Genomic DNA, 117595 nt, shown 5'->3' with positions numbered 1-117595 from the left:
CACATGCACTGAACATAAAGTGACGTGACAGTATTTTTCCATCTGACACCAAGGGAGAAATAAATCTACAAAGAGCAACAGGTTCTTTTAAACCAAACCACCCCTGATTTTTACCAAGCTATAGGGAGCATAATCATGACTAGAAGACTTAGTTGAGGTGGGTACTCTTAGTTTTGCTTTGCTACTTTTTTTAGGCAGTTAACTAAGAGGTGAAGATTTCCTTGCTCAATTCCCCAGTGATATTTCTAATTATTAATTTCAGTCTGCTCTTTTAGAGCTCCAAAAAAACACATCAGGAGGACAGTCCTGCTGCTCCTGTCACACAACTTTGTCCCAGCTTACCTTTCCAAAGCCAGTGGGGAGCTATGTGGTCAGAGAGGCAGGTTGATGTATGGTGGGATCTGCAGTAAAGGGACACGTGCCTGGTTATTGCAGCATTAGCTCTGTCTAGTGTCTGTTCTCGTGTCTCCTTGGGCTGTTGCTCAGGTCTACAGAACCGTGAAATTTACTGAATCCTAAGTTTTGTGGTGGTTAGAGCTCATTTCTCCCATCTTTTTCAGCTGGGGAAGGGAAAGATGTGAAGAAAGTACTTGGAAAGAACAAGTGAATGCCATCAGCTGTGTACGGACACACTCCACAAATAATTGGACTCCTGGTTTTCTTACTCGTTTATGCTCACTGATCCAGGAACTTCACAGAAAGCCAGGCAAAAAGTGTAGATGGATCTCTTCCTAAGCTCCTTCAGCTGTTCGCAGCACTCGGAGAAGAGTGTTTGGAGTAGATCGCATAGGAGCTTAGAGTGGAGCAGAAAGTATCTAACGTGCTCCTTCAAAAATGCAAAGGTTGGCTCCAGGTTTATAAGGCATTTTCTGATCCCATTTTGGCTCTTAAACTACAGTGAGCCTTAGTGCAAATACAAAAAAATGTGGCTGTTTTGGAAACAAATTGAAAACAGACATGAAGTGTTTCCCCTAAAATCCCTTCAAACTGTCCCCCTTTTCTCCCCCTCCCCAACCCCAAGTCTCATCAGATGTTTTGTCCAAATCTTGGCAACTTGGACTTGAAACCTTCTTGCATGAGAATTCTTATACCAAGCAGGGGTTTTTTTATGGTGATGTTATTTTCCTGAGTGCAGGGACTGTGTTTTCATTAGAAGCACTAAAGCCTTTTGTCACTTAGTTAAAGCCAAAGTGAGCTAAAAATCACCACGCAGCTGGCGACGGGTATTCTGCAGCTGTTGGGACTCTTGCAGGTTGCTCTGCTTTCCCTTGGACTGAGCTGCCTCGCTCTGACAATGGCAAAGCGAGCAGTTGTATGGCTGCTTTGTGCTCTTAAGCATTCAATTTTCCCTCCTTTTTGGTAGGGATTTCCCCCCTCCCCTTCTCCTCCACCTATCTTGAGCGTGCTCTGGCAGCTTTCCTCCTCTTTTGGCTAGGGAGGGAGGGAGCTGGGTGGCAAGGGAGGGACAAACAGCTGTCCTTCAGGCTTCGAATCAGTGCAGCTCCTTGGCAGGCTGGCAGCGGGCGCTTAGTCATTAGGAAAGCCCCTCTTTCATTCAGGAGACTGCCTGAGCCAATTCTCCCCCAGCCCGGGCCGAAGAGGTAGGGAGTTCGGTCCTTTCCAGCTTGTAGGACCACGGGGGCTGGCACAGGCTCGTTTGGTTTCCATTGCTTCACTCATGCAGTCCACTGGAGGGTGGTGCTGGCGCTTTGGAAGTTAGCGGGTCTCTGAAAACGAGTGAAGTTTTGCGATGCGTGTGCTTGACTTCCTTTCTGTTTGTGAAAGCCACCTCCTCCTGAGATTGGGTGTGGATGTAGCAAGGAGATCTGGATTTTCCAATTGAGGAAGGCCAAGCCCCACTCATTTTAAACCTCTGAGTTGAACAGGTTTTAAGGCAATGATCCGGACAGGCTCGGCTCTTTGGGCGCTATTAGTACTGTTGTTCCACTAGGCTTGTGCGGGCTATGTGGCAGCCTGGTGCATCAAGACCTGTCCCTAGATGGTGAATATCTGAAGCTGAGTGACTTCTACTGGAGCTGCAGACCTTACCGCAGTCCTGGGGAGAAAGGTGGCCTTTGCCTTCCGAAATGTACACTGACCACCTTGCAGTTTTTCTGTAAACTGCATACAGGTTTTGGCTCTGCTGCGCTACTGTGTTACATGTTGAGTTGTATTATGTTACTTGTACTTGCTGGAAAATATACTGAACCCACAAGAAAAAGTGGTCAGATCAGAGTAGGGCTGATGCATATTTAAACTGGACTCTCACTAGCATGAGACGCTAGTGAGTGTGATTTAGTGCTGCCAATGACAACCTAATGACACTACAGCACTGGGGAGATAGTTCAGGACTTGCTGCCAACCTGTTTCTAAGTGCTCTGATCTCTGAAGTGTGTTTTGATCTCGGAGATGTGAGTGGGGAGTATCACAGCCGAAATCTCATTAGCATATAATAGACCTTGTGTGCAGAAATCCGCCTCACTCACATATTGATCTGCTGCTACTTCTGATTAGCAGGGTTGGAAATTCATCATTTTGCAAGTGTGAACACTGTCTCGCTGCCCTGGTATACAAGTGACAGTGGAAAGAGCAGTGATATACAGGGGCAAGGGAGTATTTCAGTGTGTTTGAGGAAGGGTTTTTGCATATTTCTCAGTGTTGCTGCTAGAGAAGTTCCTTTTTGATGGAAATGGCAATTGCTGTCTGCAGTGACGGGATTTGAAAGATAGATATGCCATTAGTAAGGCAGCAGATCTCATTTAGCTGCAGAAAGATGGGTTAGTGGAAAAAGTACTTCTCTGTCAGGTGCTCTGTTGTTTTCTCAGTGAATTTGGGTATCTAATATTCTTCTACAACCTGGCATACTGCTAAGTGGTCCCCAAATCAATATTAGTCCACAAATCTGAGAGCTTGCAGGGTGATGACATCACTCCTGGCAACAGATGAAAAGTGAAGTAATGTAATACTATACCATGCTGCCCCAAATTAAGTATTTTCCTCTTCAGAAGAGTAGCTCTGCTCTCTAAATTTTAAGGAAATCTCTCAAGATGCTGCTGTGCTTCAGGCAGGGAGCGGTTTTGCTGTGTGGCTGAACAGCATCAGGCATGCAAGGAACTCCACACAGTACCTTAGCACCTGTGTCCCCCTTACAAAGTTGGTGAGGGGAAGCTGTACAGCCTTGAGGTTGCATCATGTTATGTAGGTGTACGTGGTGTCCTGTCCTTTGCTCTTGGGAAAGTTAAAATACTGGAAGATGAGTAATGATAATGCCATTAGCTCCAGGTAGGCTTTCCTTGAGTTTGCTGGGTTGTAAATGAAGGTGGACTTTGCAGACGTTGTGAATAGCGGAGGAGTTGTGACTGCAAGGAACTCCTTTAGCAGCTCTCCAGAAGTAGGAACAGAGCCTGTTTCTTTAAGGGCTGAGCGAGTTCTGCAGTGACAATGGTGTGACAGACAGAATAGGGCAAAGATGCACCAGGACATTTTCTCCCAGACTGCTTCCCTGCAGTGAGTCCCTTGGAGCAGAAGCATTAGGGTAAAGCTAAAGCATGGAGAGGAGGGGGGGAAATACTTTGATTTATGTACTGGTAGGGTCTGTTCCATCTTTGGTCTGTCTTGTTCTCTCGTTTTCTGCCTGCGTTGCTTATTTTCATCTCCCTGGGTACTTCTCCCAAGACTTCTTAGCTCATTTGTGTTTAATCTTCCCTATTTGTCTACAGCCCTAGTTGCTCTAATCTCTGCAGGTCACCGTGCAGTTTGCATGTTTGTTACTCCTTGGCTGTTTGCTGCGATCAGCACATTTGATCATGGTTGAATTTACATCAAAGAAACACCTGACAAAGAAGCAGGCTTGATAATAGGCTCTAGTTTCTTCTCGGCAACCCAAACAGGTAGAGGCGGACAAGGGAACTCTGGCAGGATCACAAGGGAGTTCATGATCTACTTTCAAGGCGGCGTGCTTTGCTCTCCTGCCTGTCGGAGCACTGCAGGCCCCACTGCTGCTGTAGAGTCCCCAAAATAGAGCTGCCACTGGAAGAAAGGAAAACAAGACAGAGGTAGGCCAGGCTCCTCTGCTGTAAAACCAACCTGCAAGTGGCAAATTCTAATTAACTAGAGAAGGGGGGAAAAAAAGACACTCCTGGTGCTATTATCACTGCAGCAGAGCAGCTCACAGATTATAGCTGCCCTTTCTCCTGTGAGGAGAGTCGTCTCAAAATGCCACGGTCAAGAGAAATGGCTACGGTCGCAGTGTGATTGTTTCCTGCTTCTTCACAGTCGCTCCGAGAAGAGGCTGACAAATTCTAGACTGGATTCTCTAGTCTAAAACGCTTTGCTGTAAGTCTCAAAATAGGGGCTTGCGTTTGTTTCGTTTGTATCATTTATGCTTCGCAGACCTTTTTCCCTGTCTACAGGTTGCTGCTAGGAACTGATTTCATGTAATTATCATGTATAGTTATATATGATTATATGCACACACATATATGCACAGCTGAGAGGAAAGCTAAGTCTCCAAAAAGCTGCAAGGGGAGACTTGAAGCAGAGAGAGGTCTTCAGTGTCTCCCCACATCCTTTTTGTTCCTCTGAGGCAGCAGGGAGCAGCAGCTTTAGGAGATGGCGGGGGACACCCTGGAGGTGTGAAACCAGGAATAAGTGCAAGCCTGCCTGGAGGGGCAGGAGTGCGTGTCGGGAGCTCCCCGCAGCATCTCTCCTCCTGGGATGCAGCTCTAAGACCGCAGGGATCCTGGAGCTTTGCCCCACACAGTCTTCGTACGTCTCTGCCCAGCACCAAGCTTTTTTATTCTTTAACTCAGGCTAACAAGCGACTATGGAAAACCTGGAGATGCAATGGGTCCTGTAGATCAGGGGAGGGACGGGATGAGATACTGTCCTCTTTTTTTACTTATTCCTGCCAAACTGAGCATTAACTAATGTGACCTGAGCAGCCCTTTCCAGCACTCAAACGGTGAGGAAATGAGCCCATTTCCCAAGATTACCTCTAGCCTGCAGTTTCATTGGGAAGGAGAAGACTTCTGGAAGGAGAGTTGTGGAAAAGAAGCAGTGGCAGATTGGGAAAAAGGTTGGTTGGGGACAGAATTGGTGGCTGAAGCGACCTGGCCCCATCAGAGCCAGGACAGCCCTTCAAAACCTCACCTGCTGGGTGGAAACACCATGTTGCCGAACGGACCGAAGGCATCGTGCTGCCCTGCTACTTGCCTCTGTAACCCTGCTGTGCAGCCGCAGCTGGCTGGCTGTAGTGCTGATAGCACCTTTAACCCCCAGACAGTTGGCTATTTCAAAACAAAGTGAAAGAAAACAAAAAATAACTGCCAACAGTGTTATTTAGGGAGTCCAATATTCAAATGAACCTGTTCTCTTGTGGTGAATGAAAGCCCTGGCTCATTAAATATTTCTTTGGAGTTTGCCCTTGGAAGGCTATGATTTCATAGCAACGTGTTGTGATTTGAGATGTTCTAACTTCTGCTTTGGTTTTGTTGTTGTTGCTTTTTTTTTTTTTCTTTTTTCTTCCAAGGATTTCTCTTTCTCCGTTCCCACTTTATTTCCCTCGGGCAGAGGCCATGGCGTGATTTCTCCTTACCAGTCTTTGCCGTTGTCTGCCCTGGGCTTTAACCTGCAGAAGCCGTGGGCAGTGCTCCCGGGGGCTGTGCGCTCCTCAGCCACGGGGCGCTCCCTTAGCATGACTAAGTAACAGATATACCTCTAGATTCAAAGCTGCTTTCGATGGTGAGCTGTTAAACAACTCCCAGCAAACGGCCACTGCCCTTTCTTGTATGTTTATTAAATTGGAAAACTGCTTTTGTTTTGTTGTTTTTTACTGCTTTAAAACCAGGCTTGGGGTTGACATTGGAAATATCTGCTCTTTGCTTTCTCCCATTTCTCCTGAGGAGTTTGGTGGGATGTCTGGAAGCTGTGAATTATGAAGGCAGGCGGTGTTAAAGCCTGGGTTAATTTAAAAATACAGCAGTTAGAAAAAACGCATTGCCTTACTGGCTCTTCTTCCCTGGTATGTGCAGCAATCATATTCTGAATGAAAACGTCGAGCAAGAACAAAGCAATGGGCGAATTATCTATTTCTCTGGGCCCAGATGAACACCACCGTTCTGTCCCCGATTCAAGAGATCAGAGCTGTCAAGCAGCCCAAACTGAAACTCCTGACAAGAGGCAAGGCGAGGGGGGCCGGGAGGCATCAGGCTTTTTCGGCATACGGATGCCTTTTCTTCCTCTTTATCCTTTTACCCTGGCGTTTAACTCCTTGCTGCTCTGCGTCTTGACGTATGCCTGCTGCAGAGGTAAATGCAACTACAGAGCACGGAGTGAGTGACAAATAAGCAGAGGCTTGAAATGAAATGAAAAATCTCACTGTAGCATGGTATTAAATCCTTGAATTGCATTAGTCTGAGTGGAAAGTCAGAAACCTGCATCCAGAGATTAAAAATAACGCTGCCTTTATGAGAGTAGTAAGAATGCCCACTAATTGTTGGTTTACATGAGAAATGCAGAAACATGCTGAAAAATTGGCTTGCAATACCGGTTGCTGTATCATAATCTCCTGGTTCCTTTCTTGCCTCGCTAATAAGTAGTAAGACTAATTTAACTTTTACAGTGTCCCAAGTCTGTGGCTATGCAATTCAGAGACTTAATAAGGTTCTCCTGCCAAGCCAGGAAAAGCTTCATGTTTTTTTGCTTACTTTCTTCTTCTAGGTTTCAATTTTGGGACATTTGTGCAGTGGCAGAGACTTTGGGTTTTTTTCTTCTTGCACCTGTATTTTATCGGGGTTACTAATGTCTCTGATTAGTTGTTATATGTGTAAATTGGTGGTACTGGAGATGGGTAAAATCTTTGGCATCCTTTTCTAGCAAAAAAAAAAAAAGGAAAGTTTGGTAATTTTTTTTTTTGACTTGCCAAATTTTTCTTCTGGGCAGAAAAGAAAAAATTATTTTGTTCCAGCATATTCAAAATGAAAGACTTCAAGATTTTCAGCTTAAGGCAACTTTTCATTTTTAATTATCTTTGGAGCTTACTTTTGTGAAAGGCTGAAGTCAAAGTGAAACGCTTGTTTCAGTTGACCCCAAATGAATTTTTTTCCCCCCACTTTTTTCAGGATTTCCAGCGAACCGAAAAATCAGTTATTCACTGAGCTTTATATGCCATATACTGATACAAACTTCAGAGCTCCCTAGTGACTGTTTATATAGCGCAGCTGCTGCTAAGCTCTCCATTTATATGTTGGTAAATTATTATGCTTCTCAGGGTTGCATGAGATAGTAAACCATCAGTAAGCGCCTGTTTCTCTCCCGTTGGTTAACAAGGAGGCAATGTTTTACAAAATGTATTTCTGGCTTTATTCTTGTTGCATGGCAGCTGTTAACTTTGTGGGCTGATGTACAGCTGCAGGACCTGTTCTGTGCAGAAGGTATGCAGTAACCTCTTTGGAGACTTGACTGTGTCAGGAAAAGGTGTCACATTAGGAAATGTGCTAATGCAACGGAGCTAAGCTCAGTCTTGTTCGCTGTGAATAGCTGTACTTCAAAAGATTAGTGTAATAATCAAGGAAAGATAAAGTCGCCAATTCCAGGGTTAACCACAGTCAAATACCACATTTAAAATGTACTTTCCTTATGGTTACTTTGGGTGATAGATTGCATGTCGCGTGAAGCTCTTTGAAACAGGCCGTTTTAACCCTTCTCAGCAGGGCGCGTTTTCCGGGTGTAAAAGGTTACCTTAACGCGGTGCAGGGCGCTCTGGAGCGGCAGAGCCCGATTGCCTGTTACGTGCGAGCCGAGGGAACGAACGCCGGATTCATCCCTGCACGACGGACGCAAACGCTGACCAAAACTTGCCGGTCGCTTTGCTGGGCGAGTCGTGCTTGCCTGGTGCAGGTCGCGAGCGAGAAGGCAATCGCACCAGGTATAGGTTTGTTCCTGCCGTTCGTAAGCTTAAACCTTGACGCATCTTGGGCGAAGGCCGTCGGCGTTTAAGACGGCACAGCAAGCCTCAGGAAGCGAGCTCCGGGTGCTGGGTGCTCCTGGGGCTGCCGCGTTCCCTTGGCGCCACCGTCCCCCGGAGAGCCGCTCGGCGGGGCGGGAGGCGTTTCGGCACCCAGGCATAACGCGTAAAGCTGCCGGGCCTGTCGCGGAGTGGGTGCCGGGAAGCCCGCGGCCGCCGCGCGTGCCGGGAAGCCGGGATTGCCGCTGTGCGGGGGGGTGCGCGCGGCTGCGGAGCGGAAGGGCGAGGGGAAGAGGAGCAGGGGTGGTGGGCGCCACGCAGACACGTGCGGACAGCGGCGGGGAGGCGATCGCCGCGCTCACCCCTCCTGCCGGGACTGACCAGGGAGGGACGCTTATTATTATTCATTTAACCTTTTTGTCACCTCCCGGGGAGCGCTGACCCTGGCTTGGGCCCAGGCCCGGAGCGAAGTAAGTCGGAGCCGAGTGGATTCAGCACCCCGGGAGCAGCCTGCGGACTGCGACACCCTGACGCTGAGGAAAGGTCAGTCTTTCTCCTTTCCGAGGAAACTTTGATTGCAGCGGGCCCCGTTGCCGCAGAGCCCCTCTCCTTTCCCTGTTCTTGTTCCCTTGACGCCCTGCGCTTCCGCTCCCCGCGGGGACCTGTTTTCTCGGCTCCCGTTTGCTCTCGGGCTGCCAGCTCCTGCCTGGAGGGAGCGGCCGCGAGGCAGCCGTGCCGGCGGGGAGGCCGCTCGCGGCAGGAGCCCGGCCCGCGGCAGGGGAGGCAGGAGCAAGAGCCTCTGGCAGGGGAGGCAAGCTGGGGCTTGCTGCCTTCCTGAGCTCATACCCAGGGCCACGCCGGGGAGCCGGCCCTCCTGCCCGGCGCCTCTCGCTCCCTTTTTCCCCCACCCTTTTGCCTGGGATTAGCCAGGCCCCGTGTGTCTTTGCTCTCGGGTGTGGGACCTGGAACCGGTTGAACCAATTCGCAGCAAATGATTCACCGGCCGCCTTTCAGCCCTCGCTTTGTTCCTGGGGCTCCTGTCGGCAGCTTGCAGTTTTCCCGAGCGTGCTAGCTGTCGTTCCGCGTTACCGCCCCCCCCCCGGAGCCCTCACAGCGCTCCAGGTGCTGCCCGGTCGCACGGCCGGGACGGACAGGTTGTAATCAAATAATCGTACTGATTTCTGCAACTCGTTCTGGGCGTGCTCCTCCGCTGAACCCCTCTCCTTTGCGAGGTGGGAGCACCCCAGCTCCCGGAGCAGCAGAATCCCATTTTCCCTCCCCTGCTAAGACAGCACAAGCCAGCTTGGCCTCAGCGGTGTGTTTATGAGTCAAGGTGCTCGCGAGGTTTGGTGGGGGGAAGAGCTGGTCGGAGGAGCTCTGCCGGGATGACGTTTGAGCCGGGCCGGCTCGGGTCTGTGGCCACGGACACCGCGGGCTCTGCTTTCTCCCCGCTGACGGCACTAGGGAGCGGGAGACGGGGCAGCTTCCAGCTGTGGGAGCTGACGGAGCTCGTGGGTAGCCGGTGAGAGCCGGGGCCAGTGCTCCTGTGCTGACCCCCGGCCCTCCTTGCAAGGGCGAAAGCGCCGCGGCCAGGCTCGAACCTCACCGCCAGAGCTGGGTTGTCTCCGTGCCACGGTGCCCCAGGCGCCGGCCAGCCCCGTTGCGCGTTTCCGGGGTGCTGCTGCCGCTTCTGTTGCGAGTGTTTCCCGCTGGGGGGTGTGGGCTTGGGTCCAGGCGCCGCTCTCGCTTTCATCCAGCGAAAGCTGAGGTCGGGCAGTTCGGCTCACCCGGTCTTCCTCTAATCCTGGCGTGGCCTCAAGGTGCGTCCGTCCTTGAGGCCTGATTCACAGAGGTTCGTGCTCCCTCGAGCTCGCAGCCGGCTCGGCGGCAGGGCGTTCTGGTGCGCCCGCGCCAGAGGGTCTCCCTCTGTAAAAATGGAGTTACAGGACACGCGTTGTCCGCGTTGAGAAGCGATGCTCCTCAGGTCCAAAACCAGAGCGCTAACTCGCCTTTCTTCTTCAGCTGGGGGGGCGGCCAGCAGTGACTGAAATGACTCCTGGTCCCGGCTGGGAGCAGTAGAAGCGGCTCCCGTGTGTTTGCCGGAGGTGGAAGGTGTGAAAGCTGACCCAGGGCCGGCACCGACTCCCACGCGCCAGGCGCGGGCCGAGGCCACCGTTGCAGGCAAGGCTTCCCAGCGGCCACAGCCGGCCTCTTCTGGACTCGCTCCCAGCCCTGCAGAAGGCTCCGTATAAAACTGGCTGCCGTAAATCCACAGCACGGGGACGTGCCCCTCGCGTTCGTGCGCTGAGCCAAGCGGGGTGGGCCTCCCGGCGAAATCCTGGTCTGTCTGCTAAAGCAACCAGGACTCAAAGCCCCTCGTCCGCGTCCCCCGGGCTTGTGGGCTCCTGGCCTGTAACAAGGAAGTTGGTTTCACAGCCCGCTTCCGGAGCGGGTGTCCCTCTCCTTCCCCCTTAATTTAAATCCCTATTAGGCAGGTTAGCTTCAGCCAGTTTTCCCGCTAAACAGAACAGATATGAACCACTTACATGTGACAGTACTGAAGGATCTAGGAGAAAACCTTTGATGCAAGTTATGTGCCACCCTGGATGCAACAGCTTTAACCCCTTGCATGCCTGAGGGAGGCTCCTTTGGAGAAGGCAGCAGTAGGTGACGTTAAAGTAAATCAGGGAAGGTGGTTTCATCCCGCGCCACTCCGGGCAAGGGGGGGTTAGTTCCTCCCAGCGGCAGGCAGAGGCGGGAGGAGCGGCTGGCTGGCTACCGCGGCTGGCTGCCTGCGCCAGCTCTGCCGACAGGATCGCAAGCCGTGGAAACAACAGGCTGGATCAGCCAGAACAATTCCTTCCTCACGCGAGCGGTAAAGCAGCGTGCAGGGGAACGCAGGTCTGACGTTATCCTGCCCCAGCACTGTCTTCCAGCAAACTTCTAGGGCTTCGTGGCTGCTTTTTGGTTTTTTTCCTTCTTCTCTAATAAATGCAAAGTTTGGCACGAGCACAAAATCCATGTCATCCCAGCTCGCACCAGGAAGGGAGACTTAAAGGCAGCAAGTAATGAAGGCTGTAGGCCAAACTGCGCAAAGGAGAGAAAGCAAAGGGAGGAGCGGTGGGAGGGGGAGGAAGCCCAGTGAATAGGGGGAAAAGGAGAGGAAACATTGAGAGGAAATAAGTCAGGGGAGAGTAGCAAGCGGTGGATGAAGCAAGACCACAGTGGCAGGGAAGAATGAAAGGAAATCCTTGCAGAAACTGGGGATTTAAAACCTCTTCCTTCTCATTCATGATGTGCCTTCCCCTAGCACATGCTCTAGACCTGGAGATGTTTGGGGAGGGATCAGCTGGGTATTTGGGGCTTATCTTTTGGGGAAGGGAGAGGGAAGGGGGACCAAAAAAAAAAGACAAAAGACTCCCTGCCAGCAGCCCCAGAGTCCCTGGCATATCTGGAGCATTAGTCCTTGAGGAAGAGCTTCAGAAGCTGGCAAGTGTGCCGGCCCGCTGCTGCACGCAGGGCTCCCGCGGCCTCCAGGCCCCTTCCCTCTCCCCCCGGCCTTCTAGTTATTGGGAGGGGAGGGGAGGGGAGGGGGGAGGCTAAAACATGATCTTGCTTGGCCTCCTGCCAGTCGCTGAGGCTGTTTCTTCAAAGGGGAGAGGAGCTGGGAAAGGAGGGAGCTGGCTGGAGCCGAGGCAGCTAACGTGTGCAAGGACGTGCTGGGAGGAGAGGAGCTGGCGACCACCAGCGACGGCGCGAGCGGAGCTGCGGGCTCTGCGCCGGAGGAGGTGGAGGAGCCCGAAGGAATGGGGTGTTGGGGGGTGCAAAGTGGGGAAAATCCCCTTGGGGCAGGAGCCGAGGGAGAAAGGGCTTGCTGCACGGCTCGGTGAGAGCCGGCATCCCTACGGGCCCGTCTCGGCTGAGCGGCTGTGGTGCAGAGAGGCTGTATGAAGCGTTGCCTCTGGCTGAGGAGCTTTTGTCAAGTGCTTTTCCCTCTCTAGTTTCTCTGGTGACCCCAAGATGCGCGTGGTCCAGGGAGGCCAGGTTGTGCTGTGCCAGGAGCGCACCCCTTTGGGTCTGGACAGGGCCAGGAGGGGAGTTAGCTCCAGTTGCCAGCTCCCACCTTGCCGGCAGGAGCGTGCTTTCCTCCCGGCCTGGGTCGGAGGTGGTGTGTGCACGTCAGAGGCAAGGAGCTCTCCTGGGTGAGCGCAGCAGGTGCGTGGTGGGACAAGGGTGCCACTCGCGGCCCCTCGACACCTTGGTGCTGGGGAAAGGAACCTGTCGCTGCCACAACCGGGGGAAGTGCTTGAGCAAGGCGAGCTGCTCGCAGCCGGCTGCAGCTCCTCCGCCCGGACACCAGCGCGCCGGGGCTGCTGGGCACGTGGCGCTCAGCCTGCCGCCGCTGGACAGCGAGAGGCGGGCGCTTCTCGGGCGCGGGGCCGAGCAAACCAGCGAGGGTGCCGGTGCCAGCAGCTGGTGCCTTCCCACGCAGGTGTTCCTGGCACAAAGTGTGCGCTTCCTTTCCCGTTTGTAGCCGCACAAAGGGATGGGGTGGCGGTGGTATAGTATTGCTCTCATCGCTGAGTAAGGCTGGAGGGTGTGAAGTCATTCAGGGGCTCAGGAAAGCGTTGCCGATTCCCCCAGCCCTTCGGACCCCATCGCTCGACAGCCTTCTCCTTCCCTAGGGGAGCAGGAGTGCAGAACAGGGTTATGGTCCCCTGGCGCAAAACCTGCTGCGGTGGCTGCAAGTCACGGTGACAGCGAGGGCTTGGCCCACTGCAGAGTCATCAAAAGGTCTTCCAGTCTGGGATCTTCTTCCTCACAAGTGCTGCAGACTCAGGAAACTGGCCCTCACCTTTGCATGCTTTCCAGGGGATGGACTTCTCCCACTGCCTTCGGCTGGTTTCACTGGCTTCAAGAGGGTAAAAAAAGGATGCTGTCCTTCAGCAGCATCGCTGACTGCGTGGCTCCCAGCTCCTCCCTCAGCAGTGGTGCGCGGGTGTTAACAGGACGTGGGCGCGTTGGCAAGAGCGCCTCAAAGGGAGGCAGAGGTGCACTGTAATCCTGAGGACACCTCAGCCTCCCGTAACAACCTCCCGTAAGGCAAGTGCCTTACTTCTCCAGCGTGATGGATGTCAGATACCAAGGGCCTGTGGCCTGCTCTGAAAGGGCATCTGGCCAAAGCCGGTCGGAGGCCACGTGTCAACACCTCTGCTGAAGCCAGGACTCCCTTTTCCTGCCGCTGGGGCAGGCGGCCTCGGAGCGTTAGCCCACGCGAGGGAATCACGGCAGCTCCACCAGAGCCTGTGGGGCCGGGGCAGACACTAGAGGGAGATGCAGCTCTCCTCTCCCTGCCTGGGTAACCCCTTTTCAAAGCCCAGGGGAATGGCTTTGCCTCGCCGAGCTGGAAGGCTGAACAGTTTGGAGTGGGTGGGGGGTTAATAGGATTCTACGTGCAGCCTTGACGTTTTGGGATGGCTCCATCTCTTGCTTGGCCAGGCTGCCTGTGAGAAAGATGAGCACGATGCTTGAAAGGTAGGTGACACCAAGACTGGAGCAGCTTTAGGGGCATAACAGCAGTCTCCATGTGCCCCGCATCGGGTGGATACACTGATAGCGGGTAATGTTTGACAAGGAGCCTGGGGTCCGTCGGTGCAAGGGCGCGCAGGTGAGCGGCGTTGCAGTCACACCGGGACGCCGAGAATCTGGGCAAGGAGTTTGTGCCGTGGTCTCAGGTGCGTTTCACCCGTTCGAGATTGCTGAGCAGACAGAAATTCAATCCCCTGGCTGGCATTAACTCTCCCGCGTCTCGTTTCTTTGCACTCCCCGTGCCCCGTGTCCCTGCAGCCATTTGTTCGCTCGCTTTGCCGAGCAACGGTGCAGCAGCTGGCGCGCAGGGCTGCCGCCAGCCCGCGTGTGCCGCCGCTGCCGCCGCTGGCTGCCGCGCTCGTAACGCGAGCCAGCTTGCTGGGGCCGGGGCGCTACGTGCGGCGTGCTGGGGTGGGGGGGACTCGCTGCTTTTTTTCGGGGTTTGGTTCTCTGTAAATGCAGAAAGGAGCGGTAATGCTTCCGTGGGTGCCCGGGGCTGAGCTCAGGGGCGCGTGTGTTGCGGGGGCGGGGGTGCTCCTTTGCTCTGCCCCCGGACTCGGCAGCCAGGGCCGGCCCAAGCCAAACTCTGCCGTTGCGCTTGCTGCCTTATTGCCTTAAAATGCTGGAGCCAAAGAAAGACAGGCGTGAGCTTTCCCTTCTGCCAGCCTTGAAAACAAATACCGCTCACCTCGGGGAGGGGGATGAAAGAGGGCACCGCTTGAAATGCAGCAGTGGATTAAGGTATCAGATGTTTCCTGCTGGGATTTAATGCCCTAACTGAAAATGCATTATACGTATTAAAACTGGCCTGCTCCTGCTCTTGGCTACCCTGGCTGGAGCCCAGAAAGGCTGCACTCGCGGCTGCGGGGCGACTCGGCGCAGCCACCGGAGAGCGGCGGGTGCCTTGGGCCGGATGGTCGGGGAGCCGCCGCGCAGAGCAGCGGCCGCCGCCGGTGCCTCTCCGAGGGGCGCGAGAGCCGTCGCGCTGGGAATGGGCCTCGCAAGACCCGGCTTTTCCCTCGCTCCGTAGGAGGGAAAGGGGCAGGCTGCGAGCGGGACCCGCGGCCCCCCTTGTCCCCCCCGCTGCCGCCGGGCGCCCGTGGCAGGGAGACCCCCCCGCCGGTGCTGCCCCTCCGCCGGCTCCCCAAAAGGGAGCTGCTGCCCCTTGCTGTGCTCTTTCGGTGAGGGAAAGAGAGAATAACACAACTTATTTTAACTGTTTATTGTATAATATAAAACTACAAAAGTAAGACTGCTCATTTCCATGTACATTTGTCCAATTGTTTTTGATTACAGCCCATACCTACATGTGAATACAGTAATCTGGTTTCAGATGTATATGTCTGTAATATTGCATAGAAAAGGCACAGCTCTAAGGTCTGTGGGAGGGGGAAAGGGGAAGGGGAAATACAGCCTTTTTTTCTTTTCTTTTTTTTCCTTTTTTTTTTTTTTTGACAATAACAAGCCCTGTTCAAACAACCATGCACTGAACATGTCACACTATTTACACCTTTTCCAGAATCTCAGCCTTTACAGGCTCTAGTACGGATTACGCTCAGAACTAGACGATAGGAGTTTAGGCTGGGATTTTTATCTGCAATTTGTGTTTTTAAAAAGGTTCCAGAACTTGCATTAGGCTTATTTTCAGGAAAAGAAAAAGTGCTTAAAAATGAACTAATTTCTTTAAAAATGTTCAGTCTCATTGATTAATAGAAGCACTGAAAGCAACTTGCACAGAAGCAGGATATTGAAACCTGATGGGTTTATAAAAAAAAAAAACAAAACTGTAACAACAACAACAAAAAGTTCACAATATGCTGGAGTGAATTAAACCGTTTGTCAGACAGGACCCATTACGCTTTACTCAATTTAATTGTGATAAAAGTGTAAACTTTGGATTCGTAACATTGTTTTTAAGCAATTCAGGCTATTAACACACAGCATTGAGGAAAAACCAAATAATTACCTTTTCACAAGGTCCAAATTTATTCTTACAGTGATTGCTTCAGGCGGCGGCTTTACTGTCTCGTTGCTCTAGCTGACTGCAAGGAACGCGACTGATGTTTCTCGCTCGAACGCTATACCGGGGCGAGGAAGCGCCCCCTCCTTCGCGGGCGGCGAGGGCCTGGAGGGCGCCCGGGGTGCGAGGGCAGCCAGTCTGCGGCCGGTCCCCTCCAGGCCGCGACTGGCCCCGGCGACCCGCGCGGCGGCGGGGGGGAAAGGGGAGCTCGAGCAAGCAAAGTGTCCGCCGCGCGGGCCCGCGGCCGGGACTCCTCGTCCGTCCTTACCTTCCGCCGGGAGGTAGCGTCAGCGCGGCTGCGGCTTCGGGGGTTGGCGGCACCATCCTGCCACGGCCTTCGCCTGCGCAGCCCCGCGCCTGCAGCAGGGCTTCCCGCCGACGCAGCGTCGCCTTCGCCTTCACCCCGCGGGAAGGGTGGCGACGAGGCCGTCGCAGCAGAGCACCCGGGAGCCCCTGCGAGACCCTGACAGGTTAGGAGCCTGACTACGACTGATTTTGAACATAAAACTGTCCCGCATCCATACGTTTCCTGCAAATTTCAAACAAGCAGACCCCTATTAGGAAATTAAGGGGGGGGGGGGAAGTCATGTGAACCATGCATATCCTGCCTGGAACGCAACTCATTTGCTCTGGATCTGGCTCCCATACCTTTTTTCACACAGATTTACATTCCTACAAGAGAGTACATTCCTACCATACATTCTGTACATGTTACAATCCAGATGTTGTTAGCTTCACAATAAAATAAATATATTTACAGAAGGAAAAAAAAAGAATAAATAATTTATGAAAAACAAACAAAAAAAATCACTTCAAATCCAAAGCTCTTATTCTGCTCCCATCTTGTCACTCCATTGCACATTACTGTCACTCTCCAGCCCCTGGTGCAGGTGTTGGGAATGCTGCTTGTGCCTGCTGGTGTGGCCACGGCAAAGGCAACGTGCTGCTACAGGCAGCAAGTGACTGTGCGGGGGGGGGGGGAGTCGCAGCTGAGACCTTCGGTCTACAGACTCCCGAGATTACAGCGTGAGAGTCGCTAACCTCTCGCCTAGTTCCTTAAGTCAGGTATGTTGATGTCCTAGCAAATTCCCAGAAGGACTCTACAATAAGAAGACATTTGCTTCAGCACCAAGGATACACAGACATCCTCTGAGTGGTAAAGTGTATTTAGAGCTGTTCTGCGAATACAAAAACTTCCAATAACCACGCTTAACAAACAGCACATTGCTCCAAAAAAACGGCATTTATGTGAACTTTTGCCTAACATATGGTATCTGTTTAAATACGTTAGTAATCCGAAAAGAAAGGGCAGCTCCAGCTTGCCATAAATCAGGTTCTGACAGTGGCAAAGCAAGCGCTCACCAAGCTAGCGTGCAGCACACCTGACGTTGCTGCGCGCCTCCAGGTCTGTGTAAACAGGCACGCGCACGCCCCGCGTGGCTGACGGCTGCCCCGTCACTGCCGTTGTTACGAGCGCTGCAGGCTCCGGCGGGGCCCTTTCCCCCGCGGGCTGACGACTGCAGGCAGAACGACACCCGGCACCCGGCGGGGCGCGAGGCAGCGCAGCCCTGCCTCCCCGGCACCCCGCTACGGAGGGGCCCTACAGCAGCGGTCAGCGGTCTTCTCCTTGAAGCGATGATGATATAACTTAAATTTTAGTCCGTGTAAGGAAACAACTGCAAATCCATCAGCACCCCCTTGCTTCGCTGAGCTGGTCTCTCTCAGAAAAAAAGAAAGGAAACCCCCCCCCCGCCCCTCAACCCGTTTCTCCCCCTCCGCCCCCAGCCCCCCATCCTACCCTGGCAGGTTAATTAGAAGCCAGAAGCATTTCATAATTGTCCGTGACACATTTCATTTAGATCAGGAGTTCCTTCATTGCAAAATGCATCTGCTTTTATACTGTGTCTGTGTGCATATCTATGTTATATCTATCCATTTATCTACTAATAAATATATATGGCCTGTTTTAAAGTGCCAATTTATAAAAAAAGCTGCCTCCTTAAAAGGCAGACAAGACCCAATTTCATCCATGACAAGAAGGGAGCAGAACTGACTGAATATTGCCAAATGACATAAAACATAATTTAAAATTTCTTAAATAAATATAAAAGTTATTCCTAAAGAAGCCATAGGCATGTCAACAATATAGGTTGTAACCGGCGCTCAACAGCTAAAGAAGTACCATTGAAAAACTAAAATGCCATAGCAACTTCAGCAATAGGCATGATACATTGCAAACATTTTTTTTTTTAAATTAAATGTACACCACAATGAACTTAAAAAATGCTATTGGTGCAGTAATGAGAAGACTTCTCGGGTGTTACGGGGAACGGGACCATGCATAGAAAGCTGTGTCTGTATATTGGTTGTAAAACAGGTCTATAAAGTGTAAAGCAGGTAACACAGTTGATACAAGAAACCAACCCTATACGAGATGCCAAGTGATGTAACACGACTGGCTCCAGTTTCACCAGCAATGGATATTAAAGCAAGTCCATCCAGTGCAGATAAGAGATGAGCTTCACTGCAGTAATACTGAAGTTGCCTTTTTCAGCACTTAGCACAGTGAGGTGGGGCGAGGGAAGGCGAAATGCTCCGAGAAAGGGCGGGCGGGCGGCGAGGCTCGGCGCGGGGCGCTCTCGCGGGACGCGGCGGGCACCGGCCCCCTCGAGTCGCATCGCTCCCGGTGGCGCCGGGCGAGGAGGTGCTGCGCTGCCGCCGGCTCGGCGGGCGCCGGGTCGCGCCGGTCCGAGGACGCCACGGAGAAGGAGAAGGAGCTCCTCCGAGGGGCCACCCGCGGCCCGGCCTCCCTGGCGGCCCCCGGCGCGGGGCCGAGTTGCACAACTGTTTCCTGCCAACTGCTTCACGTCGGTGTCGGAGAAAAGGACATGGCTCTAAGTTTCGGGAATCACAGTAGTGCGCAGTGGGGACAGCGGGGAGCAAACACTTGTGAAACTCCTACAGAAGCAGCTCCCAGCCCTTTCTTAAAGCACTTGTTGTTTGCATTCAGGGAAACCAACTGCAGGCTTTTTTGATCCAATTTTCTCTTTGCACCATACACATATAAAACATTACAACTCTGTATAAAAGTACAAGTGGTTCTTGTACATCTGAATTATGCAGGAACTATGTGAGCAAATCCTATCAAAATAGCTATTTTTTTGTGTGTATAAACAGCATTTGTTTTTAGAAAAAACAATATCATAAACTGCAGAATCTGTACAAAAATATAAAATAAATTTGGGCAGCAGTTTCTAAACAGCCATGTAAATGCAACACTTAAAGAGGAGCAGGTTAATGCCTCCAAAAGGCTGAATTGCTAAGTCAACCTATACAGGGCTAAAATGGTATTGAGATTATCTAAATAATAAAATTTTTTTACCTCTTGCAATAAAACTTATAGAAAAAATAGACAAATATGCACATGCAATTTACAGCTTTCCCCAACATAATCCTTGTGCTTAGCTTTTACAATTTTTTTTTTTTGTAATAACATAACATTGTCTACAATACATATTCTTTCCTATACCAGGGTATTCGGTCTTCCTTGAGGAACCACTTTAAAAAAAATACATTAGAAGTGGTCATACATGGATGAAGGCACTCCAACTCTGCTTGAAGCAAAAACTAGTGTGATCCTTTTCTTTGCAAAAAAGGCAAGCAAGGACGCATGCACAGTGCTGTGAATCCAGGGCAGGAGGGACTATGGAAATACTACCAAGTGTATATACTGGTACTTAAAATTAAAAAAAAACAAAAAAAAAACAAAGAGAGAGAGCGAGAGCGAGAGAGAGAGAGAAAGAGAGAGAGAGTTGCTATATTTTAAGACCCAACAAGCACCTCCATTATGTGATCCAGTTCTGTGAGGTCCATTTTGAAAGGCTGATTTGGAGTTACTGGTTGACTGCTGTATGGAGCAAGAGTTTTTAGGAGCTCATCTGCGGAGACGGGGGCCATTTTTGAGGCCGCCCCCGTGGCAGACGTGCAGGGGTCAAAATCATACATGGACGTATCAATGTCAGCGAACAGGATATCATCCAGGGTCAAGTCTGTGAGGAAACCTGTGGAAGTCGTGATCTCAAAATTGCCAGGTAGCGAGTCCATGAGCTTCGGTTCTGCCGGTCTGCTCTCCGGGACGCCCTCGGGCTTTTGCATGCTGGACTCGCTGGGGTGGTCTTTCGAGTCGTCCGCTGCGGTTTCGGCTGCTACTGCTACTGCCTCTGCGGAGGTAGGTGCCGGACAAAGCTCCTCGATTTCGTCCAAGGCTGAGGAGAAGCTGTCCTTTACTGGTTGGAGAGCAGGAGGTGGTAGTTTTGTCGGACCATCGTGCTGGACAGTCTGGGAAGTGCAAAAAGTGTCGTCCTCGAGCAGCGAGGCGGGGGTGAGGCAAGCCTCCAAGGGCGTAGTGCTTACCAAGTCAGTGGGGAGCAGGGGCTGGGCGGCGAGGTGGCTGAACGCCGGCTGCGCCTCCCGGAAGTTGTCGCCGAGCGGGTCGGTGGGCTGCGACGCGGTGACGAACACAGGCCTCAAGCTGCCTTCTTGTTTGAGTTCCTCCTGGATTCGCCTCAACATGTTGTTAATTAAAACTGTCTTTTGCAAGCTTGGCTCCGTTAATGGCCTGTGGTTATAAAGTTTCATAAGGGAAATGTTGAAGATAGTCTGACGCTGTAAGGTGTAAGAGACCTTAGAGGGACCGTCAGTAGGAGACACCACTTTGCCTTCCAACCCATCTTCATGCTCGTCAAACTTCCGCTTTCCTCCTTTCCCCAACATATATCTGAAAGGAAGGAGAAGAGACTTGTGAGGGCAGCAACGCTGCAAGGCTGCTCTCGCTCTTTCCGCCTGCCTCGCCAGCCCTGGCCCCCTACTCGCCTGCACACGCAGGCCGCGCAGCGGGGACAGGCTGGCCGCTGTGTCCCCTTCGCGCTTGCCTCCAGCGGTCACACAGCAGCGTCAAGCTGCCCACGTAAATGAGCTCACTCGTGGCCCACGGTAGCCCGACGAGAAAGCAGGAACAACCTCAATGCAGAGCTCTGGGCCGTCAGTTTTAAGCTCAGCTAAACTGGTACGTCCTAACCAGGGATTACAACAGCACCTATAAAACTCGGACCCTTGCGCGCTTGGCAGCAAATGTCACTCTTGCATGTATTAAGCGTCTGGTCTCAACTCTCTGTACATAGGTGGACAAGCTACAGATACTATAGTAAATGTTCCTTTGAATTCCCTGACCGATGCAGTATGATGGCTGGGAATACAGACATAATACGCTGAGGTTTTTACGATGAAATTTCCCTTTTTATTTTAAAGCGTGTTTGTGGGGAGCAGGGGAGCAGGGCTCAAGCAATCATCTACTGAGAGAAACCATCACAATAAAGGCTGGAGATTCAACTCTGCCATTCCTGATACAGGCGTATCCGACCCCATAGGGTTGTGTAAATGATTACATACGGACTAAACTACCAGAGCAAGAAATGCAGCTATTACACTCAGCACAGAAGCAGATAAATTGCAGATGAAGACAGTCCAGCAGGTTGTTTAGTCTCATCTCCAAGATTATTCTCCTAATACGTTCTGCTGCCACATCCAAGGGTTTCGGAAGCGGCCGGTGCCCAGCGCTCAGTCTGAGGCCGCAGCACCTCCCTTGGAAAGCTTTAAAGGAGTTGCTGCTTCCCACTCCAGCAGCCAGGCCCGGCCGGGGATCCCAAGGGCCACACGCCGGGCCCTGCCTGCCCTCGCCGGCCGCCGCGAGCCCTGCGCGCCGCGTCACCATGAAGGCACGCGGCTTGGGCCTCGCTCAGCGTCTCCTTGGGTAAGGTGATGCCGGCAGCCTTCGCTCCCTCCAGGAGGCCCGTCAGCGCCTACGGGAGCCGGCTAGCCCCAGGCAGAGCAGCTTTTGCAGCGGGGCGGGAGCCGCCGTGCCGGACATGCCGTTTGTCTCCTTTTCTCCCCTTCTCATCCTAGCACCGTCCTCGCTCAGGACTACCTCCATGCCTGCTTCCCTTTGAGGCTGGCGGAGAACAAAAGAACGGCGTAGGGCTTTTCGAAAAAGAAAAAGCAGCATGAACGCACCTGCTTTCCTCACGGTCAAAGAACCAATTTTGAGGAAGGTCACAAAAGGAATTTTACCAAACTTCCCCAGCATCATACTCATTTCTGAGCTGAGACTAAACCAGGCACTTCAGTCTCCAACACCGTCTCTTCCATGGCGCTACAGAGCACCTGGAACAGCCTGTAAATGCTCCTCTACGCCGGTCGGACTAGCCCTTATTTTGTCACCGGTACTTCTGTGGCATGTCCCCCGGGCTGCACCAAACCAGCCTCGGAGAAATCCTTCGGAGAGGGGGGAGCGCCCCTCGTGTTGCAGGGCGCACAGTGGCCTTCGCTCCCACATTTCCCCGCTGGCAGTGGCGAGGCGCTGGCGGGCAAACTCCGTGTCCTTTTAGACAGGATCGTCAGTGCCCAGGATCACAGAGAGCCCCCTTTCGTCCATGCATCCCTCTCCACCCCCCCATTTAATAAAACGCAAATAAAATGGCACAAGGATTTCTGCCTTAAAAAAAGCAAAAAGTGGAAGATGCTTTCCAGCCCCAGATACCCAGGAGAGAAGTTGCAACAGGCATATAAATAGATTTTTAACCCCAAACCTGACTCCTCTCATACGAGCTTTATTATGCAGCTATCTCCTCGCTATCGTCTAGGAGACAAAACTTGCCTAGTCCTTATTTGAGAACAGTTCCCAGATCCTCCAGCGGGATCTGTGCCTGCAAAATCACTGCACCAGGCAGGTCTAACCCAATTTGCTCGTCGTGCCCTGGTCGTGCAACCAGACAACATAGCTGAGGAGTCGCAAACGTCCCCAGGAGCGTCTGGCAAACCCAGAGGCAAAAGGCCATTGCAGCACAGGAGAGACAAGAAGGGGCAAAAGAAGCTGGGCTCCAACGTAAAAAGCAAGCAGCTTCAAAAAGCACGGTTGGCCGTTAAAGCCAAAATCAGATTGGGCGAAGGGAGTCTTTTCTGGTTAAAAATAAGTCCCAAATCCAGATCATTTTCTAGCATATTATGCAATTAAAAAAAGAAAGGCGGGGGGAGGGGAGCGAGCTGCGCGGAGCGGAGGAGCGGGCCGGCTGCAGTCCAAGTTTCTTGGCCAGCACCCAGCAATCCCCACGCCTGGGATCGCGGGCGAAGAAGAACGCCGAAATTTAGCGCGGCCCCCGAAGCCTGGTTTTCCTCTGCTCCCTAGCGTCCCTGTCGTGGACTGCTTCGGAGCCGGGCACACGGAGCTGGGGGCTTCTCGTGTTAACCGTGCTCTCGATGGACACGCTTCCTTCTGCTTGCCCCGGCAAAGGCGAGGAAGGGAGCACTGGTGTGGCAGGAGTCGAAAGCCCTGCCCGAGCCCGGCACGGCTTCGAGGAAGGTCTGGGTTAGGAGGAGAGCGAGCAGCTTTCTGTCCCTTCCCGCTCTCTGCTCCCCCTGAAAGAAGACAGACTCTCTCCTAAAGACATAGCAACGCTCCTTCTGCAGCGCTCTGTTTAAAGGAGACAATTTTTGATGGCTTGGGGACTACAAGAGTTTTGAAGTTTGTCAGGCTCTGCAAGGAATGTATAAAAACATCCACCGTGCAAAGCAACCCTTTTTCCCCACGATAAGGAGGAAAAAAAAAAAAGCAGCAGACCGTTGGGGTGGCTGCGCTCAGCTCTCTGCGCTAGATTATTAATTATTTTTGTCAGGGGACGTCGGCACGCGTTTCTAAAACTCCGCTGAGCTGGTTTCTCCGATTCGCATCGAGCACTGAGGTGCTAGTAGTTGGGCATTTTTTAAGTTGACCGGTAACAGCGATAGGGTCATCAGCAGTAAACAAAACGCTAACTTTGCTACGTCGTTTTCCAGGAAGCCTAGAAATGATTCAAGGTTTCCTGTACGTGTGCCTGTCGCGCTTGCACATCTCCCTCCATCTTCAGGCAGCCGGCTTCAGAGCGCCGCTCAGCCTGCTCAGAGGCAACACGCTCCGCATCGCTCCCGGCCTCACCTACGAGCTTTCCAGCACACCTTTCCGGTCTCTTTTGCCCAGAAATGCTCTAGGAGAAGAGTTTAACTATTAAGGCCGCAAAGCAGGCGTCCCGCCTAAGCAAGGGGGTTTTATCCCCCCAAACTGGGGGCTCGAGTGAACGCTGCTGGATTCTCAGCTTTATAGAGTTTTGTTTTATTCCCTTCTTCGCTGGAACGCAAAGCGGAATCGTAAAAACATTTTTCTCCCGTCTCCATAAATCACTTTATTCATTCTACGTGAAGCAAGGAGGCGGTAGCTTTTTAGACCAAGTGATACAGCTGGTAAAAAGAGACGTGCTTTCAGGCTTGCAAGCCTTTCTCTGGGTCTCGGTGAAGTAGCTTTACAGTTTCAGACTGCCACAGCTTAAGGGAACACTGCTTTTGCTTTCTTTACACTTCAAACCTTCAAACAACAGTTTCGTGCCTACATTTAAGAGATAATTTTGTACATGTTAAGATGCTGAACATTGTAAAAAAATAAAAAATAAAAAGGCAAGTGCTACAAGGCTAACATTTGGTCTAGTTAAGCTCCATTCTTCTCAAACAAAAACTTAGCTCCTATTCTTGCCAGCCAAAGCTCCTGCGGAGAAAACAAAAATGCCCAACTAACGGGTCCGGTTAGGCCACGATTAGTACAAAACTAGGTATGCTCGCACCCTCCCAAACCGAGGAGGTCGGAGTCAGCCTCCGGAGTCGCGCGGCGGTCGCGGGAAGGGACAGACAAGGGCAACCCCCCCCAAGGCCCGCCCGGACGAGCGGCCGGGGTCACGGCCACGAGGGGGCTTCCAGGCGTCCGCCCGGCCGAGCCGCGAGCCCGAGCTGCAAGCATTCATGCTGCATTTCTGCCGGCCCGCTAGCAAACGCAGCGCTGCGCTGCGGCGTCGTACCCGACGCGGCACGTCACTTCGTTGTCGCCGCTTGTTAAACAGCGCTACCGGGTTTTGGGAGGCGAGTTAGTTCCGAACGTTAGCCGGGGACGTGGGATTAGTTGAAGAAACTTGAAGAAAGGCAACATAAAAATTTATTTGGCAGGGGAAGAGGAGGAAGTTACTTGGAGATTTTGCTCCATATTATCCGCCAACTTGGCTCCCAGTCGGGAAGACCCAGACCCAAAAGCTGAACCAGTGCTATGGAGAAAGAGTCAACTCGCTTTTTTGCCCATTTAGGGTGATTGCGCGCGCCTCAGAGCCAGAGAAACGCTCACATTGTTTGCGAGTTGGCTTTTCTTAATTAAAAAAAAAAAAAGAGTAATATATAATTTTTTCATTTGCATGTCATTTAGTGTCCTTTTATTGGCTCTGCGTGCTCTTCAGACAGAGCTGGAAACAAATGCAACTGGGGCTTAGCAGAAAAGATAATCAGCCTGGAGCGGGGGGGTCGCTGGAGTCAACCACAAAATGATCGATTAAGCACAAAAAAGCTTGTGCAATGCCTGCCTGCATCTCTCAGCCTATGTCGTGACGAATCCTTGCCTCTCCAGAGATGAGAGGTGCACGCACATCCCAAAAGAAGCACCGTATTTATCAGTCGTGCTTGTGACGTTATGCCGTGCCACCGCTGCGCTATTTCTGAAGTCTTTATTGACAGGGAACTTGGCCCAGGGAAGCACTGGACATGCAAAAATTGAGGGGGAAAGTGATTTGGTCATTTCACCAAAAATATTATTCTTTAATGTTATTTCTCAAAGGCTTTTAACAGTTTAGTTTAAAACAGCTCTCAAGACTGAGGGCTTTTCTTGGAAATCAGTTCCACAACCCGCCAGTCCCTCCCTGCTAATCAAGACAGATGGGAAGAAAAAAAAGAGGAACACCGAGAGGGATGGCGGAAAAGGCTCTTTAAGAAGTCACATTTCTGCTTGCATCTCTATGCCACCATACCAGGCGGTCTAGAGTCTAAGCTGAACAGCTTAAGGCAGCGAGGGCTGCTTTTAGGAGGAACGCCACAATTGCTCAGCAAGGCCAATGCATCGAACCCCAGCGCCCACGGGCAACCTTCCTGCCCACCCACCCAAAATCTGAAGGGGAGAAACCAACAGGAGGGACCGGTGCAAAAAGTGTAGTTTAAAGCAGGACCGGTTACCTTCTGAAATCTTGGATAATTAAAACCACAGTGATTTAAAAAAAAAAAAAAAAAGCGGGGGGTGCAACTCAAGGGAATTAAAATTAAATACAGATGGAAAAACACAAAAAGCCCCCAAAGCACAGAGCATTAAGAGCTTGCTATTTAATTCCACTTTGCAGGTGCAAGGGCACTTCACCAGGGCTTCCCTGCCTGGTGAACTCTGCAGGCGCTTGCTGCATCACTCCAGGAACACAAAATACTCGTCCCCTCTCCTCCATCCCTCACTCCTCATCCTTGAGGGTTGCACTGGCTCTGTCCTGGCCCCACTGTCATCACTGACAGTTTTGCTACCGCCTTCAGTGGGATCAGGATTCAGAGAGCTGCAGGACCAAAAGGTCCCTGGCTGCACGTCCCGGGGGCCGCGGCAGAGCGCAGGAGAAGCCACCGCGTGCCTGACAGAGCCCCGCACAGCCGGCAGGGCACCACGGGCTCGCTCACGGCAGAGCAAGGCGGCTCCTGAAGGGTCCTGGCAAGGAGGAGCGAACCTGCCCTCCTCGCACAGAGCAATCCTCCTCCCATCCCTTTCTTTCAGGTGGAAAGGAAGGGAAAGAGTCGAGGGGAACGCCAGGATAAATCCGGCACCCTCTCCCAGCCTCACTAAAAGCAACAGCGAAACCCAAATAGCCCAGGTGGTGAGTTTTAACGCCGGCATTTGAGCGAACGAGCAATGTGGACTTTGGAGGCGGGGGTCCTTGAAGGCTCCATCTGTTGGCACTGGGGCCTTGAAGGCCTGGCAGGGCAGCATCCCCGGGAGCGAGGACGGCGTGCACCATGCGGCAGCGCGCGGCAGCAGTCAGGACGCTGCAGCTGGCTCCCGGTTTGTACGCTGCTGGGCCTTTCGCAAGGCTGCTTCTCCGGATCGGATGCAGATTTTGCGTGTTCGAGTTTAACGCGTCCATGCTGCCCGGCTAAGGGGAGGACCTCTGGCAACCACTGGCTGACCGATAAGAATTTGGTCTAATGTCACACGTGAACAAAAAAACCCAAAAAATCGCCACCTTAAGGTACGAGGTACATGGAGCGGGACTGTGCTGGGGTTTCTAGTAGCTAGTGCTCAGGCTTTCCCCTTTTACAAGGTCTGTTTTTGCTGATACTCACATTTTATTTTAAATCTGGCTGGCATTTTTTGACTGAATGAGGTTTAATAAGAACTTACACAACCCTCCTTTAGAACTATATCAAAAATTGGCCCCCAGGGTAGCTCCGGGTTTCCAGACGGTACGGGGAATTGTTTTTATGCTTGCAAGCCTTCTCCGCGAGGCCGTCGGTGCCAGCAGGAACTGTAAAAGGCGGGCAGGTCTCCCATATTTTGCAGGGCCCTGCTCTTCTCGTTTCCTTTGGGGAGGTGCTCAGCGCCCAGGCGGGGAGCACCCCACCACTGCACACCGAGCAGGAACGGGGGGCTGGCAGCTGCCCCCAAAAGCTGGCTTCTCTGCACGGCCAGAAAGGCAGCCTCATCGCTTTGCTCGAGGCCCCCGCACCGAAGCCTGGGGCAGGAGCGATGGTGCTCTAGCGGGTAGCAAGCTGAGTAACATCAGCCTTTTCTAGTCTCTATCTAAAACCGAAAAAAGGGAAACCACGGCAGGCAACTTTCGGAGGCCGGTCTAAGAAGGATTTAGTCAGGGGCCGTGCAAGGAAACCTCCCCGGCAAGCAGGAGACGAGGCATCGGAGGCAGCTCAGGCTCTCGCTTTAGGAGCCCGGGAAGCTGCGCAGCTCTCGCGGGGGCTGACTCGGGTGCCCGGCGTCTGGAGTCCTGCGGTCCCCGGGGGAACGTCCATGTTAATCAGAAAGTAAGGTGAAGCCTTCCCTAGCAAATAAGCAATGCAATTATAAAGCCAGTCAATAGTGTAACGCCAGCCAACGTGTTCCAGCGATATTTTGAAACTGTAATCTGATCCTACTGTTTCCATCCTCGTGCCTTGCCTGCTCTCCCTTGTTGCATACTGTACTATTTGAGGCCCAGAGGGCAAAGCAAGCTCTTGCTGTTTGTTAATGATCAGAAACTGCGTTTTGAGCGAGAGCTCGGCGCGCGCCGCCCACACTACTTTCTTGATAGTTTCTTAAACTTGCAAACTGTCAAAGCCCTACGAGAGGGCTGAGCTCCGAGAAAAACAAAAATGAGCAAAACAACCAAAACACAACTAAAAACTCCACTTCTGCCTTCAGTCTCCAGCTCATTTTTACCCTGCTAAAAAAAGGCAAAGCCACAGTCGAAGGCAATCACCGACTCTGTAGTGTGTTAAGTCTTGCAGGAAACATATGCTTCTATTAAATTGGAAACAGTTTCTAATGCTGTCAGTTTGCTAAATGTAACATGTTCTCTTGGAAGAAGTGGAGCAGTTTTAATGTTTTTGACTAACTGCACACACCAAACAGAGTATGTCTGATAAAGCTGGAATGGGCTCCAATAAATACAGCTTAGAATAAATTACTGCCTCATTAAGTAATTGTTTGGAAAAAAGGAGAACAGGTTTTCTAGATTATAGCCATGTTATTAAGGGTGTTTATAATATTAGAAATCCTATCGGTGCAGCATAAATTAATACAGGTTTAAATCAGACTAGCACTTGTTAGCTTGTTAAACCATTAAAAACTGCCGTGCCAGACTCAAAGGTGGACAAGACTACACAGGCTCTGCACGTGGAAAGCTATCCAGGCACATCTCGAACGCCCTGCAAAGCAGAAGGCAGGAGCAAAAAAGCTCTGAGCGCAGCTAACTCGATTAGCCTAACGTTCCCAGTACAAAGGAGGAGGCGTGATATAGCTGTATCGCATCCCGAGGAGAGAAAGCGTTTATTCGGAATAAGTTTTATGCGCTTACAGGAAGGAGATTCTGTTTGCTGGGAAAAGAGGAGGTTTTAATTGCCTGATGAAAGTAATTTCTACCTCAGAGCTCTCATACGGCCAAAAATGTCAGTTCTCACATGCGCTGCTTCCTGTTAGCATCCTTCCAACAGTGGCCAAAAGCGTCCACGGGACGCAAGCAAGACCTCAGCCTGCCCTCGTCTGTAAGTGGACGTTTTCGGAAGCCACCTTCTCCTGGGGTCACTCTGCGCAGAATCCTCTTTCCGTCCTCCCGCAGGATGGCTGCGTGCACTGGCTGCTCGAACCAGTGGCCGTGCCACCGTGCGGGAGCACTAGGGAGCCGGACACGCGCCTCCGCGCCAGCCGTCAGCCGGGCTAAGGCTCCGCACTTCCAAAGAGCTGCACCAGAGTTACTCCGAAATTCGGGTCTCCGCGTGGCGGCATCAGGGAAGTAGCCGGGCCCACGTTACAGTTTCGTTGCGCAGGCCCGGCCCTCGGGGCCCCCTCGTCCCGGGGCAGAGCGCGGGAGCAGGAGTCAGCACGGCACGATCCTCCGCGCCAGCGCGCGCGGCTACCTGCCGCGAGAACCGGGGCCGTGAGCCCGTCTTAACAGTCGCGCGCGGCTCCAGGGCCCAGTCCAGCGAGGGGCTGGCTGCCCTCCGTTTCTGACCGCCTCGGAGCCGGCCGGCAGCGGCACGGCGAAAGCGCCGGCTGAGAGGAGGCACCTCGCTTGTAGATTAAATTCAAAACGATGCCAAACAGTTGGTGCAGGCAGTGACGCGGATTAACGAAGATACGTTCCCTCTTCGCCACCAAATGCCCATGACCGCACAAGGCTGCTGGGCAGACTCGAAGGAGGCCGACGAAACGGCAGCGCCAGCTACGCGCAGTCCCTTCTCCCCCGCAGTGGCGCTCCGAACAGCAGATTACTGCGCTGCTGTCTTATATTATACGAGACATCTCTGCTGGCGCACGGTCTGGTTGATATATTTAGCACGTATAGGCCCCGAGCGCTGCAGGCCCCTCTCCCCTGGATGCAATTCCTGCCGAGGTTACTGGGAGTCGCGCGTGCATCCAAGGGAGACCACAGCCCCCTTTGTGTATAGCGGGAGAGAGTTTTGCTCCCGTATTTATAATTGCTTGGATGGAGCCCTTGCTTTCAAACGCGTTGGAGCGTCTTTTCCCCAAAGATAGCTTGTTTTTCTCCCGTGTTGTAGACCCTTAATAAACACATGGGGGAAAAAAATACCCCCACTACTGTGGAAAGAACTGAATGGTTTGCCAAAAAGTAGGTTATTGCTCTGAAAACAGTGCTGAATAAATTATCACAGTCAAACTGAAAAGCAGCAAAAGGAGGGGGGAGGGAAAGAGGAGAGAAAAAAAAACCTCTAAAGAAATGTATACTGGAAAATGCAAAATACATCCCAGCAATGACAAGTCATTTTAGTTTGTGGCCTGCAGGTTTTATTTGTTCACCAGTTTCTCGCTACTGAAAGTTATAAGAAGAAGAAGAAGAAAAAAAAAAAGATTATAACAGAAGGTGTTTCCCCGGCATTTTTTAAAGCAGCTGTACCGTGTGTGAGTTGTTTTCAGCTTTTTTGCTTAAATAAAACAAACACAGCCCTGCAAATAAGGATATTCTGGAAAAAAAAACAAAAACCAAAACAAAAAAACAAAACCACCCAGCCACCCCCAGCGTATTTTAAAGAGGTGGAAAAGCTGTTAGACATATCCCCACCACCAGTGAGGACAGAAAGAAAAGGTAGTTAAAGTTTGACATGCGAGTTTGCTGAGACAGTGTTAAGCGATGTTAGACAAGCAGATAACTGTGGTCTTTCGAGCCAGCGCACGAAACCCTGCGCGCTGGCTGCGATACAGCCTGTGTTTTCGCGTTCCCTGAAGGAGCCTTCCAAAAAGCTGATAAAGGGAACTTTGACCAGCCTTGAACTATTCTCAACCTGCAACAGCTACAGGTTAGAGACAAAAGAGATTTAATTTTTTTGTAGCACCTGTTTGATTTCACAATAAAAAACTACTATACCAAAGCAATTCCCTTAAAAACAGTCACCATTTGATCTTTTACATGTTGTAATTTAAATGCAACCATTATCAAAGTCGTCATTTAAAGTCATATGGGGACATCCTTTTTATAGCGTACTTTAACAACATATGTATTGAATCCATATTCAGAAGCATGCTTAGTACAGGTCAATTAGCACAGAACGCTCCAAATTTAATCACAGCGTATGCCTTTGGGAATTGGGGATGGAAAATACAGGAGAAGAGAGCAGGAAACAGAAACCAAGCGTCCAAAACTTCATTTTGCAACCCATTCACCTCACCCGAGATGTTACTATACTAGTTTTCTCTACAACTGCAGCATCCTGGGGAGGGGAAAACAAAAAAGGAAAAGGAAAAGAAAAAGAAAAAACCTAACATAGCATATATGTATCACGCATGTTCCACTGACAGCTCAGAGAAGCCGAGCACAAGGCTTAGGTTGTATTTTACACGCACAAAAAGATAATACCCCTTTTATTCACTTGTGCAACGAATACTGTAGGTAGGGGAGGGAAGGGGCAGGGAGGGGGGCTGCTTAGCAGAGCCAGTTTGCCCAAACAGATGGAGTAGGAGGGTGAGAGAGACCGCGTGCTTGATGGCAGGAGGGAAACGTGAGCAAGTTATTGTACCCCCGGGACAGCGAGCATTAAAGTAGCCCTGGTCAAAGTCCCTCTGCCTGCAGGACGGGATAATACAGCCCAAGCCCCTCTCCCCGGGCAGGCAACAGGCAACGGCACGAGAACCGACGGGCAACAAACCCTGCTGCCAGGGAAGGCTTGCACACACTGGATTCTTCCTCACATGCACACACAGCGGTAAGAAAGCAAAATGTTACCACTATTCAAAAAACACACTGTGGTTTGCGCACGAACACCAGTCTCCTATCTTGATGAAATGTATATTTTAAAAATATGCAAATTACATGCACGCACGTGCACGTGCGTCTATTAAATGCTTCTTCTAAAGGCAAAAGATTGCCTGTAAAAACACATGAAAAGTAAAGCGTTTATGGAGACACCGGAAGATGATGATGCATTTCTGAATTAGGTTTTAAAACTTGATTTTGCAGCTACCTGAAGTTCAGACAAAGCTGCCTCTAGGCATCTGAAACTCGTCAGACCTGCTGTAGCGGTTGTACAGTCTGCTTCAAATATGCCCTCCACGCTCCCTCCACCTCCACCCCAACATATATCCGCATAGTTTACCTCCAGTCATGGGTGGTTCTTTCTATAGCGCAGTTCACTCAACCTTATTGCCTGCCTGGCACGCCAGCAGCTTTTCAGAGACTAATGTTACAGGCTACTGTAAGAAAAAGTTTAGAAGCTACTCAGAAAAAGTTGTCACATTTCCATTAAAGGCGAGCGTGGATAAAACAGCACAGCCGTTTGTGGGGAGACTGAAAGCTCTGGCTCGAGACAGAGTTCTATTCGTTACAGATAATCCCAGCAAGTTTTAGGGTGAGCTTAGATCTTTCCGCCAACTCAGAGTTCCTTTGAAAAAGGAACTTCTTTCTTCTGCTACTTCCATATACCGCCCAGTTTTAAAAATAACATTAAACAGCCCACATTCACACTTTTCTGTTTTGTATTCTTAATATACTAGAGTTGAATTTTTTTATTCTAACTTAACTGGAAGCAGAAGCTGTCAGGAGAAATCCAATGCATTTTAGCAGTGCAAAGCCAGGTAGATAGGCTTTGACTCCTAATAATTACACAGACTGGGACACATGTCATTCAAAGCCACTTAAAACTCAACTCCAAAGCCATACGAATGAGAATTTCCCCTTCGAATCCGCTATTGCTCAAAACACTGATCACGTTCTAGATGGGGAACACCAGCCGTCACACGGCGATACCTCCGGTTCTGCGCACCGAGCAGAGCAGGGCCCCCAACCCGGCCCCTTGTTCGGGAGGGCGAGTTTGGACTCACCTAGCCCAGGAGTCTGAGCACGACTTCAACATCGCTGCGCCAGCCGGCACCTGCAGCAGCTCCGACGTGGGGGCATCTGGTGGCTCCCACCCTCAGCGAAGGCACATGACGAGCAAAAACCGGCTTTCTGTTGCCTTCCTGGCTCCCTCAGCCTCGGGGCTCCTTTCAAGCTACCTTGCTCCTCGTGGCGACTCGAAGCCATTTGTGAGCACCCCTCCGGCCATCCCCTGGGCTCCCTGGGCCCTGGAGCCCGGTCCGGCTTTCCCTTGGGAATGCCCCTGGCAGCGGCTGTGCCAGGCCAGGAACCCCCCAGGGCCGGGGGGGATCTCCCGGCCGCAGCCACCCCGCTCCCATCCTGTGTGGCGCCGGCCCGCTGGGCATCCACGCAGCCCTAACGCCGAGCGGCCGGACCCCGGTGCGACGGGGGCTGCGCAAACGCGGGACGTCAAGGCCTGCTTCTTCCACCAAACCCTCTGCTTTCTCCCAGCCGCACTTTTGCTTTGGATTCGGTTTCGCTCAACTCCTGAGCACTTATTTGCAAGGTGAGTGCTGCGCTAACAGGGATTTCTTTCCCCGCTTGTGTTAAACAGTCAGCATTGGGTGGTTTTTTTGTTGTTGGTGGTGTGTTTTGTTTTTTTTTTTAGTGTTTGCACTGGTAATGCTGAACAAACCCCAAACCCTGAAGCCTCCACTACAGCAAACATAAAAATTGACTTTGTTTATAAAGGAATTAAAGACCCAACACATGTTAAGGGTCTCTCTCCATTTACAGAAAACAGGCACTTCTGCATGACAGTACCCAGCTTTTCTGACTGACGGAAGTTTAGAAATAAAATGAGGGGTAGAAAACATGCAATTATCCCTCCAAAGAAAACGAGCACCATTCCCGGTTTGGCAAATTCCATTTTCTATAAACTATCAATTAGCAGGAGACACAGCTACACTAAAGACCTGTGCTAACTGCCAACCTGCTTACATTTAAACTGGACCTTGCTCTCGCCTTTAGTACATTCATGAGCTTTGGACTTGGTAACCAAAGGCTGCCGTTTCTGGCACCGGTGGATGATTTTTTTTTTTTTTTTTTTTTTTTTTGGGTGCTAAGGAACTGTTGCAACTGGAGCTGTCTCCTCTTGAGCGGGTTACACACATAAAGCTGACTTAAAAGAAGGTACATCTCTGCTGTGCAGACCTTATGAAAAGTAGCCTACCAGAAGACTACTCGCACTTTCAAAGTAATGCATTCTCCTTGCTTGACAGATTGCGCTTTAAAATGTTACATGAAAGCAAAAATAGTCACAAGTATTTTGGATCACCTGCCTAGCGGTAGCACTCTTGGAGACGAACTGTGCCAGGAGTGTTTTACATCACTGCAAAAAGAGTCAGAGTTCCTAAAAAAAAATTTTTTTTTCCCAGTGAATTATGTATTTGAAAAATAAAAGTAGCTTGTGTAAACGACGGCAAAATACTTCAAACTAGATATTGCATAATATCTGATGCACTTCACAGAGGCTGGAAAAAGCTGATCTAGAATACTAAATTTGAGGTTTTCCCTGGTATTAGGACATTATCTCAAACCTCTTGATGCCTCTCTGGCAGACGGTTCAAGTCCTTAGATTATCTATATCATTATTTCCACCAAAACACTGAGAAACAGTGTCATTATTTCATCTTTTCCATAGAAAGTAGCAGGTGTATAAAGGAATACAATAACATTTCTTAATAAATCAGCACCTACGGATGTATTTAATGCTGTTTCAGACTGCTTCACCTACAGACCAAACCCGAGGTACCTACAGCAAGCAAGTTTCTTTCTGTTTTTTTTTTAAATCAGCTTCAGAGAGACAGAAAACAGCCTGACACAAAAATCAAAGCGGCCTTTTAACATGCACAAAGTACAGCTACATTCGTTAGGAGTCCAATCCAGTTCCTACAGAAAACGAGTGGGTGTTTTTTTGCTGCCAACTCAAACGCAAGCAGGATCGGTCACAAAAGGAGGAAAACCTCCAGCTGTTACACTGGATGCTGCAATACTTGCCTGGACGGTGGAAGTGTTCCCTAGCGCACGCTCTAAGGTACCTGTCTGGCAGCACGAACTGCTAACGCGCCTCCCATCTCTACCACCACCACTAGCTCGTTACGTCAAATCAGATTCAAAAGATACCGCCTCGTTATGCAGAAACGTAGGTATTTTTACTTCCAGCAGAAAAGACTACTTCAAGTTTACCCTGCCTAATCAACTGCTTCATTTCAAAAGCCACACGCGTACAAGCACCAGCACCTTTTAAGAAAACCCAGTTAATTCACACGGCTTGCTTTACCGTGTGAGAGCTTCCCATGCACTTTGATGGAGAGCGAGGCGCCTCTGCAAATTCTGCACCCCGTGAGAAGCCCGTAAGATCGAGCTCCGAGAAAGGCACCTTCATTTTGGATATCTGATGCAGGTGAATCTCTGTACGTTGGAAAGAAAGCTGTGAACTGTCATTTCAACTCACCCACGTAGAAACTGCTTCGTTTGAACCAGGCAAGTGTGAAACCGATGTTAGGGGGCAGCCAAGCCCCCTGTCGCCATTGTCTGAGTAATAACATATTCTACGGTTGCCAAATCCAGCGCCCACCGAAGCCAGCGAGAGCCGCGCTCTGCCGATTGCGCAGGTGCTAGGTGAGAAACACCTGGACTTTCGTGATCCCGGGAGCTTTGGACTTGCCTGAGCACAGACGGCTGCACGCAACAGCTCTGACTCGCCGCGCTGAAGTTTCGGTAAAGGGGCTCACAGCCCTTCGAGATGGGGGCGAACTGGGCGGGTGCATTTCGTTTTACACCAGCAGCTGACCCGTAGCTGTCAGTCAGCCACGCAAGGGTCCTAGAGGACAGCACGTGAGCCCCTCCATAGATTTGAACCAAGGGTGTCCCTGGGTTCCCAGCCGTGCTCCACAAAATGACAGCAGGTAATTGTACTCCAATTCTAATGCTTAAACAGAACTTATCGTTCAAGGTCCTGAGGCACCAGTACGAGCAAAGCAGAAAACACTCTGAACGAAAGGAGCACTACAAAAAGTTTCAGTTTTTTTTAAGTGCCCCCCCCAAAGGAAGTGCTTCCCAATAAATACCAATAAACATATTTTTATGCTGTTTACAAGAAGGTGCGCAACCCTGTTCACAAGACTCCCCCCCAAAAGGCATGTTTCTCCCTGCTGGCAGGGCTATCAAGGAAGACCTAAGTGCACTATTGCTCAGGAGAAAGCCACAGTAATCCCCTGCCCTGATGCCGCACTAACACCAGCCCTGGAAAGAGTCGCCAAGCAGGGCCAGGCGGGGGCCTGCAGAGCCATCTGGCAGGCTTGCTCCACCGCAGCGAGAGTCCCCCCCAGGCCCTTTAGTTTGCCTGGCTCTAAGGCGCAAACTTTCCGGGGTGCTCCGACGTCCCCCCCGTTCCTGGGAAGGCAGAGCACGGCTGCGCAAGGCTGCGCCCTCACGGCTTAAAGGACTCCCGCACGGACGCTAACTTACTAGAGCAAAGGCGGCTTCTCCAAGTCGCTGGTAAACATGGCTCTCGCAAGCGCTCCGGCAGGGCGCTAGCAGGGCACGCACACGAGCCCGCGGCAGAAGCGCCCGCACCCCCTGGCCCTGCCCCGCTCAAGGCTGCGATGGGGGGGGGGGGTTTTACCGGCGACTCACCCGCTCATGCCGCTCTGCTCATCCCCCCGCGGCTCCCGCAGCCGCTGGAGGCGGGGATGCAGCGCGGCGGAGCAGGAGGCGGCGAGCAAGGCGAGAGCCGCCCGCCCGGCTCGGCTCGGCTCGGCTCGGCGCGGCGCTGTCCCGGCCCGCGGGCGGGCGCGGCCGGACCGGGGAGCCCGCGAGGGCGGCGGGGCTGCAGCTGGCGCCGGGCGCCGCCGCCGGCCCCGCTCGCGGCCGGGCGCCGCCGCTGCCCCAGCCCCAGCCCCAGCCCCGGCCCCGGCCCGGCGCCCCACTCACCGCATGCGGCTCCACCTGAGCCCGGGCACCGGCGGCCGCCAACTCTCGCTCTACAGCAGCTCCATATGTCGCTGCCTCGGCGCGCTGGGAGGGGCCGGGCGGCAGGAGAGCAGCAGCAGCAGCAGGAGGAGGAGGAGGAGGAGAAGGTAGGCGCAGGCGGCGTGAGGATTTAAGCCTCCGCTCTGCCCCGGCGGCTGCGATCACGCAGCATTATACAATGGAGGAGGAGGAGGAGGAGGGAGGCAGGCAGCGGCGCAGGGAGCAGCCCGGCTCCCAGCACTTGCCGCCAGCGCTGACGACAGGGGCGGCTCCGGCGAGCTCCTCGCCCTCCGGCCCGCGTCAAAGCCCCGCCTCGGCCCCGGCCTTCCTCCCCCCGCGCCCCCGCTCCTCCTCCTCCTCCTCCTGCCCACGCGCGCCCGTGCGCGGGGGCCGCCGCCGCCGCCGCCACAAAGGCGGCCGCCAAGGCGCCCTCCGCGGCCCGCGCAGCGCCGACCACAAATATGCCAAGTATCCGCGCTATTCGCGGCCTCTGCTCCCGTCCGCCGCGGCCGGAGAGGGGGAAGCGCGGTGCGCTGCCGCCGCCGCTGCCGCGCCGGGGCCTCACCTGGGCGCCGGGCGAGGCAGCAGCCTGCCCAGCCGCCCGCCCGGGGACCCTCGCTGCTAATTTTGGCTGCGCGGCTACAAGCGAAGCACAAAATTAGGCCAGACTGAAGCGCTCAAACGCACCGAGGCTTGGGGGAAGGGGAGAAGAGCGCCGAGCCAGGCGCTACCTGAAAAGAACATTATTACTTAAGTTACCCAAACGCTTGTGTTTCGAAACAGCCTGCAACCCCGGCCAGCGCTGCGAACGGCGATTCGAGCACCTTACGCTTTTGGCTGCGACCCCAGCAGCATCTTGGATCATCATGGCCTTTAATGTTCCACTAAACCAGTTGTACTTCGGGACAATAAAACTTTAAGACCTATCATAAAGGCAATTACTAGTCATTAATATCACGACACGTTTAGGTATTGTGCTCAAACTGTTCTGTAATGATTTGTGCTCAATCATACTGATGGTCTTGTTACAAATTAGGCTCCATTTTCAACTAGAAAAAGAAAAGAATGATACTTTTAGAGGAAAAATTACTGTCTCCTGGAAATTGTATCCATCTAAAATCTACAAAGTAAAAAACAATTAACACAGTGAATCTGCCAAAGCAGAAAGAGATTAAGCGATGATTTTATGTCATGTTTTTTTTTTTAATTATAATCGAAAAGGCCCCATACAATTGGTCTTTCAAACACCCAGACTGGTACTGCAGCTGATACTCTGCTGAAGCCATTAAAACAGGAGGAAAGAACATCAGACCTAAAAGCGCTGCAGTTTGACTTCGGCGATGCTGTAAACTCTGGAGGCCTCCTCATATCTTTCCCCTGCCGCCCTTTCTACCAGCCCCTCATTCTGAGGAAATCCAAACTCTGACTGTGAAAGAAACGTAGCCCTGGACTGGATTTGCAAAACAATTCACGAACCGTTTATCGAGTTTTGATAAGCGACCTGCGAATTGATCGGAGGTCAGCAAAAATTAAAAGTAGAATTTCCTCTGGCTGGATACTTCCCAGCAAATAGGGCACTGAAACTTGGTCCTCCTGCTCAGGGAAACAAGGCTCTTCTTGAAATTGTAGTAAACATTAAAAAAAAATCACCAATAAAAGGAAAAGCTTCATTTTCTTGAGGGCCTGAGTGAAGTGGGTATCTGTCTGGCGGGCTTCAGCGTTCTCAAAAGCCATGCAGAATATTTTTACATTTACAACTGTTTTCATGCATGCCATATCCACCTAATTTTGGGGCCACATTCTGCTGTCCTTCACACTAGTACCAAAGTAGAACAACTCCAGTGATGTCTCTGAGTTCACCCCAGCATATTTAAGAGCAGAATAAAGCCTTCTATGGTTATGGTGCTGTAAAACCTCACCAGTCTGCTCACCGTTTGAAACACCTATTTGCCCAGCATCTTTCAGACAAGAAGGCCACAATGCATGTAGCTAGCAAGTCTCAGCAGTTGCTATCGTCCCTCCAGCACCCAGTGGATAATTCCTGTCATACGAAGAGGGAGAGCAACTTCCGATATGAACTGTATACATATTATTTTGGAGCAATTCCATTAGGCCAAACTGTTCGTTACAAGGCTGGAAATATTTGTTGCGGGGGGGGGGGGGGGGGTTGCTCTGGATTTGTAACGCAGCAGAATCTGGCCCTCAGTAATTTTGCTGTGGATGCATCCAGCCTCGCAGGGCCTGCCCTCCGGAGCTCAAAGTCCACAGCAAGCTTACAGGCTCTGCGCTTGGGTGTGCGCACGCCGTCGCTGAGGCTGTAGGCATAATCGCAAACGCTTGCTAAATAAGCAGCTGGGCTTCATTCTCCTATCCAAGGCCCCAGTCTTCCCGTTTTATACTCCGCAGTAAAAGGCCTGAGCCTTTAACATATCAGTTCGGAGCTAGTATAATGCTACTGACTTTGTTAGGTTGCTCCAGTTTTACCTAGCGTAAGAGAAAACTCACACCCCTTCTGTTTCCTACTGTAACTCCCCGGGGCCCTTCTTGGCAGGAGTTTGTAGTCACGCTGTAACTCTGATTGTTCCTTCTAACACAACTAACACAACCTGCATCCACACTCAGAACAGCTCTCAACCGAGCATAGGTCATGGGACAAATCAACACGAGGGGAGTTCCTTCCTACGCTTTAAACACAGCAGAGGCTCCAGCCTCATCGGCACGAGGTTACACTACACAGGGCAAATAATCCCACCGCTGATTGCTTCTCAACTTGCCTTGCGTGTGATTTAATGAGACCTTTTGGGCCAGGAAAGTCAGCACTGCAGCTCCAAGAGCAATCTGAGCAGAAGGTGTCTACAAGGCCCGAACGCAGTTTGCCCAAACGTGTTGGTTAAGCAGAGAAGCAGCGGGCAAGCTAGCCCTGTACGGCTGCACGAGGAAGTGTGTTGGCAGAGGCCCCAGAACCGGCAGGAACGGGGGATCGGCTGTGTGCCTGCCAGGTGGAGTCACCCAAAATGCATCGCATTTCAGATCGGTGCCCGCAAGGTCTCCCCGGGAGGCATTAATGCAGGTGTGGCTGTGCAGCCCTAGCCTTCACGCAGGCCATAAAACAGCCCATCTGCTAAAACATGAAGATGATACATTAGAAGAGAAGGAACTGAACTGCATTTTTCTACGGGGGAATTGACCCGACGTTGGTCACATCCACAGTCCGCGCGCAGCCTTGCCTTACTGTCATTGAGCGGAGATGGTCGAAGCTTGCCTTTGCCATACTCAAAAACGCTCCTGTATTAAAAAAATAATTAACAAAAAGTCAAAGAATGGAAATATTGAGGGGTGGGGGGGAACATACAGAGGACTTCTGAGAGCAATTCATTAGAAATATTACAGATTGTCAGGTAATCTCTGGATATCAACATGTGCTAATTAGGAAACAACGGCAACCTTCAGCGTGCTGGAATGTCGGCATCTTTCGCTTTTTTCCTAACAGAAGCGGTGAAATGCTTCCTATGTTTCTAATTGCATCCTTGGCCTTTTTCCTTTTAATTGCAGTATGCATTAATACTGTGAGATTTCACCAGGTAATTGTAGGAACAAAACAGCTTCATTTTCTCTCTGAATGTTTTTGCTTTAGTGCATGCAGCAGTTGACAGACGAGCAGCTAACGTTGCCTACAGAGCTGGCAACTTTTTGCAAATAAAAATCCCGTCAGCACAGATAACCTGGGAGAAGCTAAACTAAGGGCCTGCCTATAGCCAGGGAGAGCACTTCCGCCGGAGCAGTGCTCCCCACCGAGCAGCGCAGGTCTCACCAGCGAGAGGTGAGCACCCTACAAGTGAAGACACATGAGTAAACGCCCCTGGACCTTGGGCCATCTCTGTTCGGGCCAGCTCGGGTGGCTGTACTTGCCTTCTGGCACCGGGCAGTGAGGATGCAATGGGAGCAGCCCTGGAGCAGCAGGAAGCAAGGCTGAAGAGCAGCCCCTAGACCCGCCGGGGCCAGCAGGCAGCAGATGCTGGAAAGCACAAAACACCATCCATTTTCTCAAGTGAGGCCTGGCCACAAATAAATAAAAAGCCTCCAAAAAAAATTGGGGTGATGGATTAGTGCAGTCTGCACCTGTACATTAGCAGGGGAAGCTGCACCTGTGGAAGCTGGGCTGCTTTGCTTTAGATTTCAGTTGGCTTTGGGTTGTTTTTTTTTTTTCTGGTGCAACTATTCCACTGTAATGAGGCTGCCACACATGTCCCAAGGCACAGAAGCCTCAGTTAAAACAGAAGGAATGCTCCCCCTTCTCACTCCAATTTTAGCTTTTTTTTTTTTTTTTAAAGTTTTCTGCTTGAGTTCACATTTTTCTTCTTTAATGTTTTTGTGGCAGTAGGAGAAACACCATTCCCTAGAATGCATAATATACTTAATTATCATTCTCCGTTAGTTCTCTAGGAAAAAAAAAACTACAGGAGAAATCAGTTTAATTAATGAGTATGACCAAATGCAACCTTAGTTCTAATGCAGTATCATATATGTCCAATTGGGCAGTTGATCTTCCTTGGGTAAAATGAACAGAGATGCAAAAAGCATGGAGCCTGTGAATCAATATTCTAAGCGCAACTAACCTCATTCGTATACTTATTCTAAGCATTTCTGCAGACTTTGATGCCAAGGTCTGTTCCCAAATACTGCTTTTGGCTTCAGTAATGCAGGATCAGACCCATAAAATCTAGGAATAGAAAGGTGTTTCTTGGCAGTACCAAGATTTGTACCATATGGTAAATTCATGAAATAATTAAAAAAATCCCCTCACTCACCACCTCCCAGCTAAGCATTCAAATAGTCCTACCTGGTACAACTTCCCAGAGTGTGCCAAGGACAAGAGTGGCAAGGTTTCATCTGAAAATGAGACTTGGTGATTTAGGTGCTTTTCAAAAGCGCTGCTCTTCACGTATTAAATTATTAAGGAAATATTATGGAACAGGATTATCAGGAAAGGAAAAAAAAATGCAACACGCATTAGCTGGCTTAGTCAGAGGAGGTTTTGCTGCATTCCTCACTCACGGGGACGGCTCCCTCCCTCCGTAATTCCCTGTGCACTCCCAGTCCTCCAGAGACTGCTAGCGTGCATCCTCCTTGCTCAGACCAAAACACTCTGTCTTCTGACAGACGCTCTCACTGCCTCCCATGACTGTATCCCCTCACATCCTTCTGCCTTTTCATAAGCATCCTTGCTCTTTCCCGAATCCCGCTTACGCTGTCTCACCTGCAAGATGTGCTTCATTTTTGACCCAGGCCAGACTGTTCACACCAAAGCGGTCTGTACCGCACACAGGCTCCTCAAGCAGTCTCAGCTTCCCACTCTAAAGACTTCCCTGCTTCTCAAGATACACCGGACTGTACTTTTCATTGAGCTAAGTTTTGAGCAATTCTGGGCTGTGAAATGATGCATTTACTTTTCTTTCCCTTTTAGGGCTCATTCTGTGGCCTCTGTCAAGAGCACAGCTCATTCTTTTCCAGAACACTTGGTTACTTTTTCAAGAGAGGCTTTGCTGATCTTCATCTAACGCTGGGGTCAGCGTATTAAGAGGAAAAAATCTGCAGGTAAAACTGAAGGCTCTGTTTTACAGCTGAGGAGGGAATACTTTTATTAAAGAAAAAACACAGAAATGACAGGGGAAAAACACAGAGAGAGTGGCCAGTCTTCAGGCCTAATTAACCACTGGTGTAAACAGATGTCACTGCAATCAAGCCAGAAGACTTAGGCCACCCACTAGCCCTGTGTACAACCCCAACACGATCCCCAAAATCTTACCGATATGGGGCTGTCAAACACGAGAGCCAGACGCACGCTTGGGTACAGAGGTCATCGTCATCTCCCCTACGCCCAAGGACTACCTGCTCCCAGCTCACCAAAGCAGAGTCACTCTAGTGATCTAGTTTGGCACATGGGCTGCTCACATCACAGCCCTTTTCTGAAACAGAGCTACTCCAGGGGACCTCTAAATGGAGCCGTACATTTCTGGAGCACAGATGCACCCCGCACTGCTCTGAGTGCGTTTGAAACCTGGAAGGGGGCTGTCTGCACCGGCAGGTCATCATAGGCTTAGCCCTGCTCAAGCCTGCTGAAATGCCAAAGGCTTGGCAGGTCCAAGGGGGCCACCAGCGGGATTTGACTAGCGGGCTATAGAGGTGGATACTCCTGCTCAGATTTGTCAGGTTAAAGAGTTGAACAACAGTATCAACGCGTTTGAGGCTGGGATGGCACAGCCAAAAAGGTTTTGTGGCTATGGTGCCGAGTGGGACGTTACAGAGCACTTTAAAACGTTACGGAGCATTTAAAGTCATGTTACTGGAGTCCAGTATGTTCAGGCTCAGATGCATTACCAGGAAAAATACATTTCAACTCTCATATACAGGAAAACATGAGTTTTTACATCAACATCCAAATGAATGCACCCATCTCTAGCTGCTTCTGCTGACAGGAATACCACCTGTATAGCGTATTAAGCTTTCATAATGTTTTTGAGGCTTGTTTAAACAAGCATTTTGTTTAAGCCTAGATTCCGCAATTCCTTAGAGCCTCTAGATTCAAGCAATGCTTACCAAGTGCAATACAGGCATTTTATTAATAGTCCAAATTTGCAATGATAAATCCTTCCTCCAGCTGCCATAAGTGCAAAATTTCTTATTGCCCATGTTATTCTGTACCCCTTTTGGACACAGTTAGTTTTCTGAGGGTCTAATTTAAAGTAAACAGTGAGTGACCTACACAACTTCTCCTTTAAAAAGAAAAAAAAACCAAAAAACAGAAGTTGAAGCTGCAGGACCAAATTTAGAAGAGAAAAAAAAGTAGCTGGCAAAAAAACTAGCACAAGAACATCAAATGTAGCATAAACTCCCACTGCCATTCTGTTCCACTACAAATAAATGGAGACCATATAGAACTGAACTCATTGAGTCAACGCAGTGAATGTACAAGTCTTTCAATTTTAACCCTTACAAAAATGTGCCATTTCTTAAATTATGTGCAAAGAAGAGATTAAAAAAGAGTGAATGAGTACATCAGATGCTTTTACTGACTGTGCCTGTGGTAATGATTCATTTTCCTTCTCTACATTCCCTCACTAACACAGCTAAGAGTCAGCAAAAGCCCATACTGTATACGCAGGTAAACAGACCATGGGTGAAGTATGCATTTTTCAGCTCTACCTAAAACCACCCCTGTAACGGTCAGAAATACATTCTAACTTATGAAAGAAAAAAGGGAACTGCACCAATTAATTTAGGTTTGCCTCTAACCTTTTTTATGCTCTCACTTTAAAGGCACCTCTTCATTTTTAGTGACCACTAGCCAAAGGCTAAAAGAGTTTTCCCCCCTAAGTAGTATTCCAAAGCAGAGGTGAAACACTAAAGCTCTGCAAACCCACCCAGTATTTTGGATCTACCACCAGGACAGGGGAGGCAGCTCCTCTGTCTGGTCACCCCCGCCTCTCTCCTACTCCAGCGCAGGCCAGGATTCGCAGGAAGGAGAGGCACTACGTTGCGGGCAGGGTGGCGTGGAGCTAGGAAAGCAGATGCTGCAGGTGGCATGCTGCTCCCTGAGCCTGGCGGCTCTCAGAGACAGGCACAAGCAGCTCTCTCAAACAGTAGTAACGCTCCCTTTTTTGTACTTTAGCCATGGAGGCAGGGGAGAAAAGAGGAGACAAGATGGGATGCAGAGAGGGAAAGGCCAAGGGCAAGGAGTAGACTCAACAAACAAGGAGGAAGAGCTGCGTCCCCATCAACGGTGCTGCTGCCCAGTCTGGCGAGTTCTCTGGTTTCACCTCTGGATAGCAGCTGGAGAAGAAAACACCACGAGGTAAATCACAGAAGCTGTCCCTGCTTCTTCTCCCTGTCATGGACTTTCCCACCACAAATGGATGATCAGAAGGCTCCCAAACCCCCCTCTTACAAAGACATCCACCTGCCTGCAGAGATCCATCTTCACAACCTGCCTGCCAGAGTGGCCAGCAACCTGGAGCTTCACTCAAAGGCACTGGCATATTTGTAATAGCTGAGCAGAAATAGCCACCTTCTGGGAGAGATTCCCAGCCAGGGGCTGGCCAAGGCCATGAGGCATCATTGCCCGTGTCCTAGCTCATGCCCGGGTGGATTTGCTAATCATCCACACCCAGGGGACATTGCTTGTGTGTTTCCTGCTAAGTCAAAAAGTCAGAATAAGCCCCGGTTACTGTCCTTATATGCCTACACCTAAAATCCAGTGTTGTTAATCTTCCTGTTAAAACTTTTTTCAACCCTCTCTTCTGCTAGCTTTCCTTAACCAAATGTTCAGTCCAGGCCATAAGGGCAACAGTAGAAGTTAAGCAGATGTCAAGTGATGATAACTGGACCCTACGCACACACACAGATGCTATTGCCATGCAAGGCAGCAGCCAGAAACCTCTTTTTGCTGACACTGTTCTCCAGAGGCAACCTTTTCTCACCTGAGCAGCTAAGAAAGTGCAAGTGCTGCTCTCCTACTCGTAGGAAAAACTGCCCCCAAGAACGCCAGCGTGTTGCTCTTACCAGCGAGAGCAGGGGCCCCACATTTGTTTTGGTTTGTTTTGGTTTTAAAACCAGAACAATATAAAACTAACCACGTCCGTTAGGAAAACATTGTCTTCCATGAGATGTTCAGGTGAAAGACCTCAGACTCCCAATGTATTTCTGGTAGCTCTCACAGCTGATGTGGGCAAAACAATGGGAAGAAAATTCCTTTTTTTTTTAATTTAGCAAAGATTCACCTTAAATAAATGGAAGCAGGGAGATCTTGAAATAAGCCTTAACAAGTTTTAATCACACTTTTTCTTTTTGCGAGCTAGCCGTCATTCAGTAGCTAGGTGGTTCTAAATAAAGAACTCTAGTCAACAACAGGAAATAACTCCCACAGAAAAAAAAAAGGGCAGAATACAAACTCTCAGCAACTCTTGCACATAGCTCACAACGGCCTTTTGTTCCATGCACGTTAAGTCTAAAATCTTTACTTTTCAGGACATGTTCTTGCTCTTTCTAAGTAATTAAATGTTTTCTTGCTGCAAGTGTGGCTCCCTTGCTTGCCTTTCTCCCAAAACCATCACGTCGAAGAATCAGAAAATCAGAAGCTATTCTCATGTCATTTAATAACTAGGAGCATCCTAGGGGTGCCACATGGTGACCAGGGGGTTCAAATTTTACTTTTTTGGGGGGTGGAGGGGCTTGCACTGTTGCGTGCTCAGCTTGAGACAGTTTATAGGCTTCTTAACGTTCAGAAACCACTTAATGTTCAGCAAGTACAGAGCACCTGGTCTGCGGGGAGGGGGATAAAGGAGAAACCACACATCTCTAGGCACTTCAAAAAAAAAAAAAAAAAACCTCAGGCTACTATCTAGAATCGTCTGCTTTTAAATTATACAAGATGTTATGGGCCAATGCCTGCAAACACTACCTGCAAAGACTACTCGTCTCCTTCTTCTCACAGCCTTCCCGAATGCAGCAGAACAGCCTGGCACGGGGATCTGAACCTGCAGTAAGATAAATGCCACAGCCGACAACATGCAGGAAGCACAGACTGCCCTTCCAAAGGAAACATTTTCAGCTGTGACCCCAGGATTTCTGGAGTTTCTACAATTCAGATTAACCTGCCAGGGCTGACAGGCTACTCCTGCTTCGTTGCACTGGTTAGACGGAGGGGAACAAGCACGTCCCCACTGATGCCATTCTGCCACCCTCCTTCTCCACCCAGCCTGCAGCTCATCCTCTTGGTAGGAAAACAGCAAAAGTGCCTGGCTACGTGGGAGAGCTGAGCTGTGAGCAGAGCTGGTTGGAGCTGAATGTGCTCAAGCCTTTTTGGGCAGGAGAGAGCGAGAAGAGGCTACACCTTGTTCTCCACAAGACAAGGTGCTTTGACACGCTCTAGGAAGAAATCCTATCTAGTACAGATTCAGGCAGAAGGGTGACGAGGATAAAAGGCTTTCAGAGATACTGGAAAGCAGGCTGGGAACAAAAGAAGCAAGGACCAGCCTGGAAGAGAACATAAGCCTACAATTAACAAGTAAGAAACTTAGACATACCAGCTCTTGATGGATGAGAAACTACAGGAATATTAGAAGGAGGAGGGGAAAAAAAAACCCAAACACAACAAGAGTTTGTTCTGGTTAAACTTCAGGCTGTGAAATACAGTCTAAAGCTGCTTTCACAGGAGTCTGTCTAGCCTACACTGCCCACAATACCTACACAAATAGCTCTATATTCTCGTAACAGGGCATTCAGGAAAACCAGCTTTAACAATCTGTACCTTTTTTTTTTTTTTTTTTTTTAATTCCTTAAAGTTTTCGTTTGTGGTCTGCTGCTGTCAACAACTTAGCTCTTCCATTAGCTGGCATTTGGGAACACATCTCAATCCTACCACAGCTTCCAGTTTAGGCTGAACGTAGATGATGTCAGTCTTCAAGAAAGGGGATGAAGCCCACTCTGCCCCATGGAAACTTACCCTGCAGTCCCTCCCGGAAAGGTGGGATTGTCCCCTCAGTGGAGGAGGGCAACTCCAGAACAAGCACGTTGCAGACTCAGGCCAGACTCTGCCATCCCTATTTTCACTCACCAGACACACCTTAGTTTATAAGAAACAGGAGGAGACTGTTCCCATAGCTTCTTTAGGAACACTTCTAGAATTTGTGACAATTATCTTCTGGAGTAAGAACACATAGGTACCAGATTTCAGAGGCCACTTGATTCCAGCATCTTTCTATCAAACACTTAACATGATTTGATCACCTTACAACCTACCTCTAAAGCCAATTTTCATTTTAGAAATAAGCCTTATTCAAATTATACATCTGCAAGAATTGAGGTTTCAGATCCAGACTGGGTTTTTGCAACTGGAATATGTGAGCTAGCTCGGCATGCATGTGCATGCGCATTTGTGTCACCAGAAGTTTACAGGAAGACCAAATCAAATTTGCTTCGTAATGCAAAACGAACATGCAGACTGGAGCAACTCCACATTCAAACGTAGCCCAGAATAAGTCTTCATGGTTGTAATACAAAGTCAGCAAAAGTAGGTTCAAACCTGAACCTGCCATTATAGCCTCTTCTGATTTCAAAAAGACGACGCTGCTGATCAGTCCAGACTCCTCCTGAACTTTCAGAAAGGAAGAAAAATCAACAAGGCAAAGTACCAAACAGAAGGTGCCCCACCGTTTCCCGGTTCTCACCCATTAGATGAAATACTACAACCATTTCAGTGCAAGCAGCATGCTTTAAAAGATGTAGTCTCTCTCTCGCTCTTTCTCTCTCACTCAATGATATTTCTGCCCACGTGCACTGACACATACAGTGTCTAACAAGGCTGTGATTCATTTTCAGTTCTAGTCATGCTCACAAGTGATGTAGCACACTCGCTGTGCCTTCAGGATCTGCGTAATTTAGCTTCATTTTCTCTGCCCCCACCCTGCATTAAGTGAAGTTCCAACAAAGCCAAGTCATCTCCCACCAACTCACCCTCCCACCTGCTTGGGGGATGTGTACAGCAGGAATCTGATGAATAATAATAATAAAAAAAAAATCAGAAGAAAAAGAAGGGGATGAGAGATACCACGAGTTGTTAGAAAGCTTTCTAACATCTACAGGGAGTGAATAATAATAATAATGGGATGTATAGTACAGGATCACTGAAGAAGCTGCATCAATCCTGAATCACCCCACCTAACGCGTTAAAACAGTAATGTGTCTTACATCATGAATATCATGCATGTTCATGCTACAAAATAAGACTGACCCATTAAATCATATGATTTATAAAGGCAAACACTTCACCAGCCTCTCCCACAGTAACCCAGTAGTCATCATTCACTTGTCCTGTTGCAGTGACTTTGACCAAGCACGAACGCCAGCAAAAGCCTTTATTGTGTCGCATCTATAAACCTCTTGCCTCCCGTGGCTACTATCCATCATGAGTTACATGTGGTGGTTTTGCGATACAAATCACAAGCTGCTTCTGAGCTAAACTCCATGTATTTGAGGCATGAGGCCAAGCTCGAACAAAGTGAAAGACGGGCTTTCTATTTGATAAATCTCATTATATCACTGGCATTCAAAATACATCTCAGATGCAGAAATGCATTACAAAGTAGTTCTACAGTTACTCAGAAGAGCCAAGATGCTTTAACATGTAAGTTAAAAAGTGTTTACACCCCCATCACACTAACTTTTCTAACTCTCTCTCCCCACCCTCAACCTGGAACTATGTTTTGATGGAATAGAAATCTTGATTTTTGAAAGAAAGAAAAACAAGTCAACTGTATTTCTTTAGCAAAAGTCCCCAGACAAGCATGAGTCACTGCAGACTCCTTGAAGCAGATGTTGGTGATCTGCATGACTTCCTTAATCCCTAAGCAATGACACCAGGAAGGAAGAATTAGCAGCAAAAGCTGGAAGGTGCTTCAACATGGTAGATATAATTACTGACAGGGCCACCATCACCACACTGGGAAAGAGCTACAGCAAACTAAGAGGACACATAAGGCCCGTCTCCATTCACATGAAACACGTGTCCGAGGCTCCCCACCAAACCAGAGAAACCTGCCAGCTACACAGACTCCCATGTTGCTGACCCCTATCCATGATCAACACGAGCAAGCCAGAGCAGAGATTAAATTCCCTGCCTGCTGTAGGGACCCATCTCCTGCTCCTCGCTCGCTAACGGGTCACTCCATTTGGCCTCGCTGCTTGCCAGCGTGCTTACTTGCATCTCCCTGGCTCTGGCACACTTACCCACACTTGCAAAGGCAGAGCCCAAGAGGACACCTGAATTTTGGGCCATCCCAGGCCTGTCCAAGCCCGATGGTTGGAGAAGCTGGAGTTCTTCCCCCTGCCTTCCCACCAACCCTCTCTTTTCTGCCAGAACAAGCCAGCCTGAGCTGGTCAGAAACCTAAGAAATACGATGAAATTTCCTTGCGGTCTTTTGTTCTCCTCCTGAGAAGCTCTCAACTCTATCCAAAGGATAGATGGAGGAGTGACCACAGCCAGGATGGGCTTGACATATACCATACATGACTGTGAAGGAACCACACCATCCTGTGGGGCTGTCTGACACGACGAAGGGCTCTGGGAACTCTGAAACATTAGGAGGAGGGTAGTTCCTGGGCTGGATTGGGAGTATCGGATCAGGCAAGGAAAGCAGCTGGCTGTCACTTTAGTGGACAGACTACTACTGCCTCATTTTGCAAATTGAAGAAATGAAGCACAGGGAAACTACGGGATGGCTAGTAGAAGCTTACTGTGGAAATGAAAGCCAAATCCACGTATTTTGATTTCCAGAGCGTTCAAGACAAGTCCAGCCTTCTTCATCCACAAAGTCACATTGTAAACGTCCTCAGGGCAGGGCCTGTACCTCTCATTTGCTTTACTTCTGTGGCTTTCAATCTTTCCTGGTTTGTAGATCCGTTCACGCTTTCCAATAGGGATATGCATTTAAACTTGCAGACAACTGGCTTGCTCTCCCCAGCTTTTCTGCACATCTTACACGTAGCCTGTGGACTGTAGTGAGCTGAAAACCGTGGTCTCTTCTCTGTGGGCCCTGCTGCAGACTCCCACGCGTCCCTCACTTCCCGCTGATTACTGCACACTTTAGAAGTCAGTAGCAGATATTTTCAAAGTAGCCCTAACTCAGTCTAGTTGCCCTGATTCAAGACGAAAGCTCAGAGCTTCCCTGTCATTTCAGTATTTCCCATCTCAGGGTATGGGAGTTGTTGATCTCCCACATGAAAATGCATTATGCTGTCAGCCCAGCCTAAGGGCTGTTATTTAATTTACTTGAGGAGGTAAGTGAAAGCCCCTTCATGCAAATGCTTACAATGTGATCCGGAAAACAGCAGGTGTAATTAGATAAAATGGCAGCAAAGCCCACCAGGGAAATAATGTTAATTTATGAGGATTTTCCTTTTCACCTCCCTCTCAGCAAGATTTGAAGCCAAGGGAAAAAAAAAAAAAAATCAGAATGCACCTCCATGATATATCTCTTGGTGAAGCAGAACAACAGGAGAGCCATCGCAGTAGCAGGATTGGCAATCCCTGCTCCTAAGCGATGAAGTGCTGAAAGCAAAAAACTGCTCGGTCACTGTCATAAACTATTCCCAGTGGAGACATAATGAGCCAGCACCCCTAAACTTCACACCATCTCCTGACCATGGCCTAACCGGGCAACGTAGAAGATTACTCACATGATAAAGCCATCACTGCAATCCCCTCCCCCTAATAATAATAATAATAATAATAATAATAACAAATCAGTGCCATTTTGCAAGTCTTCAGGGCAGATCTGGCATTTCTTTCCCTCAAAAACATCCACCAAAGGAGTTTGACCAGACTTTGTCACAGCACCATCGCTAAAGCAAGCGCGCTGGAGCACGGCACACTCAGCGCACGGGTGCAGCTCAGTGCTACAAGCGGCAACGAAGGTCTCGCAGGGGCCTCGGGAAAGCCACAGCTCTGCCTCTCGGCTTGCTGGCGGTTCCCTCCCCCCCAGAAGCCGGCCAGGAAAGTCCCCTCCTGACGGCTGACCTGCCACTACGAGGATGGATTTTAGCTAGCCAACGTGCTCCTGGCTATTAGGAAGGAGAGGCATTTTTTGTTACTGAGTAATTACTCTTTGCGAAATGGCTTACATCCCTACTTGATTAGGTCACAACCCACTGTGAACAAACTGATGTAACAGAGATATCTTTAACCTGCTAAATTAAGGCATACTTTCTCAATATAGAAAGCTTCATTGAAGCCGTGCACGGGGCACTTAGTGAAGGCATCTCGGCCCAACGTGTAGCATTAACAAGCAAAGGACTGGTGAGACTCAGAGCCAACCTGCACCCGTCCCACTTGCACATTCACCAAAAAACAGCTGTCTGGTTTGCTTGCTGTGAGGGTACTAAATGACTCAAAGTGATCACAGTCGTTTGACACCAGCAGTTAAATACGTAATGGCAATAATCTGATGACATGCATGGCAGGAAAGAGGAGATTTTTTTCTTTCTTTGCTGTTTAAGAACTTCCCTATACTTTCCCCCCAAATAAAAAAGAGAAGGCCTCTTCCTCTAGGCAGGGATACACTTGTTAAAGCAATCAGAAATGCACAAAGTTATTTTTTATACACAGCACAGACACCTGCATTGTAAGTGCCAGCATTGCCACAGCCAGGCTTCCCAAAACACAGCCCAAGGAAGCCCCCCAAAATGACCATTATTTGCAGCCAGCCTAGGTCACACGGCAAATAGGTCTGATTATGATTCTCTCCTTTGCCCAGCCAAAACCCCCCGAGCTTTAATGTCCCTCCACAAAAAAGCCTTCAGCCGCCTGGAGAGCAGCAGCTTCACCACCATTTCTATCACGTTACTCATCGTAGCACACCGGGTTTGCTTAAAAGCAAACCAAATTCCCCAAGCCTGTAACTACCAATGACTTCCCGATTTTGGAACGTGCCCTTCTATTAAAAAGGGAGCCATTTGCTTTATGGACCATGGCCTTCATCTTTCCAACAGTTATGCCCGTGCTTAGCAGGAGCACGCGAACCCTTCAATCCAGTGTAAGCACTTGTAGACGTGGGGCCAACAATTCCTGTGGCAGTTAAAAACACATTATACAAGTATGATGGAAAAACATGACTGCGACGCAAAACCTACCCTCCTCTTCCCATTTCGGGGGGGCTAGGGGAAACACTCACGATGTAAATATATGTGGCGAGGGGGCCTGGATAGAGCGAGCGCTATTAACAGCTTTATACCACATTGGCTTTTTAAGTCTGGAAACCGACTGGGTGTCATTTAATCTCCTCGATTAAAATCACTTAGCGAATATTGTATTGTTGCGCCGCTGCTGCTGCCGGGTCGGCGCGCAGGGGCCTCGCCGGCTCGCTCGCGCCTGATGAAACCTAGCCCAGGAGCAGCTGCCCGAATCTGTGTCAAGCTGCATCTGGCACCCATCTATCTTCCAGCCAGCTACGTTCACCTCCAAAATCACACAAAAGCGGCTGCGGAGCACCCTGCAGCCACTCCAACACACCAGTCTTTGTCTCGTCAAGCTTGTTAAGCAATTTAAAGCAATTTATTTTTTAATTTGCCTTGTATTTTACAGTGGCAGCTTTTTTTTTTTTTCCCAAAAGAAGAGAAGTTAAAAAAAAATTGAGGGGGAAAGGGAAAAAAGTGCCTTTTTTTTTTTTTAAAGCCTGTCAAGCTCTCAGTAGACTATCATTAAACCAGTTTTGGCTGAAACTGTATGTTTAGGGGTTTTCCAATGGAGACACTCTGGTGCCTGCAACACTCAGACAGGGAGGGGAGGCTGCTATACAATTGTTGAATTGTTGTCATGGCTATTAAATATGCTGTAGCACAAATACCCAACCGGGCTGAAGGTTTGCAGTGTACTGGCTCTGGAGAGGTATCAAAAACACTGGTATTAACTAGCAGATAACTGAGTTATACAAACACTGAATAAAAGATTAAGTCAAAAGTTGTAAAAGGTTTATTAACTTCAGACCAATCCCTTCCCCCCCCTTCCTCCCTCTCACCCCCTACTTGGGGCTTTAATACCCTGTAAATTTCAAATATTTGACATTTACTGTAGCGCTGATTTGCCCGAGTCTCCTCTAACGTTTGGGGCAAAACTGCCTCTTCTCTGTGTGCGTTTTCTGCAGAGGACGGGAGTTTTGCTCCGGCGTCTCGTTAGGCTTACGAGAGTCTGCCTGAGAGAGGGGCACAGTAAAGCCATGACTTGCTGACTAAAACAGGTTAATGAAAAACAGGTTAGTGACTGAAATTGAAACTTGTCATTTCTCTCCAGAAAACGGCGCCTTGTCAAGATAAAGGGGAGCCTATTAAGCAGCTTTCAGAGCAGCGCCGCTCGGAGCGGCCGCGCAGCGGGGCGGAGGGGCAGGGGCGCTCGGCCCGGCCCGCGCCAGCCGCCGGGGAAGAGGCGTTGGCCAGGGCGGCAGGCGCAGGGCGCGCGGGCAGCCGCGCTCCCCTCCCAGGCCGAGGCGAGCCACCCAGCCGAACAGGTAGCGTGCCGGGCCGCCGCGGCATGCGGCCTTGCGGGAGGAGGGACTGCAGCTCCGGGCGGCAGGCCCAGCGTGAGGACGCTCGTGGGTGAAGTCAGGAGGCGTTTCCTAGATGTACACCAAATGCTGCGAACTATGGGACGAGCAGGAGAAACAGGATCTGTCGAGCAGGCTAATTAAAGTGCATTTTCCCCACGCAGACTCATACATGTCTCTCCAGGCTATAAGGCCCTTGTTTCTTGCCTCAGCCCAGAACAGAATGAGCGTATTCTGCATTTCTATGGCAATTTGCTCTCTGCACTTCTCAGAAAGGAGAAATAGAAAGTACGCATCTTAAGAAAATGATGTTTGCACACTCACAGACACACACACACACACACCGCCCTCTACCTCTGCTGTTACTGGTGTTGTGCCCATTCCCTTTGCACCTGATCTGTCTCTCCATTGCGTGTCCCATGCTAACCCCATTTTAAAAACCGTAAGCACGCTCCTCTCCTGTGAGCTTCCCAGAGTAACCACGTATAGGAGAATTCATGTGCTTGTGCAAAGGGTGCAAGTCTGGCCCCTGACATTGCTGCTCTTCTACCCCCGAGGCAAGAGTGAGATTTGTTTAAGCCCTGCGTAGGGTCATATTATGAGGATCTCTACAAACGAAATCGTGCTGAGAGGCCGAGCGCAGGCCCCGGGCAGCCCCCTCCGGCCCCCGGGCGAGCTCTGCAATGGGAGCAACGGCAGGGAGGGAGCGGGGCCACTAGGAAACCACCACAGATCAACAACTCATTTTGCACAGGCCACCGAGCCGACCTCTGGGCACCGTTGGAACGAGTCAGCATAAAGGTGACAAAGCTCTGCGTGCCATGATAAATCATCCCGACCAGCCGGCAGAAAATCCATGCGCTGACAGAGTTAGCTTATATATATATATTTTTTTAAGAAAAGAAAAAAAGCAGAGTTCTCCCCCCCCATCTATAAATGCCCATATGGCAGATATCACGAGGGGCATTCTCACATCCCGCTCGCCGAGAGCACTGCTCCTGCTAACCGAGCCTCTGCACAGCGCGCTCTGCGTTTTGCTGTACGTCACGCCAACAGATGACGCGAGCGACACCGGTAGCCCAGGGAATGGGTGCAGGTGCTGGCGTGTGACCTATTTCCAGGCTGCCGAGGTTTGTTTTGCGAGGAACGTGCAATCTAGTGACGGAGGGTGGAGTGAATCATTGCAAGTCAGGAATGAATCCTGTTTATTGGATCTGTGCTTTCAGAGGGAAGTAACAGGCCAAAATGAAAGCGCAGTGTCTCTGCTTCAGAGTCCTAGGGTGCTAAGGACAGGGATTTTCGTGGGAGAAGGATGAAAATTAAGGAGTTGTGAAGCCTGGATGAGGCAAAAGGTGACCCAAATGGAAGCCACAAGGAAAGCAAAAGGAGTATAAATTCAGCAAAGATGCATAGCCTAAGTTCATCGTGTGATTAAACTTGACAAAACCTGAACGAAAGAAAAAACCTTCCAGTTCAGAAGTGCACGCATTAAAACGCACAACGTCAGGGTACAGAGCTACCTTGCTATGCACACTCAAATCAGTCTGGAGCTGCATTTTGAATGCTCATCGCCCCCCAGCTCTTTCCCTGCCACAACCCCTACCACCTCACCTCTGCGCGCAGAGGAAAAGAGGTGCTACCTTAGCGCGGCTCCTGGCACAGCCCGAGGACCTCCTCATCAAGCTGGAGCGGAAGTAAGGAAGCGAATGCATCCACGCAGTGGGAAGCAGAAACCTTTGCTGCTTATAGAACGAATATCTCCAGAATCTCGTTTCCTTAACAGCATCAAGAAGGAGAAATACTATAAAGACAAATAGGACTTTCTCCTCCTCCCCAATATTAGTGCTTTCCAACAACCCATTCATTCCTCAGAAAATATTCTGCTCCCCCACCTGACCATTAATAGGCAGTACCCTGCTCAGCACTGCTACCAGACATTTCAGGTTTTGTGTCCTGTAAACAGGGGGGAAATATATTCTCTGTTCATTTACCAGGTGGAATATTTCTTTAATTATTCTCCTCTCACACGATATAAGCAACAAAACGAGCCCCGTGGCAACATGGTAAATTTTCACCGCTACGTCTCCCTCTTGCAGAATTCTCTCTGGCATGGGCTGAGCATCCTTGGTTTCCTTGTCACTTGACACTTTTGCCGTGTTTTAGAGCAACTCCTCCAAAGAAGGGGAGGGCAGCAGTCTGACACAACGTTGGTTGGTACTACATGGCATGTGCATGCCGCTTATGTGGCCAAAACCAAACAAAACGAGAACAAAAACAACCCTCCCCAAAACATCCCATTCCCTCTACCAATTATGGGAATTTCCCCAGTTCTGATTTTTGGGAACACCTGGCAAAGCCGCGGTGTCTATGCCCCTTACAATATCATTTGAGAGAAATTATTGTTTAAGAAATAAAGGGAAGAGAAAGCTTTTTCAATGGGAAAAGCAGATGACTTAATTGCATGGAGCTGTTTTCATATCAGGTGTTGTGCTCATTACACGAGTTTTACTCTAGCACAGCCAAGAATTCTCTTCTCTAGTTATCTATAAATCAGGGCTGGAGAGAGAAGAAAAAAGGGTTGTAAGCTGGGCAGAGGGCTTGAAGGCAAATAGGAGACAAAAAGAAAAAGAAAAAAAAAAAAGAAAAACACCCACAGCTTCAGACTGGTGCAGGAAAAGAAGAGAAGCCCTCCAAAGCAAGGAGGTGGGTAGGGAAAGGGAAAGGGAAGAGGGGGATCTAGACCCGATTATGGCAGCAGGAAACGGGTTTTTTTGTTTGGTTGTTTTTTTTTCCTCCCTCCAGCATTCGTCTGGACAAAAATAATTAGGATCGAGGTGCGAGTCCAAGAGGCCAGTAATGGGGAAATTTGCTAAACTAGAAGCAGAAGATGATCCAGTTTGGACAAGAAGCTTAAGCAGAGGAAAATCGGGAGGAAAAAGGCAGTTTGGAAACTTGTGTAGAGAAGATAACAGCAGGATTTAGCAACCCTATGGAACGGGAAGGGGGATGGGTAAGGAGAGGGGAGTTAAAAACAACAAGAGTTGCGAGCTATGTTTCATGGCACTAATTCAGCAAAGAAACAGACTCAAATGGATGTAAACAATGGACTATTCATTGGGGGTTTCATTCCCTGCCACCGAGCAAACTATTGTCTGGAAGTTTTAAATACTCCCTTCGCTCACACACACACACTAAATTACAGAAAATGTGAAGCATTATCAGATAATCCCAACAACTTTCCTCCGAATCAATGCCCTCAAGCAGCCACAGTGCCCTGTAGGCTCTTCTTATGGCCATCTGCGAACATGTTTAGGAAAATAAATGATTATGACCCCAACGCAGCAGTTCTGTAGGGGCCTGGAAGTAAAAAACACACTGAAAACATCTGAATGGCACACATAAGGTTTTTGAAACTTTAAAGGCAGTTCTGCTCTTGACTGCTCCGTGTCTCCCTCGCTCACTTTTAAAGCAAGTGGTGGTTGTTTGGGCAAGCACACCGCAGTAGCACAGTGCCTGGTGCTTGCTATACAGTTAAGATCAGACTTTTGGCTTGTAAGCCAGGCTCTGCTGGTGCAGAAATCATCCAAAAGTAGCACAGAGGAGATCTGATGGTGCCATTTCCATCTGGCTGTTAGGAGGCAAGCCTTGCGCGCCTAGGGTCAGATTGGGAGCTGCAGCAGCTGGCCTGAATTCACACATAGCTTTGCTGCCCTCGAGGGAGTAAAGGACAGGCAGTGGCTAAGAGCACGTGTAGCTGAGCTCTGCTGAGGCCTGAAGACGTCCCACCCCGAGCGTCCTTTCCACCACTCAACAGGAGCCTTCCACACTGGCAGAAGATGATGTGCACGTCCCTCACACTAGCAATATGGCACAGCAGCTGAACCAGTGATGGAGAGTTTGGGGCCGCATCTCTGGACTGTAGAAGGTGCAGGTGCACCTTTCCTTCCGACGCTTCTCTTACTGAAAGCTGGACAATAATTGGACATGGGTATTTGTTCATCTGAGCTTTGCCTGTTAGAGCTCTAGCAATATCCTCTCCTGAGCACCAGAGCCATGATGGGGCATTCTGGTACCCTACGCTCACCTCTCTGGCTCTCAAAGGCGGACTTGGCTCTTCAGGTCACCCAAGTGCAAGCGCTCGCTGCCTTCTGACACCCCAGTCCCTGGGGAGGAAGAGTCTCAGGCTCCCCAGGAAAAGGCTAGCAACTGCAGGAGGCATTTGTAGGCCATGATGGAAGAGCAGGCAGGTTACCTGGGCTTCCCTTTTCCTCACCTACACAAAGGCACATGCATAAAGGACCTTTCATGGTTTGTCCTTCCCGTGTGCCTGGGCAAAGGCTCAAAAGGCCTATCTTGTCTGCAGTCCTGGGGAGCACAGGCTGTACAGCCTCCCTCAGCATCTCTAACGTCTGGCAGGATATGACCTGTCTTGCAGCAATACAGCCAGCCTGGCTGCAGGGAAAAAGCTCCTGACGAGGCTTTCTCACAGCATTTCTTCCCGTCGCCCAAGCCCAAAGCTACATAAGCACAGTGCCTCTGTTCAGCGTTACGTCACAGCACTCCCACCAAAAGTTACACGTACAGAAGGACTTGGACACCCATCAGGTTTCTACTAAACTTCTTAAAACCCTGACTCCTTGAGCTGGAGGCTTGTGGAAAGGAGGGAGGGAGGGGAGAGAAGTCTTTTCTTATCCTTAGTCTTAGGCATATGGGTAACAGCAAAGCACCTAATTCTGTTTTGCCTCTTATGCAGAAGTGCTGCATGTTTCACTGAGCCCTGGGAGCACACAAGCAACAGGCAGCCCACACACACGGTTTGGGGGGGGGGGGGGGGGGGACAGCCTGCAAAAGCAGCAGAAGGAGGGAAAGAGCTCGACAGTTTTAATTTAATTTGCGTTTTAATATTGCATGGATGTTCTTTGTTCATGTTACATAGCGTGCAAGTGGTGCACACAACAAATCTGTGTCCGCTATGCAGTCAAGAGTAAAGACCGATAAGCTGAAAGGATGCAGATTACTTTACATTTCCCCACCTCTTCCCCAGTACATTTATGTATTTGGTTCACGATTAGGATTCATGTACTTCAGAGTGTGCTAATACAGTGCTCATGCACTGACAACGACTGCAGTTTTATGGACACCTTCGTGACTGCCACAAGAAGCCACAGAAAGCAAAATGGCAGTGTACAACATGAAAATTCCCCTCTCAACTCTCTGAAAATCCCCTGTATAAGGTGGCCTTTGAGGCTGTAGGAGACAAGTCCCAGAGCTTCTGAGACTCTGCAAGTGCTTAACTTTTAATCTAAACTTTCAGTGCGAAAGGGAACCCAATTTCTACCTCTTTTCATGGTGAAGATAGCCACCAAAATGTGAAGTGAAGGTTAGGCAGAAAAACTGAGGAAGCAGGGAGAGAGGGAGCTGCAAGTCACATGTGGTCTCCAGCATATGGGTAACAGTCACACTTAAATAAGGAAATCAAATGTCAGTCCACTACTACCCTTTCCAAAATGAATCTCTACCAACTCCAAGAATCCGCAGCTTCAAAGGCAGAGCGCAGCAGGCCTGCTCACAGGAACGGGCAGGCTGCAGAAAACGCACACGAGGCAGGAGCCCCAGTTTGCTCTCCTCCTCTCTCAGCCAAAGTCCTTTCCATTAGGCGTTTGTCACAGAGCTATAGCAGAGGGAGAAAGCAGCAGCAGACACGGCGGGGGGAAGGTGGCACAGAAGCTGCATTTCCCATGAGCTCTTCCACAGGGAGAGGCAGAGCGGGGAAGAGGCGGAGGAGCTGGTTGCAGCTCTCGCGCAGCCAGCCGAGTGCGGCTCAGGGGCAAAAAGGAGCAACACACAGACAACAAGGAAAGGTAACAAAGAAAACCAGCAGGCAGCGAAAAGACCAAAAAACAAAAAACCCACATAAGAAAGGAAAACAGAGGTGATGTAAGCCTACAGGATGAGGAACCTTGAGAAGGCTCTGTTATCAGGTGGGACAAACTACAGAGGAAAGGCCCAAACACATGCTCCAGTTTAAAAATCAAAGAGAAAGAAAAAAAAACAGTTTCAGGGGAGGGGAAAAAAAAGGAAGGGTTGAAGAAAGCATCAAAGCAGAGACAAGAGTGAACTTTGTCTGAGGAAAAACCGTGGTCTGGAAAACACCAGCAGGGAAATAAATGATGGCAAGGGAAGAAAAAAAAAAAAGAGGTAATGAGAAGGGGAAAAACATACAATACAGGATTTTGGCCTTCTTTTGCACAGTTGTGATCTCTGTTCAAGTTCATGTCTAACTTCAGAGAGTCAAATCTCAATTTTAGCAGAAAATATCCAGGTTTGAATTAGCAGCCCCCTAAAAGACATTCTGCCACCACCTCTAATCAGCCTTCTCTCACAACCAAGGACATACCACATATCTGAAGCAGACTCAATTTGAAAGCTAAAACAGTACCAGTAATAGTATCAATTCCTGGCTGAGTCACATTTTCATTTTAAGCTGTACACATTATCCATTCAAAGTATTTCATTTGAAAATTGTTATTGTTGAAACTTGTTGGGTCTTTTTTTTTAGTATCTCGGATGAGTAGGAACAACATTTCCTATTCTATGGATAAGATGCTTTTTACAGCATTACAGAGTTTTTCCTCCACTTCCCAGCCCTCACACACACCTATTGGTGGGAACTTTCCTTGCAAATACTGTGCTTCCCAAGGACAGACTTAAAGAAAAGATGAACTTACATCATTTTAACATGGACCTGGGGGCTGACAAAAGTGGCTGTATGGATGTACTGTGTGAGCAGATGAAGCTGCAACCAAAGGTCTTCACTCTTTCTCTTGTAATTTGATACCTGGCTTTAGTGATCCTTCCAGCTCTTGAATTAGGAATGGAAAATATGAGAGCTCTCTTTCACAACAAAGGTTTAGAGACCAAAGAAAAGACATCTCTGGGCTACTTGCAAATGCTATTTGCTTTACACTGGACTTTAACACCAGACAAGAACAACACATGTAGGCTCTATGTACCCACACATACTTCTGTGCTGCAAAGCACTGCTCCGTCCTGTCAAAGATGGTTGCCTGAAGCCTGAATTGCTGCATTTTTAAAGCCAGTCCCTTTACTTTGTACCTCTCTGCTCAAATTGCTGTGGGTGCAAATAGCGACATTTAAAAGCAAACAGCTACTGCTAGATGCTCAGGGAATTAGACATTAAAAATGCCAATAGCTGTTTTCTGCATAACTGCAGTTTGTTGCAGGAGTAAAATGGGAAGCTGGGCTGAAGTCTTCATAAAAACATTGTCCCCAGTCATCATGCTTATCTTCCAAGTCCTTTGGAAAAGGTTTTAAAGCATCTCCCTAGTTATTTACCTTGTTATGTGTTCTTTGCCACACAACTGGAGAATTTCAGATCCCAAAACAGAGTACGAGAAACCCCATCCAAACACCACACTCGCTGCAATTGGCGGTATAACTGCTGGGGCTTTCACAGGCTGCCCACGTGCACCAGGGCAGGGCAGAGCGCGTTCACGTGCTTGCAAGGCAAAGCCTTCTCACCGGGCGCTGCGTCTCAGCCATCTCGGTGACACAATTGCTGCATTTGCCAAGAAGCTTGCATCATGTAACGTGCTGTGAGGCTTTTCATGGCAACACGCTTTCTTTCAGGGCCCCATCCCCAAAAGCCTGGCAGCACAGAGTGCTGCCACCCCCGACACCAGGAGGCTCCCCCCACCTCTGAGTTAACGGTAGCAGGAACCCAGTCCCTCTCTTGCTCACCTTTGTAGTAGGGACCACCCTGCTGAGCTCAATTTAACACCAGCTCCCAGTGTTTACATGGTAAAATAACTATCGCCTTTCAGAACAGCACCTCAGTCATTTTCCTGAGAAGGTTTTAGCGCCAATCGGGTGGCAAAGTGACAGGGAACAGGCAAAATACTTTTGCTCCATTCTTGGGAATATGAGTTTGTAGCACCACTGAGCCGTGGTTGTTTGACAGAGGCCCATCTTTAGCCAATGGAGGATTCATATCCTGCCCTTAGAGCCATCGGAAGATACCGGCAGGTAATGTTAAAGATCCAGAAGGAAACAAAGCTTAACTTTGCCTTCCACCAGTACAGCATAAAAGCATTCATTTTTACAGACTGGCTACAGGATCTGTAGAACAACGTGTTTGAGCTCTGAGATGACTGCACATCAGTAGAGGCATACCTTCGTCGGGATGGCGAAAAAAGAGCAGTGTGCAGTGAAAACTAAACAGTATAAAACCACAGTGAATTAAACATTACACTCTCTTGGATTGTTGGTTCCTGAGCTGAGGTTTGTAGAGATCTGGTGAGCTGCAGGATATTGGCTCTCCATCTTGCTTCCAGCTGCTTCTACAGATGTCTGGGCTCCTCATTGCCAAGAAGAGCTAGGAGGCTAGTGAAAGCAGCTGGAAGAGAAGGAGGTGGAGGAGGAGTTGGGCTTGCTGCCTCTGGGGAGAGCGTGAAGAGGAGGAGATGAAAGCAGGCACTGCCCACATGTGCTCCACAACTTTGGCTGAAGGCGCTGACCACTAGGAAAAGGCGTAATGTCCAGGGAGAGGGGAATGAGACATTAGACAGCTTTTTTCTTCCCCCCCTTCTTTCTTGTTTTTTTTAAAAGGGAGCTAGGAGAGAGAATCAGGTCACTGGGCAGCATCTCTGCAAGGGGCTGGGAGTAAGGAGGACGGAGACTCAGCAAAGAGCTGACAAGGAGGGGGAGAGAGACAGAAAGGGAGAAATGAAGTGATCAGATATTAGTGCTGTATGCAAGAGCGAGAGAATCACTGAGCAGATGGGAGGAGGGAAGAAGAAATGATTAATAGAGAGTGTGAGGCCCTTCCCCCTCCCTCGAGCAGGACTAATCACGTGGAAGACAGCTAAAATGTTACTTCCTAATATTGCTTTGCTGCGGTAGTTGCCACATGATGAAGGAGAGAGAGCCTGTCCAAGACAAAAAAATCTTACTAGGATATAGAAACAAACCCCTGCAGCCATACCACCAGCACCTTTTGACTGCTGGTGCTAAAGGGCCAGCTGTCAGGATGCATCTGTCTCATCTGTCATGGCCTGGGAGCTTTTATCTATATGCTCTTACCACCAAGTCCTGCAATAAGTCTACAGCAGCATTCTTGCTTTCACTCTGGTCTCCCTAAAAGCTCTTGTCCCCTGCCTTCGGACTCCCGAAGGAAAACAACTGGCTTTCTTGTGCAAGCCAAAGCCAAATGTTAAACTTCCCCCACATCAGTAGCCAAAAATCTCATCATCTGATGTCAGGGAATACCTCCAACCAGGCATTTGTGGAGCCGCACTTCCATACTAATGCCCTGCCTGCTCAGCCTGAGAGCGTGGGGCGAGCTTTGCTCTTACACATATTGATCAAAGGTGCGGGTCAGCTCTGCAGCTGGCCTGCTCTCCGCTGCGTCCAGCTCTCCTGCAACGGGAAGCACAGGCTTCCTGCGCACTGTGCGCTTCTCGGGCTGGCCACTGTGAAATGGGAGAGAAGGGACATAACCACAGAAACACAGGCACAGACAAGGATATCAGCTAAAAAGGGAAAGAGGCTCCAGTGGATTTGTGGTGAAAGCCTGATGCTGGGACTGCCCTGCACTCAGTTCCCACGGGACATATAAAAATACAGGCCTGTTCCTGAGGGAAATGCAAAACAATTTATTCCCTCCTTTTTGCAGCTACCTTTTGCTTGAAAGATGATTGTTATCGTGGCTGTCCCTCCCCCTCCCTTTTCTCTTCTATGGACTAAACCACCCCAGGGCCTTCGTTTTCTCCTCATGGGTCACGTCTGCTAAATCTCTGATCAGTCATGCTATTTTCCTCTGGACCATCTTTAAACTGGCCCACACTGGGGTTGTTTTGTTGTTTTTGAAGGCTGTGAGCCCAAAACTGATTCAAGACTCCAGCTTTGACCTCCCCAGCACTGAGCTGAGTGGAAGGATCACCGAACCCTCTTGCTTGTAAGCCCCAGCTCGCCTTTTCACAACTGCGCAACCCTGGTGACTCATGTTCAGCCTGTAAGCCACCACGCACTCCAGCCCCTTGCTGCAGGGCTGCTACTTAGCCAGCTCCCATTTTGCATTTGGGCAGTCCACTCTTCCCGTGTACATGTAAAACTTTGTGCTTGTCCTTTACTGAATCGCCTCTTATTTTTTCTAGGTGGTTTCTCTCGTTTGTCAAGATAATTTCGAATCCTAACAGTGTTCTCCAGAGAGGTCACAGCTCCTCCCAGGTCGGTATCATTTGCAAGTGCAATTAGCATCTGCAGCCAAAACCTGCCCCCACTGAGCACATCTTCTAAGGAAGACACACAGGAGTCAACCACTGTGGACAGAGACTGGCCCTAGCCTATTCACAACTTCACAGAGCACAACTGCCAGTCCCTGGCATTGCCTCGGAAGTAACCGGACAGCCAGGATAAAGCGTGCAGGACAAGGGTCTCATGTCCAGGCAAACACGCTCTGAGGCTCAGAGAGGACTGCTGTGCTCTGCAACAGGACACAATAATAATAATTCAGATCAAGTACCATGCTGCAATTCCACTCCAAGTGAGGGAGATGACCATATTTCACAGAATAAGGTGCAAAAGCCTCAGCAAGACAAAGATGAAAGGGAACATTTGCCAGATCATCTAACTGTGAGGTCCCCTGCCAAGGAACAGGCAGTCTCCTCTGCCAGAAGTGAGCCTGCACCATCCTCAAAACTTTCCCTTCTTTCACCAGCAAGTATCACTCCTCCTGTGGCAAGTGTCAGACACTTAAATCCACACAGGACATCATCTCTAGGGCTTTGACATTACACTATGATGACAGGTATCTTTAAACAGATACAAGGTGAGCAAAAATTAACCGGTGCCTAAAGCCAAGGAGGCAGAGGCATGCTGTCCTCGGCACAAGGATGACCCATTCATCAGCATTTCCCAGTTTTCCTGGAAACTTTGCCATATTCATATCAGACAACAGAACTGGAAAGACAGGACCTGAGGGCATTTCACATACAAGTTCCCCCCAACCCTCCTCTACACACACCCCCACATACCCCACCAGGGCCAGAGCAGCAAAAATGCTCTAGGCTGCAAGTGTCTGATCTCCATCCATAGCTCGCAGACAACATGATAGAAGGACTCTTTGATCCCAAGCAGTGTTCAGGACAGCAGAATACAGGTGTCCTACAGGGCAACGTTTATTAATCTTATAGCACGTAGCACTGGGCTATACATTTTATCAATTGCCCACTGTTTAAGTAAATTAGTTTTCTTAAGAACAGGAGCATGCTGGGACCAGTTATAAACATACCTCACTCCAAAATCCACCTGATCCCTCCCCTAGTTAGGCAGCTGAAGAGGCTTTGACTTTGTGCTGGGAAAAAACAATGCTCAAAATTTGATGTGTTCTTTCACTCCCGGTGTCTGTGCTTAACTGGGAGAAAAAAGAAAAAACACAAAAAGAGCCCGTGTCTACTTTTCATGATTAGAATCAGCAGGCATATGGGACAAGGCCAAATGCCAGGAAAGTAAGGAAATCCCAAGTTACTGGATCTTAGGGACTTCAGCAGGAGAATAGCTGGCCATAACAGCAGTGCAGACTCCAGCTTTCTCCTTATGAATAAAAAAAATGGGAGAGAGCAGGGTATATGCCAGCAAGATTGCCAAGAGATTATGGTAATCACCTGCGCTGCAAACCCAGCCTTCACATCAGACAGTTTCAGCCCTGGAGTGACTAGCTCCTACATCTGAGGCCAGATGCCACAACCACAGTAAGACTAACACTGCCCGCTGCATTTTAGAAGATGACAGTCTATACAGACTCTGTGAGTGGGACACTTGTAAAACAATAAGAATGTATTTTATCTGTTCCTTTATGCTAGATCATTAAAAAAAAATCACTGCAGGAGAATGTGGAAGAGAAAAAACTAAGATTTTTGTTTGTTTCTGTTTAGGGTAGAGCAGCATCACCAAATTAAGTTTACACAGTTTGGGAAGGAAAAAAAAAAGTTTAATAATATTCATCAACTTATAAGGACTTCTTTTCTAAGTAGAACAAAGCTGTGTAGTTTTCCTAGCTCTGCACACCACATAAATCCCCCAATCAGCAAGATTTACTGCATTCGGAAGTACTGGGTGGAGTGCTCCGGCAGAGCTGGACCACTGCTACAGAAGGATTTAAAATAAAAGTGATGTCAGGAAATGGGTGGGGGCAGGGAAGGGGAGAATAGCAAATGACATAGCCCACGATCAGGAAACTCACTTGGCAAGATTTGTGGAAAACCGGAGGTATACAGGAGTAAAGCTCCACGAAGCAGCGCTCAGGCTGCTCCCAACGCTAATCTGTTCCCGTTATCGGAGCTCAAAGAAAAGAGGACAGTTGCCAGCTCTGGAGAATTGGGAACGGTGCCAGCTGACGACACGCTGTGATAGGCAGTCGCTGGGGTCTGGGTGAGGCCCCCTATCATGTGATGTGCATCTGAGAGCAAGGGAACAGGGGAGGAAAACACCAACTAAAAAAAGCACCTACTGTCAATTTATTTAATAAAGGTAAGAAGGATGCAGCAGGAAGAAAAAAAGCATCCTGCAGCTGTACATCAGATACAGCGGATTACTATAACAGAGGTTGCTTTTGCAGAGAAAGCAAAAACCAGGAGTTGTCACAGCAGCAAGCAGGTTAGGCCCCACCACCCTTAGCCAGATGCAGCTCAAGCCCTACATCCCTTCAAGGGGGAAATCTGTTGAGACAGAAGTGAAGTAGCAAAGTGTTTTCACACCTGCAGACCAGCCAGCAAACCCTCAGAGCATCACTGGGAAAAGGGTGACAGCAAAGTCATGCCCATGAGTCTTGCGAACCAGATAACCAGCACTGCACCTTTTCAGGCTGCGTGTGTAACACAGGCCAAAGCAATCACAGAGCCTCCGGGGCGGAGAGGACTGGACGTAGCAGGATGCTCTTGTATATACATGCTGCAGCAGCCTGCCAAGGAGTGTGCTTTTCTTGTTCCTGCACTGCGGAGTTACCTAAAGACAAGCAACCTCAAGAAATACAGGTGTTCCCAAGATGGGGATATAATTGCAGCAGCTGCAGGACATGACTGTTGTCACTGCTGTCCTCTCCTCGAGTCGTGAAGTTCACTGGGTCCTACTACTGTGCCCTGCTCTACACACACACACAAGCATGCATGGACACACAAATCTGGGCCATATATCTTAGAAGCTAGACAGATAAGGCAGAGGGATGGAGGAAGGAAATAACACTACCAGGAATTAAACAGCGGTATTAGGTGAATTGTTCAAAACAGCAAAGGAAATATGTAGAAGGGCTGGGCATTGAACTCAGATCCCCGAGTCCCCATCCCATCCCACACGCACCCTGCTTTCCTCTCCCTTATTCCTGTCTGTTAGGTGAAGAGTTCTTCAAGGAAGGCACCTGCTTTGGACGGTTTTTGAAAGTTATTCTGCAAAGCACCTAAACTACTGGGCACTAGAAGTATTAACCAACAAATTTTCTCCTCTAAAAGAAGCCGTGAAACCACCCAAAACAAAAAAAAAATCCAAGCAAGACAGCTTTAAAAGCCAAAGAAAAGATATTAGCTTAGTATAATAATGAAAAATTTGGGGCAGCAGAGAAAAGCTAGAAGTGCATACAACATAGAAGAGAGTTAAAACAAGCACATCTCAAAAGAGGGTAATTCAAAGAGATGAAAGTCTTTGCAAAATCATCAATATTCACACAACATTTTGTAGTCATAAAGCATTAGGCACCAAGCAATAAAAATTAGGTGTTCAGTTTAAGAGCACCTTGGCCTGGAAAGATATTTCTGCTGGCACCAACTGGTTTGCGATGAACAAACAGGAGTGCGAGATGCACAAACGGTTCCGCACCACAAACTCAAAGCTACAAGCTGGCAGATCTAAGAGCTCAAGCAAGTTGGAAGCAAGACGATCACAGACAGAAGTTTTACATAGTAGGTCTGGCTTTTCACCAAGGAACATATTCAAAAAAAAATCCAAAAAGCACTGAGGCTATGCATCCGTTGGAGCATCCTAATCAGTATGCCAGTGTTGTATTTCAAATGCACAGCACCCCAAAACCTGAACTTTTTTCATTACTTCATTTCACTACCATGTAGCTGCTCACAGAACATGCAGGGCTGAGCCTCCTCACTTTATTCTGCTATGCAAAACACGTTTTGGTGCTTTCTTCCTCTGTTACACTTGCATAGAGAACTGGAAGCTTTACTTTCCATGGTGGCTTTTTCCTCATGCACTCACACACACACACACACACACACACCCCTAAGCAGCGAGGGCCCAGTTAACACTTCGGTGTGGGTACTTGTTGATAAGCCCTGGAAGTATCCCATTCCAATTCAACCATCCTAGGCAGCTATCCAGTACGCTCACAGGACAGCCCAGTTCTGCACACTAATGACAGATATCACTTATGCTTTGGCAATCTAATGTCAGACAGGCAGATGATTTAACAACACTTATCAGTCTTTCCAAGAGAGAGAAAATACTTGGATATGCTTAGTAAAAATGCAGCTAATGTTGGCATTGCATTCTTTTAAAGACTGTTTAATCAGACCATGAGTCATAAACAATACAACAATTCACACTGCAATTTGGAGAGAAGCAGGCTTCAGCAGCGACTGCAAGATAGAGGGGTTTGGTGCCTTGGCCTAGAGGAATCTGTTTTTCCCCACTGATCAAAAGGAGTCAAAATGAGAGGAGCAAAAAATCAATCAGTTGTGGCTGTCTGCGTGGTACTCGGAAAGCTATTGCTGGCACTAAAACACAACACTCCCTGTGTTCACTGTCTCTGCCATGTGAAACCAGTAGAGTCACTACCTGAAAGTAGAATCACCAGTTTGTTTTAATTTTGTATGTCTAGTTATTGGTAATTCTCTCTCTCTTTAGGTGTTTGTGTTCCTGCTTAATTATCCCAAGTCTCTGCCTTTGGGCAGCGGCAACTCTTATAGTCACACACCCATATCTTCAGTTATGTGACGGAAACTGTCTTCTACCCCCTTTTTAAAAGCTGAGCGAGTCTAAACCCTTGAAAAAGAGCTTGTAGGTGAGGGACTCCATTAAAGCCAGTGGCAGCTGACTTTTCAGGGCCTGGGTTTCATACCAGTTGTTCAGTTCACATCCCAAACCACCATAATCTCATTAGATTAATATGCACGTTTCAGCGACCAGGAGCTTCAAGAGCTGCACTGACTTCAGCAGCATTAAAAATACTAGACTTTTTTTTTTTTTTTTGCTTTGCCTTGCAATTTGAGATATCTCCAGATTTGGACAGAAAGCTTCTGAGTTTTCATTTGGTTTAGTTTTGAACTCATGCACAGACATTGAATTTAGTGTCATTTATGCCTAACTTCTATACCCCAGGCTCATTCAAATCACTGCTGAAATTTGCCCAGTCCCCCAGGAAATGTTAAGGTAACGGAAAAATCTATGAAAAAGAAAACCTGAAGTCAAACTGGTCTTGACCAGTTAGCTTCTGGAACACAAAATGTTCTTGAGTACTCTTCTTATTTTTTGGTATAAACCACCATGCAAAACCAATGTTTTAAGAGCATGCACTTCAATAGGGCACACACACACACACACTAAAACTTCTATGCTTATGTATACCTAAACACAAAGGGTCACATTATACCTTCATTTACACCCCAAACTAAACCAACACCTAAACCAACCCATCAGCATTGCCTGATCGTAACAAAGGAAAAATTGTGATCCATCATGCAAAATCAGATCAACTGAAAAAAGCTAAAATGTGAGCTGTTAGGGATCAGCAGCTCAAGGAACCAGACTGCAACTACACATCATCATAATGCTTGTTTGACTCCAGCCCAAACTGAAATAGCCAAAATCCAAAGACACCCTCCTTGCCTGACAACCTACACAACACATCCTGCCTTTTCTTTGGTGAGTTCACAGGTACTTTTTGTCCCAGGAAGCTTTTCGGTGTAACATTCCCCCAAAATCTTGCTAAAAGTATAAAAATCAGCAGCAACCACAGCAAGAACAAAGTCAGAGCCTGAGCTCTTTGCACCCCTCCAGAATGAGGTCACTTCAATTTCAGGCTGAATGATCCTGTCAGAACCAGGAGGATATTCTGCCCATGTTCATACCCATCCTGAGTAAGAAGGCAGCTTTGGAAACCATGTTTAATTAAGGTTTTTTTTCTAGGTTTTTGTTTTTTCTGATCATGGTTTGTTTTCAAGAAAGTGTTAAATATGCTCTACTGATAATACATGAAAAGAGAGAGGCATGAATGTTTTGGCTTCAACGTTTGTTAAGAACACATACAGCATGCATAAGGCTTCCTACTCCTTGTTACAATCGGTGTCAGACCTTACACTTTAATGCCTGCAGACATACCACCTTTAGCTGTGATCTAGGCAGTTCTTGCAAGCTAAGCAAGGCCGGGTTGGGTCAATACACGAAGGAGAGGCCCCCAGGGAAGAATCCAAGTGCTGCAGATACTGGAACTGGTAGCTGTGTAGCAGCAGGGCTCCTCTCTCATGGATTGCCTACCCACGGGGAAGCTGCTATATGGGCATCTGGGTGTGTATCTCTGCAGCACAGCTACATCCTAACAGCCCTCTGCCTGGGTACTGAAGGAGGCATAACATGCCTTCTGCAACACAGATGATTCCACTTTCAAAGCAGGTACCACTCTCTGCTTACAGGAGGTTAAAGCAGAGCACCCAATGTAATTGCCTTGCATACTCCATGCCTTGGCTTGCTAACTGCCCTATGAGCAAGCCTGAGTCAGTAACATCGAGCCAAAAAGAATGAGCAGGCTTTCATAGCCCAGAAAAAAAAAAAATATATATATATATAGTATGCATTTTGTATGGAAATAAAATGTCTCAATCTGCCAACTGTTAAAACCCTCACATCCTCATCAGCTCTCATTTTGGGTTACCTTAAATTCTTCAGAGTTTCTACTGGATACAGTGGAGTTTTCCTGCTTCCGGTGCTAATGCCTCATGTGTCATGGTGCTGTCAAACAGCTGCTGCGTTCCACCCCGTGCTAGGCTGCGTATCAGAGAGAGTGAAACAGTTTCTGCATGCAAATGCGTATCAGTTGCAAAGTGCATCAGAAGCTTTGTGATTAATTCTATTACAAGTACGTGCTGTTGAGCTACTTTTGTTAGCATTATTAGTATAACATGATGGTAGGCGAAAAGTGTTGGAAAAAAGCATAGAAACACTTCCTCAGCATTTATTTGTGAACAAGCTCTAAAACCCCTTGGAAAAGTTTATGGGAACCTTAGTATCAGCTAGTAACGCGATTGTTTTTGTATGCCTGTAGAGTACACATGGCAATTCCTGTACCCCTGTAAATTTGACTTGACTGGTGCTGGTATAAACTGTGAGGGATGTGTTTTGCAAAGAACTTTGTAGTCATTGCAGTGAAGAAATGAAGCTGTAAGAGTCAGATGAGGAAAATCCCTCAAACTCTTTTGAATATCTACCCCTCAGAGACAAAACAATTCCATAGTCACGCAGCTTTAATAACGGGACTTCCTCAGGGACACAGTGGTAAGCGTTTTAGAGGAAGCATTTCAAGAGAAGCTGTACTAGCAACTGGATTTCTAATCTTTTCACTTTCAGCTACTTAGAGGTATTTGGAGATACTCCTAAAGGATGCAAGGCAACCATATTTAGCAGTCTGCGGGGGGGCAAGGTTTGGGAGGGGACATACTCAGCATCTCTTTCATTAATACTTCCAGGAGATAAAGCTCAGATTTTGATTTTATCCATTAGCATTTTCAATTTCTCAGTGCCCTGGGTTGTTTTTAATAGTAAGAGCAGTGCCTCTGATAGGGTGCTATGTAAAAACCAAAAGAATTAACAAAACAAGCCCCAAAACACACACACGCCCAAGTCTCATTTTCCACCAGTCTTGCAGTAAGCAGTCCTTCAGAAACTCAGCCTTCTAAAAAAATCATATATGAAAATGGAGGGGGACAGGAACAGAAAGCAAAAGCAAACCACGAAAGTCCTTTTCTGTTGCGGCTGCCTGCAGGCTCCAGAATCACAGCCACACGCCCTCCGTGTGCAGTTAGAAGGAAGAAACAACTAAATTATTGTATGAGGCTGATCTGAGTGAAGTATAGGGTAAGCACAATTTCAGGCTGCCTCTTGATGTTACTAGAGGCAAATCTCCAGATAAATCATTACAAGTAACTTTAAAGTTTCTCACATCAGGAAATTGCACATAAAATAACTTCAGGAACTCCTAAAATAAACAGATCTGAATTACGGGCTGTTTTTCCTCAGTATATCACAGGCACTGTACAACCTGAGAGCAAGCATTAAGATCACTACTTGTTTTGGGGTCGACAAGACTGAGCTAAATTTTACTCTTAGATGTACCTCAGTGTTTTCCATTGACACTTCACACGTGCAACAGACCAAATTTCCAAATCTTCCTTCCAGTTTTCTTTTTAATTCAAGAAAAACGTAAAAATAAGCAAACAGCCAATCAGCCTTAGGAAGCAACTGAGAAACCTATGCCTTACGTGTAAAAACCCAACAACATAAAACAAAACACTTCTTGTCCCTTCCATCCAAAGTAAAATCTAGCCAATTCTGGAGCAAACAACTACAAAACAAATAAGGCAGGGTCTACATCTGCCTGTGCAGTCTGCTCACTCTTCTTGTGATTTTTTACAAACACTGTGTCCCCATTAAAATACATACAGATATACTTTCCCTCCCAGTTGCTGTGGAAAATACTCCCACCATCACGGAAACCTTATAGAGAAAAGACAAAAAAAAAGTTAGTGACTCACAAGATGTTGTTGAAACACAGGAAGAAGCTAGAAAACAGATTGTGAAAGAAAAGTGTTTTCTGTAATATCTGTCATTTATAGTAACTTTTTAAGTTAAACAAAGTTAATAGAAAATGTTTTCAGATCCACGTTAATCTGTTTATCCCTCTTGGCTGTTTTGTTTAAAATAACATTCGTTATTAAAAAATAAGAAGTGTGAGCGAGGGCCTAAGAAGTTAGCAGCCAGCGAGCAGTGCGGGGCCCGTCGCACCACAGCTGTGCCGCTGCCACCAGGCACAGTCCTGCCCAAGGCTGTGCTTGGCGGAGCAACTTGTTTTCCCCATCACGAATTGGGAGATAGGGCTGGGGGCTTCAAGTTCAAGTAACCAGTTGCAAGGTGTTTTGTTCCCCCCCCCCCCTTTTTCCTCTAAGCCATACTGTTCCAACCAGGGTGAAAAAATCCACATGGCATTTGCACAGATAAAACTGGGGGGGGCTCTACAGGGAACAGCACCACATAGCTGCACAGAGGTAAAGCTGTGTACTTTGCCCAAACACCAGAATAGCACACAAATCCCTGTTTTGCTCTGTGCAAGTACAAACTCTGATCCCTCCTGTTCATCGGTGATCCCCACACACTGGTCTGGTTTTCCTGATTTCTTCCTCCCTGCTGGGTTTTTGTGGCACTGCCAACAAGGAGATGAGGAAATTTCCTGTGCCCAATACAGCCCTTAAAAGGGCCAAACAAGAGCCTTGCCAGGCTGAGAAAAAGGATGTGGGGATCTCTGGGATCCCTCTGGCTGGGATGGGTCCTCTGTTGAACAAGACATGGGAAAGGGAGCAGATCCAGGGGCATCACATGCCGCACTGAAGAAACAAGGAAGGAGCAGGCCCTGGTGGCTAGGTCTAAGCTACAAAGCACGCTGAAGCACTGGGGCTCCCTTCCTTTTTGCTCTTGCTGGTTTTCTTCTGCTGGAAAGCCAGGCTTCTTGCCAATAAGCTGTCAGGACCTGGCCAAGGTGTGAAACCAGACCTGGGAATTGTTCTTGGGTTTTTAAGTTTAGACAGAGCTGGTGCAAGTTGCAGAGCTGTTATTCTGCTCCTTCACTTTGCAAGAGCGTCTTGAAAACAAACAAGAAAACCCCAGGTCCCCAATAGCTACTGGGGACTCTCCTCTAGCTCATTAAACCGACCTACACTAGTGCTGTAGCAGACACAGAACAGGTCAGGGAGCAGCTCTGGCCTTACAAAGCAGCACAGCGCCAGTGGTAAGTGCTGGTGAGAAAGCCTCCTTCCAGCACTCATCCTTGCCCAGAGCCATTTGTGCAGCCTGCTCCCCTCTCGCATAGTGATCACTTGGAGACAAGCCATCCCGATGGCGATTCTTTCCTGACAGGAAAGTTTTCACCATTATAGAAGCACAGAAGGTGCAAGGCCAAAAATCGGGCAGCGTTGCCGATACTGAGACTTCACCAGAATTCATGCCACATTTGATTGCTCATTTGGGGAGAAGGAAACAAAAGCGGGTTTGGGGGGAGTGGGGAGGATGGGGTTTTGTTGCTTTAAGAAGGTTGCAGCTCCCTGAGCCAAGTAAGAAAGATCTCTAGCTTCATTCTATTTTCTTTTAGCTTTTAGCCCTTTACATTATGGAGAAATCTTGGAAATGTCAAGCTGCAAGGATTAAAAAAATAATCAGAGGGCAAATGAAAGCATCCAGCATTGTTTCTTTAGAAGTCTTGCAACTTTACTTTGAAGGGACTGACCACAAGATTTTTCTGAACCGTTGAGGAATGATAATTCCTTTTAAGATGCATAACAAAATCATACCAAAATTATACCTTGTTAACAGATCAGTCTCTCTGTGAACCTTTTTAGGATTATCTCAACACCAAAAGTAAATTCAAGATTTTTTTAAAACTGGTTAAGTTTCCAACCATAATACTGTACCATATTATTGGATCTCTGGCCACATTAAAGCTAAACTTAATATACTGCCTGATAAACAACATGAACCATAACCTCAACAGCCATCCAACAAACTTTGTTACACGAAGAGCAGCGAAGTGGGGCTAGTTATGATGTTAGCCAAAGGGCCATTCTGCAGGTTCGCGGCAAGAGGAAACATGCTGCAACATGTTTCTGCCTTGTGGTTTAGGTCAGGGCTAGTGTGAGCAACTCTGGCTAACTCTTACCACTGGCAGCAAGTGCAAATGTTACCCTGCTTGGAGGCAGAGGCAAAGGGCACAGCCCTTTCCCACCAGCTTCTCCGCCTGCTTTGAGCGGTTGCAGGCTAGTTGGACAAGATGAGAGACAGCAAAGGAAGGAGAAGAAAAGGAACAAAAAGGAACTTTCCTCCTGCACTGTCTCCTCCCACTCATGGCATAACAGATCTTCCGTGAGGCTGCAGCTGAGAGATTAACTGCCTTTGCTGGTTGCTGGTACAGTTTTTGTATGGGGAAGTGCTGCTGGGGGTTGTGACAAGCCCCACGCAATGCCCAGTGCTGCTGAAGTGAACCTGGAGGAGATCCTAGCTCAGCTAGGTCTGCCGTAAGACTTTTGCAGTCCTACAGGTCACAATTTCACCCTCCACAGACACAAGCCCGACCCCAGAAGAGGGAGGCAGGCTGGAGATGGCACCGGCAATCTAGCAGGGAGGAGGAGAGCAAGGGTTGACAAACGGACCTGAGGCAACCTGCCCTGAACATCACACATACGTAATGCTGCCCAGCCTGTGCCACATCTGCTGGGAGGGCAGCTCAAGAGGCCTGCCTTTCTCCTGCCCACTGCCAACTCCACATCTGCACAGGGCCAAACCAAGTCTTGATGCTAGAGTTCCCTGGTGGCCCTGAAGCCGAAGAAGTCTGCAGCCAGGGAAAGGCCGCAGAGCCCCACCTCATGCGTCACATGCTGCACAGCAAAGCTCTGGCCCTTCGGTCGTGCCCACAGCCAGCCTTCAGCTCACCTATGGTGAGCCTGGCGATTTAGCCTGAAATTTAGGCAAGTTCTGCTCCAGCCAACTCCTCTGGAGCAGATTCCTTACCTGAGCAGTCACCACTTGTGCTATTGCAAACTTTCAAGTACAAGCTAACCAACACCTTGTCTCATTCCAGTCTTCTCTAAAACAGTCCTGGGCTTTTCTCATAAATCAAAAGCGGTCAGGCCCTGCCACATGCCAGCCCCTCTGGGGAGCAAGATGTCATACAGCCACACTAATCTCCAAGGTCAGTGAGACTCGCAACAAGTCAGAAGGATGCTCCCGGTTTTGAAAAAGTTGCTATTCAGCCTTTCCTTCCCCTCTGCAGTATCAATCCCAGTTGTATCATTTTCCTTTAACAAGACATGTCCCAGACTTGCTTTCGATCTCTCTGAATTCACTGAGAAGTCTGTGCTCAAACAGACCCTTGCCTTCTTGCCCACTTTCACAGAACTTGCAAAGCTCTGAGACTTCCGCATCTCCATCAGATCTGGTCAGAAGGACAGGTAGGACAGACATAATACTAGAAGAGGACCACTTTCTTTCCCTCTTTCTTGCCCTTCCCTACTAAGAAGGATTTTAATATTAACCTAGTTTAAATACACCCTAAAAACAGATGTAAAAATTTGTACATTAGAAAATGTTAATACTGGCAGTTATTCACATTCCCTTCCAGGGTTTCACAAAACTCTGCAAATGCCTTGTGACAGGACCTAGATGGAATATGGACCTTTTGCTATCTCTGCAGCAGTCCAAGAAACAAAGCAAAAGTCGATGTACTATTGTTTATATATTTGGAATATTTGCCTTGCTTAGAAGAGTCACTGGTTCAAGTATAGCCCCTCATATAAGGCGTTATTCTGGTAGGTTTATCAACTTCTTTGCTTTAATATTCCGATTTTCTGTCACACAACACAAAGATTTTTCATGTTTGTTTTGTCCTGTTACCAGAGCAAATCATTCATTTTTAACTGTTGGTTTTGGCATAGGAGTGCTGTAAGTTCATAATGGAAATGTGTTTTCAGTGGCAGTACTGAACGATAGAAAAGTCTTTCAACTGTCGGGTTATGAGGAGAACCATCTGTTATTAAATTTAAAGTCGCAATGGCTCTATTTCAGAAATGCAATGGAAGCTTCACTAACTTTGCAGTCAACACATCTGTAGCATTACAGGAAAACAGCTACCTTATCTGAAAGCAGCTCCACAAAAATGGTCCCTTTATTCCAGCCTAATCTGATAATGATGAATAACTAAATATCTTGAAAGTAAGCCTTTTCTGGATGCTGTTGTATAAATTCTGGGCCTCCACAATCTATATGTTCGTATCCTAGCAATAGAAATTGAATATATAGAACCTAGTAAAAAGCTCAGTATTGCCAGGCTCAGTTCTTTGAGCTATATCTACACTGAATAAAGCAAACATCAGGAATTAAAATCATAATGAAAGTGCTTAATTCAACACAATAGAAAAGTCAAATTTCATCATCTGCTTGATTGACTGTTATACGGCACTTTAATTGTTCTCCAACTCCCAATAAAGTACTAATGCGAATTCTACAGAGCAGCCAGGATTTCAGAACCTGAAAAACAAAAGGGAGAACGACTGCAGTCACCGAGATGGGAATCAAAATACCCTTCAGTACAGCACTTCAAGTCACCTCTCCACCTCATGTGAAGTTATCAGGAATTGCTCTATTATTTCTGTCGTTAACCGACCATTCCTCCCCCCACCTTTGCACCGATTCCTCTAAAGTGTAGCCAGAGATTATCAAACCCAGCGATAGCCTTTCAACAGCTCGGCCAGTTGAAAAATCTCTCAAGTTATACTGCTATCAGCGCTGCGCGAGCTGACGTCAGACTGCTGTTTACTGGAGATGGGATAGTGCCAAGTTCCACTAAGCTGAAGACAGCCGCGTCCGGCCTCTTTTGGCTGTGCCCAAGCAAGAGCAAGCTCCTTGCGTGTGTTTGCATGCATGCGCACACATGGGGGGAGCATGCATGCGGGTCTATTTGTGGGTGCACACAAACGCGGTGGGGAAAGGGACTTGCTTTTGTTTTCCCACTGAAACACCAGAACTAAAAACAACAACAAAATCCAGCACTCAGTCTTCTCTGAGAAACTGCAAAAGAGAGAAAGGCAAACACCACCCGTTTTGCTAACCATCACAAAAACAGCTCAGTGAAAGAATACTTGGGATAGCCATAAAACTCCTAAGCAGCAGCTTATGAAATTAAAATAAGCAAAATTGATGCCTGCCCATCAATAAAAGGATGGAGGTGAAAATCTGAATATTGACATAATAGATTTCTGCAGGAAATAGTCAAGTTTTACTGGGACTACTTAAGTTTTCAGAGTAACTGCATTGCCTTCCTCTTTGAAGACTAGGAAATCCCCAGGTCAGTGTTCAGTAAAATTACTTAGGTAAAACATGCTGCATGAAAATATGCTAAAACATATCACCAGTCCAAGAGGAAAAAAAAAAATCCAACCGAGCCTGAACTTCTCATAACATTTGTTCACTTATGATATTCCCTATAATGGAGCAAACTTTTAATTGTGAGTGAGTTTGTGTTAATGGAAAAGGACAAAAGACAAGACAGTATCAAGTCCTGTTTTCAAGTACAGCTTTTATTCATTATAATTTTCTCAACAGCTATATGGATTCACTTGAAGTTCTAAGTATCAACTCTACCTGAAAAAAACCTCTAATGTATTTGAGTTTGAGGAATACAAAATGCAATTATTTGCACGTCAAGTGAAGTTTCCAGTATTTATATCCAAGCATGGCACCATGCTATAAACTGAGTGAAAGAAGTAACTGTACTGAAAAGTTTTGGTTCCACTTAATGGCTTCTTCCCCTGAGAGCCCACATGCACACTCCTCTGGCTTTTTACTTCCCAAGAGTGCATCACAAGAAGATCTTAATATGGACATCAACTCACTCTCGTGACAATTTTAACTATCTTATCCCATCTCCTGATGGAACTCCTCTTTCAAGTTTAAATGGTTTCTCAAAAGTTTCTAATGAGCAAACTACCTGAAGAGGTTTTGCAGATCATTAAGACTTCTCTGTAGGTTAACCACAAACAATATAAATACTTGTTTTCCCTCCTTGTTTAGGAAACTGCTGAGTTTGAGATTCCCCTAACATCAGTAATACAGTGTGAACAGAAAATATGCAAAGTGCGGGGAACTTGATTTGAAAAGCTACTGAAATTAGCTTTTCTAGTCATCAGGTCTGAGGTGCTACATTTAAGTTTATCAAGATTAAAAAAAAAAAAAAAAAGCTGGGAACCAGCACATCCATCTTAAAGCCTTGAGACAGGTAAAACGCGAAAGAAGCCAAGATATTTAAATATTAAAACTTTAACACAAAACACATGAAGAAGGCGCATTGGCTGCAGCACACAAGTTCACCAGGACCTTGCAGACTGCCTTTACAAGAATACTTTCCCTCACTGCTGACAAGTAGTATTAAATGAATACATTATCAGACAGTAAAATACATGCTGCCTTTCTAGTCCACAACAAATTTTGAGGGCTGGTGACAGTCTTCAGTACTAAAGTTTGGGAACTTTTACTCTGAAATGATACATAGCATCTCTTTATGTTACTGATCATTTCCTTCCCTCAGACAATTATTTCTCCTCCATACAGGTTCAAAGATACCAGACAGGATATCATCACCTAAAACAAAACTGAGAACTGGCATTTTGAAGTCTAGACGCGATTTCCTCTTTTGGAAGTCTTCTCATATCTGTACCTTCCTCATGTAACCACACTGGGGTAAAGAGTTCTCAAGGTGGCCTCATTTAGATCTTCTGTATATAGGCAACAGTTCAAATATAGCAATTTTTTCTTTAAACTGGGGACCGCACCCTAATAACTTGGTTGATAACAGCATTCAATCAGCAACACTTATTTTTAACACTACTTTCACCTTTCGCTTCATGTCTCAGGACCCAGGGGGCTTAGCATGGACCATATACATCATCAGTACACAAGGACCTTATCTCATATGACTTCCTGAATCCACTCATCCTTGAAATGCCTCCTATATTCCTTAAAAACCCTAATCAGTACATATATTTGCAAATATGCATTTGCAGAGTGGTTTTCAACCAGGCTCATGAGACTTTCTGTTCCATATAAAGCTTTACTGAATAACATCAAACTTAAATAGACATGCCAACATGAGCTTTGCCACATGGGTTGATCTTGTGCCCAGCATGTGAAACTGAGGAGGTTTAATTTTTGTTTCTGCAAGGCTGGCACCAATCCTTTCTGCATTCATGTGCTTGAAATTTCACTGCACCTAGCTCCAGTACCTATTTGGAAATTCGCTTTCTGTGCATTTGCTTACCAATGTGGGGTAGAGCCTTAAAAGGTTGCTTTAAACAAAGTGACCCCCAAGGAACACAGTTTCTGTGGTGATCTCAGTATTATGTTCTCTAGCTTTGCGTTTTTGAACTTGTGTATGCTCTGTGCTTTGCAATTTATGCTGATGGCAGGCTTTCAGAGTGTATTATTGCACATATTAGCTACATATACATATCTATGCATATATTATCTATGTAGAGTAATATTTCTTGGGCTGGCGACCTTTGTTTTATACTGCACTGGCCTCTGTATGTATTGAAAATAAGTTTAGCCTCTGTCTGCATTCTGTCTACACGGTTTGACCTTTGTTCAGCTGCACTCTTCAGCTCTTTTACTGCTTTTTCATTAGGGAATCATTTTCACTAGCCCTACAAATGCACACTGCTCTTTTGGAAAAAACAGCTCCATTTCTCACTATAACTGGCTTTCAGTTTTGCCTGTCTATCAATTATAGATGCTGGGGCATTCTTGGTTGGGAGGATTATTTCAAGGGCGTGCACAGCACTGCTCTGAATAAGGGAGCTGCACTGTTGTGATCATACGCCATGACACAGGAGAGATCCCAGCTGCTAAAGCAGGGAGGAGCAGGGTCCTAGAACCCCCTTTGATTCCCCACAGGAATTTGTCCCATGTTAAGTTCAATAAAACGTGGATCAGGAGAACCAAAATCAGTTTTAATTCAAACAGCCTTCTAAGATGCCATTTTCTCTGAAACAAGATTACTATATTCAATCATTTACTCTTTAAGGTTAAAAGAGTTAAATGATCCAAAACACTTTGGTTTTAGGATTACCTGAAATCTTCATTTCTTTTGATGCTAACAAAAGAAATTTTTCATGTTTCAGGTCAAACCAACATACATTTTAGGTAGATCCTCAAAATCAAAAGCACCACAGTTAATCACAGCTTTTAGTCAGTCATGTCATTACTCCTCAATCTGCTAACTGTTCAAAAATAAAAATCACATGACTGAGTTTGCCACTATTATGTAATGCTATAGAAAATGCTCTCAGCTGATCTTTAGTTCCTTCTAAAGAAAGCTTACTTTCCCAAGTGGTGTTCTCATGTGAGTAAGGGGAGCACTGAAACAACCTTCAGGGAGTTTGCAATCCTCCCCACCTCTCCCACCGGAGCCAACAGTAAATCGATTATCACATTTGCCAGATTCAGAACCAACATAGAGGATTTCAGTCTCTTCGGTTTCCCTGCACAACATTGCTCAGTCCAGGAAGACTTGCAGTGCTGCAGCCAGCTTCTCTTCTCCTCTGCCAGGCTCTGTTCCACACACTAAACAACCCTAGTGCCTTCATTTGCTCAGTTTATTTTTTTTCTGGTCAAAAATGTGGTTTACTCCCAACACCATTCATTGAACGTCAGCCACTTAGAAGCACATGTAAGAGATTGCTTCCTGCCTCTTGTCACCTGATGCATTATTCCATCCTCTCCATGCATACGCAAAACTAAATGGAAAGCCAAAAGCAAACAAAATACCCACCCCAGTACAATGCATGAACATTATAGTAGATGGCAGCCAATTACTACAAGAGTTTCAATCCTAAGCTGTTGCTCAAGCCTTCAGACAGTTCAGTTACAGGATTTCAGCATATGCCTTTTTTCCTGACAAAACTCAACTCATTTACCCCTCCCCCTGCCATTTGTTTTTTATTTTGGTCAGAGGTAGGCAACCTTCAATGTAACAAGAGAAATCTAGATCTCCAAAGAGACCTGGCTGTGATCTTTTCAGAGCGCCTGGGCACTGCCAGAGATACAATTCACCCACATTGTTGTCTTCACAGCTTCCAGGTTTGAGATTCAGGGGTTTCCACTTCCAGTCCCTTTATTTTGTCTGGCAGAATGTACCGGACCATGGCTTCTAGTAATGTCAGTGAAACAAAAGAAACTTTTGGTGGGTGAGCGTACCAGCTAGATCCACCAGTATGAAGTCAGCATAACAAAGGCATGGAGGTCTTAGGGCTGGATGAGAATACAGTACAAAGTCTATACTACTGCCCAAGCAGAGGCATATAAAAGCTGATAGGGAAGTGAGGCTGAGAAGGCAGGCCCCAGATCTTCTCAGCTACGGACCTCCAAAAATCAACCAGGATATCCAAGTGAAGGTTATGGTCTACTTTGATGCCAAGGAAATCTTCCTTCATGCATCTTTTGAAAGAGACCATTGCCATGCTGCATTCTCCAGGCCTGTACACAGCCTCAGTGTTGTTTCAGATCAAGAAAGCCAATTTTTTGGCATAGTTGGCTACGCATGCCAAAAAAAAGGCTCCCACCTCCAATTTTTCTTTCCACAGGCATCAAAACAGCAAAGCGATTCTGAGGAATTGCTGACTGTTTAGCTAGAAGCCTGCCAGGACTTCCCACAACAGGGAGGACACGAAGGGGCTTTGAGCTTTCAGTGATTCTTGGTTAAGTCAGAAATACAGGTCATGAGCACATTGCAGTGGAATTACACAACCAAATTAAATATCATACAGAGTATCCAATCTCTTTCTCCCCATCATGCCCCTCAAAACACACACACATGCACAGAGTGAAGAAAATCCAATCCATCCTGTCCTAGAGATGCCTCTGAAACCCGAGTGTTTGGTTTGCTAATAAAATGGAAAAGGCTTTTTCTCCCCCATGGCACTCCCTAGTATTTTCAGGGAAGAGAGGCCCTAAGGCCCCAAGTCAGAAGAGTGGCACTTGTCAATAGAGAGAGGAGCTAGCCCACTTTGTGCGCTGCGGTCATCTTGGAAGGAGATGCGGGGAGAGCACGGCTGTCAGAAGCTGTGCGCTGGGCACAGACATGGCACTGGCCCCCCACACGGCTTTTGCTGCCTGTGCTTGTAAAGGTGCCAGGGCTGAATACAGTTAAATACCCAAGGGCAGAGGAAAAAGCCCCAGTGATTTTAAACCCGCAGCTGCTACACCATTTGTACAGTGCCGAAAAGCCTTAATAGGTAGAGAGGCACAGAAGGAGCTGGCAAAGGATTGCAAGTTTTCCTTTGCTGTCTCTTTTCTAAGCAATGGCAGATGATTTTGCTGCGAGTCTCAGGTGTGCTGAACAATAGCAGTAAAGCCAGTCACTATAGAGGTGGTAGAAAAGAAACTGGCTTTCTGGAGAGAGACAGAGACAAGTCAAGCCAGTTCCAGAACGTCATTTTCCCTACTGGCTCATTCTGCCCAAATCACAAGCTGGAAAAACTGGAAAGGTAAGCAGTCCAAATTAATGGCAACATCAAGTGAACTGGTTTATTTATTAGCTTAGCTGGAGCAGGGAGCCCAGTTTCTGCTTGGGGGACTAGCTCTGCAGACATTCCCTTAGTTCACCCCCTACCTGAGACAGCCATGTGTGGGCCTGAATTACTCCTGCCCTCTCCTCAAAACACATCCCAATCCCTTGCAGCTTCAGGCATACATGGGGTGCATGGCCACAGTGCTTATTCATGGGATGGCAGCATTTCTATCCTACTAGCTCATTCTCCCAACTCTGTGTAATGGGGGGGGGGGGGAGGCAGAAATCAGAAGCAATACAGAGCAGGAAGCTGTCCTTCCCCTCACACCACTTCTTGTGCATTAGTGCTACTGGATCTTCCACAGCATTTGCCCACTGAACTGACATTTTCCTTGTGGAAGGATAAGTAACAGTTCTTTAAGAGTCCTACAACTGGTAGAAAGTGATCAATGCAAGCCTAATGATTAAAAAATATCCCCAGGTATGCATTTATAGTTCATTTCCAACACAGAGGAGACTTCTCCAAATGCTCAATTGCATTTCATCCTTAAGAGCAAACATGGGCTCCTGCAGATTAGACTTTTCCAGCAGAGCTTTTGCAGATGGGCAGATAGAGGTGTCCTGCTAACTATCACTGAGACCACAGCAGTACAATATTATACTTGCTAAAAGCAATAATTTAAAGTAAGCACCACAAGGGGGGGGAAATGGCATCGATCTTGCACATCATTTCTCTTAAAATTCTTTATAAACTGCAGGATGGACCCATATTCTACAGACAGGGAATATCAGGCTTAATGGTTTTGTTAAAGTTACAAAACTCAGTGAAAGATCAAGAGCCCCAAATCCATGTATGCAGGAGTTGTCATCCCTGCCCCAAGACCCTACCATCAGCAATCCCAGAAAACAATTTCTTTTGTGTGCACATTAAAAACCTGAATGAGAACATAAACAAGGCAAAGTCCCTTGCACAGCTTAAAACTAAGGCTTGACATAACAGCAAGCAGTTTCCATTAAAAAGAAAAAAAGACAACACTTGCCAAGTACTGCTCCATTGTCCACTGCTGACTTTTAATGTCAACTGCCACATCTTGGAAAGCTGTTCAGTAATAAGGCACTACATTTCCCCTCCAGGACCAGAAATCAGGCACTGTCACTTATCTGCATAAAAAGCACACATAGGAAAATATCCCTCAGCCATGTGGTTTATGCAGCAATCAGAATCTTGGGCACCCTTTGTACACAGAGATTTGCTCCTATTACGATGTATTCCAGTTGGCCAGCACGTTAAAAATCTCTGCTCAGGACTTCTGGCTTTTCCAATTAAGCTTATATGGAGGAAAAAAAAAAAAAGGTCTTTTTTCCTTTAATGACATTGCCATTTATTGCAAAGCTATGCTGAGATCTTATCTCATTGTGGTACCTCATGATAACTCATTATTCACTGAACTTCACTTTTTGATGTATGAGAAACAGCAACATACACTTAAATAGCTCCATTTAAACTGGCCCTATAGTTGAAACAAATCATTTCAAGAGTGATACTGAATTGCAGATAGAACTGCTCAAAAGCTTAGGATATGATATTCTTCAGTATTCACAGAGCTTAATATCTTCAAACAGAAATTACTCAAGCTGATGTATCTCATTATTATCAAGTCAAAGTTCTTCCTAAAGAGAATAGGATGATTGATAGTCAGAGATTACCAGGGCCAACATAGTGAGAGATTAGACTTTATAGCCACAAGCAAGCCTGGGAGGGCTCCGTTGCCCCACAGCCAAGCAAGCTGGGAACACTGCAAAGCATACTCAGTGACCCTGTCCGAGAGCCAAAGTTTCTCCCTCATTCAACACCTGATCAGCCTGGTGCTGACAGATAACAGAGCATTGCCCAGGCTGTCTAGGCCAGTAGGGACATGGTTGCAATGCAAGCTTTCAAACTTTGCAAGAACTTTAAAAACAAAACAGAAAGCAACACATCTGCCAGCATAGTCTCCAGGCTTCTCCCCCACCTCTCCAGGTACAGGGAGAGGGTAAATGCTGAGAGATGTCAGGCCTTTCAAGGAGTAAGCAGCACTGCTTGGGTCAGGTTCTTGGCATAACACTGAAGTGTTTGGTTTGAGAATTCAAACTGGGCCTAGATTAGAGGCAAGGAGTTCAGCTTGGTATGTCTGGGAACCCTTCAGAAAATGAGAATATGGTCACTGGCCCAGCCTGTTCATCACTGACTTCCAACATTAGATGCTTATGACACAGCGGTATCACAGAAGGAGAGTAGGAGCCAGAGTCAGATGCCCTAAATTGTGGCTAAGTCCCTGTATCTTTTATTTCCTTCCAGCTGACTCCTGGCCTTCAAGCACAGAGCCTTAGGCGGAATTTAGGCTTGGAGACTCTGGTCTTTGGCCCCTCAGCAGGTGGAAATACCCACAACTGACTCAGGCTGGTAGATACTGAACATGCAGCAGGGGAGAAAGGCACCTGCTGAGATGTAACAGGCATACATAACTCTTCTGCCCTGAGGGTCTCCAGACTTTGAACTCTGGCCCATCACAAAGATGAACAGAGCAGAATTTATGTGCATGGAGCATCTTGCAACTGGACACTGTATGTGAAGTGTGCCACGCAAGAAACTCTTGCCCGCCACCTCTGCTCTGCAAGACCTGGAAGCCAGTTTTCAAAGCAAGACACTTTACGTAACACCTCTCACCCCTATTACCACTGTACTGCTTACCAAAGTCAAGATACTGAAACTTTTCCAAGAGCTGGCGGAGTGTTATTTCCTTTCAGTAACTGTTATGCATCAGGAAAGATTGTACACGGATAGTGTCTCAGGCACAGGTAAGAAAGATGTTAATGTATCCAAATCTTTTTCACACGCAAGCACACACCCTGAAACAAGCCGGAAATGCTAGCCACCTTTATTACACTCTAGTATAAACACCAATCATGAAGCTAAAGAAAGTAACAAGCCTCTTTGCCTGAAGGGTCTTCTCCAGGCTACTGTGTATCAGAGGAAAGATAAAAGCAGAAGCTTGGGACATAGCAAAAGAAAACCTCTCCACAGACAGACAAACACAGACCACTAATTTGCAGTAATATTTCACTCTCAAGGGCAGATTGGCATGGCTTTTTACGACACTGTTCTGCTAAGGGCTGTTACTCCGGCTCCACAGTGTCCTCCCAAAAGCAACTTGGGAGGAAGGAGACTGATGAACTTGATCTTACGCAGTCTTCAACTTCAACAGCACAGGAGAATTTCAGTCCCTGTCTACTGTCACATCAGCTCTGAAAGAAATGGCCACAGCTCTTCTCACCTCAAAATAGAAACTCTGCCACACAAAGACTACCAAGCCCCCAGCCATTTCCCTTTCCCCCCAAATCAACACATTAGGGAACAGGCCAGTACTTCACATTACTGAGCTCAGCATATCACTGTCTAGAGTCAGCTAACAGGAGACATTAGGAACAGGGCTGCATCTTAAATCCACCCACCAAAGCAGCAGGAAGGAGGTACCTCTGTCCACACACTAAGATAGAAGCCCATCTCTTAAAAAGCCAAAGTTCCTCACTTCTTACACAAGCAGTAGCAACCACAGGTTTGTATCCTCCATGCAGCAGACCAGAACTCAGCTCCCTCGGGAGAGGCAGACTGAGAATTCCCTCCCTGACATTCCCATCCCATCCCAAAGTGGTTGAGGTCTTGTAGGAGCAGTGCCCTAAACCTCCAGACTGTCCCATGCCAGAGGGAGGTGACTCAGCTCCTGCAGTGGAAACAAGCCCACCGTGCAGAGAAGAGTCACAGACTGGTTATGCACAAAGAAAGAGCAGACAGCAGTTAAAACACGTCACTCTCCTCTGAGTGGCGAAGGGGAGTGGAAGGGCTCTCCCTGTTCACCCAGCTCCCAGGGTGCTCACCAGGGAGGAAGAGCTGCCAGTCTCAGCTCTGAGAACAGCTGGTCCGAAGTCCACCTTATCAAATGCACCAAGGGCCCCAGGCAGGCAACGTACCCTGGACTCTCCTGCACCCTGGGACACTGTGAAAGAGGCTGCACTCTTGAAGTCTGGCTCTGTCACAACAGGGGCTCTGCAATTGAAGCCATCCTTCATAGGAAGCAAGCAATCCAGGCACATTCAATCTCACAGGTAGGTACTTGGTATGGTTCAAGAGTACCTCAAGGAGCTTCAGCAGAGAAACATCCAGCTCTTGCATCTAGGTTTGAACTGACATCTCCAGTCATGCTTAGCGAGACAGCCAGAGCAAAGGACTTAAGCAAAGGACTGATATTAAGGAGACCTTTCTACTGCTCATTCTGACACCACCTTTATATCCCCATCTAGAAAGAGGTGGGCAGTGAAATTCTTTCTTGGCTTCTCAGGACACTTGAAAGTTTAAGATAACTGAGCCAGCGCTTGGTCTTCTTGCAAATCAAGTGAAGGAGAGTGAATATATGCAAGGTGATCAATTTATATTAACAAGAACTGTGGCACTTTTTAAATCAAAATATTTTTTACCCTTGTGCACTCAGTACACTCAGTACTACTACAGTTTTGCCTTGTCCTGTGCAAAGCAAGATTAGAAGCAAAGCAGGGTCTTCTGCCACACTTGCTGTTACACTGGCAGTGCTAGAGGCCTTGCTGCTCATCTTCCTACACCTGGGGAAGTTTCACAAGTACCTCACTGTTCCCATCCACTCCATCTCGTACTCTAATAAGAAAAGCAGTTCATTACAGTTACTTCTGCTCCACAGTTCTTGGGCCACTGAGAAGGCACTGCAAACAAAAGCAAACAACATGCAACGGCTCTGTGTGTCCTGAGGACTGGCTATGCACACTGGTGCCTGAAGAACAGCACATTGCAAAAGCATTATGTTTCCAGTGGCAAGATGGATGGGAAAAGCGCCAGCCACTTGCTGTAACCCTTTTGTCATGCCAATTGCTGGCTGCTATGAGGATGTACGTTAGATACCTCCTTAGAAAAGAGCTCTGCATCTCATGCTTCCAGATGGAGGAGGAATGATTCACGCGCACATAAGCAATGCTAGAATGACGGCTGAAAAGAAAACATTTTCATTTTGTTTATTTGTGCTACAGACGTGTTCAGGGCCCTTAATCGCAGCAAAGATTGAATTTAAGACGACAACACTTCCTGCCTCAAGGAATGCATGCTCAAAACCCCAATGCTACTTTTTGCTGGCCTTGTCAAGCTTCACAAGGCACAAAAACACACATACCCCACATGCCTCATTCCCCCGCTTTCCTCATTTTCATGGCATTTCTCTGCACAGAAGATGACAGAATAACTCCACTTACACTGCCGTCACATCATGCAATGACAGCTACAGGGGGAAGCATCCAAGAGACTGATCAGGTGTCAAGAGTTCTAAACTGACCAGGGACTGACTTGTAATGCAGAAGCAAAGCAACATATCCCTTTTCTTTTTAGGCATACTAGTGAGCAAAATGCAAGCATTTACTAGCCTAGATGGCTGATAAACACAGAATAGACAGATGGCTCTGTGGTCAGAACAGTTGTCTGCCTGGTGCCTATTTCTTTCACAGAGCTCCTTACATGTATCCTTCTCCCAGTTCACCTGCACAGCACCTTTACCACGTGCTCCTCTCAAGGGCTCTGCCCCCTGTGAATCTCATTTTTTCAGTACTAATTTGTAAATTTCCAGTTATTTACCTTCCTCTGGTTCATCTCTAATTTGTGGAGTCCTTGGAACAGGGACTATCTTTAAGCATTTGGAAAGTACCTGGAATATCCTAAGTCCTACTGCAAGTAAATAAACAAATAGCAATGCATATGCATGCAATAGATATTAAGCCAAACACAAAGCAGTCATCTCTGACAACAGAAGTGAGGGCAGTAACCATTTCCTTCAGGTGATGGTAGAAAAATCTGTATTTTGGGGTACATTCACCCACCAGGAAAAATTTCAGATTTGCCTTCCCTGCCCCCACTTCCCTACTTCCGCATCACATTATCCATCTCTGAAATGATCCAGGCCCCCTTTTTATTACAAATTATTCTAATCAGTTTTGTGGCATGGCAGAAATCCAGCATAACCATCAAAAATACACATGCAAACCCAGGCTATAACAATTCTTCATTTCATAGGGACTTCTCCCTGATGATAGACTGGTACAGAGTCTGAGAGGGTTTGGCAGCCCTTCTCTCAACAGCACTTCTGTGGTGCCGACCCTTTCCGAAAGGGTGCTAGATACATCCTCCTATGGTACTTCCTCTCTTTGTGAGAGAAAGATTTTTTTCCTTAACCCCTTGTTAAAGCCAAGGAAAAGTGTTCAAGTGGGAACTATTCCTCTGCTGTTTTGCAGGCTGCAGAAGCGTGACTTGGGGGTGGGGAAGGGGCTAAAGAGAACATTTGCAGGCCAATGCAGGCCTTTCTTCCTCCACCATCCCCCGAGTGAAAAGAAGCAAGAGGGGCTGGGTAACTGTTCCAGCTCCTTTAGAACTGGTGTTCAAATGGGGGAGGAAGGAAAAAAAGAAAAAAAATTTATATATAAATCAGAAACACCCCAGAGCTAATAATAAGGGTTTTAACTTTCTTGGGTAAGGAGCACAGGCTATTTTTGTAGCTCCTAAAAGAACCCCTACACGCTTTGCTCATTCATGCTGCAATAGCTCCAGAAGGAATCTGGAGCAGTGGCTTTCACATAAAACCAATGAGGAGGTCTGAAGCCCAAACTGGGGGGGGGGGGGGGGGGGGCAGAAATCAGTAATTTAAACTCAGAAGACTATTGTCTTGTTAAATAATGTTATGATCTCATCTGCAAGTCTGTCCTGGACAACGAGGGACAAGTCAGGAAGAAACAGTAATACATACTAGCACACAATTAACCACTGCTATAAGCACTGTAACTTTGGATTTCTTGGACTATAAGATTTCAAATGCTTATTTTATAGGAGTGATACACTAGCCATCCAAGCACCCCAAACAAATTACGCTACCAGGACATTTGGGCAATGGATTATCACCACAATGGAAATAGATTACAGTGGCTTTTATTCTCAGCAAGGGAAGAATTTATCTCATTTTGAATATGCTGGCAGGGAGGGGAGTGGAAGGATACACCTGAGATTTTTTTTCCTCTAGATTTTTCCAAAGTGGGAATGCCACAATAATCTGCAAGTCTAAAAAGGCCAGAACTGCTTTTCCCCAGAAGTTGCACTGAAATATCTGAAAACAAGGAAGAATTCAAAATATTCTAAATGAAAGAGCAGTTGGAACAGCCTCCTTGTTTTGGCTGACTGCTGGGAGGATGCCCTGTTATCGGGCATTTATTATTGGCCATTACACATTTGGCCGCTGCCTCTTCACTGTAGGTCTTGGTATCAGACAATGCTGACCACTGCCAACAGGCCTAAAGAATTCAGCTCTGCTTAGAAACTTTACTATCAGGTGCTTTCCCTCCCACAGGAAGGAGGACCATTACCTCCCAAAACATGCAAATTAGCAGGTTCAGCAGAAGGATTGGTGAGTTCCTTTAAAAAGGTTTAATAGGGTGAACGTTCCTTTCAAGAGGTTTCGCATTTCACCTTTACATCACCACAGAAATCCTACCTTGTTTCATACCCTAGTTGTCACTTTGAATCACAGACTGAATACTAACTTTTTCACTTCACAAAGCTTGTTCTTTTAAAAAGAGTATTTTGGTACCTCCAATACATGGACATAATTGCTGGCCCCTGGCACTCAAGAAGTTATGATTCTGACCTCAATTTCTTTGGCAAAGACAAATATTCCAGTGCAAGATGAGGGAAAACCTGGCAATGCTTAATGACATCCCTGACACGCAGTCCCAGAGGTAACTAGTACCCACTGCATATGAAAAACAAGGAAAGACTAAATCAGAGAAGACAGCGAAATAAACAGAAGCAAGCTGACCAAAAAAAAAAAAAACAAAAACCCCCCAACACAACAAAAACCCAACCCAGCTTCACAAAGCATAGCAGAGGCAAAAAAAACCCTGCTTCGCTACAGCACAGGGCACACATCCAAAGCTGAGGACACCAAGGTATTATTCCCAGCTTTGCTCCCGACTCCTCCTGTATGACCACACTAACTCATGTCTCACCTCCAACCGGCTCCCCCTTCACATTTTCCAGCAGTCGTGAACCTTTTCCTTGCCAAGGGCAGAGGACACTAAGCTTTATTGGTGGCCCATACCTGAACATGTACCTTAGCACCATATGACAGCAATGTAACCGCTCTCCACACCCAAAAGAAATAATGCGGGCCACAGAAAACAGGAGCTGGATGTCAGTCCCCCAGATTTCACTTTCCCACTGCAAGCTCTTCAGGACAGGAGCTCTTGCCATTTATTTGTACCCTGCTTAGAGCAATGCTATTCTGAGCTGGGGTTCCAATGTTAATGTCATTCTATAAGCAAGAGCGATACTGATAGTTGGTTAAGACTTGAAAGAATAACAGTAAATGGAAAAAAAGCTTGGCCAGAAAGAAGTGGAGAGAATCAAAAAGAAAGAGAGAAAAAGAACTGGGCAGGACAGAGAAAGAAGAAAACCAATGAAAAAAACTCACAAGAAATAAAACAAAAAAAGCCAAGAGTGAGAAAGATGAACATGAACATCTGACTTCATTTCAACAAAAAGGGTGCATAATTTTTATGAGAATATTGAGCTTTGATAATCAAAGCCAGTATTTTATTTTTCCCCCCTAGCAAATATATGAATGAACAAATGATACGAATTTAAATTTCAAAAAGAAAGATTCCAAGTTCTCAATACACTAAGTCTCAGAACTAATGTTTTGACCCTATTAGTGATGGCTTATGAAGCAAAGACTGCAGAGTAACTACAATTCCTTCTCTATTTAGAGGTTACCTTTGAGAGTCACTGTCACCAGTGCAATTTTGCAGTTATGAGAAACATCTTTGCTATTTCTTGGGATCCCTATTTCCACTGTAGGATCTAAAGAGGTTTGTTCAGGTTCAGCTGGGATCTCTTTCTCCCTGTTTTGTTCATTTCTGTATTCTTAAACTGTCCTTAACTGGACACCCATAGCAATGCCCAAGATAGATAGCACTGAGGATCACAACAATTATAAGCATATATTTTAGGGAATCAGGAATTTTCTTGCATACTAGGTTAACTCCAACTCCCTAGGCCTTTCTCTGACTTCACCTGCTTACAGTCATTAGACAACAGTGTCATTTCTAAACTGTAGCTGAGCATTAAAAGCACCATGCTGGCCCTCACTGGTTCTATTTAATTAGAGATTAGCAGAAACAATAAAGCATAGGGAAAATATAAACATAATTTTGCCTGTTTCTCAATAAAAAGGTTTGGGCTAGGAAAGAGATAAGGGGGAGGCTGCCTATTTTATCTGTAGGGCCGGCCTGGCAAGTTTGCGTTCGCTGGAACCACGCCCCCATCAGAATTCCCTCTGAAATGTCAACATGAACCATATTATTAATTTTCCAAGTTGCTGACCTTTACTGCTGCCTGCCTCATAAATCTGGCATTTTGAACTGTTTCTATTCATACAAGAACATGCTTTGTAAGCCTCACGATATCTGAACTCCGTATATAGGCTACTCACATGCCACAAAACAGATTTTCACTGCAGCGTTCCTGAAGAAGCTGCTGAGTTGGACTTTCTTAGTTCCAAAAACTCCATGCATTGCCATCAGTTACGCTGTATACCACTACAGGAGCCAGGTTTCCTGGAATTCCTCAAAGCACTTAGTGAATCTTTGCTTGAATAGAATTTTTCAGAGTACTTTATCAAAGGTCATAACACACGGAGATTTTAAAATAAAATAATTTGATTATGAACTTAAGTTTGTTTTTAACAAGGAAAAAAATATACAAAGTCCTTGGATTAGGAGATAACGGTTCCCATTTACTGTTTCTCCCAATTAAAATGTTTCATATAGCTCATCAGAACTTAATGCATCGTACATGTTACAGAGTGCTCTGCATAAGACCGTCTATCTGTCATTTCTCTCTCCCCAAGTACTTAATGTGATAAATGATCTGGTTACTTGTCTTTCTAATATAAAAGCAGGAGAAGCTTTGAGACAAAGAAATAAAGGCCAACACATATTACAGATCTCACAGTGATTAATATCAGCCCCCCTGACTCCCATCTCTGAAGTAGTTAAGGTCACTATTCCCTCCTCCCCCCACCTTTTTTTTTTAAGCTGTGGATTTCAGTACAGCTCACCAGAACCCTCCAAACACTTGAATTAATTTAATTTGAAGCAGAAGCTGGAATGTAAGGGACATACAGCACTTGGACTTCAGTAAAAAAATGTCACCCCAGCATGTCATCAGAAAAATAAGTGACCTTCACTCTTGCTTCTGCTGACAAACAGACACACTTGAAGCCACACGCAGGCCAGGATGCTAGTGTGATTTCTGGAAGACAATCTAATAAATAAAGATGAAAAAGAGTACAAAAAAAGACCGACTACCTATTGCCTGAACTGAAAAACCTGCCTTTTCAAATCAACTAATTGTTTGGCAAGCCTACATGAAAGGTTGACAAACAAATAGCGCATTTTCCCTTCAACATGGAATCTGCAATAAGAAAAAGAAATCAGCATTTTATTGATTTCCATAATACCATCTCTACAGCGTAGCAAACCCAGCTGCTAATGCTAGTTCATGGATGCTATGGAACCATCCCAAATAATTATATACCCTCCTCTTCGCTGAGCCCCAGGGCACTGTTTCTAACTTTCCAGAGGACCACTGCAGTGAAAGTAGAAACAAAAAAAACTCATCTTCATTACCTAAAACAAACTGCACACTGAATTTTGCTTATTTGAATGGGAAGTTAGAGAGGCTTAATTTTTAAGACAGGGAATAATAATTGCCAGTCTATGTATATTTTCAGATCTGATATCAGGACAAGGAGTTCTCATTTAAACTCTTCTTCCCATCCCTATTTTTCTTTTTTCCTGAGAGTACGTAACAGTACAACATACAAATATTACAATAATCATGAATTCTAGGGAGAGAATCTAAAGTCCTCAGCTCTGAAGTGTTTCAAGGATGATAGTCAGATATAAAGACTTTTGTGAATGTCACTATAATTAACATGGAAAAAATATTTTAAGGTGTTACCATTGCTATAGGGAATGTTTTTATAAGTGAATGCATATTTCAAAGAATTTTTTTTTAAACAGGTTTTTATTTCCAAAAAACCCTCAAACACTTTCTAAGCTAAGATAAACAGAAGAAGATATCTTTTTCTGGGTCTGTAATCCCGAGTTTCCCAAATAATTAAAGTAAATTCTGCTGATTTTCTCCACTTCTTGGAAAATTCAGAGGTCCATAAATGGGCAAAAAGATCCAGTGTACCTCAGGAGAATTTTTGCTCAATTGGGGTCTGCAGGATTTGGCCCAATTAATCTAGTACTGTCCATCTGGAAAGAATGCAGTAGGACTCTGCAGTATAAACACCCTCCACAAATGGATGTACCTACTCCCATTTTTTTGCCTCCCTCCCCTTTACTCTGCCTTGATATTTCAGATCCAGTTGCACTGTATTAATCAGCACTATCAAGATTCAATGTACTGTTTGAGTTAAAATAGCTTAATTTTGCTATGGTTTCCCATGCATATATTACTTTGTAACTGGTTGATCTGTTTCCTCTGAGCATCATGAAATGTGTGGATTTTTGTTTAACAAACAAGTTGACAGTATCAATACAGAGCTGGAGAACCTCTAAAAACAATCTAGTTTGCATAATTAATGTTAATTACAATAACATCTCAATCAGTGACACAAAAGCTTAGCAATGAACACAGTCATACAAGGAAGTGAAAATGCGAAACAACATGGAAGAATTGTGTCTTGTTCTGAAAGAGTATCAGCCAAACTTTCAGTAGATTTATAAATAAGAACATAAAGGCAGGAGACAGTTCTGCTTTGTTAGACATTTTCTTTACAGTCTGTTTAGTACAGAGCTTTTTACTGAGACTGTAATAAGAGAGAGGATCTGAGCTGTGGACACTTCAGATAATATTATCTTCCTGCAACATCACATCCAAGCCATTATCAACTACTTTAAAGAAAAACAACTGAGGGCTTGATCCTGCTACCAGTAACTTCAACAGCAAACATTTAACAATGTGATGTGCATTTTTTTTTTTAATGCAGAAATAAAACAAAACCTTGAACACTGCATGTAGGTATGGATTCCCTCAGGCACAGAAGAATTTCAGGACAAGATAATGATTTTTGCAACAATCTTTTTTCTATTTTCCATAGCAACAAAAGAAACACAGAAAACTTACTTGCTTGTTTCACTGGTAGCACAGAGGTCTTAAACAGTTATTCTTGGTATGGTCATTTAACAGAGCAGCTTTACTCTTAATCCTCAGAAATTTTCTTCAGGTCCCAAGAAAAATAGTTATCCAATATATACTTATTTCAAGGGAAGAAAAAAAAAGTTTTAAAAGAATAACTGCTATTCTCACTCACCCACATTGGTACTTCAGTACATGAGTAGTCACAGAAGCATCACAGGGAGTACTTATGCAGTAAAGTACCATTCAGCGTGAGTAAGGGCGGCATAATTAGGTCTGATGAGAGCAGGAATCAGAGCTTGTCACGTCACTAGTATATGGGAGCTTTCTAAAAACATGGGATTCTTGATTACTTTTCACATTAATGTAAATCCGCTCCATTAAAGTTAATGAAGTTTCACTGGTGTTAAACTAGTACCAGAGGAGATGCAGGCCCACATCATGTTGATTTAAGAGACCACAGCTGAAGGACTCTCCATTAGGGCAAAAGCAACAGAGATTTAGGAAGTTTTAAGCCATATTGGGGTAAACCTTGGGATAAGGCCAAGGGCTGATTTCGTATTCAGTATCCTTACCACCTCAGGGTTCTGGTTTTTTTGTTTTGTTTTGTTTCCCCTCCTCTCTCTCTAGATTCAAGCAAGAAAAGATCTGTTAAAGGCTGTTTTCTTTAGAAACGTACTAATAACTACTAAAGTGATACGTTGACTAAAGCCATAACTTTGCTTCCTCTTATTTACAAGAGTGTTTGCCTTCAAAGAAAAGTAAAGGGGGGGGGGCAGGGGGAAGGAAACTTCATGTGCAGGATCCCAAAATGGTATCAGCCTTTTAACAAAAGCTTAACAGACATTTCCTTATTTTTCAGATGTCCGAGAAAGATGATTTTTGGAGTACTGTGAGGTCTGGTAAATACAACAGTTGGTCTCTATGTAACATGGATTACAAAGATCTAGCAATTAGTAATAACAGCTAAAGCCAGTAAAATACTAAGGCTTCAGAAGTTCTACACGTGGAAACACTGTTCTGCCTGCTGGGGTTTTCCATGCATCTGTGTTATTTTAGCTACTTTGAATGCACAACACACAAGAACGTACACCACATTCACATTTCTAAAAATACATTAAGAAAATCAATAGCAACGAAACGGAGACATAGCTATTTTACATTAAGTGCTCCCAATCTCAGTCCAGTCCACCAAGAGGACTTCACGCCGAAGACGGCAACTGCAAGCTAGGAGACCCTTATTTCCCTGCCAGGCAGGTTTGAGACCAGGTTATGTTCGAACACCTGGGCACAATGGGCTGCAGGCACCCGGAAAATTTCGGTGGGCTGCCTCATTTTGCCAGAGCCATCGCTTGAACCCGCTTGCTGGCTCCGGAGAGCGCGCACACGCCGGCGGCGACCTCCAGGCTGCCCGCGCTGACCCGCGGCGGGGCTCGGGCAGGGGCTCGCCGAGCGCTGCCTCGAAGCGCAGCCCGGAACGCAAGTTTCGGGAGTCCCTCGCCTTCCACGCGAGGGCTCGCCACAGCCCCACGGGAGAAGCAGATGCGCCCCGGCCGCCCCCAGCGGCGCCAGGTCATTGTTATCGCTATAATTGTAACCGAGCCCCGGGCGGGCGGCGGGGCGCGGAAAGTCAGCCCGGGGTCCCGCCGCCGCTCCGCTCCGCGCCCCGCTCCGCGCCGGGGCGGCACCTCCGGCCCCGCGGCCGCCGGCAGCCCCCGCCCCAGCTCGCCCCGCGAGGCGGGAAGGAGGGACCCGGCGAGCCCGGGAAGGGCACTCACCCGCTCCGGGGGGCTCCGCGGCGAGGGGCGGCGAGGACCGTTGAGGACCGTTGAGGGGAGCGCGCGGGGGGGGGGGGGGGGAAGAGGGGGCACAGCAGCCGGGGGAGGCAAAACGGGGGGGAATAAAATAAAGAGAGGAAGGCGGAGGGGGGGTTAAAGGCAGCAGCGGGGGTGGAAAGGCGGGGAATTTAAAGGAAAAAAAAACTAAAGAAAGGAAGCCCCCAGCGCGGCGGGGGACAGGCGGACGCGGGAGCCGGTGCTGTGGCGGCTCGGCTCTATCCCATGCCGCTGCGGGGCCCGGGCAGCGGCAGCCTAGCTGGGGGGGAAGTGACACCGTGACCAGCGCGGCCCGCCAGCCATGTACCAGGGGAGAAGGCGGGGGCCGGGGCAGCCCAGGCAGCGGCGGAGGCAGCGCCGCCCGCCCGCACACGGCATTTAACGGCGCTGACGGGCCGCGCCGTGACTCACACACGCGAGTTAGTCACAGGGCGGGCCCGGGTGCCGGGGGGGGAGAGGAGGAAGGGGGAGCACCGCCCCGCCCCGCCCACCGGCCGCCCAGCCAGCCTATGGGACGCTGCCGCCCGCAGGATTGGCGCGGCAGCCGGCCAATGGGCGCGCGGTGCTGCCCCCACGCCGGAGTGGCCCCCTCCGGCCCAATGAGTCTTCTGAGGACACTGCCGCGAAGTGTCGGGGAGGGGTGGAGAGCCCCCGCGGGGCGGGCGTTGCGCCCGGGCCTGCCGGCGCAGCCAATCAGAACGGAGTCTTTGGCTGATGGGCGGCGCGGCGCGGACCAATCAGGAGGGGAGGAGGGGGCTGGAGAGGCGCGTTCTCCACCCCCTCCCGGGGAGCTGGTCACGCAGCGAGCGGAGGGCGGGGGAGGGAGCGTGACTGGGAGCTGGGCGCGCGGCGCGCTAACGGCCCCAACGGCCTCGCTCGGGGGAGGCGGGCAGAGCCACCTCAGCTGGCGGCGGCGCGGTGCCCCGGGGAGCCGAGGCGGCCCCGGGTGCAGCGGGAGGTGCCTGGGGCCGGGGGGAAGAGCCGCAGCGGGCTGCGGTAACACCCGGTGCTGGTGTCAGGTCATATTTTGACCTGCTGAGTGCAAAAAACCCCCCCAAATTTACCAGCATTCGTGATAAGGCTGGCAGTCGTGTTACAAACGGCGATTCCTCTTGGCGCTGGTGGGAGGAATTGACCGGCAGGAACACGGTCGGTGGTGTCAAAGAGCAACGTTAATCTCCCAAATAACTAAAATTGGAGGACTTCAGGTTGGGTCGAGGGAGGAAGTAATGCCTGCTGGTAGTTGCCAACGTGTGCTGGAGCCTTGCCAAAAACTTAATCGCAGTGAAGGAAAGGAGATAGCCAAATTGTCTTTCACCTTTTCATCTCTACACGCAAACTTCTGCACTAAGACCTGGCTTTTTGCAGTAAAGCCTAAAATAGCCGATAGGCTTCTGTAAGATCATGAGATAACACTCTCAGAATAAGGGACTACGATGACATTTTCCCTGCCTGCAAAAATACACTCTTTGTTTTGTTTGCTTTAAAAACTAGTTCCCTCGATAGAGTGCTATATTTATGGGGGCACTTTTTTGTGGTTGTTATTTTGGCATCCACAGTAATTGAAAAGCTGAAAAACTAACCTGCAAGAATTTGTTATTGTTTTTTGGTTTTTTGTTTTTTGTTTTTTGTTACTTTAGAAGTAGTGGGACTAATTGCAGTTGTTTCTTCTTGCTTTTACTGAGGCCGAGGGAGCTGGAGTGAAGATTTAACAGTCCCTCAGTTGAAACAGGAATCTCAAATCACAAAAAAATGGTCTTCAGAGTTGCCTCTTAGCATCCATGGCATTATCCTGCTAGTTGTACCATAGTCCATAGTGTCTTGCAAGAAATCCAGGGTGGATTGAGGGTACTTAAGTTGCTGTACTATAAAAACAGGAAGTAAAATAGGACCAGTAAGGCCATGAGTACATGTCCAAAAAAAAAAAAAAAAGGTGGAGGCATGCAGATTTGGTAGAGGTTGAGTGTTTTTTTTTCTTCCTTTCATCAAAGAGAGAAGTGGGATCATATGCACTTCTGAGCATCAAGCATTAACACACAGCGCAGCAAATTTTAAGAATTTAGCTATCATTTTTTATGATAATTTTATTTTACCCTGACACACTACAAAAACATTTCTGGTTTCAGGTTTTGGGGGTTTCTTCCCACACCATCTTCATCAGGTTGGTGGTCCTGGTGTCTTCCCAGGGCTTTGCCTGGGCACTGGCACTGCTCTGCTCATTAGCTGTATAAAGTCATAATTCTCCTGATTCTGTTTAAGAAAAAAAAATAGGAAAAGAACTCTTAATAACTACCCCTTCTTTCCTATTTCTTGAGTCTGCTTCGAAAACATCTGAAGGTTTCCCCAACCCCCCCCTCCCCGGCATCTTGATAAAACTTTGAGGATTTGTTGACTAATATGTCCTTTCCTGTTGAAATCTGTTGAGCTCTGCTCCCGTAAATGCTCTTGCCTTAATCGCTACTGGATTAGAATAAACCAAATGCACCAGATTCTTACTGTATAGCATTTTATTTTATGCATATCATATTTTGTTATTCTTCTAAGCTATTTGTCTGCTTGCATTAAAATTTACAAATAGGAACATGCATTTTGCTTGGCACAGAGTTGTTTTCTTTGAAACACAAGACAGTTACCCTGGAGTAAGGGATTCATTTAAGCTAATCATTGGGAATAATGAAGGATTTTTATAAGTGATTCCCATATTTGAATTGGTAGCAAAAGTACAAATTTTAAGATTTGTGTATTTTTTTCTGCCATACTAAGAGTTTAAAATAGTGGCACAGTTCTGAGAACTTTAACAATGTTTATATGTCTATTCATGTTTCATGACTTCTGAAAACCACACAAAACATGGCTTAACATTAGATTCAAAGCAATCTAGCAAAGAAAAAGATGAACAGAGCATTTGCCATTCACTGATACAAATATAAAGAAACTCCTCCAAATAACTAGAAGGGGTGGGAGTTTCAGGACAGATGGTCTTTCTGTAGCTGTATGTTCTTTAACAGTAATATTCTACCCAAATTTAGGCAGTAATCGAGCTCACGAATTTGGGCACAATCGCTTCCGGAGGGTGAAAGTCTATAAGCAATCATTCTGCTCTGCTGCTACAACTTACTTTGGGGCTTCACAAGTTTCTTTCCAGAGAAAGCAACTAAGGTAATATTTTATAGCATTGCAGTGCTGCCGCTCTCCCAATATAGAGCATTTTTTCTTCAGGGCCAGCACATGCAATAAAGCAATTATATGAAGATCTCAGCTTTTACTTTTAAAGTCTCAGTCTCACAGTTACAGAGAAAAATTTGAAAACATGGCCCACTGCCGAAGGTGATTTCTGTCTGAGATGGCTTATTTTGCTTTTTGTTATTTTGGTTGTTTAGGTTCTGTTTTTAGGAGCTTGTTTGCTTCAGCTGGGCTGAGTCAAGCTACTCTTCAGTTAAACTGAGTCGCCTTTTAGGAATTGCTCTATTTCTACCAAACAGCTTCAGAGCCACTTACAGTTAAACTGGGGCAGCTTAGACAAAGAAAATGGGGCAGGGGTAGTTGTTGTCCCTGGCTTGGAAATTCAGTAGCTCACCCTCCCTAATCTATGCATGGTGCAAAACTTTGGAGGAAGGTAGCACATCTCAGTTTTGTCTCTAGCTTTACCCTAAGGTTTCCTCAGCTGCTTCTATAGAAGTCATTAAAGAGAAAGCAACAAACCACAAAACCCAAAGAAGCAGGAGAGATGGAAACACAGCTCAGGCATACGAGACTAATGCAGCTCTGACGTTTGGTCCGCTCTGGACGACTTCTGCGGTGGTGCGCACCGTATGCGTCACAGGGGTAGGTCCTGCAAGCTTGATCCGACTCTCCCGCCCTTGTAAATCAGGAGTAACACCCCTGAAGCTGATGAAACTATGGTTTCAAAGCCAAAATCAAATCAAACTCTGGCAAGAGGGACCTGATCTGCCTCCCGTTTGCTTCCATCGTGGACTTTGCTCACGTTTGTGAGTGATGAGTGTCCCTTGGTGCGATACAGGCACAACATGCCTGGAGGGGCTGCGCAGATATTGTCATGTCACACAGTCATCCTCTCTTCTGCTGTAAGCCCAAGAGTCTGCATTCACGCAGGAGCGTTTCTGCTAGAAATGATCCTGACAACAAATATTGTGAAAATCGGCATTGTTTTGGGAAATGCAGAGTGGATGCCGTGAGGAGAACAAGCTTCCCGGGGAGGTGCTGATGGGAGGATAGGTCCGGCTCTCCCTCCAATAGCGATACCCTGAGACCTTGCTCCGCTCCACACTCCTTTGGAAACGTGACCCCATTTGTGGGTGTTAAGCACTTGGAAATTTGCCCTTCAGCATTTGCATTTCTAACCCTGTAGTGGCAGCCAGTAATCTTTTGATTCCTATGCAGGTGCCCTGGTGACATAAACTTCTTTACTTTCAACTGTATCTTTCATGAAGTATCACAAAGTTTGTACTGTGTTCAAGAAATCACTTGCTAAAAATATTCTTTCTTTTGAGTGTGTAATTGAAACAGTCTTGACACATAGTTTCACACAAAGACCTCAGAGCCTGGCCTTTTTACTGCACCACAGTTGTTTACAAAATAAGTTTGTTTAGTTTTGTATTGACCTCAGGGAATACCTTTAAAAATCTGCAAATATTCACTTATATATGAATAAAAGCAGTGAATTTCCTTCAGCTGTGTTTGCTTTTTGAAAACATTCCAGTCAATTAGATTAGTGGCTAGAAATGTTTATGGAAAGAATTTTAAGCCTGTTTTAGAGGGTATTCATGGCAAGCAAAATTTTATCTCAAAAACACAGTCATCTTACTGGGTGTTAATTTATGTTCATTGACTGAGGGATTGTAAAACGGTATTATATGACTGATTTGTTCAGGTCATGTATCTCTCCTGTTTATCCAGCCTAGTCTCCTTTTCTGCCATGCTGCTTCCTTCTCCTCTGCTGTGCCAGGGATGGAAAATTTCACATTTTATTTGTTCACTTCACACCTTCTGCATTTCCCCCTGAACAGAGAGCTCCTTTCTTGAGCAACAGTGAAAGTAAACCGCTATCACAAAGCAAACTTGGGGCCCTGGAATATAAAACCACTCCCTGCAATATTTAAATTCCTCTGAAAACCATCCTCTACCATATGTCTATAAACACTGTGCAGCTGCAACAAGATTACAGATTCTTGGAGACCATCTGAATTTAACAAAGATAAAACAATATTATGTGCTGAGATAATGTAAATTGCTATTTTAAACATTTTACTTACACCTTCAAATACTTTTATTCCTTCTCTGTTGCAGATTATTGGGCAAAACTAGGAATAAAAGTATGCCAGTATAATACACTTGTTTTTCTTAAATTATGTTCATCTTTCTAAATAGTCATATAAAAATTATCAGTTTCATTACAGGACATATGGTATACTTGTTCAGTTGAAAACATTAAGATTTAATTTTAATGTCGTTACTAACATTAACAGTTTAGCATCACATTCACAATCCCTTCGCTAAGAGAGACGTTTCAAAGCTCTCTTTTCAAGGAAACAGCCCCTCCTCTAATTCAAGTTAAAACAATTTCTGACAGTTTTTACCCTTAGAGTATCCCCTTTACACGTGTATTTGTAAGCTGTTATCTAGAGGCTTTGCACCTTATGCCGTGCTGTTTCTACTGGTTAACACTACACTTGCAGCCATCCTGGGTTACTAGGTCCCCACACAGTATTGTCAAACACCAACTTTGCAGGTCATTTGAAAACACAGCTGATCTCCAGCATTTTGTAAGTACTTCTAATGCTAAAACAGCCTTATTGCCTTGTTCACAAACATTTCAGATCTAACACATGAATGCATAACATATCGAGTTGCTTTTATTATTCCATTAACAGGAACCACATGACATTTTTAATATTAAAATACAACACTGAACACTTACTTCATTCTTAAGTCCAATGTCCAACCAGTGTTTAAATATTTTTTTACATTTATTTTACATTTATTTTAGAAACTAAACAACTTTTACACGGGCCTCTTAAATGCCTAGCTGATGATGTTTGCAAACTTCCACAGCTAATTGTGCTAGAAGTGTTAATATTCCCAGCAACACCTCAATATTGCCAGTTCTGCCATCTGACTGCAGGGTGTTTGGGGCAGAGGCCATGTGTTTTTTCCTGCTGAAAAACAGAAAAACAGAACTGGGATAGCAACACAAATCCAATAAATAATAACAGACTACGCATGCTTCCTCTGTCAGATGTTGGACACTCAGAACAGGGATGCTTTTGTGTGGTCCATGAGGCCAAGATTTAGTTTTGGGAAATGCATGGTGAAAAATTTTCAAACACAAAGGTTCAAGAAAACCATAAACTGCATGTGGACAAATAAACAAGCTAAATTCAAGAGCATATGATATCATATGAAATGTTTGTTCAGCTCAAGTTGCAAGGCCCTCAAAATCAGGGTGTTATCATATGAAAACTATCAGCATTTATTGTGAGACCAGCAATTCCTTACACACGCATGTGAGCAAAAGTGGGACATAAATGAAAGGAACAGTTTTAGACCTATGTCAATCTGGCCAAGCCCTTTCTTATTTTAATTACGCTACGAAAAGGTCAAGGCTTTGGTGGAGGGATAATTTGCTTTTGTAGTTTGTGAACTTACTTCTCCAAAACTAAAGAGCTGAGAACTAAAGAATAAAACAAGGTTTTCCTGTGTAGACTGTCGCTTCTGATACCATCTTAAAACTGCTTTCCAAAGGCATCACAAAATGTTACTAGCTTATCCCAAATGCCAAGAGTGAGCCCGCAGTCCTCACAGCAGGATGAGGCCACCTCCCGGTTGAGGAGGACGAAAACCTGGAGGGGAAGGCAGGGTTACACTGCTTTTAAGTAGCACTCCATATGCTCTCCAGCATGGCCAGGCAGCCAGGGACGCTTTCCCCGTTCCAGGACACTTCCTATTCCCTTCCCATCAGCTCACTTTTTTATGAGCATGCCAGTGGCAACCTGTCCATCTTCCATAGCCCAGACAGCTAAAGCAGTTTTCTGACACCTTTAAAGGAGCTGCATAACGGTGAAAAGAAATTTCCTTTACAAAATTTTCAAACCCAGTTCCGCAAAGCCCATAAAACCAGGTCACGACACAGCTCGCGGTCGGGCTCCTCTATAAAGATCCATAGTCAGAGAGCATCAAAAAATTGATCAGAAAATTGTAAAGGGAGGAGCTCATAAAGAAAGGGCATGATTCCCTTCTTCTGAGGCCGAATGTTAAGCAACATCCCTAAGTTCAAATGTAGCTATGGAAATATCTGTATCTTTTTTTTCAATAAGTTAAAAAAAAAAAAAAGCACAGTGCTCTAGTTTTGATACTAGCTATTTGCTTTTTTGGTGTGCGGTTTCTCTCAGCAGAAAAAGACACAGCCCCCCGCCTTGGCTGTTTGCTGGCCTTGCCAGGAGCCACCAGTGCCGCGGGAAAGCGGCCGCGCTTGGCGCTGTACAGCCCTGGAGCCTGCGGTCCGAGGAGGTAAGGCAGCACGGGGGGCAGTGAGAGGAACAGAGAGGCGATGGGATTTACTTAAGGATAAGACTCATCTCTCCTGAAAAGGCTCCGTCACCTCTCAATTGCTTTCTCCTTGCGTTGCTGCCGGGGCTGCAGGGAGCCCAGTCTCACAGGTAGGGCGACAGTTAACCAGAAAGCGGAAGGAAACTTCTTTCTGCAGATTTAAGTCCTCTCTTGCTCCCACTGTAAACCCGAGAGTCCACATTCATGCAGGAGTGCTTCTGCTAGAAGTGATCCTGACAATAAGTATCGCAAAAATCGGCACTGTTTTGTTAGAGGATGGATGCGCCCCTCAAGTGACCTCGAAGGCCGCCAGGAGGGACGTGAGCCAGCCTGGGGACCAAGAGGGGAAGACAAGATATGACGGGAAGCGGTTGGCAGAAGCAGGGATGTGCCCTGCTTAGCGGAGAGGTCTCCCTCTCCTCCGCTGTGCGCGGTGCTGCATTTATCCAGCCCTGCCGAGGAGCAGAGGAGCCAATGCCAGGAACTGGAAAGTGAAATTGTGCAAAGGGAGGAAAAAGAAAGCAGAAAAAGAGGGAGAAATCCAGGCTAAAAAGCTGCAGAAGGGAAGCGAACACCGAAAAGCCAGCATGCTGAAACCAGCTTGTTCAGCCTGAACGTGCTGGGTGATTTCAACAGCGGAGGGGCAGCGCTCTGGCCGCGCTGGGGAATGTCACGTTTGGACGCACCGGTTTATTTACAGCGTTTCTCTCGCTCCCCCTCCTGTGCTGAGCTGAAGCCAGGGAGCGAGACGGAGGGAGGGAGGGCGAACACGCGCGGCCGAGCGCGTTCTGCGGTCGGCAGGGGCCTATAAATAGCCCGCCAAGTCTGCTAATGCCGATCTGGTGCGTCACGACGGCCCTCCCCGAGCCCTGCCGGGCTCCACGGCAGCCGCGCCGGCTGCAAGGCGGGAGCTGCGAGAGCACCCAGAGCCAGTGCCGGCTCCCGCGGGCCCAGTGGTCCCTGCCTCTTCTCCTTGGAAGCACCTCCCGTACGCAGCGGGTGGAGGAGGCCTGCATCCCTGAGTGCGGCTGCTGCTGGATGGTGGGGTGGTCGCCTGAGCCGTCCCGCGCCGTTCGCTCCCCACACTTCACTTCCTCCTCCTCCCCGTGTTGGGGGACGAAGAGGAGGAGGAGGAGGAGGAGGAGGAGGAGGAGGAGGAAGTGCTGCAAGAGTAACTCACGGGAGTTCAGCACCATCAGCCAGCAGGACTTTGTGTGCTCCCTTCACCACGGCTTTAGATATTGCTCTTGAAGGCAAAAGTCTGGGGCATGCCAGAGGGGATTTCTAGTCCAAATTTCCCACCCTTGTCACCACCACCACACGCCACGATTGCAAACAAGGCTGCTGCTGCTGCCCGGTCTTTTTTGGGAACGACAACGACGACTGCCATTCAGTCATTCTTTTACATCTTGCAATTTCTTTTTTTCTCTTGCTTTTTGCTTCTACGGCACTTACTTCCCTTTCCCTTGGTCCTTCAGGTCCCAACTCCCCAAGTGCTCAAGCCGGTGTTTAATGACAACCTCGTCAGCTTGTTGTATGCCTGAGGGTTCGCAGGATGGGGGCCTCTGCTGTGCAAGTGTCCCCGTCTTCTCTTTTCTTCCCCCTCGCTCTTACTTTTCTTAATGCTTTCTCTTGCTTCGGTTCAGTTATGTCTGGCAGTCACTTCTCGGTCTGGTTTGTACTCCTTCATTGTTCGCTGGAAGTTTCTGTAAACTAGGATATAATTTGATGGATATTTCCAGGAACACAGTTAGTGCGATCTCCTTATCAGGCACTAGTTTCTGTGACTTACAATGCCGCTGAAAAAAAGATGGGGACAGGCTGGCCAAATCTCACTGGTTTTCAGCTGTCTTCCAAAAGAAATTTTTCATTCTGAAATGTTGTAAAAATCACTTACGCCGTCGGAAAGAAGCAGAGTAACTCGCTGGCAAATTCTCATTATCTATGTCCACTTGTACAAAAATCAATCTGTTAAATGCAAAGATGCCAGGCTGACACATACGGGCCTCTCGTCCAAGCTGATGAGAAGAAATAGTTGCTTTTCAAGGAATATGGGAAATTCTCACAGGGCCTTTTTCTTCACCGGCCCTCCCTGAGCGCCTGGCTCTGCCCAGGGCTGTCCCGCAGTGGCACGGCGTTGTCCCGGGGGAAATGCCCCGGGAAGGAATCAGCCCCCGTGAAACCACGCTGCACCAGCATCCATGGACTTCCCGAGCACCGGGACACCTCAAGCCCTGTCTGCTGACCTCCCTGCAGCCCTCCCCTGCTCCACGGCGTTGCTAATCCAAATACGTTATACCTGAATGTCTCACAACCCCCTTGAAGCCCTCTCAGGATCCAGGGTGGTCCAGGGGAGCCGCCGCTGCCTCACCCATCCTGCGTGGGTGGCACATTTGGGGGGTTACAAACTGGCCCCACTCCCGCCAGACCCGGTATTCCCAGAGAGCGGCACATGGGCAACAGCCAGGACCCCTTCGAGGGAAACTCTGGCCTGATGCTGTTTTAAGCAACGCTGGATACAGCCGCGGCATTGCAGGCCTTGAACACGTGATCTTCGCAATACCTGCGTTATCAGCGTGAGTATGTACGCCTTTTGACCAGGACAAATGAGACGTATGACTTAAAAGGAAAAAAAAGGTTCAAAAAATATATTTAACGTCAAGGTCCGTGCTGGCAAAGGCCTGCTACAAACTGGGATCTACCTTTTTGGACCAAGAGCATGAGCATTACTCACACGTTTAAAAATAAGCCCACGTTGAAATTCCCTCGTTGGATTAAGGCCTAAGCTCTGCGATTGTCACTTTTCCCACCAGAGGAAAGTGCCAGTGGCTTAGCTAAATAGACTGTCCGCATCACCGTGTGCAGTTTCCAGATCATTTCTCTTTCCCGTTTTACTGGAACTCCTCCACATTTTTGTAAGTTTATTTTACTTTCTGGTTGCTTTGCTTTTTTTTGCCAATTCATCACCTTTCCTGCTTTATCACTTTTCCTCAGCAGTAAGCCGTCGTTCATCGTGTCCTTACCATCCCTTCCCTGCCCCTCTCTGCCCGTTTGCCCCAAGCAAAGACCCCTGTGCTCTAGTTTGCTCTAGGTTTGGGAGAAACTACCAAGCAAGAAAAAAATACATCTATTTCTGTGTGTCATGGAACAAATAATGACACATTTCCCTGGATTTGTGTCTCTTTAGTGTCTACTGATATGCAAGAGGCGATGGGAGTTTTTCCCAGGTTTGGGGTAATCCCAGCACGACTTGCTGGAAGGGATTCTCTGATGTCTCATACCCGCCGAGCTCACATGCGGCTGCCTGCTCCCAGGCTTCTCGGGATGGCTCTCATCAAAAAAGCGGACTCACGTGAAGAAAAAAGCTAAGACCAAAAATCAGGAAGAAGCAAGAATTTCATTTTGGTCCAGTATCATTCTCTGTGCCCGTTTTAGTTCGAAGTGAAAAATGTTCGCTAAGGGCTTCTTTAAGCATTTTGGTTTCTGTTATTTCACCTTGTCTTGCCCCTCTCTCCCTCTCTTCAGTTTTGTTTGCTGGAAAAGGAAGGAAGATGTTAAATTAAAAAAAAAAAAGGAAGAAAAAAACAACTCCTTTTGGGAAAAGCTTTGTAGGAAACCAGAATACCTTCCTTAAATTCAAAGGGTAGCTTGAAAATGTTAGTTTTTGCTGAAAAAAGATTCTTTTTCTTGCATTTTATGCTCGATGAGCCGCACTGTGGAGACAGCAAAGCGTGGGGAGATTGAAAAACACATTGCAGAAGGGATGCATGTTGTGACCACGTCTAAAGCATGGGCAGGCTGGAGTACGCCAGCTGTGGCTGCGTGAGCGGGGCTGGACCGCACAGCCCCAATTGCACGCCCGTGCTGTCCGCCGGGGCTTGCCGAGTGCGAGCGGGATGGATTTCACAGTGAGGAGAACGATCTCCGCTATAAATATCAAAGTATTAGCATACCTGCTTGGACTTATGATCCAAAGGACACGGTTATTCAAATCCCCTCTTTTCAGGAGCTCCCACTTCTGAAATTTCTTGCTGTTGTTAAGTAGCCCAAAAGGGGGATTTTTTTTTTTTGTGCGTGTGGAAAGTTTGGCATAATTCATTCAGGATATTATGGTGATGGGGTTATTCTAGATAATTTTCACGCCTTGCGGAAGCCGTTTTCCCATTCACCTAATTTTGGATTGCTTCCCTTTGGACGGGTTGCTCCTGACCAGTGTGCGTTTGATTTTTTCTCGCGGGCAGAGGCCGGCGTGAGGAGCGACGGGGACTGTCCTGGGCTAGCTGCTTCAAATGTATTTAGGGGCTTGGAAGTGCTGCTAGACGCTTAATGGGAGTCTCCCATAGGACTGTGTTCATCAGGCGCTTAAATCCCATTGACGGCACATGGAGTCAGGTGCTGAATTGGCTTAAACTCTTGGGGCCTTTCCAGCCCGCAGCAGTCTCCTGGTGAGCACCGATCTGCACCTCTAGGTGCGAAGCCGCTGTGGGGACGCGACCCTCGAGCGCGGGGACCCGCCACGCAGCCGCGTTCGGCTGCGGAAGGAAGACGTTAGGAAGACTTTGCTAACAAGTGATTTCTGCCGTGCTCCAGCCTCTCGCACCCTTGCCAGGAAAGTACAATAGCAGGATGCGTGATGCTGCTGCTGCTGCTGCTGCTGCTGCTGCTGCTGCTGCTGCTGCTGCTGCTGCTGCTGCTGCTGCTGGTTTATAATGAACTTAAATACTGCTATTATTACAGCTAAGCCCTGTATATCAGCCAGCCCACTGATATACATGATTCTGGTCTCTCGAGCATGTAAAATGCCTGTGGCAAATGAGACTCCCGCATTTCCGGAGCCCAGATCCCACCTGCCCAAGTGTGACCGTGCTGGGTTTCGCGCCAGGCGGAGGTGGGCTGAAGGCTCTCCAGTGGAGGCTTTCCATCATCTTTATGCTGTCCCAATTTCGCAGCTGGCCGGGGGCCAGGGTGGCTCCTGGCACCGGTTCTCGCCGCCTCGGGGCTGCTCAGATTTATGCCCGGCCGCAGCAGCCCATCAAGGGCTTTGCCAGCAGCCAGGGATCGCCCGAGTGCAGCGGCGCTTCCCTTATCCCCGGCTGTCTCCGGGGTCCGGCCAGCAGCACATCGGCCCCACAACCTCCCGGCGGTGCTCAGCAGGGCCAGGCACGCTGGAGACGGGCCAGATCCTCCCGTCTTTCCCCCCTTTAAAAAGGGCAGCGTGTCCATTCGAGCTGCGTGCCCTGGGCCTGCGGAGCTCGGGGGGGCCCCCGGGCGTGCTCCGGCCACGTTCGCCCCGCGTGCCGCGGGCGAGCAGCTTTCTGCGTGCGCTGCGCTGTTTCGCTTGGCGTGGAGGGCTGTTCGCGTCGGGCTCTCGTGTAGCTTCGTGCCTGGCCTCATCGCTGCCGGGGTAAATGGGGGAAGTGCTGCCCCTACATGAGAACCAGCCCTGGTCCTGGGTGCAAAAAGCGAGGATCGCTACGCTTGCGCTTGACCTATCTTGAGACAGCAGCTACGTAGGGGGCCGTAGTCTTTATGACAGACAAAATATTAGTTTGAAACACAGATTAATCCATCGAAGCCCTTTTCGGTGGCAGAGCAGAGCGTGCGTTTCGCTGCCACGCAAATCAGGGCACGGGAGAAAGGAGCGTTTCCATCCGCCGAAGCTTACCAAATAAAATATCATCATAAGCGTCCGCTGACATTTTAACACCGAATTGCTCAACAACAACAACAACAACAAGAAAGGCTTTTGTTTCCCTGTCCTTTTGCTTGAACCGAACAGTGCCTAACTGTTTAACTTGTGGTTAAGGATTATTTATGTAGGGCCCTTGTGTAGGTAAAGCGCCATGTCCTTGGCCCTCTGCCCACGTAGCACAGTGCGGGATCTCTGGTTACAAATTGCAGCTGTATAGCATAACAGGAAACGTGGGGCTTTAAGTTATTCCACTGGAAAGATTAATTATTTGGAAAATAGTTATGCAGCAGCTTTGCGTATTTTTGGAGCAAAGGTGACCAACAACATCTTAAATTTAAAGAAATCAAGTCGCTTGGAAGGCAGAAAAAGAGGTGCTTTTCATGTAAGTGTCGTGGGACACTTCTTTTTGGTTCCTAACATTTGAATTGTCCGCTCTGGCGGGATGCGCGTACCTTAGGGAATGTGCCCAGTGTCATGTTTATTTGCATTTTTTTTATCGTCTGCAAATGCAGGCGTGAGTTCAGATCTGGCTTGTGCCAGGCTGGCAGATTGGGAAATCCCCCTGGCACCATCGCAGGGCGAGAAGCGAGCTTGGAGACCAGGCGCAGCACCACGGGTCGTGGTCTCCTTCCCCAAGGAGCTGCCGGCAGCGCCCGGGAGGACATCGTGGCCCGGCAAACCTCTTTCCTTCCAGCAAACAGTTTTGAAAAGGCAAAATTTGTGGCTAGAGGGGATCTTTTCCCCTGGGCGGAAGATGGGGTGACAAGTGATACCTCCTGCCTCATGTCAGCCTAGCAGCCAGCTTCTTTATATAGCCTGGTTCATGGGATTTTAATTTGTTCCCCTGCATGAAAGCGATCGCTCCAATTAACTGAAACCACTAAAACAGCAAACGCGCCGCGGCGGCGTGTAGGCATGGGCGAAGGCCAAATTCTCCAGTCGGATCTGCATATGCTTCTCAGGGACTTAAGAGAGGGCTGTGGCCAAATCGAAATGTCTCACTGATTAGGATTCCTCTTAGCATCCAAACACGCTTAAATACTGGAGCTCTCCAGAGGGATGTGGTTTGGATAAAGAAGAGGTAGTTATTTTTAGGCAGCACAATGCACCTCTTAGTAAAGTTTTTCCACTCCAAAAGTCACTTAACCAGCGGCCATTTCGTGAGGGAAAGTTATTCCACACCTAGCTTTGCGCGAGCCTGTTCTCCGGAGCAGCTCCGACAGGACGCTGCAGTGGCTCGCTCAGCTGGAGCTGCCGAAATGCCAGCCCCACCGGAGAAACCCCAGGCCTGAGGGTCTCACTGGGCTTTGGGTGACTTCTGGCCAGGCAGTCGTGCTCCTCAATTCCTCCTCAACATAAAGAAAGTTCCTTGCAAAATCAAGAAGGCCTCCTGCTTAAGTAACAAACTGAACAGAGAGAGCAGTCTCTCAACTTTCCAAGTTTTTTATTTCTGCCTCATTTGCTGCTACCTCAGACTAACCAAAACTCCATGTTTGTCTAATATAAAACAAGTATTTTTGCAAAACTGCTCAAGCCACAGTAGTTTAGTCCTACCACAATAATTCACCACTCTGCTATAGCAAATGTTAATATATGAGAAAAACCTGCTGGGTATTAAAAAAAAAAAAGGAGAAAATTATTTAATGTAATGCCTCTACATTTTGGTGCATTTGATATAAGGCAGAAGGCATATTTTTCACCAGCCCAAAAATAATGTTAGTGGAAGCTTATGTTGTTCACTGCATTGCACCTCGTGTGGCCACCTACACTCAGGCCAAGTCCCACACACACCACCAAGCTGAGCTGAATTTCATACCGGTGATTCGTCCCCCAAGCAGATACTCCATAAAGTCCTTCGGGTTTGGGGCCTGGGAATCCAGCCTACTCCAGACCCAGATTTCAGCAGCTGCCGTTTTGCAGAGGGATTTTGCACCCTGCACACGTAGGAACAACGGGCCCAGGCAGGAGCCAAGGAAGACTCAAACCCCGTGTTGGTAGAGAGGTGCCACCCACAGGGACACAACAGAAGACCCCTTACCCCTCAGGTCTGTTTAGATCATGAGATTCTTTGGTCTTTTACTCTGTTTTGAGGTTTTTTTGATTGCAATATATTTTATTAAATATTTCTGCCAGTGCCTGGCAGAGATCTGAGCAACTCCTCCCTGGTGTTATCGTACTACACGTGAAATACAAGTTAGCTAAAGGTATATCACCAGGCTGTCTCAGACAGGGCTGTGGTCATTCTCAGCAGGAAGAGAGACCCTATAGAAAATAATCCCTCCTAGCGACAACTCCTCTTGGGAGAAATTTCTCTTGCCTCTGCTGGGCCGTTGCCTACAGGGGGAACCTAGGATGACAGAACTCCTAATTTAGGTTGTTCAGAGAAATGCTTAAAGCCGAGTGGGATAAACACAAGCCAGAGGTGAGGTGAAGAACAGTTTCCATTAACACCCCGTGAGGATTTGCAGGGGGAAATGGGGCTGTGGTACAGAATATGAACCTTTTACATGGAACGAAGACGCTGCTGTAAATACTGGAAGTGCGATCAGGTCTGGGCCTTGCAGAAAACTCCAGCTGAGAAACAAGGACAGCACAGATGAGAGGAGGAGCTTTCAAGGAACCAGGTCGATTGGGCAAAGCAACAAATCCTCTGTGTTTAAAAGTCACCTGAAGACAGGTGTCTGGAAGAGCAAGACTTTACTACCAACTCACATACAACCTCATTGTACAACCACAAGCAGCTCCAAAGCTGTCGAGGAGCACAATGGTCTGTCAAGTTTGCCAAAGAGCCAGATGTTCCTTGCCATGGGGAAATTATCTTCCGCACCTTGGCATCTGGTTTCTGTAGCTGCCAGCAAAAGAATAGGACAGGAGCATTGTGTGGAGGGGCAGGTGGCACGTCGCAATGGCTCTTTCAAATAATTACAAAGAAAAAGTATTATGACGATTTTTGGCTGAAATGGTATGGGTAAATGCTGTGTAAAAGCCCTGTGAATGTGGCTGTGGGAATCACTGAAATTAGCATTTATCGCTTGATATTTCAGAGTGCTGGGGTAGAGGATTTCAAGAATGAAAGACTGCTTGGCAATAAAACCCTCTTCCTAGTGCTCTGCTCATCAGCAAGCAGATCCCTCAGTGAGCAGCCAAGCAGCAGGCTATGACTTGTGTGCCCACTCGCACCCACTTGTCATCTTAGAGTGAAAACCAGGCCCTTGCTAACCTTCCTGTCGGGTTGGATATTTTGGAAACCAAGGTAAACACAAGCAAAAGGTGTGAAAAATAAGATGGAAAAATAGCAGTGCTCTTTATACTCTTCTCAAGGAATGAAACATGCTTTAGAGGCTTTCGCAAATTTAGCCTCTCAATTATCCTGAGGCCAGATTATTACCTTCATGAGGTCCTTCCTTCTGAGAGGGGATTTTGCTGGTGAGAAAAGCAAAATGTTAAGGGAGCGCAGGGACAGCAGCTCCAGAAGTGAATCCTCTGCTGGTGGGAGAGGATTGTCTGCTCCATGGAGCAGCGGCTGCACCAGCCTCGCAGGCTCCCCATCCTGCTCCCGTGGGCTCAGCGGGCTGCAGCTGGTCCCTCCAACCTTCCTCTGGTGGCTGCTCCACCACTGGCTCACTTCTGCCCTTGCCAGTCCTGAGGGGACTAAATACAAGTAATAGGAAGGTCTTAAGAAGAGAAGTCTGCAAAAATTGGGAATTCTTCCCAAAACGCTGGCTTCTGTGACATCCATCTGCTCAGCGCACACATTAGCGGGTTGTTTCTTCTAAATTAAAAGCTGCGATAAACTCAGCTGCTCTCAGATCTGTCACCTCCTTTCACCTTCAGAGTTAATTTGCTGAGATAAAAGGGGCCATTCCCACCTCTTTGCTAACCACTGCCCGGGCTGTCTGCACACTTGGGGGGACCCTTGCATCCAATCAGAATAGATCATGGTCTTTTTGGTGGAAATTTGGATTTTGCCCAAGCTGCCAGAGTAGCAGATTTAAGCTGAGTCCTGTGGAAAGACAGTACAAGCTGCTGGCTCCATCCTAAAGGCCTGGCCAGCCCCTGATACTCCTGCAGGGATGGGTCCGGCATGCTGCTGAGAAGAGAAAGGATGCAGCTGCCAACGTTGCTGCAGCTGCGCAGGAGAAGACTTGTGGGGCTGGACACCCAGCAACCCATTTGCCTGCGCAGCCTTGGGAGATGGGTGTGTTGAGTGGTGCCAGGAGGCACCTGCCATGGGTCCAGCTGCTGCTCCTTCTCTCCTTTCCGAGATGCCCCGTGCCCAGGAGGGGTGGCCAGGAGCCGGCCAGGAGGGTGTTATTTCGCCCGGGACACCGGGATGCCATGGTGAATCCCAGGCAGGCATGCAAAGGACTGGGAAATACAAACCCTGCAAACAGGGAGCTGCTGGTATGAGCGTTTGGAAAGCTGGGGCCCGTTTCTGTGGGGCTGGGCTGCTGTTGGGCCAAGAGGGGTTGTTGCAGGAGCTGAGCAGGAAAGGTAAAACAATGTCCCAGATAACAGCCTAGCCCGAAACAAAGGCCAAGATGTTTATTGGGGAGGAACTTCTGCCTGGCTCCAGCCAGGCTGCCAGCAGTTTACTCTTCCCAAGGCTAACGCTGAGATCAAAAGGAAGATCTCAAACAGGAGAGGACGCCGGGGCCCCTCACAGAGCTGGGGAGGAGGGGGCCGGGCGACGATGGCCGGGAGTGCTATGGCTCCGGGAAAGGTTCCTCGGAAAAAGTCGCCGGGAGTGCTATGGCTCCGGGAAAGGTTCCTCGGAAAAAGCCACGGGGCTGCTGCAGCAGCACCGCCTGGGCGGGAAGAAGCGGGCCTGTAAATGCAGGCGGAGAAAGCACTTGGGAAACGTGACCCTGAGGATGTACCATATGCTTATGGCTTTAGGACCAGCAAACACCCTGAGAAATAGTCGAGGTCCCCCTGTTTTGTGAATTTGTCCACAAAAACATGTGAATGGGTTCGATTAGCTCCTTTGTGCCGCTCTCTGTCTGCGCTAGAAGAACGTTTTTGTCTATCTGAACCTATGGCCAGACCAGGAACAGGCTGCAGATAGCTGTCTGTGAGGACTGTCCCCCTGCCCTGAGGGATGCAGGGCTACCTAATGGCTTGCTTTGATTTTCATGTATTTGGCAGGATGCAACACCCCAATGAGATACTCACACCTCCCGTCTCTAAACCAGGAGCTCCTGAAAAGACCCCAGTGAAGTCTTCCTGGAGAAAACTTTGCAGAATGTCTTTCTGTGGGCTAAGGAGCTTTGAATGCTACCGGGGAAGATTTTCCAAAGGGACTTACAGTTTGGGCTGTGCCACGACATAATGCCTTAGTCAAGGCTCCCTGGAGAAGGTGAAGTGTTTCCCTTCGAGGAAGCTGCCCCCTATCCAGGTGCCCTGTACTGGGTCAACTCACTTCAGCATGGCAAAAGAAAATGGCTTTTGGCTCACTGGGTGATTTGCTCTGGCAAAACTGAGCGACCAAGTGTGCAGAAAATACGGTCTTCTGAGCCCCATGGATTTGCAGAGATGGCTCTTGAAAATGTTCAGATAGGAAATGAGAACAGCGAGGCCATGGGTTTGCACCAGCCTGAAGCTGCTGGGAGATTGCCCTGAATCTGTCCCCATACGAATTAAAGTTGATAACACATTATTCCCCCTCAACTCTCCTCTTTAAATCTCAGGACAGCAGGGTTTTCACATATCAAGCAGAGCACTTGGCACAGGACCTAGGTGAGCGGCTTTGAGGTCAGAATGGCAGCCCTTCATTTTTCTGAGCATCGCAGAAATGTATCAAGGCTATAGGGAAAATTAATATATTTTATTGGACAAGCTGATATAGCTGGAAACAGCTTGTCAGCTGTTGGGCACACAAACGCTTCCAAAATAAAAGCAAAAACTTTACAAGCTTTAAAAAAGTGCCCAGAAATGCCTCACTCCTGCCAATAGCACCTTAAATAAACTATCAAAAGTAGCCTGACAAAAACTAGAAATAGCCACATAAACCAAAGAAGTTCTGTGAGCGTGGATCAGCTCTGGGGAAATTAGAGTTGGTTTGCTTGAAAGATAGTGGAAAAATGCAAATTTCTTGCTACAAAATTTTCTTAGAAAGTGTACTCAGCCCTTCTTCTTCTGCTATCAAACTAGAGACCAGAAATTTTAATGAAAAACTTGATTGAAAACATCCATACTTGGACCAGCTCAGGCTGGACACAGATGATGCAATGCTGACCAAAGCAGTTTTTCTTTGATTTTTTTAGAAAAAAGAGCTCTTATATTCTAAAATATATTAAAAATATATTCTAAAATATATTCTAAATATTCTAAAATATATTCTAAAAATAGTATAGGAAATCCCTGGAGGTGACCGGGTGTTTGGGTGGTGGCTTGGAGAGCCCAGGCAGCCCAAGTAGCTTGAATGAAGAAGGCCTCATTGCATGAGAAACGTTAATACTGTGAATGAACCCAAACTGGGGAATTCCAGATCAGGAGCCTCACCCTGTTTTGTGTTTGGTCCTATTCCTGTCCTTGACTAGACCTGTTCCTGAGTCTGAAGATCTCCTAGACGCTGGTATAGTCCAAGATTTGAATTTTTAAGAATTTGACCAGACAGAAGTCAAGACAAAATAGAGCATTTTTCATTCTCTGTATTCCTTCACGCTTCTTTCTTTCCTATTTTCTGTGTTTTATGATGTGAGCAGTAAGGAAGTTTAGAAGATTGGGGGTCAATCCGCAAGGCACAGCTGAAGCATTATTTAATCAGTTATCACCCAGGCACTTGCTACCTGCTTTGTCCAACTAGAAGGTGTTTAAAAAAATAAATGTTTCCACTTAAGTAGGAGCCATTTTTCTGACATTACTTATTCATACCTAGAATGTGCCTCACGTCATAGCCGGGTCCGGCTGCAGAGTTTATCATAGCTTGCCCTCTAATGCAGAGCACTTCACATCAGCAAGAGAATGAGAACATTACAAGCACAGTCCACGCAGTGTGTTTTTCCTATTGCTGTGCAAAAGACATTTCAAGTAAGGTTGCCATCAAAGCCGTATCGGAAGAACTAAGCATAACAAGCACCAACTCAGGACTGCCGCAATTCGTGCGTCAGGGTGGAAACCAGGACTGCAGAAGCAGGTTTCCCTCTCTTCAGTCTCCTCATTGC

At 47.7% G+C, this 117595-nt stretch overlaps 1 protein-coding gene across 2 annotated transcripts; it reads right to left on the bottom strand.

Annotated features, from left to right (window-relative positions):
* Window positions 1–17391: 17391 nt before the first annotated feature.
* SERTAD2 (SERTA domain containing 2) lies at window positions 17392–97176 on the bottom strand. Of its 2 annotated transcripts, none has more exons than XM_067292785.1 (2): window positions 97115–97176; window positions 17392–20352 (listed from the first exon to the last, which is right to left on the bottom strand). In XM_067292785.1, exon 2 carries the CDS (start codon window positions 20346–20348, stop codon window positions 19398–19400), a length of 951 nt encoding a protein of 316 aa, XP_067148886.1. In that variant the 5' UTR covers window positions 20349–20352; window positions 97115–97176; the 3' UTR covers window positions 17392–19397. The 2 variants fall into 2 exon arrangements, with proteins under 2 accessions (XP_067148886.1, XP_067148885.1); XM_067292784.1 differs by lacking the exon at window positions 97115–97176 and adding an exon at window positions 36512–36596.
* Window positions 97177–117595: the final 20419 nt, after the last annotated feature.

Source organism: Apteryx mantelli, chromosome 3 (genome assembly GCF_036417845.1).
Source record: "Apteryx mantelli isolate bAptMan1 chromosome 3, bAptMan1.hap1, whole genome shotgun sequence".
NCBI classification, from domain to species: domain Eukaryota; kingdom Metazoa; phylum Chordata; class Aves; order Apterygiformes; family Apterygidae; genus Apteryx; species Apteryx mantelli.
This window is presented reverse-complemented; position numbering and strand designations above follow the sequence as displayed.